The sequence below is a fragment of the Carassius auratus genome, linkage group LG44F, assembly GCF_003368295.1.
Source record: "Carassius auratus strain Wakin linkage group LG44F, ASM336829v1, whole genome shotgun sequence".
NCBI classification, from domain to species: Eukaryota; Metazoa; Chordata; class Actinopteri; order Cypriniformes; family Cyprinidae; genus Carassius; species Carassius auratus.
Window position 1 is genome coordinate 2,649,982 of NC_039298.1, and position 113,573 is coordinate 2,763,554.

Here is a 113,573-nt window from a genome sequence, read left to right on the forward strand (position 1 = left end):
TCGCTGGAGAGAGGTAAGTAAAGTAAAGGTAAGACCTTGTTGCGAACGAGACCGGACGCTGACTGAGTGTGTGTATGTGGTATTTGTGGTGCAGAGGTGATTGTTTGTTGATGAGGGTCAGGTGCAAGTGATCAGTACTCAGGTGAGGGCGTGCGCTGTGATTGGAAGGAGGTGGAACCTGGCGTGTCTCTAACACTATAGACAGGCTCTAAAAACTGCCAGGGCCGAGCATGTACACAAACTCATTGAAAATAACCAAAATAATCCAAGGTTTTTATTTAGCACAGTGGCTAAATTAACAAATAACCAGATGCCACCCGATTCAAATATCCCATCAGTGTTTAATAGTTTTTCACTAGCCACGCATAATTTTTTTTCCCTCAAAAACACAATCATGCACATACATGCTGCTCACATATTATTATAGCCCAGTTTGTGCTGATTCAGTTAGACTTTAGCCATTTAGATGTTTATAAGCAACTGAAAAAAGCACAAATGTCAGGGCATGACAAAACTTCTCCAGGCCCCAAAAATACCCTTAGAGGGTTAAAATGTATGACTTTATGAATTTCTTCAAAGATAAAATAGATAGCATCAGAAATACAATAACAAATGTTGATTCTACAGCGTCTAATACTTCAGTTTCATCCATTGCACCCAAATAAAAACTGCAGTGTTTACAAATATGAGGCAAGAAGAGCTAAATAATTTTATCGCTGCATCTAAACCAACAACATGTTTATTAGAACCTATACCCATTAAATTACTGAAAGAGTTATTACCTGTAGCCGAAGAACCGCTTCTCAATATTAATCCCAAAACCATTCAAGCTGGAGGTTGTAAATCCTCTTATTAAGAAACCACAACTAGATCCTAGTGAAGTGGCAAATTATAGCCCATTACAAATCTTCAATTTATGTCAAAAATTTTTGAAAATGTTGTCTGCTCAATTGTGCTCTTCCTGCAAAAAAAAAAAAAAAAAAAAAGATCTGTATGAAGATTTTTAGTCAGGTTTCAGGCCCCACCATAGGACAAAAACTGCACTTGTTAAAAGTAAAAATGACTTGCTTCTTGCGTCAGATCAAGGCTGCTAGTTTCACTTGATCTAAGTGCTGCATTCGACACCATAGATCATGACATACTCATAGATCGATTTCAAAACTATACAAGTATTCAAGGGGCAGGCTCTAAGATGTTTTAGATCCTACCACTCCAATCACTACCACTTTGTTTATTTAAATGGGGAGTCATCTCATTTATCACCAATAAAATATGGAGTGCCACAAGGATCTGTCCTAGGACCTCTGCTATTTTCAATATAGATGTTGCCCCTTTGTAATATTATTAGAAAATATGGGATTAGTTTCCACTGTTATGCTGATGATACTCGGCTATATAGCTCAACGAGATCAGATAAAACTTCTTAATTATCTAAGCTAACAGAGTGTGTTAAAAATGTAAACGACTGGATGACCAATAATTTTATCCTATTAAATTCAGATATTACTTATTGGACCAAAAAACACTACACAGAATCTCGTAGACTAAAGTTTGCAACTAGATGGATGTACTGTTACTTCCTCTACAGTCAGAAATCTGGGTGTTATATTAGACAGCAAATTGTCTTTTGAAAACCATATTTCCCATGTTACAAAAACAGCATTCTTCCATCTTAGAAACATTGCCAAGCTACGAAACATGTTATCTGTTTCTGATGCAGAAAAGCTAGTTCATGCATTCATGACCTCTAGACTGGACTACTAATGCACTTCTAGGTGGTTGCCCTGCATCTTCAATAAACAAGCTACAGATAATCCACAATGCAGCGGCTAGAGTCCTTACCAAGTTATTGGCTCCCAAACTCTGGAATAGCCTTCCTGATAATGTTCGGGTTTCAGACACACTCTCTCTGTTTAAATCTAGATTAAAAACACATATCTTTCGCCAAGCATTCAAATAATGCATCTCATAATCTGTGACTGCAGATGTATCTGATCAAATGCTCAATATTATTATTTACTGTAGCTTGAGTTAAACAAATTTTACTTGGTTGGATCAGTAGCTATGCTAATTATGTATCTATTTGTGTGTGGCGCCGAGACAGGATGGCTGCCTCCGTGACGTGCTCCGCATATGTTTTTGTGTTTTTGTTAGTTTGTCCTGTCTTTAGTTATATTCCTGCCATCAGTTTCACCAGGGATGAACTGCTGAACATTCGGCAGAACGCACCACAAGATGTTTTTCTGGGTTTCAATTATTCAGACGTTTTAGTGAACATTGTTATCGGAGGAGCAGCGGCGCTGATCAAACGCTTCAGGACGCGCAGGCGGGGGAAGCGAGCGGGAGCGCTCGTCAGACTCAGGAAGCGCGGATTTCGAACGCTGTTGCCTAGCATCCATCTGGCAAATCTCCACTCTCTACCTAACAAAACGGACGAACTCCTTCTGCTTTCTCGGACAAATAAGGATTTCACACACTCTGCTGCTCTGTGTTTCACGGAAACTTGGCTGAATGACACCATACCGGACAGCGCGCTCCATCTGCCGGACTTTCAGCTGTTTAGAGCGGATCGCGACGCAGAATCAACGGGGAAATCGCATGGCGGCGGGACATGCTTTTACATCAATGAACGGTGGTGTACAGATGTAACTGTGTTAAAGAAGACGTGCTGTTCAAATCTCGAAACACTCTTCATTAACTGCAAGCCGTTCTATTCGCCGCGGGAGTTTCACTCGTTCATTCTGGTCAGTGTTTACATCCATCCCCAAGCGCATGTGAGCTCAGCTTTACAGAAACTCGCTGATCAGATCACATACACAGAACAACAACACCCGGACTCTGTTTTAATCATTCTCGGGGACTTTAATAAAGCCAATCTCTCCCGTGAACTGCCAAAATACAGACAGCATGTTACATGTCCCACAAGAGACAGTAATATATTGGATCACTGTTACACCACAATAAAGGATGCATTTCACTCTGTTCCACGAGCAGCTTTGGGACGTTCTGATCACCTTCTGGTTCATCTTATACCCTCCTACAGGCAGAAACTAAAATCAGCTAAACCTGTATCAAGGACTGTAAAAAAGATGGACTAATGAAGCAGAGCAGGATTTACAATCTTGTTTTGACCTCACTGATTGGAGTGTTTTTGAAGCTGCTGCCACCGATCTGGATGAACTCACAGAGACCGTAACATCATATATCAGTTTCTGTGAGGATATGTGTATTCCTACAAAGACTCAACTAATTTACAATAATGACAAACCGTGGTTCACTGCAAAACTCAGACAGCTCCGCCAGGCCAAAGAAGATGCTTACGTGAAGGGGGACAATGTCTTGTATAAACAGGCTAAATACACACTGGAAAAGTGGATTAAAGAGGAACTATTCTGAAAAAATAAGGACTCAGTTCACTTCCAACGACTCAGCATCAGTGTGGAAAAGTCTTAAGAAGATCACCAATTACAAGACACCACCCCCCAGCACTGTGGAGAATCAACGACTGTCAGACGATCTGAACGAGTTTTACTGCAGGTTTGAAAGAACACCCATCACCTGCCCTGAACGCCTCCCCACACAACCATTCACACCCTTCACAACTCCTGCATCCAGCCCTGAATGCCTCTCCAAATAAACATTCAAACCATTAACAGCTCCTGCAACCCATCCTGAACACCTCTCCAATCAAGCACTCTCACCATTCTCACCTCCTGCTTCCCCCCTCTCCCCCACACTTGCAATTCAGATCAGTGAGGATGCGGTGCGCCAGGTCTTCTGGAAGCAGAAAAGGAAAAAAGCACCAGGCCCAGATTGTGTTACACCAGCCTGTCTGAAATCCTGTGCTGACCAGCTGGCCCCCATCTTCACACAGATCTTCAACAGATCGCTGGAGCTGTGCGAAGTCCCTTCATGCTTCAAACGCTCCACCATCATCCCCATCCCTAAGAAAACCAAAATTACAGGACTAAATGACTACAGGCCTGTGGCTCTAACGTCTGTAGTCATGAAGTCATTTGAAAAACTGGTGCTGGGCCACCTGAAGGACATCACTGGGCCCTTGCTGGATCCTCTTCAGTTTGCCTACAGAGCAAACAGGTCTGTGGACGATGCAGTAAACATTGGACTGCATTATGTTCTGCAACACCTAGACAGACCGGGGACTTATGTGAGGATCCTGTTTGTGGACTTCAGCTCGGCCTTCAACACGATCATCCCAAACCTCCTCCTGCCCAAACTAAATCAGCTCTCCGTGCCCACCTCCGTCTGTCAGTGGATCAACAGCTTCCTGACAGACAGGCAGAAGCTGGTGAGGCTGGGAAAATACACATCCAGCACCCGTACAATCAGCACCGGAGCTCCCCAGGGCTGTGTTCTCTCCCCACTGCTCTTCTCCCTGTACACTAATAATTGCACATCTAAAGACCCCTCTGTCAAGCTCCTGAAGTTTGCAGATGACACCACACTCATCGGCCTCATTCAGGACGGTGACGAGTCTGCTTACAGACAGGAGGTAAAAGAGCTGGCTGTCTGGTGCAGTCTCAACAACCTGGAGCTTAACACGCTCAAAACAGTGGAGATGATCGTGGACTTCAGGAGAAACCCCCTTGCACTCCCCCCACTCACCATCATGAACAGCACTGTGACTGCAGTGGAGTCATTCAGGTTCCTGGGAACCACTATCTCTCAGGACCTGAAGTGGGACATTCACATTGACTCCATTGTGAAAAAGGCCCAGCAGAGGTTGTACTTTCTTCGCCAGCTGAAGAAGTTTAACCTGCCACAGGAGCTGCTGAAACAGTTCTACTCCACCATCATCGAATCCATCCTCTGCACTTCAGTAACTGTCTGGTTCAGCTCAGCTTCTAAATCTGACCTCAGAAGACTACAGAGGGTAGTCCGGACTGCTGAGCAAATCATCGGTTCAACTCTCCCATCTATTCAAGAACTGTACTTATCCAGAGTGAGAAAAAGGGCTGTCAAAATCACTCTGGACCCCTCACATGCAGCACACTCCCTCTTTGAACTGTTGCCATCTGGTCGACGCTACAGAGCACTGAGCACTAGAACGACCAGACACAGGACCAGTTTCTTCCCTCAGGCAATCCATCTTATGAATAGCTGATAATAACTGTGGAACACACTACACTTTATATTTATATACACATACACTTATTTATCTAACACACATACTTAGTATACACTTAAATTTTGCACATAATACACATGTACATACATAACTGCATTTTGTAATATACCTGCCTACAATTGTCATTTATATATTGTCATTCACTATCTACTTATTTGTATTTTTCATTCTTTTATTATGTGTTTTATGTTCTGTCTCTGTCATTCTGTTGTACTGTGGAGCTTCTGTCACGAAAACAAATTCCTCGTATGTGTAAACATACCTGGCAATAAAGCTCATTCATATATATATATATATACAGGGGCGATTCTAGGATTTTTTCAACTGGGGGGCACAAGAGGGCCCACGATTAATACAGAGGGGCCAATCTTGTGTTGTTTGAACTGTATATCCAAATCATTTCAAGAGTTCAGTAACCTTTAAACTCAGTAATAAACAGTGATACCCTATTATATTTTAATAGCAGTTATTCACTGCTCTAAATAAATAAAAAAATCAAATGCAATTTGTATTAACTTTTCACTTTACAAAAGTGAAAGAAAAACTGTAATAAATAAAATAATCCAATGTATGAATAGTGTACAACTCACAAATAATAATAATATAATTTATTTATAATAGCCTTATATAATATATATATATAATAGCCTTATTTATATAAATGCAGAATAACATTAATAATTCATAGAAATATATACACAATTAATTAATTAATATAACTAATATAAATTTAATATAATTTCATTATATGTTTTTGTTTATTATCCACATCCCATTCAATTTGCATAGCAGCATTTGCAGTAAATTTGCATTGATGAATAAACAAAATCTACTTATGTCAAGGCTAATTAATCTTGAGCATATTGATTTAAAAATATCATATATCCATACTTTGTTAGAAAGCTACTTGTTCAAAAAGGTAGTTTTAATTTAACATGTAAAATATGTGGATCCTATAAAACAGTTTAGAATAGCTTAATTAGTCCAGTGTTATTTTAGTATAAGTTATTTATTTTGCTATTTAATCATGCATTAAATAATTATGTATGATTTTTTTGAGAATGTTTCTGGGTGTCATCAAATGACGTTTTGTCAATAACTTCTGTGAAGGGAGGGAGAGAGAGCTAGAGAGAGAGCTTTCCATGGTGCAGGCAGCAATCACGGAGCACCATGGTGATTTAGAACGGCAACTGAATTTATTAGGAATCTACAGACGCAAATAGACTAAAGGTGTAGAAAAAAAAGACCTATATGTGTATTTTGGACTTTTTTTTCACCACAAGTCTGAAAGAAGACGTTACTGAAGACAAACAGCCCCAAATCTCAAAATTGACCAGTAAAAAAGATAGATAGAAAAACACCCATAGACTTTTAAAAAAAAGTCTCAAGTGTGGAGCGTTAGATAAACATTACACGATTTGTTTCGTCACCTCACTTGAGTGAAAAAAGTCGCTAATCGACTGCATGATTCAATAATGACTTTATTAGAATTGCTATTATAGTTTTTTTTAAACCATTGCTTTAAATTGCGTTGTTGCCTATATCGGCGCGTTCGGCCGAAAAAAAAAAGTAAATCGTCACGCAGTAAACCCCTTTTACATTCAGCATCAGAGGAGCATAGTAAATATAATGATTATAGCATCTGTCTGCTCTAGGAGATAACATTGTAATCGAACCTGGTCTGTCTAACACTGAAAGACATTAACGTTAGTACCAATCACTTCTTGCACTGCAACAACTCGCTAATCGAAAAACATAAGCTATTTAAAATAGGTGCTTTTTTCATTGGAAAACAGCAGCTCGCTATTCTTGGTCCTCGTTGAGAAGCATCGCGACGCAATCATGAGTTATTTACTAGGCTGAAAGATTATAATTTGAATTTGTGAGTGACAGACAAGTAGAAGGGTGGGGGCACACTGGGGGGCCAATCAGTTTTCAGGAGGGGCCAGTGCCCCCATGGCCCCTCCCCTGGCTACGCCACTGTATATATATATATATATATATATATATATATATATATTGCATTCTCATTTGCTCAAATATCAAAGGAAAATCTCACAAAATAGAGACAGTTAATTAGAGAACGATGTCAAATTTACCATAACTCCCACAGAAGCTGTATTAGAAACACCATGTTAGCGCTAGCTAGGTTTTGTTTAGATTTATTTGATGCAAAGGTAATATATGCAAAGTATAGTGTTATAAATAAACACACACACACACCTTCATCATATATATTTAGTGATGACGCATTGAAGCGGATCATCACAGTCTTGTGAAAAGTGTTCATAGGAAATGGTTCTTTATAATGATGGTGCGGTAAATAACTTCTGCTACAGATGTATTGTACAAACAAATGGCAGAATACAATTCAAAGCAATCGGCTCATTAATATAATCCTCTATGGCTTTACATTACCTGAGAGAGGAACAAATGATATTAGCTGATAAAAAATCCAAACTAATTAATCAGTTTGTGTTCAACTTTGCTGGCAAAACAATCTCACTATAACACATTTTATAAGGTGTTGATTTTGTACAGATATATCCAAAAACAGATATATACAATAAAGGGCAAAGCTTGAAGATCCGAAAAGCAGATATACCAAAATATACAAATGAGAGTACAAATTAATATGAATTAACCTCCAATTTGCCAAAACATAAAACAGTTATAAATAGCCATGAGATGTGTTTGTCCTACTTGGCAGTGAATTACATTTCAAAGTAATCAGGCATGACCCCATTATATCCCGCACCACATTTAATATTTCCAAGGGATCTCTCCAATTCATTAATTCACAACCTAAACTTGCCTATTGTCATGTCATGTTGCTGTTATTATGTTTTTAAACTACTATATATAATACTAATTATAATGCATATTAGTACTCATAATGTCTGATTTAACCAGCACAGATTAAGTTTAAAAACCATTTTCTTTTACATATACGTATGTTTTCAATATTTCTAGGAAATGCTTCATAGGCATAATGGTTTTAATACTGTACAAACCATTTTCAATGGGAAACAAAAGTTAACCCTCTGGAGTCTAAGGGTATTTTTGGGGCCTTGAGAAGTTTTGTCATGCCCTGACATTGGTGCTTTTTTCAGTTTCTTATAAATATCTAAATGGGTAAAGTCTAATCTCACTGTAATCAGCACAAACTGGGCTATAATAATATGTGAAATGCATGCATGTACATGATTGTATTTTTGTGAAAAAAAATGTTATGCATGGTTAGTGAAAAACTAAAAATGTTAAATCACTTGAATAAGGCAATAAAACACATACATAAAATTGGTTGCCGGAAAAGTTGAGAACTGGAGCTTGTAGCCTAGAATTTTTCTTTCTGAATGATGTGAAAATCATCTTGTTTACTCACTCACAGAAAACAATATATTGATTTAAATTTTCTAAAACACTTTTTGTTGGTAAAAGTCATATGCGAGTAGGCGTCAACTATCATGAATATCATTGTGATTTACACCTGAGAAGACAAAGGCCTGCATAATGATCTGCATAATGAGCCTCTCATTCAACTGTGCCACTCTGAGGGAGGACTTACGAGAAAGAATGTGAGAACAAAATAAAAGTATATAATTTTATGTTTGTAGTTTATTAAGAATATATTTAAGTTTCCCACAACATAATTTAATATCCACTTGGGGGAGCAGTTAAACAGTTTATTAGGAACAATCAAAGCTGACTTTCAAACTCATTTTTAGGCATCCTTACTCCAGTCACACAATCCTTCAGAAATCCTTTTAACAATCTTATTTTCTACCAAATAAACCCCATTTATTATCATCATCATTATTATTATTATTATTATTAATGTTGAAAAGAGCTGATAATATTTTTCAGGTTTTTTTTAGGGGGAATAAATCGAAAGAACTGCATTGTTTTTACATTTGTTAGAGTTATCTCTATTTGTCACATTTATATTATTTACATCAAGCTTTTGAATGGTATAGTATTGTTGTTATTGAAACTTCATAATGTTTCACTTGATTATACATTTAGTCAGGAATTATAGTTTGGAAAAAGTATTTGGAAAAAGTCTAACTAGTAAAATGTTTACACGTTATGTGAAAACTAGTACAAATAAATAAAAAGAGACTTACTCATGTTTATGATCTCTGCTGAATAAAGTGCTTCATTCTTTTTTCTGAGGAAATCCATTTCTCAAATCCTCAACCACATCACATCTTTTTGGGGTGAATTATGTCTTAGTCCTCTCATCGCGAAGCAAACAGTAAAATAAAATAAAAACTTGAAGAATAGTCTCGCTGCTTTTTCTTCTGTGTGGGCGTATTCAAGCCGCGCGCTTCAGTTTGAATCTGAATAGCGCGTTAAGCGCGGGGGCGTGGTCACATTAGATATAATGAGCGGAGATATGAAAAACAGACATTGCGTTGTTTTCATATGGATTACTTTATTTCAGAATATTTGTTTTCGGCAGCACTTGTTTAGTTTAAAAGTAGACATTCCAGGCTTTCTATAGATATCTCTCTCATGTCTCTTCGTTGAGTATTCACGGAGTTACAGTTCATTTTAATGAAATGTTTGTACATGACGATCAGCGGAGACAAAGACTGTAGACAGCGCACCTTGTTTGTTATATTTATTTTATAAGTGCACAAAGGTTTTTTGTTATTATGTCTGTATCCAAAAAAAACTAGACCCTTTACAGATTCGATTGATGTATTGCTCTTATCTGTCCGATTAAAACTGAGAGTGTAATTTAAGTTCTTTTCGGGGTTATCAGGTGAAAATGACTCAAAACGCATATATGCGTTAATCGACTCGAAAGGGTTAAGATTAAGTATCTAAAGTACTAAAATCTAAAGTAATAACAAGATATTTAATACCTCTTGAGTTATGGCCATACAAACCTTAGGTAAAAACCACAAGAGGTTAATTCCCCATTTTTGAACAGTCAACATTGGCATATGATGCAACAAAGATTTCTAAAGTCAACAGACCTTTCTTTCAGATCTTTCTAAACTAAATTTTACCCTACTTTTATTCAAGTACCAGCTTTATATTTATCCACCACTGCATGTGCTGTGCTAGTAAAGGACGTGGCAAAAATATGTGATGCACAGCAATTAGCAAACTCAAACGAAATGTGGCTATACCAATTTTATGTGTGCTACAAATAATTGCGATTCATACATAAAGTTCTTTCCTCAACTCACATTTTGTCTTCTCATTCGCCCTCATTACAACACAACTCTCTGAGCCACATATGCAAAAGACTATAGACTTCTGTCCAGCCTGTGTCAATGCAGAACCGCTAATGAACTAGTGTTGATAGATGTCTGCCAATCCCATCGTTGCAAAAAGGGAAATTGTATATATTATTATTATTATTATTATTATTATTATTATTATTATTATTATTATATATATATATATATATATATATATATATATATATATATATATATATATATATATATATAAAGTATCTAAATTATGTTTTGTTACCCCATTGACCAATTATAATAATTATTATTATTATTATTATTATTATTTAAATTATATATAGTTATAAAATAGTGAGTGTTATACTTCACTTGTTTCACTTGTTAAATTAAACTAGATGTTAAAAGATGTTTAAAATATATTTAGATAAAAAACAACACTTAGTATATTATTATTATTATTATTATTATTATTATTATTATTATTATTTGATAATACTTTAATATTATTTATTATTTTATTTAACAATATTAAAAAGAGAGATTGGAAATTTTTGTTTTATTTTTTTATTTTTATTTTATTTTATCTGAACTATCTCTTCAAATGTGGCCATTCATTGTGGTGCTTTTCCATTATAAATGATTAGACCCCATGGCGAACAAGCTGAACAAGTCAGTAATTAACCTCAAAGGGGACTTCAAAGTCTTCATGTCCTTCTGGGAGCAACTAATTATCTTTCATGTTGTACGGTGTAATGATTCCATGCTAAATCCAGCATAGCTACAGACGATGAGAAATAGGATAGGATTAAATTTAATTCGTTTAATTCAAGGTTTATATGCTCTGATAATAAATACTGCTAATGAGAAACATATGTGGTCATTAAGTTCAAGCAGGCAGTACCTTAGATAACAGACAGACTATGTTCACATGCTCCAATAGGAATCACATTAGCCGCACTGGCCTTGATAGCGGCTCACCGTCTCTGCAAAACAATTAAAGATGTTACCATTGGCAACGGCTGCATCTGAGAGAGCTGTGGGGGGCTGAGGATGTTGGTGGGGTGTGTGACCGACCCCTGAGATGCTGTTCAAATCAGGGCAGGCGAGCAGGTCTGCACTCTTGATGGAGGCCGGGGGGATTCTAATTAATCGACTTGTTTCAGTGCCACTGCACAGCAAGTATTCACTGTTTAAACAGATGAAAGCCAAAACCCAGTGGCATTGTAATGGTTAACAGTTTACTGGAGCAATAAGGTACTGCTTCAGAATATATTAAAAACTAGACCCACAGGAAAGAAAAATATCTCAGTTGTTTCTCCTAGACAGCAGTAGATGATCAAGGACTTCTGTTTATGTCTTCTTCTTATTGAAGATTTCAGCTGAGTGAACAACTCCATAATGTCGGCGATTTCTTACAAATTTCAGAAGCGATTTCAGGAAAGGCTAAGCTGTGATCAGATTTGGCAAGATAACAATGTCTGGAAAAGAGTGAAAAGCTGGAGGTTTCATTGTGAACTCAAATATTTGTCATCAAAATCTGCGAGGGCCAAATGAGAAATGTACATGTAGACTCTCACTGTATCAGGTGTCTGCTTTGTTTACTTTCAGTATTTCATATTAGCAATCATATGCATTGTTTGCAATCATTCAGTCATCATACACCATGTCATGTATCGCTGCATAGAAGTAATCTTTAACAATTTCAGTTAAAATCAATGTTTCATCATGTTTCATTTATTTGACAAATAATTTTGCATTGTAGTGTCAGGGGCATCGTTTATGAGGGGGCACAAGTAAGGGGGGGGGGGGGGCGGTCTCTCATGCTTGTCATGTGACACACAGCAGCCACAAACTGATATAGGCTTATGTCCCTACTGAAAAAAACAAAACAAAACAGTAACAATAAAACCATCACAGTATTACATTACAAACCACCTTTTAACCATTAAAACCCATTAAAAATGGTTTTCTGTAGTTTCTTATGGGACATATTCCATTAGGATTTATTGGTTTTGATAAGCAACCAATAGAAGGCAACCAATTACCAGTAGAGACCAACAGGGCAAAAAGAGGAAACAACTAGAAATCAGTGGTTAAATTCTATTTACAACACTGTTACAGAACAGTTCAACCCAAATATTCACATGTGTACAGCGTATTTTATGATCCTGGTTTCCTGAGGGAAGACTACAATGCCTGCTGTTCTGACTCACAGTCTGTAAGTTAGTTTTCAAATGTAAAGAGTTTGAAACTGATGACTCAAATGTGAGTTTTTATCAGTTTAAAGTAGCGCTTGTTGTTTGTAGTTTCTTCGATCACAAATGCAGAAATGTTTTTATGTTTATGCGGAGCAATACGCAATGCAATGTGTAAAAGGACAGTATAAGTCATTATAATCAGTCATTATAATAATGATTACGATCATTATAATAGTAATTATCCCCACTGGATGCAACAAATACCTTATTTGTAATGGATTTTATTGGTTTTGTCTCATCGTGATGAGACAAATGTGCTCCACTGTCGTGATGTGAGACAGTGGTCAGTTTGATTATTATAAGGGAACATGGTTCAATCTGTTTATTTTATATATATTTATATACAGTTTATCATTAAACAGGATATTCCTTGAATCATAAATAATCAGGAGAAAACAAATCATAATATTTATATATATACAGTACAGACCAAAAGTTTGGACACATCTTCTCATATGTTTTCTTTATTTTGATGACTATGATAATTGTAGAGTCACACTGAAGGCATCAAGGGCTATTTGACCAAGAAGGAGAGTGATGGGGTGCTGCTCCAGATGACCTGGCCTCCACAGTCACCGGACCTGAACCCAATCCAGATGGTTTAGGGGTGAGCTGGACCACAGACACAAGGCAAAAAGGGCCAACAAGTGCTAAGCATCTCTCGGGGAACTCCTTCAAGACTGTTGAAGACCATTTCAGGTGACTACCTCTTGAAGCTCATCAAGAGAACGCCAAGAGTGTGCAAAGCAGTAATCAAAGCTAAAGGTGGCTACTTTGAAGAACCTACAATATGACATATTTTCAGTTGTTTCACACTTTTTTTGTTATGAATATAATTACATATATAATTCCACATGTTTGGATGCCTTCAGTGTGAATCTACATGTAAAATCAACCTGTCCTCCAACCAATACGCTCGTATGGGTCGTTTGTCCAAATCCCTGAAATACGACCCATCAGAGCGTATCCTACAATTGCGCACCTATCGGCAAAAGGTCGTTTTCATATTAATGTTTTGTACTCTTTTATTTGCACTCTGATTTGCGTTTCATGTAGCTCAGTTGGTAGATTATTGCGTTATACCTTGATATGTAATCATGCTATCATGGATTTGATCCCATGGAATTGACGTGCACGCAAAATAATTTAGCATGATTTCTGTGAGGGTTAGGTTTAGGGGTTTGGAGTAAGTGTGGTCATTCGAACGAATAAGTCACCTACAGTAGTAAAATATGTAGGAAATACTATGAGATTGGTGTAAAACGCCCACACACTGCATTTAAATAAACGTGCGTTTTGATTGGTAATGACGTTATACGTCAATTCATGACGACAGACGCAACGCGATACTGTCATTATTTTTACGCCCGCTAGATGGTGCTTAACTTTAAAACGTAAATATAGGTCGTAATAAATGCTTGCACAAATGACCTATATGGTCGTTTTTTGTTGGAGGACAGGCTCTTTTTGCCATTGAGATGACTGCTATTTAAGGTATTAATGATTTGTAAACGTTTATAAACATTAGCAAATGATGAATAATTTCTACTTTAGATTGGGTACTGCCAAAACATGAACAAACAATGAATAGATTGTTTGTTAAGATGTGTAAATAGAGGTCTACACAACAAACAAAGGCCAACAAATGAAGATCATATGAACTGAAAGTTTACTGACATTTGTAAGCATTTCAGTTTACATTAATCATGTTAATCATTAACTAAGTAACTTTAAGTAAGTAAACATCAACAAGAACATTATCTAATATTTCTAGCTCGAATATATAAAAACTAATAATATGTTAAGCTTTATATAATATTTGTTAATTATAAATGAAAGTTATGGGTTACCAAACATGTGAAACCACAGCAGTCATGATGCACATTTATGCACAGAATATGTGCTTTATAAGTACTAATAAACAGACAATATGCTAGTAATATGCATACTAATAAGCAACTACAGTAGTTAATGGTGAGAACTGGTACCTCTACTAAAGCGTTACCATAAGTATCGTAAACTAACAGATGCAACCTAAATATGATCACTATTAACTTCCCACATGAAGCCTCTCATATGAAGGATATTTTTAGTCCAGTCAATCACAGAGTATCTATTTGTAATCAGCAGCAATCCTATCTGTATTCCAGAAGCAGCCATTCCCCAGCTCCTGTTTCCCTTTCCATGCACTTGTTTTCACTTCTTTGTTTTTCATTATGAATCCAGTTTATGCAGCAAGGCGAAAGCTTAATAGATAGTGGGATTACTTCAAAGCACTCCACCTGAAAGGCCATCATTCACCGCACTGAATTAGCATTAGCGTTAGCGCCTGTGTGATTATGTGACGTGCTCCTCCCCATGCAAACAGAGGACGTAATGAAGCTCTTCAGCGCTGCACAAATCATTCGCCAGAACGGAGTTGGACGCAAGAAAACATACTTAGCTTGTGATGGATTCATCGATGGAAAACTTAATGCAGAAATAACTAATAGTGTTGTCAACTTGATTAGCCTGATACATTTGCAGATGTTTTTGCCTTTTGGCAAGAAGAGATGCATTTAATGCTTGAATCCACGTGTTTTATTACCGCTGATATTATGAACATTTGCTAAATAAGCTGGTTTGATATTTTTTGAGCTATATCAGCCTATTTCTATCCAGAAAAAAATTGCATAAATCATATAAATTTTCTCCAAACAAGAACAAAATAAGGTTATTCATACATTCATTACCAGCAGGGTAGATTACTGCTGGATTCTTCACTGGCCTAAATACTAAACACTGCTTCTAGTGTCATTTCCAATCGATTTTAAAGTATTTTTGATTGTATAAAAATCCCATATTGGCTTAGGACCGAAAAAAAATATCTTGCAGAAATGCTGGTAGATTGTAAACCAAACAGAGCTTTATTCAGATCACCAGGAGCATCCCAGTTAAAATAAGGGTTCACTTGATGCACGCTGAGAGGACATTTAGCTATTATGCCTCCCACAGCTGAGGTGCAGCTTGGACTAGTCTTAAAAGTGAGCGATCTATTTTATTTTATATTTCTGCAGTACTGGCCGTGACTGATTCTGTTTAGTAGAGAGGGAATACATACACCCATTTTTCTGCATTGCGTTTTACTCTTCTATTTTGCCTTTATTTATGTTATCTCCCTCTTAATGTATGCCTTTATTTAATTTTATTTCATTTGGATTAATTTATCTCAAATTTTCTACATTTGTATTTCTTAATTTTTATTTATATTGTTATTGCATCATTTCATTGCTAGTATTTTTAAAAAGGACTTTGGGTCATTCTGTGTCAACTCAACCAGACGTCCCTGTCTGGTCTCTCTACCAAAAAAATTGCATAGAGCATTCCTGTCTGTGTCGGTGCCAAACATATTATTTTTCCAACGTTTGCATGCCTGTAACTCAAGAAATCTTAAAAATATTTGTTCTTAATAAACTTTTCATTTGTAATCTTCATCTTCAAGGCCCTAAATTGTTAAGTCCCAGAGATATGTAGAGCCCACTGTGACCCCATGCCCAACTTGTTGAATTTTACCCATTTTCAGTGGTTGAAAACCAAATTTTTGCCAATTTGCATACAGCTGATATTTTTTGTATGTAAAATACAATTTATGAAGAACAAATAATATTGACATTTTAATTATTTATAAAGAAATTTGAGCTTAAAGTTAAAATATGTGTTGTTTTATTATTAAAATTGTTAATAATTGATATACTACTTCACATATAAAATATTTTTGCTTCTTTTTTTGATCATGAAAGATTAAATAATTATATTCTGAAATTGTTTTACCAAAACAACACATTCAGTATATTTGAGGACAAATGTCTGCATGTTTCAATCCGATGGACTAAAAAACTAAAAAATAAATAAATGAACGTGCAATCAAGCAGTAAACACTGTTTTCCATGGATAGACGGGTATCTTGATTATATATTGAACTCAAAATGCAAAAGTATCTTGTCAGCACGCTTGTTTATACTCAAAGTGCAACTTTGACATGAAATTGAAAAGCTGTTCTTCATATCAGAACGCGGAGTCGGACGAGCATCCAGTAATAACAGAATAGAAAACAGGAATATGTGCTACATGATAAGATATAAACAATTTTGCTCCAGCCTATCTGTGATGTACAGACTCTGTGGCAGATTGGGAGGACGTGCAGGGAACAGACAGGGAGGGGGGCAGCGATGCATTTGAGACGCACCCCAGCATGTGTTGCGAAACACACAAACACAGTTACACAGCAGGTCGACTCATTCCGGTCTGCCGTGTCTGTTGTGATTAACATGCACTCTTATCAGTCTGTCCTTCCTCTCCCACTGATCTGGGTGCACGTTTAGTGCCTCTGTCCCCCTTCTGTCCTTTATTTCAATGGCCCAGAAATCAGAAGATAGACTGCAGAGTTATTCATCTGTCTAAAAATTCAAACTGCATGGATAAAAAGAGTTTTAAGAGTTTTTCAGCATGGCTGACAGGAGGTCGCGCACCTTTCTGAAATTCAAGGCTTCCTGTGGACTCATGCTAATTGTCTGCAATAGAACAGATCAAGTGTCTGCTGGCTGGTACTGTCTGTGCATTTCTGGCTTCTTCAGGTTTGTAATAATCAGAGGCTATACGATTAATTAATTAAATCCTGATTAAATGTGATTAGGAATGACATTTTGATTTAGGACTTGGAAATTAATTTTGAAGTCTGCATGAAGACTAATTGTTATTGCGTGTTCACATCATGACCATATACTGTACAGAAAACAAAGTCCAGCTAATATATGGTGAGGCGTGTAGCGAAACAAAGAATAAGACATTTTTTTTTTTTATAATAAAAATGATGTATTACTATGTTTGCCATTGTGATGATCCATAATTAACATACATAAAACTGCTCTAAAGCATGTGGGAGAAATTAATGTAACAAAATATGTCCTCCAGAAGGTAAATGATAACAACACACCTCCTAAAACTCTATAACTGAACGTAAACTCTCAGTACTCAGAGATTCAGAAATGAGAGCAATGATAGACAACATTGTAAACAAAAGCATTGGAGCTCAAACAGCCTGCTGCACTTTAATAAAATCATTCCCATAGAATGAAACAGCAAAGCGTTACATTCATCTGCCCTTTACATATGCAATCTGTTTGTATTTGGTATTGTTTTATGTTTGTCTTTCCATCTGCTTGCTTGAAACCAGTGGCTATGAAATAAATAAAACTGTTGTTTTTTCTGTCAAAGTGGATTCCATCCAATTCCTTATTCCACAGTCCTTTAATGGATTGTCGGTGAACAAAAACTACTGTGATGAGACACAGAATAACTGCTTATTTAACAAAGACCAAAACTTTAAAGCATCTTCTTGCTTTGATTATCAGCTTTCCTCTACTGCTCTATCAACCACCTGCGTTTACTAGCATCCCTGCCAGCATTCACAAAAACAATACTGATTACATGAATGCATTACTTCTGAATAGAAGTACATGATTATTCCATGAGCATTTGGCACCATAGGATAAGCAATTTGCCGAAAAAAAAAAAAAAAAAAATATATATTTATTTATTGAAATTCAATTGTTTCATTGTATCAAAGCAGTTATACAGAGATTGATGATGTTACTGTTTAGAATATATTAATATTTTTATGTCTCATTATGCAAATTAAAGCTGGGTGATAATTAGCTTTTTTGTAATAATACCAGTTAGTTGAAGTCATGTTTTCATTTAAGCAGAAACAATGGACACAATAAAGTGATGATGTCCTTGCAGGGTTCATCTTGAATCTCTGTAAGATCCAGATACAAGATCCGGACCGGAGTTGGCATAATCCCCAGTTTCCTTTTTTTTCCAGTTTTCCCCCATTCCATTTGAGTTTCAGTTTTGACATCACGTCAGATGATCAACGAATTGGGATCTCGCTTAGAAAGACCAATCCACTTCAAGTGTAAATTAAATGAGCCAATGCACATTTGGCATGTGATTATTAAATCCAACTGCTGCTGATCACAGCGTGAGTATAAGTAGGCAGCAGGTGCAGCGCATATTCAGCTTTTCGCTTTGGAGCAGAGCGATCACTTTGTCATGGTGGCAGTCTAGCGGGGGCTTCTTCAGGCAGTAACGAGGGCGGTCTGAGGGTAACAGTGATGGTAAACCCTCCAGGCAATCAACCCTCTGGGGACCATCGCTCCTGTTGCACTCTGCAACCAGTTGAGCTGCCAATGGAATGTGTTCGGCCCTCTAAAAGAAGAGTACCAGCAATATCCTTTGGTGCTCCTCCCAATGACTGTATGTTGATTGCTGCATCGGAGGGTGAACCGGCGCGCTATGGCGAGGAAGATTCGGCTTCGCTGCTGTCCTCTGGGACTGTAGCAATGCCTGAATCAGATCCGTAAATAACGACTATGCCAGGGGTCGCAACCTTTTCGGCATGATGTGCCTTTTTTTTTTCTGGTTAACCACTGTGCCAACAGTAAAACTTATTAATCGAGACTGAATCGTTACATTATATTTCTTAACAACAAGGGTGCAAAATTACTTCATTGTTTGTAGAGAGAGACAGAAGCAGACAAATCTCTCTTTCTCTCTCTCTCTCTCAAAATGACCATATCATCACTGGATGTAGCTGTCAGTCAGTTAACATTTCTATCGTAAAATGTATTATTAAAAGTTGACTAATATTAAATGAATTGCAGCTTCATCTTACCTCACTCTCTTTAACATTAAACTGATGCTTCGCGCTCTGCTTTTGTGAACAGTAAACCCCGCCTACTTTGATTTGATTGGCCATCTCAGTCATTTTGACATTGACGAGCACTGTTAGACCACTGAGGCTTTGATCTGAAGTGCCTAAAATGTGCAGTGTTCACTCGTGCATCCGTAGACTAGCTCAAGTTAATTCTCAAATTTTAATAGTATTTATAGCTTCTAACAGGCTGTGTGACTATGATAAATTATTACCTCAAAATGGACGTCATTGTGATGCAAGGTCTCCACCTCTGACTGGGCTAGAACAAGCCAGTCATCAAGGTTACAGAGAATGAGGATTCCCTTCTATCTTAGAGTGGAGAGAGCTGCATCCATGTACTTCGTAAACATGCGAGGGGACAAGGATAGCCCAAAAGGGAGGACCTTGTATTGGTAAGCCACACCCTTGAAGGCAAATCTCAAGACTGGCCTGTGACAAGAGGGCTATTTGGATGTGAAAGTAAGCTTCTTTCAGATCCAGAGAAAAGAACAAGTCCCCTGAGAATATTTGTGAGAGGATCTGTTTCAGTGTGATCATTCTGAAGTGCTGTCTCATGAGAGCACGATTCAGACATCTTAGATCGAGGATGGGGTGAAGGCCACCATCCTTTTTGGGGATGAGGAAGTAACGGCTGTAAAAACCTGAGTTGTGTTGAGCTGGGGGAACGATCTCTATGGCTCCTTCCAACAACAAATTTGTTACTTCGGCCCGCAGAACGTGAGCATCCTTGCTGTGTACCGGAGTGGTGACCACTCGACTGAAGTGCGGGGGCCTTCGTGTGAACTGAAGGAAATAGCCGTGTGTTATTAACCCCAAAATCCATTCTGACACTACAGGAATGGCTTGACATTTTCTGGCCTGGATGGACAGAGGTTGGATTGGTTTGAGTGCTTAGTCGCTGCGTGGGGACACAATACTTGTGAGTGATGTGAGAGGAAAACTGCTCTTTTGGCAAAAAGGTGTGTTTTATTTCTTGCGTTATCATAGTGCTTTTCTGTTTGGGCACTAGAATGGGCCCAGTGTTTACCGCAAACACAGCTCTGTCGACACCTGTCAATTGGTTCATTTATATCCAGTGCACAAACCGATAGCCATGCAGTTTCACTACGTGATTGAATAAGGCTTCAATCCAGGACAAACAGGGGGTGTGTACGCTGCTCTCACCCGAAGAGAGTGTGCGCACTTAAAACGTGTCTCTCCTCTCGCTCAAACGGTGTCCCGTGCACTCTCAAATCTCTCTGTGCTCATGCGCCATATATTGATTATTTTCGCACCTGAATTAAACGTTGTCAAAGGTTATCATTATGCACTTTTAAAAAGTAGTTTCAAAACAGATTTGTGCAGGGCCTTTCCTTGATTTTTTTATTTTTTTTGCATTTTGTTTTAACATAAACTGGTTGTTGTTGCTACTTGCTACTTTGTTTTACTATATCTCTTTTTTTATTTGTATTTAGGTTTGTATGCAGTTTTTGCCATTTCCATGCCTCGCGCATCTGGTTTTGTGCGAGAGCAAAGTAAATCCACGCATGAGCGGAGACATTTGCGCTCACGCATAGTATTAATGTGCTTTCGCGCTACAATAAAGCGCTCTCGACATTTGTCAGTGAAATAACGCCATAAAAAATGCTTTATCACAGCACGTGAGTACCACATTGAGATGTCTTGGGCTCAAATTACTTAAAAAAAACTTTAGTGTTTAAACTGACAAGACTTAAAATGCGTGAGAATGAACAACTTTCTTGAGGAAGTAGCACTGGCCTGATCGCTAATGCAGTTTTTAGGGTCTACGTTGACAGATGGGGGGCTGAAACCCACATAAAAAGTGTTTAGAACTGCTCCTGGTATAGCGTGCATAATTATGCTGAAACATAAATATATAAACAGTTTACGTGATTCAATGTGATGGCTAAGGGTTTTCTGAGGTACGACAAAACGTGGTTGGATTTCTGACACGGCTAAATGTTAATCATCTTACACTGTAATTAAGCGTGACTGATACGCAAGCCAACTCTGCTCTACCTGTCGACTCAGATTGCCCCCTAGTGGATGGCTAAAGATTTGCTAACTCATATTCATAAATCAGAGCGCTGTAAATTTCTGCCTAATTGTTTTGTGCAAATTTTTTATTTTTTATTTTTTTTTGCCATGCAATTAAGCTAAGTTTAAAGACCAATTTAAAATATCGGTAGAGTAAATAAAGTGCAATAAAATCTGTATTTTGTTTAGGCAGTAGTTGTGGCAATTGATATATCAGGTTGTGAGATTTGTCCAAAGGTGTACGTTTTTGTGCACAATGCATTGTTAAAGGATCAGTGTGTCATGTAATTTTCCCATATCAACTTTAACAGCCAATTAAACAAATAACGGTATAGTAAAAAAGCTAATTCACTTTATTAAACCGCTTTGTCGAGTTTAATGCATCCTTACGCAGGTTTGAAATGCTGAATTAATTCAATCACTTCTAACAGCACTTAATGGGAACAGTGTCATTCACAGAGGGTAGATTGTCACTATTTAAAGGGAAAGTTCATATGTTAATGAGTGGCAAATGACTAAGTAGCTGCATTGATTACTTTTATGCCACTGATCAGGCTTTTATATGTAGTTTGGGGTAACAAATGCAACAAATTTAAAACAACAAATAACAAATTTATAATGCATCTGACCCTTTAAATCAATGTTTCAAGCAAAGGGGGTCAAATTGTCTAGAAATGGTCCTGTGTCTGCCAGAGAGGTTCTTTCCGATATTTCTAGCCACTCTTTGCATCCTGTGATGAGACAGCACCTGGAGCTGAACTGTTCTTCTTTTTTTTGATCCAAAGTTTTATTGGACTCACTTGGGGCCTTGTTGTTTGGCCATGTCGGACTGTTCACGAAGTGGTCAAATTTCATCAGTGTCTTTGTGGTTTTTAGAACCGTTTTACTGTGAGCATGTTGGTTAACTTGTGGTTTTAAAGTTGATAAATGTTTCACGTAGTTTAAAAGGCTCATTGGATGGACATTTTCCACATGTTGGCATGATTTATTAGGGTCTTCATGAAAGATCTATAACATATTTTGCTTAAAAACACTCAATGGCTTTGTAAACAATTCCCTTTTTGCCTTGTCAAAAACAGCTCTGCCCCCTCCACCACCGCCTTGCCCCTTTAACCTCTCGGCTCCGTCCCCTATGTACGGCTGCCCTCCGCCCCCTCCCATGTTCAGCAGCCGCATGCCTCCGCCCCCTCCTTGCTTCTCCATCCAAGCTCCGCCTCCTCCACAGCAGGAGGCGGAGCAACCTCCACTCTTCCAGAAGAGGAAGAATGTCTCTTTAAATTATAAGTTATTTCCCACCTCAACATCCTTCCAGGATTTCCTCTAAAAATAAAATAAATCCACTCCTCTCTTGTCTCATCCGAGGTTAGGACTAAAACTAATAATTTTCATTCATCTGTGCAGCCAGCGACAGAACATTTAGCATGTTTTCTGCTAAGTTTTGCCACAGCATCTGAACAAGTACACGGCTGTCGCTTGCGAAAACAGCAGTGTTTCTGAGCACCATAGGTGGAAACGAGCAGATTAATGAGTGGTAATATTATAATGAGAACCCCTTCTTATGTCAGAAAGTGAGAGAAATCTGATCAGCTCATTTTCTCACATGCTTGCAGAGAAAGTCATACAAAACTTACTGGGTTCTTCTTTTTCACATTTGGTAGATGCACCGGACACTTATTATAGCACTTAAACATCTGTTGAGCACTTTTAAAATATTTGATTTCATTTCCAATTTATTTTGGAATTCAAAACTAGCAAGACTTTGATTAGCTGCTTCAGGTGTGTTTAATTAGATTTAGAGCGAAACTCTGCAGCACACCGGCCCTCCACAACAGAGTTTGGAGACCCCTGCTTTATGCAGTGAAATATTGTTTAAAGTTTATTCTGCTATTAGGAAAATATATACTGCATATTACACCTGTCCTATAAATACAGCATGGTTTGCAAACATTAAAGCAGCTTACTGTAGTAAAATAATAATAATAATAATAATAAAATAAAAAAGGAATTCAGACTTTTTTTAAAGACTGTTATAAATATTCATACAGACCAATGGCTATTATTTCTTAAATGAAAAAATAAATAAAATAATAATAAAAACATAAATAAAATAATCTTTTCGATTATGTATACAAGTCAAATCAAGTATAGATTTGGATGGAGCCAGACAGTTGGAAATGAAAACCAACAGTAGCCGCCCACTTCCATCGCTGAAATCAGTCTACAGACAAACTGATTCTACTTCATTTGTCTTGTTATGTGAGGATATGGGAAAATCAAATCCAATTTTCATCTTCACCTTCTTCCATTTTCTCCTTCATCTTTTCCCTGCTCTCTCCTTTTCCTTTCTCCTTTTTCACTCTTCTCGTGCAGTCTGACCTCCAGTAGAGAATGTGGTTTACACCCGGTCGTGCATGGAAATAAATACCGTCATATACTGTAAAACCGGTATAATTGTGACGTCTGTCATTATTATAGCTCTGGTGTGGACATCCACATTCTCATAACATTAGAAGGATTATTCAAAATGTAGTTATAGTTATCATTCTTGGTGTGAACGGGCCTTAACTGGGACGTAAGAGAGTAAGAGAGACAGTATGTGGTTGAGAGAGGAGGGACTGAAGAGGGTGAGCCATTAAAAACTCACGATACAGGCAAACTTCAACATGTGATGATGGGTGGGCGTATCAATAAAGAGGCCACAATGGCATGCCCCCCTTACACGCTTATTAATTAACATTTCAAAAGCTTTTGAGTGTTCATAAAGAAGCTAGATTTCACTCTGAAACCACGGCAGACTGACACAAGTGCTGATACGTCCCGGTTTAAACCCACAACGCTATAAGAACAAGGATCACCATCACACGGCCATTGAAATATAGTGCAAGAAATTCTTGATCAGGTAAAAGAAACAGAAGACAGCCAGTAATTCTGAGCGGATCAATAGTGCCCTCTACAGGCCACAAGTAATATTGCAAATGGTAAACATCCCAAAACCCATGACATTACAACATTGATGTCCAAAAACAGCGTTTGTTGATGAACACATTTACTAAAGTTGTAAAAGAGAATCAAATTGAACTTTGTGTCCAAGTAACACTGATATGTTCTGTGTATGAGTACACAACCAGATTCTTTATGTAAAATAACCCCCAAAATCAACCAAACGATGCTCACAGTTGTGAAGTGAAATGAATGCACATGTATTAATCGACAGACCTTTTAATATAGCTTTACATAAAAAAGTATCTATACAGCTGTTCTGTACCATGTCATTGTATCACTTAACCTGTAGTCATTCTGTTTGTACCTTATAAAAACAGGATAGTGTAACACTATAATTACAATTCAAACACATTTCTGATATCAGGAAGACGAGATATACAATACAATTGAATCTACAGCATGTCTCTATACAGTGCACAGGTCCTCTGGCCTACAAAACGTGTAGCATTACACAAGCAGTGACATGGAAATGAGTTTCATCTTCTGTACCACTCAAAAACGCATGATTTTTACAATAACTGCATGATGTAACATCAACCATTTTGTTTTCAATTGTTCAATGCATGGTGAATTATATCATCATCAAGAGCTGAATCTCATGAAAACGGTCAACAATATGTTGACACCAAAAAAGAAAAAAAGAAAATAACGCTTTGCTTAAAGAAGGAGCTTTAGGATCATTCAAATGTTTGGCATTGTGAAGAAAAAAAAAAATCATTCCAGTGATATGACAAAAAAGAAAATGAAATAAAAATAAATAAAACATTTTATTATGGTAACTTGATGTTTTTTAATTGCTTTTAATCCATGTTTATATGAAAAAAAGTGTATTTTAGTATTTTACTGTAATAAAAAAAAATCTATTACAGTAACAATATTTACCATTGAGTTTAATGCACATGAGAAACATACTATTAGAATAATTAAGGGGGAAATGATGCTTAAATGATGCAAATAATATCACAATGCTTTCTGATGTATAGACTTAATTTTCTCCATGCTAAAAAAACATTCTTATGATTTCAGGGATAAAATATGGACTGTTTTTGTGGGATTCACTTTAAAATATCTAAAGTGGAGTGCTATACGGTTAAAAAGAGAGAGTAACAAAGATTAAAGCAGGTGTTTTATCAGTGTGAAAAGGTAAAACTATGGTGATTTACAGTAAAATGCACATAAAGAGAAAGTGAGACTGTGTGCTGATGTCCTGAGAATATCAAAGATGTGCTTTCAGACCCACACACACCAGTAAGTGTGTGTTCAGCGTGAGAAACAGTGCTAAATGCAGCTGTCAACAGACCGTCTTCTGTATTCCTCAGAAGTCATGCTAAAGAAAGTCATGCACCAGTGTTAAGGCAGAAGTGGACAGCATTTATCATTACACACACACACACACACACTTTCACACACACCCAACCAACCACATCTCTCACAATCGCTCACCACTCAAACAGTTTAATCACCAGTGTCATAATTTCCATAAAAGTATTATTGTTATGTACACAAGCCTATTCTTGATCTCAGAAACGTGTGCACCATGAAGACAATTAAACCAGTCCTGTGTCCTCTTCTCCTGGAAATACTCTGCAGAGCGCTGGTCCTCTAAACCTGCTCCCCAAGTGTCTGAATGAAAGAGTAGCAGCTTCCTGCACACACCCGCATCACTTCCTGTCCAGAGCACTGAGCGGCTGGCCTGGATCATGGCAAACAGGATGCTGCGGTGAGATCAGGCTTTTAGCTGCTTCCTCCTCTCAGATGACGATTATGGCCGATGAAACCTGCCAAGTGGAAAAAGACATGACATTTTCATCATAAAGTCCAGCTGATGGTTGAAGACAATGATCATTATTTTCCAATTATCCCCTTTAATCAGAAAAAAAAGGTGTCCGCCCCATACTGTTCTACGAACAACTCTCTATTTCTCTATTCATCACTTTCAGAAAGATTGTTGTAGAAGTAACTAAGCTTTTTTTCAAGGACCCACTGAATTGATCAAAACATGACAATATAATGTCCCGAAATAGCTGTGTTTGAAATATATGCTGTTCTTTGAAGCATTCGTTTCATTTGAAAGGTTTCTTTAGCAGTAAATCAGCAGATTAGAATGATTACTGAAGGATCAGTTTTGATTACAGGAATAAACTACATGTTTACATATAATCACATAGAAAACAGTTCATGGTTACAATATTTCTAGTGTTCGTTTTGATTTGATCTGAATACAGTGTCCTAACTAAACGTGATAAAACATTCTGCTACGAAAATAACACTGAATATTTCACAATATCACTGTTTTTATGGTATTTTTATAAAAAAAGATGCGTTCCTGTAGCTCAAGTGGTAGAGCAATGCAATATCAAGCGCAATGTTGTGGGTTCGAATCCCTGGGAACACATGATAGGTAAAAACTGATAGCCTGAATGCACTGTAAGTCGCTTTGGATAAAAGCGTCTGCTAAATGCACAAATTTAATTTAATTCATTTTAAATAATTGTTTTCAGGTATATTTACATAATGTTTGTTAATCAGGTATTGGCTGCTGGGTTATGGTGTTCACGTGAAGTAATTGACCCAAGTGCCCATTAACAGCTCATTATTCTTGTGTGTTTAAATACTTCTTCATTTATTCCAAGTGAAAAAGTGCTGAAAGTCTCGGACCTGGTGTATATCCTGCTCTCCACGTGAACTTCCATTTCTGAGCTCTTAAACTCGTTCAGCTCTTTTCTTATGGCCGCCTGGAAGAGGACAAGAGAAGAACATCACCAGCGTTCAGGGTATCACTGCTTGTACCGAGTAACAAAACACATTTCTGAGGATGTCATGGTCAAATCAACAACTATTGCAATACTTTAACATCAGTATGGTCGATAAATGCCTTATCAAAAATGAGAGCAGTGATTGGGCCGGACCTTGTCAGCAGGGGTGAGTTTGGTCCAGGGTTTGTCTGCGCGCCGGTCGTAGTCTTGAGCGTGAGTGGACTCCACATACTCATGAAAGCGCAGGATCTTTCTGGCCTGCAGCTCGGCCACCGTGGGCCTCTGGGACAACTGCACACACACACAACAACCATTGTTTTCAAGCTCAGTAAGATTAGTGCCTACTTTCACCACGAGCAAAATAGTTTTGCCCCTAATGGAAAGAGTGTGAAAACCATAACTTGGTTAGTTTCCATTTTCCTTTGTCCACTTTTCACTGACAGTTATGAAGGAGTGAGTCGTGAAGCATTTATATATGAATATGTATTACATTACATTTAGAATTTTAACTCTCTAACACAAGTGATTTAATTAGTTTTTATTATGAAAAAAAAAGAGAGATAACCTACATGAGCAAAATTTAATATAATAATTTAAATTTCCCGATTAACAAAACTTTTAACACAGGGACACCATTCAAACTTTTTTTTCCCAAAAAGACAAGACAAAAACTTGGACTCTTTAAGTCTTAATACTCTTAAGTCTATTGCACATGAATGCTGTATTTTTTTTTTTTATTTCTATTCATTAAAGAATCCTAAAAAAACATATAAAAACAAACCTATGAAGCAGCACAATTGTTTTCTGATATTACCGATGTTTAAATGGTTCTGAAGCACAAAAAGTTAAGGCTGCTGAAAAATCAGCTTTGCCATCAGGGGAACACATTACATCTTAAAATATATTAAATATAAAAGTTATTTTAAATCGTAATAATAGTTCCCTATATTACTGTTTTTTTACTGTATTTTGATCAATTAAATGCAGACCTGGTGAGCAGAAGAGACTGAATTTAAACAAAAGAAAATCTTAACGTCTCCAAGCATTTGAACAGAAGTGTATTTGTAAACAAAACTGATGTCAAACAAGACCTTTAGAAGTAAAAAAAAAAAAAACCTAATAAGTTATGGATGTGTGCCTCCAAACCTTTCTGGTCAGTCTGCGCTTGATTTCACTCCTTTCTGCTCGTCGGTCAGCTTCATTCTTGGCTGAAACAGAAGAGCATGCCAAATTTTATTATTATGTTTTACTGGAAGTATCCAGAGCATTAGGAGACCAGGGCTGTGAGACTGACCTAGCAGGATGTTTCTCTGCTCAAGCTCTTGTGCGGTGGGTCTCTGACTCAACCTCCTGTGAGAACACACAAAATACACACAGTGTCTTCATCATAAGACTACAACAAACAAAAACTAGCCAAGACACATCTAACAGAACATACATAGTTTTTGTTTTGTTTTTCCCAACATAAAAATCCTTATTCTTTAAGTAAAAAAATTACTTTATAATAGAGGATACAAATATAACACAATGTTCAAAATACAGTGCAATCTTTATATTTATATCCATATATATATATATTGGAAATATACAGTTAGTATATGGTTATAACATTTTCTTAGCGATATATGTTATTTACACTATAGCAAGAGATAGTTGCACCTCAGTATTAGTGATCGACCGATGTATCTGTTTACCAATATTTTTCCCGATATTTAAGCATTTTTCCATAATCGGGTATCGGTTTTGTAATATCGGATTCGCCGATTTACGGCGCCATCTTGTGGCCGTTTTGAGATTTCCGCCATTGCAGCCCGGGCGTCTGAGGAGATCAGTCAACAACAACCCTGCTAACACACGACGTAACAGTTACGTAACGTACTGGTAATTTTTGGTAATTCCATGACTTACCAATTGACAACGTAACTACGACGTCGCATTCCCGTAATTTTATTACCATCACATTACCAACTCACAACGTCGTCAGTACGTCCTTCCAACGTGACCAGATAACCAAGAACGTCCCAGATAGGTCCTCTATTGGTAATATATTGGTAACTTCATGACTTACTGGCAACGTAACTACAACGTCGTATGCACGTAATATCATTACCATATTTTTTGTACGTTCTTTATATGCTCTCTGAGTATAGAGCTATTTAAAAAGTGTGATTTAAACGTCAGACACAAGATTAAACGTTCCTTAAAGATAAAATATGTTTATTTTCAACAAGTCAGAATATGGACATGCTTTTAAGCTTTTAATGACGTGACATACAGGCGCGCGCTTCCACAACTGACGCACCGCGCGCACAGTATTGACAAGAAAAGAGTTGTGAAACTTTTTATCTCGTATGGAGTTATAACGTGAAATAATGACACAGACTGGCTCATCATCTCATCTGCGGCAGAGACTGTTGTATCAGAAGGACAGCGCGTTTGTTTGAGGCACTTTTCACTTCAACTGTGTCTGACAGGAGAATTTAGCTTTCTGAGGTGAGTCTTACAATTTATAATAAATAAGTGGGTTGATAAAATGTATAAAACAAAGTAAAAACAAAAGTCTAACGTCGCTAAAACCTTTTTTTATTATTTTATTGTTTTTATTGGCCTTCTAGCCGTTGAGTTACCATGGCAACCGCGTACACATCAGCTGCTGGAGAGGAGAGGAGAGGTCTCGTCTGACATTTTCTCTGTTTCTCGTCAGTTATACCAAAGAAAAGGTCAACAACTGCGACAGATTTGTTAAGTAACACGTTAATATTATCCACAGTCTACTTTAAGTACTTTTTATTAATATTTATACCTCTGTGATTATGGTATTTTTCTTGAAATGTCTGCTATCAAGTATTACGCTAGCATAGAAACATAATTAACGTTATAGCATATTAGATTTGAGCTCTTTTTAATGAAAGTCTGGGCTTTTAATTACATCTTATGCGTAAAGGATCGGTTTTGATTGCTTTGTAAATGTTTTTGATGGTAATTTGTCAATAGACAAATGAAGTAAAGTTAAGCTAATTAATTTAACCTAAAAGTCTGCACTGTAGAGTCTATCAGTGACGTCACTTACGGTCTAAAATGGGCTGAAACTATTTCAAACCACTGTTTCAAGCTTGTTCTGATTTATCATTGTAAACAAATATTGATAAAACATTTTTTACATTGATTTCAGGAGTGTCTTAAAAACCCTCTAAAATAGAGGGGAAGTTCCAAGAAAGTGTCTAATGGGAGCTGCTGACAGAGATAGAAAACACAGGTGATGCTACAAAGCTTATTAAATAACTTCATATTTATTTTTTACAATATATCATCATGCATCTCTAAAATCTAAACATGTGAATTCCGGTATCTTAAGATATTTTTGTATGTTTTCCATATTACTGTTTTTCTTTTCTGCATTTCCCCTATTCTCTAGTTTGTTTATTTCTAATAAGGAGCTGGAGGCCGTGAAGAAACAGATCCATGATATCGTGGAGAAGCAGGCCCAGATGAGCGAGTGGAGAGCTGTGCTGGAAATATTCAGGGGTTGATGCTCATAAGTCCAGGGTAAGTATACAGCTAACCCTCCTACCACCTCTACTCTGTGTGGTTCCCGGTGTATCCAGGATGAGATCTTCCCAGATGTCCTTCACCCTATTTCACAGTGTAAGACATGAACCAGGCCCTGGGCGACGACCTCTCTCCATCCGCCGCCTCCGGTCTTCAGGATCTCCACCAGAACCCGATTCGCTCCACTTCGTGAGACAGAACACAACGCTGTGATCATCGGAGACTCCATCGTCCGGCACGTTCGTGCTATGTTAGCTGAAGGTAAAGTCCACACTCACTGTTTCCCTGGTGCTCATGTTCTTGATATTTCTACACAGATTTCCATGATCCTGAAGGGTGAGGGGAGCATCGGAGTGGACATGTTTCACGCCGGCGTTAACGACACAATGCTGCGGCAGACAGAGACGCTGAAGAGGGACTTCAGGAGCCTGATCAAGACAGTGCGCAGCATATCGCCTGCATGATGATCATCGTGTCAGGACCACTTCCCACGTATAGATGAGGACATGAAAGGTTCAGCAGACTTTTTGCTTTAAACGAATGGTTATTGTCATGGTGTAAAGAACAGAAACTGCTTTTTGTTAATAATTGGAATCTTTTCTGGGAGCGTCCTAGGCTTTTTAGATCTCCTGTTGGACAACATCTCCAGGACACTTCGCTCCATGTGACTAGTAAGCCAATTATCAAATAACTGCTATGATGACTTTTGTTCTACACGCTCAAATAGAAGTACTTGTTCTGTCCAATCAATAGAGATTGTGTTTGTTCCAGTGTTAATTTTGATAGGCATTTTTGATTTAGCATTAGTCTAAACTCCACCAAACTACTGTTATAAGCATGAGCCCTGTCAGACTGGTCGTGGTGGAGGTGTTGCAACAATATATAGTGATATTCTCAATGTTACCCAGAAAACAGGATACAGGTTTAACTCATTAGAAATACTTCAGCTTAATGTTACACTGTCAGACATGCAAAAGAAATCTAATGTATCTCTTGCTCTGGCTACTAGGGTTGTGACGAGACACTTATCCCACAAGACGAGACGAGACACGAGACTGAGTTCATGAGAGCGAGACGAGATTTTTTTTTTTTTTTAAGAAATCCTCAATGATAAAATAAATATTTCATTTTTCTCTACTCCTTTTTCGTAGAACATGCATTTTCACATCAATTTATTAAAAGTAAAAAAAAAAAAAACATGTTTAGGGCCCTATGAAATGTTTCTTTTTTCCCCAGCATATTATTTTTTATTATTATTGTTAACAAATTCTGTATTTTAGCATGTCTAACTATTTGAATGCATAACACAACTTAATTTATTCATTTTATTTTTTCTTAAAGGTAGCCTTACTGATATAGATATCATACCTCAAAGTGTTGTTACTGACCACTTCCTTGTATCGTGCATGCTGCATATTACTGATATTAACTATATTTCCAAAATGAGCATTATGAATGTAAGAGCCTTACATTACATTTATAACAATCATTGTTAATGTTTGAACTGTATTTCAGGGCAGTTTGTGAAGACAGATAATCAAGAGAAGTCAGTTCCAGATCCACCCTCCACACCAGACTTCTCTCTCACGAGGATTGCTGTCTACTAACATACTGTGTTCTCTTCAGACTTCGGGGAATGCAGATATTACTCGGGGACACGAACACATGAATATTGCAAGAATAGAGAAAGTAAGATATATTATATATATATTTAGATATATTTTTGTGGCAGTGTGAACTGGCCATAATGCTGTATGATAGGTGTGAGATTCATTAAACTTGATTTGGTATAATACATCTGTTCATAAGCTATTGCATATTATTTTCAATGAATTATTTGTAGTGGTTTGGTTAAGGGTGTGATTAGCTGATGTATTATTGTGGGAGCTTGTGATTAGTTGATAAATGTGTTTATTGTTAATGACAATATTTAAATGCAATGTGCTGAGTGCTTACTAAGACTTGCATGTTTGTGCATAATGTTTTGACCCCGGATGCTTACAGAAGGGTATAGATATTTAAATATATGGAAATGTATTTATTATTAATATATCTCAATCTATGTGCTTCTGTTTGGGCTGAATGCTTTCATTCATATGTCGCTGTATATCCTGTTTTTATTAATAATCTGGGTGTATTACTGTTCATATTTGCTTGTTAATAAATTAACTGAATTCATTTTGAGTATTCATCATTCACAGCTACTGAAACAGCCTTTAAATTAGTTTGGGCATATGAGGACATAAATTAGGTTCAAGTGCTGCATGTCCGCCCATAGAATAATTATAAAAAAATGACCAACTGATTACCAGCACACGACCACCGATCCGCGACGTTGCCACGACGTCGCAGTTACTTACTGGCAACGTCACAAAGTTACGTTGTGGCGACGTATACGCACCTTTCACTTTTCCGGTTGCCACGACGTAACTAGTTACGTCGCCACGACGAAACTTTGGTCACCAGATTACGTCGCAGTTACGTAACAGTTACGTAATGTTGTTAGCAGGGAACTCAGTGCACAGGTAAAGTATATGTTCTACTTGGTTTGCTTTAATTAATCAACTTTATTTAACATAACAGACATGCACAAATGAGATCTGAGACATAAATTCCTGATATAGTTAATTTATGCAGCTTGTTTCTAAACAATTGAGACGAACTCATTGAGTTACGTAGTGTTCGTCATGTCCTGCCCCAATAAAGACATATCTTTACATGAATTAAATAAAACAGACATGAATGAGTGCATGTTGAAAATAAAAAAATGTTTTTTTTTTATTCTTTTATTATGTGTTTTATGTTCTGTCGCTGTTATTCTGTTGTACTGCGGAGCTTCTGTCACGAAAACAAATTCCTCGTAGGCTATGTGTAAACATACCTGGCAATAAAGCTCATTCTGATTCTGATTCTGAAAAGCGTTGAATTTAATTCTCTATCTGTTGTATTTGCTCACCATTAGTCTAGAAGAGAAAGTTCGTTCATATTGCTTAGCAACTGACGGATGATCTGGAGGCTTAAGCACGGCCACTGAATGAAACTTTTGACAAGATTATCTTGTTTAAACACCCTAGATTATATTTTCATTTACTACATAACAATTATTTCGCTTATACACATATAAATATAGCCTACCGCTTTGTGGAAATTAATTATTTATTATCTCCATGCGCGATCGCGGTTGATTAAGTTATAATCAAACAGCACTTTGTCAGTTGGCATTTCATGATTAAACATTAGATTAAATTTAGATCATAAAATGCCAACTGACAAGTGCTGTTTAACTTTATATAGTCTCGGGAAAAAAAGTTCGTTCATATTGCTCAGCAGGGTTGATGATCAGGAAGCCTCAAGCAATGCCACTGAATGAAAATTTTGACAAGATTATCTTGTTTAAACACACTAGATTATATTATCATTTACTACATAACAATTATTTCTCTAATACACATATACATATATTCAGCTTTGTGGAAATTAATTATTTATTATCTCCATGCGCGATCGCGGTTGATTAAATTATAGTCAAACAGCACTTTGTCAGTTGGCATTTCATGATCTAACGTTAGATTGAATCTAGATCATAAAATGCCAACTGACAAGTGCTGTTTAACTTTATATAGTCTCGGGATAAAAGTTTGTTCATATTGCTCAGCACCTGACTGGGTTGATGATCAGGAAGCCTCAAGCACGGCCACTGCATGACATTTTTGAAGGAAGCAGGCTTACAGGGCAGAATGCTGAAAGACTCTGTTTTCTACACTAAAACCTAGTTCTGCTTAACTGGGAGTATTAAGATACACTACTAAATAGCTATGCACTCCTAAATAGCCCTCCCGCCCCCACCAATATGTTAGAATCATTTTTGTGCTTTATTTTTTTTTACCCGTTTTTATTTTTTTACCTCATCAAAGCTTTTATTTTAAAACAAAGACACTTAGTAACAGTGCACTTAAATTTTTTGGACTCAGACCCCTCTATTTATTTGTGTATACATATAAAGTTTTTTTTTTTGTATGCAAGGAGGGAGTGATTGTTATAAATAAAATGCTCATTTGTGTTGTAATAATTGTCAGAAACAGAAGTATAACAGTAAATAAATATCGGTTCTGCATATCGGTTATCGGGTACATAAACATGCAAATAATCGGTATCGGTTATAAAAAACCAATATCGGTCGATCACTACTCAGTATTGTATATTAAATCATTCAATAGTATGCAATAATAACATATTGAGTGCAGATAATGAATAAACGTCGCCACTGTTTCTGTTGTGCGTGTTTTGTGATGTGGTCTGCCCCAAACAGACACTGTGGGCAGAGTTACTGTTAATAGGCTCTGCCAACGAGATGGGATTTTTGCACTTAATGTAAATAGTCTCTCCGTTAATATTAACATTTCTGATTATTTAAACAATCTATTCTTTGGGCAATTGCCTGCCCTATTGCTATGCCTCTGAGTGTCAGTGTGGACAGTAGAGAGACCCATAAACCCGCGGTGAACGCAGACCTTGTGAGTGCGGTGCCGATCTTGCTGCGGACAGCTTCCCACTGCTCTTTGTTGTTCCAGGTGATGTTCTCCTGGTCCGGAGACTGCTCCTTCTCCAGCTGACGCTCCAGCTTCAGTGCCAAAGTGTCCTTACGCTTCACACGGAGCGCGAGACCACCTGACGAGATACACACACACATTACTTTTTCTTGTACACATTAGATTGACTTGTGGGCCAATCATACACAAGAGTCAAAAATATCGGTTCCTGCATCGAAGTCAAGGTATCGGTATTGATATCGGTACTGATAACCAGCCCTATACCATTCAAAAGGTTTTTAATGTAGGGCTGCACTATTAATCGAATGTGATTGTCATGTGTATCTTGTCAGTAAAGCCGGTTCTGTGATTAGCAGTAAATCTCAATCACGTGTTTTCAGATGGAGCAGCATTTACTACACAGAGCCGTAGTTCACTGACAAGCTACACAAAATCACGTTCATATTCACATATTATTTAATTTTACTTAAAATCGAATAAATCATTCTAGGATAATGACAGCTGTTTGCGCTGCTTGTCAGTGAACTACGGCTCTGTGTAGTAAATGCTACTCAATCTGAAAGCACGTGAAAATACCACATCTAATAACGTTTTTACTCCAAACTCACTTCATAACGTCAGCTGAGTGTTTGAAATAAATCCTTCTACTTACACAGAATACTATATTTCAGAGTATTATAAGCAATGATAAAGGCTATGGTGATTAGCATTGCATTATTATATACTTTATTATAAGAAACGTTTTAATAAGACGAACTCCGATAAACCATACAGTATATTGTCGTAGTCGTGCGATTATTAGTCAAGTTGAATCAATGAAAACAGTTAAATCTATTTATTCGTATTTATTTGTAATCATTTGTAACATTGAAAACATCTTGACCAACTTAATATTTCTTTGTTGAATAAAAGTGTAATGTAAATATATATATATATATATATATATATATATATATATATATATATATATATATATATATATATATATACACACAAAACAAGTCTCAAGTGTCAATTTTCCGAAACCGAGATTTATACATCATCTGAAAGCTGAATAAATAATCTTTCCATTGTTATGATAACCCTAACCTGGAATCTGAGGGTGTGAAAAAAAAAATAGAAATGAGAAAATCGCCTTTAAAGTTGTCCAAATGAATTATTTGCAATGCATATTACTAATCAAAAATTAAGTTTTTAAATATTTACGGTAGGAAATTTACAAAATACCTTCATGGAACATAATATTGATTCAATTTCCTAATGATTTTTGCCATAAAAGAAAAGTTGCTGTGGCAACAGAAAAGTGCTGTTTTTAATGAATATATTAGTGCAGGACATTAAGTAAATAACACTCATACAGTGGCTCAGACCGTATAAAAGGATCATACTCATGGGAACATCCTCATCTTCTTCATCGTCGTCTCTGTAAAGGATGGGTCCATCCGAATCACTCCCACCGTCCTCATCATCACTGTTTGCATGTCCCGCATCTTCAGGAATGATAGTGACCCGCGGGTCTCCCACCAGACAGCGACGACTGCGCGCCTCCAGCTCCGGCTGCTGTGTGGGCCGAGGGGCGGGTCGCAGCTTCTCCAGCTCTTCTTCAATGTCAAAATCATCATCTTCAGGCCTAAACAATACATGATGATCATAAAAACACAGAACATATGAATGGTGTGTGGTTGTGTATATATTTAACGCAACACACAGCAAGCATGTGACGTATTATAAATGTAGTGTAGAGTATGTAGCATGACTAGGACGATTTAAAGGCAACGACAAACCAAGATCTCAAAAGAGATCACTCTAATGAGATTGGTGTAGAAGAGGCAAGCATGTGTATTGCTTTGTAATTGTTTTGAATAGCTGACGGCATAGCACTTCTGATTTCTCTTTTCAACTAATAGATTACTGCCACCTGCTGGACTGGAGAGTAACTTCCCCTCACATAGGCACAGACTGTACGTACTAGTCGGCTATAGTCACTGAAAATTAAAGTGGGGGAAAAAAAATGCATTAGCCCTCAGGCCCCCAAGAGATGAGTTTATTTATTCATGGCAACAGATCTGGAGAAATGTAGCATGTAGCTCACCAGTGGATCCTCTCCAGTGAATGGGTACCATCAGTATGAGAGTCCAAACAGCTGATAAAAGCATTACAATAATCCACAAGTAATCCACACCACTCCAGTCCATCAATAGTGAGCAAGTGGATGTTATGCTACATTTATCCAAATCTGTTATGATGAAGAAACAAACTCAGCTACATATCAGATGGCCTGAGGGTGATGATATTTCCAGGAAAAAATAATTTTGGGGTGAACTATTCCTTTAGGTCTAATATGTACACATAAGCAACATTTCTCCGTGGGATGCAAAAAGTAGCAATCTGCTACAAGCATTCAAGAGCAGAGAACACTGTGTTGAGATAAACTGATGTGCACACTCACAGTCGCAGAGGTTCGATAGTGACGGGAAGAGAGTACCGCCCCCCTCCTGGGGCCTCCGTGAGAAAGTCCGGCGGTAATTCAAACAGAAGCGAATGAGCTCGCTGGGATCCCTCCGGGTTGGCCTGGACTGGGCCTGGGCTGCTCAAGGCTTTCTGGATACGCAAGTACAGAGGTAAGGGCAGATGAGAGGGCGGCTCTGTGGTAGGGCTGGGCGGGTCCACGTGGGGGACCTCAGGGGGTGGGTGGGCACGAGGAGGGGTTGGCGGGATATGGTTCGGAGGAGGAGAGAGTGCTTCAGAGTTTGAGTTTCTACTGTCATCTGATTGGGCAGGGGGCGGGACAGAAGCAGGGGCTGGGACTGGGATGGAGGTGGGGCCTGGAGACGGAGGCTCATGCTGATTGGCCGAAGAGTCATCTGAGTGGTGTTTGGTCACAGGAGTCATCCTCTTTGGAGGAACGGGAGGAGATCGCTTGACTTGGACCGGGACTTGAGAGGGATCCACTATAGAAAAAATAAATAAAAAAATATATAAATATAATCAAAATAAACTACAAGAAATGAGGGTTAAAACACACCTGCAGATTAGTCTGTATGAAAGAGCCATGCTAGGATTCTAAACCAATGATTTGCATGCCATGGAATTAATCATATGATATTAGTACAAGATGAGGAGGGATTTAATATACTAAGATAATAGATTTTACAGATAATACTCTAAAGATAAGAGATTTACCATTAACTGTCAAACACGTATGCTCTGTTCCCTTCAATGCCCTAGAAGCAAAAGCAATGGCCCATTCCTCACATTCCAGATTTTGAACCAAGATTTCTAACCAACATTAATGGCATCAGTATAAATTTGAAATATGAGGGCAAGGTTTGGAAAAGCTAATATTGGGGCTTGCTGCAATGCTTGCTTCATTTGTTATAAGGCTAAGTGTGTCACACCCCCGTGGACTGTGGATTGTGGTTTCTCCTTTCTTTGTCCATATATGGTTGTTCCTGTTCTCATTAATAGTTAAGGTTTAAAACGCACTACTCTATGCATGTTTATGAACGCAAATCCTAGCTAGAAATGAGTTACAGTCTGAATGCTGCCACAACAGATGACATAGGAAAGACTTGTTCACACCAAGGATGGTAAATCTAACAATAACTATAAAGTTTTAATAATTGTCAATAACTGGTGAAGTCCACATCACAACTATAACAATGGCACAGAGCAACAATATCACCTGAATCACTTTCAGAATTTGTAAAGTTAGTTAAAATGAACATTAAATCTAAACCAACCCCACTTTGTTTCTTAATGCCATGTTAATACACAGACGTGAAGAAAATAACTCCTGTCTGACTGAGTGTTAGTATGCACTTGCAACATTCGGGCCAAGCATTCATGTCTGAATTTGTAGACTTTGTAGAATGTTTCTGGGCTAAATGTCAAAAATCTTCACCTTATGTGCATGCCAGATCTCTATCGAAACCTCTAAAAAAACCTCTAGACAGTGAACGCTGCCACTCTGTACTTGCTGTTCAGTGACACTCACTCAATTTTTTTATTCTGCAAGAGGGTGAAATGTTAGTATACAGGTACATTTTCAGATGTCAACCAGATTGATTCTGAATGGTCTTTACTGGTTATTCTGTTAATCTTCAATCATGGTTACATGTAATCATCATATCCTTTAAACAGGATGAACTGAACTCCATTCATTAGTTTTCAGTAATTGCAGTGATTTGGAGCAGGATCATGGAGATCTTGAGTATGGGTGTGTAAACAAGCATGACTCTGTGAGATTATTAGAGCATTAGGACATGCATGCCAGCTGGTGTGGGACGGGACGGCACCAGGGCTACCTGGGCGGAGCTGAGCACCCCTTTGGCTGAGGTAGGTGGGCAGGGAGAGATAGCCTCCAGAGTCTGCCTGCCATCTCCATCTCGTCCAGTACTGAGGAGGCGAAGCTTTGTAAGATCTTTGTAACGTTGAAGCTTTAGGGTGGACGAAGGGAAATGTGTTTTTAGCATCTCAAACAACACTTGGACACTGGTCCAGTTCAACAGGTGACACCTATGAAAACCTCCAATCCCTAAATTAAAATCTGTCCTCTGAAGAGATCACTTTGGTGTAATATGGTGAACAGATGTAATAAAAGCTTTTATTCACTTATTAACACTGATCAACCCGCATTCATAGAGCTAATCAAATATGGCAAATGAAAGCACAAAGGTTTGATGTGTGAAAACGAATGAGGTTTGCTCTTGCAGCAATGTATATACACAAATAAATGCTGAAATTAAATTGGTTTATCATATAACATAATTACTTCTATTTAGAAGACTTGGATTGAACTGCTTGATGTATTTGGATTTTTATTATGTACTATATTTATTTACAGTGACCTTATGAAATGCTTGAAATGTCAAAGTTTTGATGGAATCACTTTAAATAGAGGAATGAAAAATTTATTTGTGTTGTGTTTTGAAGAATAATAAAAGTCTTAAGGGTTTGTATGATACCCTTGATTGATGACAGAATTTCTCAGAAATTAAGTGAGAAAATGTCATCTTAAGCCGTGTTTCCACCACAGGAACTTTACCCAGGAACTAGGGACTTTGGGCTGGTACTCGGAGTGTTTCCACCGCAGGAACCAGGAACTAAAAGTTCCGGGTAAAAAAAAAGCCCCTCAGAAAGTCCCTGCTGGCGAGGTGATACTTTTTCAAAGTTCCGGAACTTTCCGGGGCGGGACTTGGGCGCTAAACATCCTGATTGGTTAAGTTCACGCAGCATTGGTTGAGTTCAACCACCATTTATTCGGATCATTTTCAAAATATTACTGTTATTGTGTCATGAAATGTAATTTTAAAAGTATTTCAGGCGAGAATGTAGTTGTTTGAAACTCAAATCTGTGTTTTTTTTATAAAGACAGCGCCTATTTAAAAATGTGTTTCGCCAATCTCGTAGACGGTCAGCTCCACTCGATCAGCGGGAGCTCAGTCCTCATGTATCCACAGAGAGCAGCCTCTCCTGGGATAGACTTTCTGATGTGTGCCGCTGGCTCTGATGTCTCTAGTGGTTAAACATACAATATCATTTGTTTTGGGTAAATCTAACAGGTTATCTTTGGTCTATATTCAATTTATCTAGATGTTAAAATGAAAATAAAAAGCAATCGATATAGTATTTCGTTTCATTGTAATGTAGGCTGTATATACACATATCCCTCAACTAACAAAGTACATTTCTGCGGTTATTATTATTTTAAAATTGAAAACGAAATACAGTGGTATTTGATATCCTATTTAGTTTTATTGTAAATATACAGAGAGGAAAATTGCAGTAGTCAAGGTGAGCTGACTGAAGTTATCAAGTACGCTGTTGTTTGCAGAATTACCGGATTCGTGAATGCGCACAGTCTGAACTATTGAGGACGCACGTCCAAAATCAGCGTAATTTATATTGAGAAACACGCAGACCTACGTCACTAGTTTATTTGCCTAATCTTCATGGTACTTTACACCGTGGTGGAAACACAGAAAGCAACAGGTCTGGGGGTAAAAAAGCTCCTGGTAAAAATGTTCCGGGTAATTTCAGTGGAAACGCGGCATTAAAAAAGTGAAAAATTTAAAACTTCCAACAACAAAACCAGTATAAACCAGTTTGTGGGAAACACTTCAATTGGTATTCGACTGTATTTAAAACCAAACCAGCCTCACCAAAAAAAAAAAAAAAAAAAGGCAAATCTAAGAATACAGATCATTAAAGTCAATAGCCTCATTCAGTTTTAATATTTTCTCAGTCTCTCAACTGTTCAAGAAATTCAACTGTAATGGGATTGTCCTGGTATCTGGACTAGGGGCGTCTATAAATAGATGTGGTTAAACAGGGATGTGTGTGCTGTGTTTCTGACACTTGGGCAGCTGCTGCCTGCCTCTCATGCCACTGGGCCACAGCATGTCTAAAGTTAACTTTCCACAATGACACTTTAAACCATCACAGTGAGCTCTCTTCTAGTTTAATTCGGTTAACACAATCTACTGGAACAACCGATACAAAATTAGCTGCATATTAATGAACTGAACTCACGGATTCAACTAATCAAACATTTAAACATAATATATGGTTACTTTCATCCATAATGTGGTTCACGGATTAGAACTTTGACTGAAGGATTTTCTAAAATGTAGAAAATGAAAGGGGAAAATACATCCAGAACCCTCCATTATGCTAACAACATAAACGCTGTGAACAAAAGTACAGCTTATTATATGCATTTATTTTTACCTTACTTGTTAAACAACTCCCAAACGATTCACTAAACTATTCATTTTTCCAAACCCCTCATTTGCGTGATGCTAATCTGTGGTGATTGGTCTGACTGATCTCAGTTTCATGTCATCATTCCTGTAACCCTGATAAAGCAGCGTTTTTGAGCGCAGTGCTGCTTTGTGTTCAGTGTTCCCAGGAAAACCGCTACTTTTACCGCTCCAAAAGCGGCATCTAGTGGCAAAGAATGAATTAGCATTTTCATTCAGACCAACAAGTGGGCGGGCAATAAGCTAATGTTTCACGTCAACATGAAATAGGGCTGCACAATTAATCGAATTTCTAATCACAATTACAATTATGGATCTCATAATGATGTAATCGTTCAAAACAACAATTAATCGTTCAAAGTCCAGTTATGTTGTTCTCTGTGCTTAAGATGCTTTTTTTTTTTCTGTCTACATGTTATCTTAAGGGTTTTTCAATTGTTTTAATTTTACTTTTAGTACAACACCATTCATAGTTTTACTTTTTTATAATTAAAAGGAGAAACCAATCCAATGTATATTTGACATTTGAGGCTTAATACTATAGAAAAGCAGAGTAAGTGTTTTCAGCTTGTTTTGTTTATATAAAAATACGGCACGCAGCTTCATCAAACAATGGTATAAACATCGTTCAATGTATATTGTGGTAATCGTAATTAATAAATCGCAATTACAATTTCAAGGGATCAGTCGACAATTATGATTTTTGTCATAATCGTGCAGCCCTATTATGAAACGGTGTAGAATACCTATAAAAAAAATAAATAAAAGAAAATAAAAGAAAAAGAAAAACGATTTGTTTCAATGATTAAGAATCAACTCTTTCTTTTGAGAGACAATAACTTTATAAACACTGCACTTTCAGATTTAAACTTTGAAGGATGTTTTCATTCACTTGTAGCGGTGTTACACACTGCATGAAAAATCCATAATAGGGACACTTTAATTCTACAGGAAACAGAAACACACACTCACTTTTTTTTTCATCTCTTTCCGAGTTTTTCTTTGGCCATGTTTGTGTGATTTGTTGTTTATAGTACATTCAAAACCTGTCAGACAACAAGCATGGTGTCTGAGTGTAGCTGTGTGTATTTCCTCAGAAGTGGCTGACCCCGGGGCCACTGCAGCTCTCAGAGACAGGTGTGTGTGAGACATGAAGCAGCTCAGTGAACAGTGTACATGCCTGAGCCTGTCATCTCACAGGAATGCTCATCTGTTTCTGGGCTTCAGAGGGAGGCAGCAGCAGACACTAGCACACCTGATTCACTGAACACACAGACCTTCATCTACTATTAACTAACCTGATTCTGTGTCAGTATAATCTTTGCTCAATGCCACAGAGGTTTCTTCAAACTAAAAGCCTTAATACTGTAATATGACCCAAGACATCTACAGTGTGCACCAGACTTTGTGCTGAGAATCAAAAGTCCTGATGTGATTTTTTTTTTTTTTAGATAGAAAATGTGTACATAAACAACTCCAAGTCTGAATTGGGTCTGGTATTGTCCGAGCTAAATCATGTCTGTCTCTGTCATGAATGAATGGAAGCTGCATTAGCAGTAAAATGAAGCTCTGTTAATTAAATATGAATTAAATATGAATCTGTACTAAGTCAAAACAAAACACTGCAGGACAGGACACAATACAGCCGATGACTGAAACAATGAAAGCGCGGTATGACCACACAGGCAGGCGGTGCATGGACAACGATCGACAGAATGACAGTCCATGATGAAGACAATGTACGACAGTCAGGGATATGTACAGTATGTATGGAGATGGTCCAGACCCAGCTGTTTACAGTGCAGTGCTGCATACATGTATTCCCAAAAACACTGTTCTTACCTTTTTTAAAGACCAAAAAAAATCTTAAAAAGAACTATATCATGATAAATACAAACACATCTTAAATCTCCTGAGGGGAATGTGTTTAAGCATTAAGCATTGTACCATAACAACAGCTCCTATAATACCTATTACTTTCCTAGAAGTGTGCATGAGTCATTATGAGTATGTGTGACACGACTTTTTCTTGAGACAACTCGACTAAAAATGACTCAAATGGGGACCTTGTTTTTAAGTTTAGAATCGCTCATACGCTCACTCTAGTAGCACACACACACACACACACACACACACACTTGCACACAGACAAATGACACATTCACTCATTCACACAATTTTTGAAAGCCACTGCAAAGATATTATGCAGTAGACATATGCAGCATATCCAATCTATTTCCATAATTTAAATTGTGCATGCAACATAAAATAAGTTTGTGTTGATGACATCGGAATATTCTGGGATTTACAAAAAATATGTTTTACACAAGGTAAATAGTGTGCAGGTTTAATATGATAATTGCAGTAATCTGAAGGCAGCACAAAAGACGGCCTTTGAGGCGTATGGACCTGATCAGCAAGTCTTCAGCCACAATCACAGAACAATCAGTTTCTTCTGAAGAAAACTATACCATGTTCTCAAGAAAATATTTGATTAATTCTTAAGAATTTTTCAAGAACTGCACTCAGGAATATACCCATGAAATTATTAGAAATGATCTTGAAACATCTCAGCTTTTTTCTTAAGCTTTTTTTTCTGGCACTAGTTCACTTGCACAAGGATTGAAACAAGGATTTTCCACAATATTCATAGTTTTCCAGTCATTCAAAATTAAATTATATATATAAAAAAAACACAACCAAAAAAAAAAAAATGTAATCCCTTCTTTTCCAGACCTTGAAATCACCATTTTAACCCCCCCCCCTGATATATCCAGGTCATACTCTTATCATTCTGCACTACTCTGGCTCAGGTCTATTAGGAAAGCAGCATGAAGCCACATACACTTTACAGTTGCAGTTCAGGAGCGAGAGCTGACAGGACAATAATGACTCACCTTGCAGCGCTGTGTTGCTGTTGTGCTGGGTGGGTTTGGGAGGGGGCACTGGTGGCTGTTTGGGGGCAGGAGGGGTGGATTGGGAGGGAGCAGTGGGAGGGTTGGAGTGGGAGGGTGCCGTGGGAGGGGTGGATTGGGAGGGAGCAGTGGGAGGGACTTCACAGTCTCCTGCTGTTACGGGAGGACTGGGATTATTGCGGGAGGAGTCGTCTACGTTTAAAGACACAGTCCGAGGAGGAGGCTTAGCAATGGGAGGAGCAGAGGATGATGATGAAGACGATGATGATGAGGAGGAGGAGGAGGATGGGACCGGAGCAGTCTCAGTGGAGGAGGAACCCATCAGCCACTTTGGAGGGAGAATGGCCTGTTTAGGGGGCAGCTGGGACTCTTTAGTGGAGGTGATTGGTGCAGGTTTGGGCTCGGGAACAAACCGCACACCCACTGATCCTAATGGTGAGCACAAGACACATGCACAAACACACATAAACACACAAGAGCACAGCACGGTCACAGCGGCAAGCATGAGTGAATCAGGCATGGGGCGGCATGTGGACAGAATGACAGCGAGGTGCAGGAGCGTTTAAAGACCCCGGTGAGTCAAAATTACAGTTTTGTGGCTTGAGGGCATAAATATGCCAAATATACGGCACAATAATGCGCTAATGGATGTACACTTCCTGTTTCAATAGCTGATATACCAATACAGGAATCAAGCTGTTTCATGGGGTCTTTACTATCGCTGTGCCGTGAGCAAAACTTCTAGCGCAGTTCTAGAAACCTTTTCCCTCTGAAATACAACTGCATGAATTTTATAATCAGCATCAAACTAAATACTGTTTCTCAAGAACCGGATATAAGCTGCTTTAAAGAGCTTAAGCAAACATGACACTAGTGAAAATATGTCTCCTGATAGCAAAAAATAAATAAAAATGGACACCAACACTGAAATTAGAGATGTTCCGATACCCTTTTTCTTTTCCGATACCGATTCCGATACCGAGTACTGATCCGATACCTGGGTGTGTATCTGTATATACAGCAGTGTTAATTGCTAGAATTATTTTATGGTGTGCTTCAGACAAATCCCTTAATAAAACATGAACAAATACATGGTGAACTACTGTATTTATTATGGTATTTTTATTATCTGACATGAATTTGACAGAATTTGACTCGCTAATGCCAGAATTAGTTGTGGTATCAGTGATATTTCCGATACTAGTATCGGAATCGGAACAAGTCTAACTGAAATATATTATGATCCCATTCTTTTGACAGACAGGATAAAGAGCTAACAAGAGGTAGCAGGGCAGTTAATAATAACAATAATAATAATAATAATAATAATAATAAAGCTATGAAAAGTAACAAAAGTAATTCATGGGGTTATTTTCAACAATATCAAAAAACTGTCGGTTTGGATTTTTGATTGTCAACACTAGGGACGCTTAACTATTGCTTTTTCAACAAGCAGAAAAGGGTCCACTCTCAATAACTGATGAATGAAGCGCAGCTAACATAGAAGTCATGTTCAATCAAGCAGATTTCTGTAGGTCAGTGTGTTACCAATACACAGCCACATTACAAATGTATTTTTCATCAAGTTACAATTATCATTTTTCAAATGTATTCAAATTTTCTAATTTATTTAGAATTCAATAAATATTACATCAAATAAATAAATGTAATTTAATTAATCATGTCTTTAAAATGAACAGCATGATATTGTATACATATTTTATAACGCCCATCAAGAAACTTTAACCTGATGTAAAATGCATGTGGAGAAATCTTCATCTAGTGCTGAATTTGGATTTAGTGCTCAAACGCAATTTCATTTAATTGTGTATATATATATATATATATATATATATATATATATATATATATATATATATATATATATATATATATATATTTTTTTTTTTTTTGTACTTTATTTTTTAAAATGTGTTCAATATTAGATTTGACAAAACTTCACTAAACATTATTTGTAATGTGCCACCCAGCCAATAATCACAATAAACTTTGTGCCTTGCTTTTGTTTTTTATATGAAACAGTTTGAGCTTTCAAATTCTAAGTCAGTTTTATTATGAGATTCCAGCAATAAATATAGTTTTGGTGCTCTTTAATGTGGCGTGACAGATTGGCTTGTTCTAGCGTCAGTCATATTTTTCCAGGGTAGAGGTATATTATTTTATAATTAGTCTAGCTCTATATGCATGTGAATATTAAAACCCCTAGTAAAGCCTGTGTTGCTCACACATCTATCGTGATGAATGGAGAGTTGTACCTGTGCGTGCCCTGGACTCCTCCTCTGCAGGTGTGTATCGTGGCAGTGTGCTGCTCTGGACGGCCTCTGAAAAGGGCCGGACCTTCAGTCCGATGTCAGACGAGCTCTTCTGAGAAAGAGGACGCATCTCCTGTTCTGACTGAGGCCGGAAGAGTTTCCCATCGGACACATGTTTCACAGGCTCTGGCCTCCTGACGTCTCTCCGTTCTCTCTCATCTTTCCGGTCTCTTTCCTCGCGTCTATCCCGATCCCGGTCTTCTCTCCTCTCGTTCTGCTCCTTTCGCTCGTCTACTCTCTCGGGCTCATCCCGTCTTTCGTGATCCTCTTTCCTGTCCCGTGGCTGTTTTCTGTCCTTGTTTTCTCTCAAGTCTTTCTCTTCCCGCTTTTCCCTGTCATTCCTCCTCTCTTTCTCGCGTTCCTCTCGCTCACCTTTTCCATACCCGTCCTCTTTATCCGGCCTCCTGTCTCGTCTATCTCGTTCATCTCTGCGTTCGCCTCTTCCTTCCCGGTCATCTTTTCTATCCCGTCGTTCTCGGTCCTTGCCTGCTTTCTCGTCTCTTTCCTCCCGCCGATATCGTCCCTCCTCCTGTCCTGGTCTCTCTCTCTGTAAAGATCCCGCTGGTCTCTCCAGGTCTGACTCGGGTCGGCTGCGTCGGTCTGTGTCGGGTGGTATCCGCGTCCGAGCGTCCACGTCCAGCGGCTGGCGGTTGCGACTGACGTCGGAGGGCGCTCGGTTGCGGCGCTCCGGTTCGGGTGCGAGGCTGTTCCTCTGTTCTTCTCCTTGTGGCCGTGAAGACGGCGCCTTGACCTCTGACCCTGTGTCTGACCTGCGCTCTCCAGGCACTGGAGCAGTGTGGCCGTTCTTCACCGGAGGAGCTTTGTGATTCACGTCATTACTCTCTGAAACAGACAAAGACGAAGCATTTCAACTTTAGTTTCTTTCAAGATTATGTAATTATTGGACAGTAAAATGTGTATCCACTACATATGTTTATTCTTATGTATTATGCATTTATAATGGACTTTTCCAGGCCTGAAAAAACACAATTTTAGTCACCATGAAATCAAAATGAAGATTTCTCAGTTTTAACAGAATGTTTCAAGTGTTTGTGCGTAATGCCTCCTCGCAATTATAATTTTTTCTCTGATGTGGGATCATTCTGCGGACTTTAATAATCCTGGTCTTCATCGACTGTGAACCCTTCTGAAACACCACAGAGCAGCTTATTATGTGTTTTCAAAACGATAAAGAAAGAATAACCAGCATAAAGAAAAATAAACATTTCAAGCCATTAAATTCAAAACAATGCGATACCATGAGCAAGCTGGGTTGCCGTACTATTTTCTGGGATGTCCTTCAGTAACCCTCGCTCGATCAGCTCCTCTCTGGGTTTCCTCATCGAAATCTTCCTCTCCAGCACTGATCGTTCACAAAGAGAGCAGACACACATTAATCATTTGAGCCACTGGTTTCGAAAGACAGCGAGTTTATGAGGAATCCTAATTTAACCTCCCCTCCAAATTGACAATTGTGATTAATAACAAATCAAAACTAATCACTAGTGTAGTTTAAGAGTCAGAAATCAACAGACAAGTACCTTCAGATGTCTCCTTGAACTTTTCGCTGCTTCTCTTCTTCCTCCACTTCCAGGGTTTGAAAAAATTGCCCAGGCTGGGGAACTTGCCCTTGCCCTTCGCCACAGGGTTTCCTGCTCCATCGCTCTCCGGGACGCTATGATCCACTTCATCACCTGGGGAGGAACAGGACGAAAGAGAGAGAGAAGTTTGCATATTTATCATGCATTTCTAATCAGACAGTGACGATGGGAAAAAAAAGGCAACAAAATGAAACTAAAATGGCTAACTGTAATTTTAAGGTTGTGCACAACTGTAAAATCCTGTTAAACAAACCTGTGACACATTCTATATTAGCGTAAAGCAGAATGCATTCAATATTTTTTGTCATTTGAATAGCATACGAATGCTATTTAATACCAAACGGTCATATGAAAGCAGTGTTAAAACTTAATAATACATACTAGTCAGAAAATCCAATTAACTGAATTAATAGCCCTGTGTTGTGCATTTACAATGACTGTAACACAGAGCCTCTCATCGATTTTTTTTTTCTTACGAGAAAATATTTTCATAAACCATACTCATCATATATGCATCATTTATGCGTCTGCTAAATGCATAAATATATTAATCATATATTACATCATATACTTAATCCAAGAGTGTAAGAACCATCTAGATACAAACAATGCAAATCCAACTACAGGACGTCCTGGCATGATGACGGTCAAAGCATGTGCTCAATTACAGTGAGACATAACTGATATTACACATGAGAACAGCAGGAGCACAAGCACTGACTCACTACAGAAACCTGGCTAACGTTACACACCCACCACACGTTCACGGCAAGAGAAAAACATTTATTGTAATTGTAAGTGTAATGTGTTGCTTAAATGGATTGACAAAACAACTGCAACCCTTTCAACAGCCTAATGAGTCACATGTAACAACAGTGGGTGTTGATTCAGGAAAAGATACATGGATGCTGAAACTTTACTCAAACAAGCCATGAGCGATGAGTGATTTATAGTTTTACTAAACCCTCGACCTGTAGCTGCAGATTGAGGGGTATAAAAGTGTGCTTCAGTATATAACAACATAACTAGACCGTATCAAGCCACCAGGCCATTTTCATGGTGTTTCACAGCATCCCACATGCAGGAATCTGAGAGGTGCCACCCGTTAATGTGCATTTCAGACATTCGGCTGGTCACCGTACGGATTTAACCGCCAAATAAAGATAAACACTAACCACAGATCGTGTTCACCTCGCTGGTTTAATTAATGTTGGGTTAATGTGATCAGCTATCATGGGAAAACAGACAGATAAATACAACCTGGATAACAAGTTAAAGGGGTAGTTCACCCAACAATGAAAATGCTGTCATCATTTACTTACCCTCATGTTGTTCCAAACCTGGATGAGTTGCTTTCTCTTTTTGCTTTATAGGAACAAAATAATACTATGGAAGTCAACGGCAACCACCGACCGTTTGATTTCCGGCAATCTTCAAAATATCTTCTTTTATGTTCAACATAAAGCAGCGCATACAGGTTTGGAACGACACGAGGGCGAGTAAATGATGAAAGAATTATCTTTTTTGGGTGAACTATCCCTTTAAGGTTTATCGACAGTGTTACGAGGAAAATAAAATAATGTTCCCTTGACCTTCAGTTTATGAACAGCAACACTATCACAGCACAGCACCAGGACAAATCATAACATCTACACCCTTTCCAAATAACAGTAGGACAAAAGTAGTGATGGGCGGTTTGACCAAAAATGTATATCACAGTTTTTTACAAAATTATACCGGTTTTCCGGTTTATTTCCGGTTTATGCATAATCAGGTGTACAATGCATTTTTTGCTGGTTGATATTCTTGTTACTCTTTTTCTTGTTTTAAACCTAGCCAAAAACCTATGTGACTGTGTTTCCATGTCAATCCAGCTTCATTTTTCCCGCGAACAATGCACTTTCACTTTAATTCAGTGCCTGCAGCACAGCAAAAATAGACTCAGTACGTTAACAATCGCTGCACTGCTGCAGACGCACCACTCCTGAAACGTACTGACGGACCGCAACCGCGTGCAGCTGGACTGTGTGTGAAACAGGCGTTATAACGTAACAACACAGCACTGCTGCGTTTATCCCATAGACTGTAAAAAAATATGGACGTTGTGTCCGTGACGTCACCCATAGACTCCTCAATTGCGGTTTTGAAGCCTAGTTCCGAAAGCCTAGTAATTAAATACACTGGTATGGCGGTATATTCAAAATTAACATCGTAACGGTAAAATATATACCAGTTTTTGCTATGAACCGGTTTACCGCCCAGCACTAGAAAAAAGTAGTTTTCATACTTGGTTTATACTGGGTCAGATTCATACAAAGCTCTGAAGAAGAGAGAAAAATAAGATAAGATACAGTGGCCACAAATTACGAATTTGTTCCCATGACTAATTAATTAATTGCACATTTATAACAGCTTTCATAATTTTAGGCCAATTTGTTGCCGCAATATCACAACTTCTTTCTCCTGCTGTCATACCTGGGCCTCAAAAATAGCATATATATATATATATATATATACACTTCACTAAAATAAGATGAATCTTTCTTTCTTTTTTTTTCTAGTAGAAAAAATTGTCGACTTAACTAGACAGTAAAGTTTTAATACCTAGCATGTTTTGCATGGGACTGAATTTTACAAATTGTTAAATTAAGTGTAATTAGATGTGTTGTAAACACAAATATGTTCTTGTTTCCTCTATACTTGCTCCACAGAATCTATAATATTTGCAATATGTCCCTTGTTTGAACAAACGCTAAGATGTTGTAATATAGGAAAAAGAAGGCTGTGCTTCTCATTGTGCAAACGATGTCTATTAGTGTGAATAACGAGAGCGAGACCGTTGAACTGGTCTGAAGACACAAGACAAGGCAGGTTGTGTATGACACACGGGGAGCTTAGGAATGTGTATGGGTTTGGCAACCTCGTTGGCCTAGATGCTCTTAACTGATTTGGCAAGTGTTTGACAGCACACAGACCTCGATTACTTCACTCAAATGGGATTTTTCCAACGAAAACACTTCACACATGTGGAAATAACCTTTTAATGAAGGTACGCAAAAACACATTAAAATAGGAAAAAACTACAAGCTCTGACTTGGTCTACTTACTGCTTGCTGTAAAACGCACTGTTCTCGTGATATTTGGGAAAAGAAAGGCACGGTGACAAGAGAAAACAGGCTGGCTCATTGTTATGGCACCACAACCTTGATAAAACTGAAATATAAAGTAATAAATCAGAGAACAGGCCACAATATAGCCAACACAGGCAAGCACTGATCTTCACCTGACACACACATCTCAATCAGTGTTTCTACGAAGTGAGCCTCAATGAGCTCTTTGTTTCAGGAACACAGTGCATTCCTCTCATATCAGTGGCATACAGTACGTGAGAAACGGATCAGTCGACTGCCCTGAACTCAACGTACAGCTATGATAATGCTAGAGAACATCACACACAGACGTCGAGGACACACTGTGTGTAAATAAACACAGAGGTCGAGAGTCTATGGAGAACTGAACGAGCTCATGAATGATCAAACGATAAGCGAGAAGAGAATACGCCACGTGATGACGTTTGACGGAGAACAAACTGAAGATTTACAGCAACACCTCTATCAGAAGCTGCTTGCCAGAAACCGAGGGATGAACAGAAATGTGAGCCTAATGATAGAAATATTTTTGCTGCAGATGGTTGGGGTCAGTAATATCTGTTGTATGTTTCTGAATGAGGCTCTTATGCTCACCAAGGCTGCTTTATTTGATCGAGAATACATAAAAACTGTAATATTGTTCAAATATTACAAGGCGATTTCTGTTTCAGTTGATGTTGAGCACACTTTTGGGCACAGTTCAGCACACCATGCGTGCTGGTTGTTAAAAGGCACATTGCTTTTGTGTATACAGCAGCAACAGTACAATGCTACCCAAGACCTCGGTCAAAAACTATTTGTGCATGTCCTTCATAAAACTATTCTTAAGTAAACTGATGTGTTCACTGATGCGTTTACATACGAATAGGTTTATGAATGCGCTCCACAGCCTCAGTCTGTGTTCTGTCGCAGTAAATGAACGACGAGGCTGCATGTTTGGGTTTAGACTCATCATGCCGTGATTTACAGAGCTGGAAAACACTGTCAACAAGAAACCACTTGAGTCAGCCTGAATCAAGCCAGCGCAAACAGGTTTTCTCCTTGAACACGGCTGCACCAAACACATGGTCATACATGACTAAAAAAAAGCAATGCGGAGACCGCTATAGAGAGCTAAGGCACAGCTCGTTCTCATATCAACTGATAAAGTCTAATCTGAGAGGAAGTGAACATGAGAATGACGGCACAATCAGCACATTCCATCAGCATGTGCACCCCACCTGCCCATGTCTGTCTCTTACTCCTTCCTTCATGACTATACGCGTACACCTGCGATCATTCACACACGTACAGTTGGCATCGGCATAACCGATATCGGCAGATCACCTCCAGCGAAAAAGCTAAACTCATCTGGTACGGCTCAACTGTGAGGAATAAAACTAATGTATTATCATCTTCATATTCTGGAATCCACATCCTGTCTGAAATAACTCACCTGTTATGTAGGCAGGGTTCGGGTTTAAAGTCCGAGTACTCGCTCCCTGTCCCATAATCGTGCCCTGTACCCTGTGTCCCGTGTGCCCTGTCCTCTGCCTGTCCCGGGCCCGCGGCAGGGAGGGCACAAAACAGTTTCACTATTCTCAGTGAGCAGGTACTCTCGCTCTGTAATCCTAGATACTGGAGCTCACGCTCAGCAGTTCGTCCCTCCTTCTTACTCCACAACTTCTGTTTAAGTGGCTCGCTCGCTCCGAGTCAACAAACTCCTGAAGGTCCCTCCCCTCAGCAGCCTTGACTTCATAAATAACATACGCCTCTTGTCTGAAGCACATCAGCTGGTCAGGATGCCGGTCATTCCTGGTGCAGTATTTTTCCGGAGCAGGACTGCAGGAGACGGGAGCCGGGCTCTAGTGTCTTGCCCCTAGGTTGCTATACACCTTCATCTCCCAAAATGCATCAGATGGTGCAGTGAAACCTGAGAGTGGCTGCAATATGAGCAGGGGCGAGGTTGAGCGCTTGACTGGCAGGAAGTGACATCACAGAGGGCTCAAGTTACGGGGTGTGAGACAGATAGTGAGGTGGAGGCACAGGCTGATTATGTACGGAACGGAAGCCACTGAATTTAATGATTTAGGTAATTTATTAACCCCACATCTAGGTTTGTTCTTGAGTACAGAACGATCTGCTTTCCAGTACTTTTCACGACAGTAACTACATGACTTATGTAGATCAAACTTCCCTGTAGGAAAACAACTCAGAAATGTACTTGACCGAGCATCTCCCTGTAAGCACCAATCAATAAAACCGCTTCGGTGAGGAAGTACGTAATCATCAGCCAACACTGATGCCTGTTCAGGTGACTTGACTTTGTTCACTTATATATGTAGCAATGTTTTTAGAGATTTTAAATCGTTCTAATATCAATTTAACCAAATCATCAAAAGATGCAATGCCAAGCGCAGTTTACCAACGAGTAAAGTGTTTTCTCAAATCATGCACTACTCTAAATGACACCTGACAATCTACACTATTTTGCTATGTTGAGTACATAAAAAAATAAAATAAAAATGCATGGCCTCTAGGGCTCCTATAATGGTTTTATCACAAACGTATTTTTTGGGAACTTTAACGCTTGAAATGTGTCAATGCTTTCTTAGAAATAAATGCCACTTGTGTTATTTTTCATTAATGCAGTGACATTTAGACGTGAGTGTGGTTTAAGTGTCCAGTGTGGGGTCACTAAGATCAGCAATAATGCATTAAATAGATCAACAGTAACAGATATTTACAATATTTTTGTTTTTATTGTACACTAAATCAAAAACAAACTTCTAAAATGTTTAAAAAATATACTTTTAACCTAAATATTTTGAACGGTACAGTATGTGGCACATAAAAGAGGTAAATCAAAGAGATCACTATGTAGAGCAGTTCCATTAAATCCCTCTGAAGAAGGGAGTTGTCCACACAGGACATGATGTGGCTCGAGTTATGTGTGGGAGTCTGGGATCTGAGAGGTGAAGCACTGAGATGGAGGAGGACAGAAGAGCAAAGCTGGCTGTCTTTAGTGCCAGTCAGAGCCAGGTTTGCAATGAATCTCTCTCTCTCTCGCTCTCTCGCCTTTCTCTCTCTCTCTCTCTCTCACACACACACAGAGACACACACACACACACACACCACCAGCGCTCGGATAAACTCATTTAAGCTGTCAGCAGACAAAATCCAGACCAGGACTGAACGAAGCAAGATAGATAAAACTGGTTCATTAAACAAGATACAAAACTTAACGTTACATGATAAATGCTCTTAGTATATAAACAACTAGTTTAAGTGTCAATTAAAAGATTTCCCAAGTATCCCAAATAATAATGACAGAAATGAGAAAAACTCTAGAGGTCTGAACTTCAGATAAAGAGAGCAGACAGTGTTATTCTGCCAGCGGAGCGTGTTAACAGCACTGCCCTTTAAAGCACTCGAGACAGCTTCCAACTGCTCAACTTTCCCACAGTCAGGTTAAACTGAGGAAGGGGACACATCTCCTTAGAGAAAACAAGATGAAGCAAGTCTGTATTTTAAAAAAAAAAACCTTAAGTAATATCACACACACACACACACTTATAAATGCTAGTGCAATTAAGGTTGGAAATATATAAACCAACTACACCATGATTGTATGACTTCAATGTAACCAAAAGCTTCAAACAAACGACATTTTGGTCGCATATGCTCCGGAACTTTTATCTGTGCGACCTCAAAATATATATGGGAGCATTTGTGCGAGTGTAGTTTTAATTTCTCTAGTATGTGCCTTCAGAGTGTTAATACGGTGACCTGTCTGCCGTTCTATGAAACGTTAACCAATTAAACTTCATTTTTACATTCTTAACTTGAATACAGATTTTAGATTGGGTGATTGACAGCTAATATTAACCGGTCACTGCTTTCTGCGGTCAGGTGAAAGGGAACTAACTATAGCGAGGAATGTGAAGGGCTAAAGAACAGAGAGAGAAAAGAGAGAAAAAAGGAACACTGACAGATTCTTTTGTGTACCACCTAAAGTTACAAATAATGGTGCTGGTGATAGCGATCGTGGTGAATGGCAGTTAGCGGAGTGATTGACAGCTTATATTAACCAATCTAAAATCTGCATTAAAGTTAATGTAAGGATAAAATCCTAAATTTGCTGGTGCTCCTAACTTTTTGAAGTTGGGAGCACCAGTGCTACAAAGTAAAAAAAAAAAAAAAATGTAGTGATCGTAGTTGTGTCAATTTCCTTTCTAGCATCATTGGTGCACAACATCAATACAATTTTTGGTTTTCCTTTTTCTTTAGTGTGTTATGTAGTCGTTTGTGCATGTATCTGCAAAGTTACAGTACCAAGCTCAAAGTGTCCCACAAAAAGATTATTTTTTCTTTTTTCTATCTAAAAGAAAAGGTTGGGTGAGACTTGGCCAAAAAAACCCCACACAAAATCTCCCTGACATGTCTTCACTACAAAAAAAAAAAAAAATCCCAAATTACTATAATCCCACCCAAACGTAGAAGCACAGAAATAATTCCAGACACAAGCTTAGAAAACAATATGATCAGATAATTCTGTTTTTGGGACTCCTTTTTTATCTTAGATTTACTTCATTCAATAACAAATCTTGAAACCAAACAACAAATCTTACAACAAATCTTGACTGTGAAAACAAAATAAACAGAAGGTGACGACGAGTATAATATCAGTAAGCGCAAATTATTCCTCCACAGACCAAACTGTCAGACAGTTTCTTTCTTTCTTATATATACTGATCGTAGTGCGCCTGGGCCCAGAACAGTTTGTAATTGTGCCGCACCGTAGGCTCACGCGGAAATGCAACTGTAACCGTACCTGACAGTCCTTGGAACCATTCGGCCCAATAGTAAAAAAAAAACAAAACAAACAGCTATATTCAAGCACGAATAAAGACCGTTTTAAAAATAAAAATAAAAAACAACCACAACAAAAATAATTAAAACATTTTTTAGAATCTCAAAATGGAAAATCTAATGCCAACCAACCGGACGAAGAATCGAATATTCTGGTCCAGCCCTATAAAAATCACTAAATATTACAAAATATACTATTTAATATACTATTTTTATATTTAAATTGTATAAAATAATAATATACAGTGAGCTAACCACAGACCTTATTTCAGGCATTAAAACCAAAAACCATTAAAAGCGCATGCGCACATGCACGCAGTTTTATTAAAACAGCAGAAACCATGACTTTCTTGAGGTGCAGCTGACTGTTTTTCTTCTCTCAGAAGGATCACAGAATAATTCAATAGAATTTGAACAACTGCAATGATCTTTTCTATAGAGAATGCATGGTGAAACCAGCACCAAGCCCATGGGTTCGATGGGAAACATGTCTACCAAATGTAATAACGTGACAACCCCTGTAATGCAGAGGCCCCATTAATAGCCTAATAAGCTCTTTTGTTGTATAGTAACAGATACAGTAACTGTAACACAGATATAGGCTGAAAGAACACAGATTTTCACTGGCTCTTTTGCAGCTAGAGTCAAATAACTTACACCAGCACCATCTGAAGGACACAGTGTGTTACTGGAATTTGATTCAGTTCATGCAAATACATGAATTACAAACAATAAAATCATTAAACCAAAAGCACAGCTCCATCCTGAAACTCAGTTCTGAGTCTGTGATAAAGAGAAGGTGCAATGTTATGAATAACTGAATAGATCCAGACAAAATATGTTTTTTTATCTCCAACTAAAATAACAATATTGCAATACATAACATGATTTAGTTTGCACTGACTCACTGTGTGACAGTTACATATAATCTATAATGGTCTCTTGCAAGAAGTAAACTAACCACACTTTTTGACCAGTGAATGTCCTTCCAACTCAACTCGTGATTACTGAATGAAGGACAAACATTTTTAAAGGCAACTGAACCGACAGTAATACATTTTGAAGCATAAACATCCTTTTTTTTTTTTTTACAAGTTTTTATGCTAAGAACACAAGTCTGTCAACTGTCTGCAGTTTTAAGAGAAGCTCTGTGGCATGAAACTATGTTCCTACTGACACTAAAAACCCTCTTAGATGGGGAGCTAGTTGATGAAGCACATAGCTATTTCTTATAAATAAATATATATATAAATGAATACCAAAGACTTTTGCATTCTCTCTGTCTATATTATGGAAACTTGTAAACATATCAGTGAAATTCCTATGGCCATAGCCTATGTTTTTCTATTCAAACATCAGCAGTCGATAAGTGCATTTATTTTGTGATCACAAATGCAAACAATACAGTTGAGATCTCACGACAGAACACAGACCGGCTGAACGACGCTTTCATTAGATCGCTCAATTCAGATTATCGTCGGCGGCTCTTGCGCAATGAGGAGTGAGCACGTGTGCATGGTTGCCAGATTGCTTAAAATAAGCAAACACCGGGCAGAAAATGTATCCTTGTAACAGTAGAGCTCTGATTCGGAGATTTAAACTCTTGTTATCTGGCAACCGCTATCATTAAGCTCTCGTAGTAGAGGGGCGTAGAGCAGTTACAGGTTCCTTTTTTGGACATTCGGCGCGTTCTTTTGGGAAAGTATGCCTGAATTTGAAATATTCGATATTCCCGATATATTCAAATTGTACATCGCCGTCAAAATTATTCAGATATTATCGCTAATATTCGATATATCGCCCAGCCCTACTGACACACACACACACACACACTTTTTTCTTATGATATGAATTATTTAAATACAGCAATACTGGTTTCGTTTACATTGTTTCTAAGCGTGAAAGTAAAAAAAAAAAAAAAAAAGCCAAACTACTGTATATGGTTTTTATGGTGTTTGTTTTGACAAATACATTCAATTACAAATCCACATCAACTGATAGAATAATTAACAAAATAATGTAATTATAGTCCATCACTCCTTTAACATACATCAATAGGAATATCCTACGTTCCAGTGTTTTTGTGTTTGTTAAACCGCGCACTGCAAACACCTCTTAAGCACACAGAATAATGCAAGTGGGCATTATTAATTCTTTGTTTATTTTGAACGATTATGTAATCGTGGCATCCATAATCGTAACCGTGATTAGAAATTCGACATTTTAAAATCAAAGATTCCTGGAGTATGGTGGTTTACCAAAAAGTTGGGTTAGTCCATATTTGACCCAAAGTTGGTCTGAAACAACCCTGCATTTTTTTAGTGCATGTGATCTGTCCCAGCATTAGACACAACATTGTTCTTTCCCGATCTGCTGTCCTGATATCCCTCTCTCTGTCCCAACACTGAGGACAAGAGTCTATGGAAGAAATCAGCCTAAAACAGGTGACTAAATCCTATTAAGGAAATCTCTTGGGACTATTTCCAGCAGAAACTCATGTAACTAAAGAGTCATTCCACTTCCTGGTATAATCCCTGAATATAACTTTCATTACGAACAAAAAATATCAAAAAATACAATGGTATTTTATTGCTTTTTGAATAAAATGGGATATAATATTGAATTATGCTGTGGGAAATTAATTTAAGTACAATTATATATTTATATAAATAACAAAAAGAGCATAAAATAGTAATTATAAAATAATAATAAAAAAAATGCTGTCTATAAAGGTTTTAGATTAGGCTTGTCACTGGAGGAAATACAGTACGGACGACTCAAATGCATCCTTGCTCAAGAAAAGTATTGATTTTATTAATGAGAAACTTTTTACCAGTAGTGGAAATATTGAATTATGAGCTCTGCATTTATAATCTCTAAAAGACAACATCGCAATCTCACAAATCTCTGTTATAACACAAATATATGCAGAATTAATATTTCCTAATGTCTACAATTTGTGTGTTTTAATGAGAGGAAATGTGAGCATGCAAATTTCAGCACTGCATTGCACAACGCTGCAAACACGTGTTATAGCCTAAATAGAAACTCTGCATGCACTTGTGCCTGCTATTCGTTTATATTTTAGATTAGACATTTTAAAATAGATATTTCTACTTTACTGGAGTCCCGTGGATCATTTTCCTCTCCCGAATCCCGCTCACACACGAGTCTCTGCTCTATCAGGTCTTGCGTCAGGTCTCGTTGGAGAAGGTCTCTAATCCACTGCTATTTGACTCAACAGTGTGTGTGCTACATCCTTTCCACAAGCTCTAGATTAAAAAACACTGCATTCTGTCAGCAATGTAACACAGCAGTAACGTACAGAGACCTCGGCTTGTAACTATACTCTAATTATTATTTAGAAAATCATAACACGTTTGATTACTCCGTTACTAAAAAAGTAATCAAATTACAGTAACGCGTTGATAAGTCATTAGTTACCGCCCAGCACTGCTCATATGTGCTGTTGCCTATACACACAACCCAAAATCTGAAGGTAAAAACAGTCTGTACAAACAAAACCAGAAGGAGGCTTTGATTTTTAAATGTCCTTCATTGTTATCAGAGAAAAGCACTTGACCTTTGATGGAAGACACCAGATATAAAGCAAACTTAACAGAGGATCACTGACTCCACTCTACGATCATGAATAAAACCAAACACTGGACTGAAACAAACTAACTAACTGCGAATTACCCACAGTGAAAATGAGTGAAAACTAATTTTGTTATTGATTAGTCAAGTCGTTGAATCTTGGTCAAAAGACTTCGAGAATCTAATTAATCTAAACCAGTTCCATCCACATGAAACTGTGACCAATCACTGGTATTTCTTTAGCCTTTTTGACATAATCCACCCACTTACCTCGGTTTTCCATTCGTGCGTCAACAGCAGCAGGTAGAGGTTTTCCTGAGGAAATAAGAGACAGATTGCTTGATTAGTAACAAACACTACATATCATTTCACAAACACAATGGCTGCAATGTATTTTAAAGTCTGACAATGAATGACACCATGAGAAACCACGAATGAAGCAAGTAAAGGGTTAATGTACAGACAGCACACCATCGAGATATAAACTAGAGTGACACGAGTTGTGAAGCAATGAAGGAAACCTTGCTTCCTGTGAATGCAGCGATTGACCAATCATGCTCAAGTATCCCATGTAATAACTACAGTAAAACCAACAAAACATACCGTGCCTTGTCCATTCCAGCACATAATAAAATAGAAAATAAATATAAATTCAGAAAACTTGCAAGCATGCATTCAAAAGTTAATATACAATTCATTAATAAAAATAAAAGAAATACAACTACAATTCTAAATGCAGATAAACTACACTTTATGTAAATTACTGTAATGTAAAATTGATATAAAAAATGATGCCACTTCGATTGTAGTGGTTTTTCTGCATGTTTTTGTGTTACAGTATCAGTTCTGTGCCCTTCCACCTAACAAAAGAGCGTTTCAGAGCGGAACGATCAACTCCGTTCTAGCAATAAAAACTAGAGTTGTTCCGATTCCGATACTAGTATCGGAAATATCTCCGATACCACAACAAATTCTGGCATCGGCATCGGCGAGTACATGAACCCATATACCGATCCGATACCATTTTCTTAAAAAAGACCTAGTTATGACCGCAAGCTTTGCCTAACCGCTGCACGGTTCTTCTTCGCTGCTCAAAATGCATTGAAAACACAGGAAGTTGTGCTGTGTTGCCACAAGCAACCCCTGTTTAGAGCAGCGAAGAAGAAATGAAAACGCGTTAGCAGCCCTTATCTAAATATGACTGGATCACTCATCACATTCTAAACTGCCAAAAGACAGTGAAGCCGCTACTATATTATAGATCAGTGGTTAGCAGTATGTCTCTGTAGTACCGGTAGTTACAGACTCTCGAGTATATTCAGTACCGGCAACTGCGTTCAGTTGCTTCCGTGTAAGTCAAAACGCAGGGCTCCAGACAGTAGCCGAATATATACTAGTGTCTGTGAATATTAAACTGCAAAATACTATTTAAATATTACTCCCGCAAAATCTACATCTCTGTGGGTGACTGGCACAGATGCGCGAGAGCTCGCTGTTTTGTAGTCTCTGCTGTGTGTCATGAGGACACGAACGCATAAACCGTCACTTCATGAGAATTTACCGTTTCATTTGAGAATACTGTCATATCATAAACACAGACACTCAAAGATCTTCATGGCAGCCCATGAAAATAAATGTTTGGTTTACATGAGTAAATTGACAATATATAAAGCTACTGTTGTAGCCTACAGTAATAATAATACATCTCTATAATAATAATAATTATGCCTAGATGGTTGCTTGTTTTTTACTTGTTTTTTACTTGTTAGAGATTATCTGATTAATAGATCTTTTTTTATATTCCTAGACTTATTTGTTGCAGTTTTTTTATACAGTTATATTGTAAAACTTAAATACCTTTTTTAGTTTGCGGTGTTAGATTTTTGGCTGCATTTGAAGTTCTTTTTTGCATAAGAAAATAAATAATACTGTCAAATTCATGTTAGATAATAAAAATACTGTAATAAATACAGTAGTTCACCATGTATTTGTTCATGTTTTATTGAGGGATCTGTCTGAAGCACACCATAAAAAAATTCTAGCAATTTACACAGGGCTAGTAATATATACAGCTGTATATACAGATATACACCCAGGTATCGGATCAGTACTCGGTATCGGCCGATACCCTGAGCCCAGGTATCGGAATCGGTATCGGGAAGAGAAAAAGGGTATCGGAACATCTCTAATAAAAACTGCTGGTCTGGAGAGCACAGGGGAGCAGAGGGTGCACAAATGATGTTGCTGTCTATGACAGTCTCATTGAACAATGAAATTACTTGCACTGCATTACTCTCTGTGTCTAAATATATACAACTGCAAGAGAGATGCGATGTGCAAGAGCAGATCATCGGGTAAGGTCAATAGCAGCAAAGACAGAGTGGACTGGTACACATCAATCAAACCAGTACTTTAAACAGAATTACAGAAGCAGGTGTTTGTTTCAGACTGGTTATAGTCAGGTAAACATGTGCTCTAGGAGGGTTACACTATCATTCATTTCCCAAATCTGGCAGAGCACTAGAGCTGGGCTGACAAAATCGATTTCTCGATCGTAATCGATTCTCATTTTAATGAACCAACAATTCCAATGGTTACATTCACATTTATGCATTTTGCAATGGGATTCCTAGATCCCAAGACTGGATGATTTGATTCAAGACATTTTCCAATTGATGCCTGAACAAAACCTGCATTAATGTTATATGTAGTATGCCTTCCATTCAATAAATCACAGTAATAAATCACTCCTTAAGCACTTTAACTCAAGTAGCAGCGAGGAGCACACATGAACCGATCATATCTTCCTCTTTACTACTAGATATTAGGGATGCACCGATATGTCTTTTTTGGGGCCCATACGGATTTTAACTAACACTTATTGTCCGCTTCCGATATTTGTCACTTCCTCTCTCATTTGAAATTTGGCATCAAAAAAGACAGTTTTTTTGATCATGTTTTAAATCAGCAAAGTTCAAAAACATCTGCATTAAATTATACTAGCAGTTTTATTGCTGCATCATCAAATAATTTCTAACAAACATGGATTGGATCCATTTAACATTCACCAGTCCTTCGTGAATACAACACAACAAAGATACGTATTAAACAAACACTGCTTTATAGGGAGGTTTAACCGTTTTCAGGTACAGAAATAAAGAAACAAATGTAAAAACACTTCACTATATAGATTAAATACATATTAATCCTTTATTGTAACAGACTCTATTAAGATTAATCTTCTGATTTGTTTCTGTATACATTTTAATATATATATATATTTTTTTAATATGTAAGAGATCTCCTTTACTAAGGCGGGACTCTTATTGTGATGGGTTTTCTAGTCTATGGAGATATATGGCTAATAAAAACAGTTCTTCAGATTTAACGTTTGTTCGTTTATTACATGCCCTTGAAAAGGTATGAGATTTGCATATATCGGTTTACTGTTAGTTGTTATAAGTGCTTTGTGTAACTCGATGTGTGTTGATGATAATGAAACAGAAGGAGTTAAAGGTGCAGTTCTCCTGTTGTGTTTTGTTTAGAGTGCAAAAGGACACAGTAAACTTAAAACCTCAGTAAAGATTTGGTAATTATTCAGATGAGGTCCGCTACACTTATGAAAGTTAAATAAGTTATTTAGTCGAGAATAGTGTGTGATCTTTGTCTGTTTGCCCTTTCCTTATATAGTCATTATAGTTGTAAATGTATAGTAAATGATTAAAATAATAAAATAATAATAATAAATATAGCTGCAAGCAGCGATGGCGGGCTCAAGCCATCAGTGCAACGCCACCTCTGTGGCATCAGGTAAACTGTGCCCAGCGGGCACATGCATTCACAATAGCCCTCTGGCAGTCAGGTTTTAAAGGATACAGCAGTTAAAGGGTTAATCCGAATCATCTAGACTTTGAAATCACATTCACAGAACAATCTATATAACTTTAGTTACGCATTAAGAATTAATGTGAATATTAATTTTTAGTCAATTCTGCAAGACAGACTTTTCAGGATAGGAGATGGAATAAAAATAAGCTCCTAAATCTAATGCTAGATTCTGGAAGATATATTCCTCAAAGCGTCGTACAAGAGTCACTCAGAACCCATCTGTTCATAAAGCCTATATATAAAGTCTCAATATATAGTATTTCACAATATTTCATGCTATTCTAATTAAGTCATTTTTGGGATCTTTTAAGTCTCTCAGAACCTGACACTTTGTAATTCTGGAGACTCCAGGAAAGTTGCAGCTCTGAAAAATGGTGGGACTGTAGACTAAATGCTCCCTGATAGTTTCACACCTAATTATTCACTTTAATTCTTAATTATTTTCCAGTTAATGTGTTTCTGTTCTTCTCCACTTGTTTTTTTCTGACCCCTGTTACCCAGTAAGCATTTTACTGTCCAGTGGTCATGTCTTAACTCTGTAATTACAGTACTGCACTTATTTTGAATATTTCTCATGGGGATCTAATAATTTTGGATTTTCAGTCTGAGTTAAACCTTTGTTTTTGACTCATTTTATCAGTAAAGGAAAAATGGCTAATAATTCTTCACACCTGAATATACAGAGTTTTTTTCTTTTCCAGTCTTCATGGTCAACTACGTATATATCACACTCATTGCCTTTTCTAGTGCAGCTCAACCAATTTACATCCCATTCGTCCGTATTTGTGATATCACAAGTCCTGGAAAATATTTGTTGTAGTCCAAACAAGTTGTTCTTTGTTTTTTTTCTAAAATGTGACTTTTGTTAAATAAAATTATCCTATTGAATTGGACTTTGAGCTTTGAATCTTTGCAGAACTTTTTTATGCTGAAACAGCAACATTACAGACTAACTAAAGTTGAAAGTGTGAAACAACATAATAGCACTCCTTTAATATGCATTATTAAGCAGTTAATAAATACAGCTATAAATGTTTGTTCTTGAGCACATCTATAAAGTTCAATCATTGTATTTTCATACTTTTTTAAGGATCTTTTTATCATTTATAAATTAAGTTATTTACAAAAATGAAATATAAACAAATGCAATATATATATATATATATATATATATATATATATATATATATATATATATATATATATATATATATATATATATATATATATATATGTATATAATGTACTGGCTTTCCAATGCCGTTGCCATTGATAATAGGAGTAAGCAAGTTTAGAACACCTACAAACAAGAGTCCATGCAGACGGATGTAGATTCATAACTCTTAAGTTCAGATAAATGTCATGTCATGTCACAGGATGTCATAGGTCAGTATCAAATGAGTTTGAAATTATTATTTGCAGCACAAATAAGGATTCTTAGGATGTTTTTAAATCCCTAAAACTGTCAGAAAAGGATAGGCCTAAGATATTTCTTAAGCTGTAATGAAAGGGGAAAAAAACACCACCATTAGCAACAACAAAAACAATAAACATTTAAAATACTGATTTTTTTCCCCCTGATGATTAAAGAGATGATTAGGTCTCTCTCTCTCTCTCTCTCTCTCTCTGTCTCTCTCTCTGCCAGATAGCCCCTCCCCTCCCTACAATTCACACACACTGTCAGTCACCAAAAATGCAGTCAGTCACCAACCCCCTCACACTCCCCCTCCCTCTCCCCCTCCCTTCCCTCACACAGACAGAGTGGCCAGAGTGAGATCATGTTAGTTAAGAAGTCTGACAGTTTTTAAATTTTCTGTTGTCCATACAGTGTTGTAAAGTCGTGAAACTATGCATATTTCCTCAGAATGATTTGATCTCTGTATGAAAAAATGCTTTGAAATGTTTGGAAGCTGCACTTTAAAAATACAAGCCAATTAATGATTCCCTTTTTAGTTCTGTGTTTGTTTATTTTTATTTTTTTATTTATTTTTTATTTTGGAAGATAACAGCCTTTAATCTCCTCAAAATAAATGTGCATATAAACTATGAACAATTTAATTATAGCTGTATTTATAAAATGCTTAATAAAATATTAATTTTGGGAGAAGGATATATAAAGCATGAACTGGCTATTTACTAATGCTTAGCTAGGAGTGCAGCTATTATGAAGTGTTACCAATGCATTTACTAATGTTAACAATTGAGAAATTATTTAAAGTGTTACCAAATCCTTAAATAATTTAAAAGTGTTTTGTTATGATTTCATTAACCTTTAAGCATTTGTGAAATAGTTCTGCTTGCATCACAGCTTAATCTTGATCTGTGAGCTGAACAGTTTTACTGTTACATCCATGAGATTATGTAAATTCAAATAAATGTCATGTCACAGGGTGTCAGAGGTCAGTATCAAATGAGTTTGAAATTATTATTTGCAGCTAAAATAGGTATTTTTAGAATTTTTTTAATCCCTGAAACTGTCAGAAAAGGATAAGGCCTAAGATATTTCTTAAGCTTTAATGAAAACAGCACAATTAGCAACAACAAGAAAAAAAAAATATATGTTTAAGTCCCTCTCTCTCTCCCTGTCTTGTCTGCCACTCACCTCACACCTCACACCTCTCCCCCACTCACACTCAAGGCGGTCGCACACCGGACGAGACGCGCCACATGTAGGACAACTCGAGGTATCGCACACTGGACGCGCACATTCTATATGCGTGAGCTCAATTTCGCAGCAAGATGGGAGAGTTTTAACTTCATCTATTATTTTAATTTTAAATATATGATTTTAATTGATAAAAGCTGAGTTCTTAACGTTAATTAATGAAAATAATCTGTTGTTGTATCTGTTGTCTAGGCAACTGTGCTGCTGAAAACGTAACCAAACACTTTGTAATGTTTTATTTGAATGAAACAAGTGTGCTGTACTTTAATTTCAGTTTCAGTTTATAATATCTGGGTTTTTTAATATAAAACTATGCGGATGGCGCTCTGTGGCGCGGCAGAAATTTGAACAGCGTTCCGAGTCGTAGCTGGGCGCCGCGGACAGACGCCGAATGGCCCCGCCGGTGTGTGTACTCACATAGAGAATAATGTGTTCGAATTTTAAAGACGCGACGCGACGCGGCGCTGCGCTTCTTGACCGGTGTGCGACCCCCTTCACACACACACAGTCAGCACGCACACATTCCTCACACAGAGTGACAGAGTGAGATCAGATGTCTGACAGTTTTTTAATTTTCTTTTAATCATACAGTGCTGTAAAGTCATGAAACTATGCATATTTCCTCAGAATCACTGGTTTTCTAAATGAAAAATGTTTTTTAAAGGTTTGGAAGCTGCAATTTAAAAATACAAGACGATTAATGTTTCACTTTTTACTGTTATTTCAAAAAATCACCACGACAAAACAGTTCAAGCTATCCAAAATTCATTCGCAATTTAAGTTCCTCAATGTTTTTTCTTAATGTACACAAAGTTTGGTGTGTATAGTATACTTCCCCTGGGAGGAGTATGCATTAATTCACAAAAGAAAATTCCCAAAAATCCATATTCAAGTCAAAATAGCCAACTTCCTGTTGGTCATAGCTTATGACTGCGAATTAGAAAGTTGTCCGTCTTGATAAGAACAATTTATGTACCAAGTTTGGTGTCTGTAGCTAAAACTAACCCCCCCACTTTTGACAAAAGGTGGCGCTATAGAGTACCTCTTCCACGCCCTTTTAAAAGCTTTTGCCATGGTCTAGCTATCTTTAATACTGACATCTGTTACATGAGTTTCATGTAAATCTGAGCTAGTTATCTGCCTAAAAATCACCAGAACAGAACATTCAAGTTTGACACGTTGCCATGGCAACACTATATTAGATATAAATATCCCCACGACAGATTTTCTTGGGCCGTGTTTTGTCATTATTCTGATGAAGTTTGAAGCAAATCAAGTAAAAATAAGATGCTGAATTCAAAGCGTTCTGAAAATGATTCACTTCCTGCTGCCAGTTGGTGGCGCTATAACTTTGACTCCTAATAGTCACATATATACGATCGGTATCATACAACGAACAAACCAATTAAGTTTGATCAAATTCAGCAAATGTATGTGGATGTTATTATACATTTCCTGTTTCTCATTTCTCGCCATAATTTCAACGCTTCGCCACGGGCAAACCGTTCGAGATATCAAAAATCTCTTCACAATTTAGCATCCCCAATGTCTTGAGATCGTGTTCACCGAGTTTTGTGTTGAACGGGTGGAGTTCCTCAGAGGAGTATGCTCGGCCCTAATGGCCGCAGGTTCCAAGGTGTGTGCCAATTTTCAAGAGTTTTTGAGCATGTTAAGGGCCCCAAAAGCCCCCGAAACCTTGAAGAAAAATAATAATAATAATAATAATAACAAATAATCCTAAGGAAAACAATAGGGCTCTCGCCCTCCAGGCTTGAGCCCGAATAATCATTATATTGGGATATGCTGTTAAACTGGTACACATTTACTCACAGTGATACAAGTAAGCAATTACATAAGCCATGATGTGGCTATGAATATAACTGAAGCAGTCAACAACTTTAGGCATTTGTTTAAGTGCAATTTCTGCTCAGCTCAGCTACTGACTTGTAATCAAAATGGGTAGACATGTCTAGAGGCAAACCAATCCCAAAGAGTTTCATGAGAAGAAATCCACTGGTCATGAAAACACGGTTCACTTGGCCAGCCCTCTACGCACACCTTGGCAATATAATCGCCATTGGAGAGTAAAGTTTGTTGTGTACTTCCCAAACTGATAATATTTTACACATACACATTCTTCCACCAAAGCTCATTAAATATCAGAATGCTAACATCAGTCAATCAAGCATTATATTATTATTATAATTAAACACTATTTAATGATAGAATGTTAGTGATTAGAACGTGTGCATGCTAGCAATATAACTAACTCCTATTTTTTCACGCGACACAAGCGTGTTGGAAGCGTTTCCAGGCAAAATAGGATAGGAAAATATTTTTATATGTCATTTTGTACACAAATACATATTAATCCATGACACTTTGATGTTTGAAACTCTATTGACATAAATTCAGATATAAATGTAATTAAAAAAATAAATAAGTAATTATCGATTTTCAAATATTGCACCTGTCAAACAGTCTATTTTGCCGTCAATACTGTTGATGGTGTCGTTTATCAGTAGGCTTTATATTTATGCTCAACATGAAGTATAGATATTGTTGTCATGAAGACAAGAGCCTGGTCTGTCAACGGTCTCCCTCTACAGCAGCAGTGCGCCAGCGCCGCATCAGGCGCGCTTCAGGTGTGTAAAGACACAGAAAACGCGAGGCTGCCGCCACGCAGCCAGTTTGTCACCGGCCTAACACCGGAGAGCACCAGGATGTTTTCCTCTGTGGTGCACATGCATCGCATTTGTGCTGCCGTGGTACACCATAACGGTTTTGCAAAGGGAACAAACGGCCATTTTATTTGGCATCTGTTTAAAGTATTTAAGGTTTCAAAATGTAGGCTAAAAATAAATTCACATTAATGTGGAAGTTTTTCCTATCTCTCTCAGTTTTAATATAGTATTGTATATTGATCTCCACTGAAGGACTGAGTGCTTTTGTGTTTGTGGACATGAATACACAGACCAGGGAACATTCAGATCAGGAGCCAGTCTTCAGAGAAGTTAAGTTATTCCCAGAGGTGTACAAAAACATTGTGCTGGTTTTTAAAAGGCTATTTTGAGAATTAATTTTACTCCTATTCTGTGGAAAAGATGGAGGAGTACAGACATTGATAATAAGAAATGTTTTTTAAGCATTAAAGAGACTTCTTTCAAAATACTTACGGCCACCAGTGTAATGATTATGGAGGTGAGGTTATGTGTCATGTTATCTAATGATATTAATAGAAATGTTTTGGCATGTGTTGGACATTTCCCTTTTGACTGCTTAAAATTGTATATATATATATATATATATATATATACACATACACACACACACACAGGGAACTACACTAACCTTTTCCACTGTGGCACTTGCACTACTATTTCAGATACTGACGCAAAACATGATTTGGTCGCACAAATTATTTATAGTAAGCCACTCTGGACAATAATGAGCAATAATGAAACTGTATTGCTCTGTCTTGGTATCTTAACCCAGGGCCGTAGCTGGGGTTAGAGGGCCCTGGTGCAGGTTGTACAGTGGGCCCTGTTTGAAATGGTTTAATATGTACTGTATGTTCGTTCTATTTATTTATTTGTGTGATTTACACAAGGTTTACCTTTTTTTTTTTTTTTTTCTTAAGAAACTGATTTAAAATAGAACTGCATAGTCTTCACTGTAAAATAAAATACACAGTCAGACCAAAATGTATTCAGACACCTTCAACATTTCTCACACTATCAGAGTTTATTTCTTATAGTTTAGAAATTGGTAATAAAATATGACAATAACTCAGAGTTAAACTGTGTAACGGACTAACGTAAAGAGAGCACTGGAAACAGTGTTGTAGTCGAGACCAGCTCATTCGAGTCCGAGTCCAGATCGAGTCCAGAGAGGGTCGAGTCCGAGTCAAGACCGAGTTCAGAAAGGGTCGAGTCCGAGTCAAGACCGAGTTCAGAAAGGGTCGAGTCCGAGTCAAGACCGAGTTCAGAAAGGGTCAAGACCGAGACCAGAGAGATTGGTTAAGGTTATGGTCATTATGGTCCTGCTCCTGCCTATTGTTTACTTTTAAGATTTAAAGTGCAGCCAATCTGCGTTTAAGCGTTACCATTTCATCACTTTGTGTAACAGCAACGGATAATCTAATGCTAATTCCACTGGATGGTGCGTTTTAATGCAGGGTAAAATACACAATAGTCGAAGTTTTTTTTTATTTTTACGGAGGGCATACACACAAGAGCCAACTGACTGTCCAGGAAATGTTCATGCAAAAGTGTGTATGTGCAAGGGGAAGAGAGCTGGATGAAATGCCATATAAGTTCAATGCCTTCTGTCAGACATTTTTTTGGGGGGAGATATTTAGTGTTGAGACAGTCAGTCTGTGTCTGTTTTCATTATAGAATTTAATTAAACGATATTTGGTTTTTTCTGTGACCATTTTAACCTAAAATCCTGCCATCCGCCTGTAGTGATCCCGCTTTCCAGATAGCCACATTGCTACATTATTTCTCTCAACTGTGTTATTTTTACAAAGTAGGATATCTGATAGAAGCGAGCGGGGCGGGCGGGTCAAGGTGTGGGAGAGAAACTGGCGGGAGCCGGACTAAAAAGTGGACTTCTGGGCTGCGGCCGAACTAAGCATTAGCTGATGCGTAAAATGTATGCATATACTACAAGAAATTATGAGTTCTTAATCTTACCTTTCTTTGTGCTTTCGCTCCACATGTCGATGAAAATTGGAAGTTGTTCCCTTTGCCTCGGTGATTGATGTACCACAGAATTTGCATATCCCAGAATGTTTCTTTTTTAGAGTCTTGCTGCATACAAACTCTTTGTGGTTCTTATATGCAAACTGAATTATGCTTGATGTAACAGACATTTTTTTTTAATCCAGCTGCCTCTGCACTAACATTATGCTAACGTCTCACGCAGGCCCGGATTTATGGGTGGGCACTGGTGGCCCGCCCAATCAGATTAATAAAAACAAATCTTTTTTTTTTTTTTTTTTTTGTAATTTTAATAATAACGAATTAATAAATAATATAATATTAATAGTTTCCTGAGGACATTTAAGGCTGGCCACACGCTCTCAGTGCGCGCACTGACTTAGTGGCTTAATGCCACTGTTACACTGTGAAACACACATACTCCGTGTTTGCAGTGTGTGACTGATCCACGAATGTAGGCTACCACAAACACATACTCACTATTTGTATTTCAAATCCAGAAGTTATCAGACACTTTTATAAAAAAAAAAAAAAGGTTTGTCAGCATTGCGATTCTGTTCGTACATATACACTCTTTAATAGACGTTTTAACAATTTAAACAACGTATTATTCAGCGCTACTTATATAGATTTATATATGAAGTTGCTCAAACAAGTGGTAAAATATTTAACCATGTAGTACTTTTATTAAAATCGCAAACATTTTATGGCATGTCACAAATAAATAGTTTTTTCACATATACCATGAATGAGACGAGAGTTGTTCATTATGTCGCCTTGTTGAAGTAAAACAAATTTCATTGCTTTACCCTGGTCCTAAAGTAAAAAAAGATGACTGTGTAAACGCATTTATGGTGAGATTATTACATTTTCATTTCAATCTGTGTTCATTTTGACCACGAACCATGCACTATCAGCCTGTCACTTTAATTCAGCGCGTGCATCACATCAGAAATACATCGGTGCGAAAACGATCTCTGCACTGCACCGCACATGGAACGGATCGCCGGACCGCATCCGCGCGCTGTGTGAAAGCTCTGTAATACGGAGCCCGGGAATCAGGTGTATTTGATTAAAAAAACCAGAGGCCCCTCCGTATATTCACCAGGCCCACCTATTAATGACGTTCTGTATCCGCCACTGGTCTCACGTCACAAGAAAATCAAAAGTCATTCGATGTGTCAATCATACATCAGTTTAAAGAAACATTAACATACAGTTATAATAATCATGAAATATTTTTAATGGGACTCGAGTGGACTCGGGCATGAGTCCGATTCCTAATATGTTCGAGTCCGAGTCAATACCGAGTCCAAATGCACACGAGTCCATGACAAGACCGAGACCATTAAAATACGGTCTCGAGACCGAGTCCAAGACCGAGTCCGAGTCTCGAGTACTCAACACTGACTGGAAACGCACAAGTCAGCAATATTTCTTATTTATTGGCATGAAGTTTCGTGCAGAATAAACAGCAACAGGAGTGCAACAATCTCAAATAAATATATATGCAGAGGGGACGGCTGCCACAACAAAAAAAGAAAAACATCACTGCAAGCTTCAACCCAGCTGCATTTAAGATTTAGGCAATTCAAAAATCTCCAAAATTATTTTAAATAATGATTCAATCCATTTCAAACAACTGTTCAAAACATGAAAATTTAAATGGACTTGAGAACAGGCCATGTGTGTTTTTTTTTTATTGAACGTAACCGACACTAGGCAGGCATAATGTAATGCGCAAAATAAGGCCAGGAAAACAAGTCGATAAACATTTTTGGGGTCCAGAGCAGAGCGTTTTTTATTCACTATATGTCCAGCTGTTGAGAAGACCGCACTGATGTCCCAGGGACACTCAGGTACAGCTGCACAAGGTGGGGGTATTACTGCCAATTTCCAGCACAAAAGCCAGTTGCTCTCAGCTTGCAATGGCCCTTTTCATATCTAATAACTCGTCTACTGCGCCGCGAGACCTCCAGATGCGCGTGAATGCATCTACACTGAAATCATTCGCGCCAGACGCTATATTCGCATTTGGTGTGAACGCAGCATAAGAGGTTGCTTTTGACATCACTGGGTCTTACAGGATCGTAAAATTGCTGGTATTGTTTGTCTAGCTCTCGGAAGGCATACTGCACTTTCGGATTTCTTGATTTTCTTTTTCTGCTTTTTTGTGAGTTTTGTTACATCTATTTTTTTATTGTTTAATTATTTTAAAATTAATAGTGTACATATTTGGTTAAAATCACTTCCCTATTTTCCTTTTCGAAACCTTTTTTAGTTGGTCCGATCGACTGTGCAATCGATTTTCGAACTAAAAGTGACAGCCCTAAATGCAATCAATCATAACTTCAGACAACTGTCAGTATGACAATATTTACACAACTATCAATACGTTGTTGAACAGTTACCAATGCTTAATTTTGTTCAGTCTGTGGTGTGAAAAGGTTGCATAGCAATTAAAGAACACTTAAGCAAAACCTGGTCAGGTCCCTAATTTATTATTATTATTATTATTATTATTATTATTATTATCATTATTAATACATTTCACTGGTAGTCTACAGTATGAAGAACTTTTTGGAATAATATTTCACAGATCACTGTATTTTGCTATACTCACTTACATTAATGAACTAGTGTCTGCACCCACTAGTAAAACAATATAATCAATTCTATCAGATTTTTGGATTCACTGTGGATAAATTCTTGTTAAAACTACAAAATAATTCATTCAAGAGCAGTGAGTGATTTACTATATTTTTTACACTGTTAAAGAGTTGGATTCCCATGCTAAACATGGACAAAGTTTCAAAAATTAAGTTGTACGTTTGAAGGAGTATTTTTGTTCCAAAAATACTCCTTCCGGTTTGTCGAGTATGGCTCTGTGTGACGTTAGATGGAGCGGAATTTCCTTATATGGGTCCTGAGGCACTTCTGCCGGAAGAGCGCGCGCTCCCGTATAACAGAGCACTGAGAGCACAACAGACTTCACTGATCACGGTTGCCAGGGCAAGACAACCCTGCACAGATTACCAAAAGAGAAACAGCATTAAGGGACCAGTGAATGGAGTTTATTTTTACAGAGCATCAACGGAGTTGTGCAAGTGTTTGTGTTTGTTCCCTGCATTTCGAACATGCTTGTTTTACAAACAAGGCCCAGTTTGACGCCGGATTTGCACATCGTTTATTTCTTAAGGATGATGCAGTCCCAACGAAAAAGGGTCACGATCGTGTGTTGGAACCGCATGCGGTGAGTAAAACTGCTTCAAATATCTCTGTGTTGTTAACTTAGCTATCGGCGCGTAAGCACATCAAGTAAACAACATGCGATGTTGTCATCAAACTGCACTTTCCACATGTACAGCTTAAAAAAAAAAAAAAAAAAAAAAAAAAAGACGACAAAGTGGAACTTAGTCATTTTCCAAAACCGCTAAGCAAATATATACAGTTTTAGTACATACCACATAGAGACGCCTTTGCTGATGCTGCTCTTGTTAAATTTCAGCCTCTGGATCTGATTGTGGATCATAAATAAACGGCTGAATCTGACTGTAAGCCATGGTTTGTTTTGGATGATGGTTTTTCCCTCACGATAATGTCACAGTTTCCAAACACTCTCAACGCAAAAGCCTACTGGCGCTCGTGATTCTTTAGCTCCGCCCACACGTCACGCCTCTAGGCCCCCTTTTTTTTCCGGGAAAAATTGGTACAGACTATCTTTCTCTTATAAATATAATAAAACTAAAGACTTTCTGGAGTTATGAAGGATGCAGTACTACTCTATAGGTACTCAAGATTAACAGGATATTGAGTGAAAACGAGCATTTCACCCCCCCCCCCCCCCCCCCCCTTTAAAGACACTGACAGCAGAGCTAGTAAATTAGGCGCGGTCACTTTAAGAGACAATGCATCCATTATAATGAAACACATCTGATTTCTTTCCAACTCTTTACTTACACTTAAGACATGACCACAGCCTTTTTCAAAACACTTTTCAAGACGGGTATTTTGACATATTTTGTATGTATTTATTGTCGGTACAAAAGCAAGAAGACTTTGAGACCCATCTCCGCTCCCTGAACACCAGAACACCGCGGTGATGAATTGAGCTCTTTCGCTTTTTTCCTATTTAAACTGCGATTTGTATTTGTTCGTTCATGTGCAGGAGGACGCGAACGTCCTGAAGGAGAGCTCGGTTCAGTGTTGTTCGTGAGGCGCGACTTTCTCATGCGCACCAAACACAGTGCGCGAGTAACCAGCTGCTCGGTTCAGCTTTACCGCATCTTGTGTTTGAATGCTTTTAACTTTTTTGAATGTTTATAATTGGCAAGCCAACCTGATGTGTTGAATGCAAGGAGCACGTTATAAAACGTATTGTTAAAATACACATTTCTGTTTTAATAAATGCTCATATTAAATTATAGCATAACACATAAGTAGGTACAAAAATAATCAGTGATACATTTGCGACCCCATAAAATTTAGGGTCGCAATGGCATTTCAAAAGGTCGCATATGTGACCATTTTGGTCGCAGTGTAGTTCCCTGATATAGATATTACTGATTAAATACTACTCCTACTCCTACTCCTACTCCTACTCCTACTCCTACTCCTACTCCTACTCCTACTCCTACTCCTACTCCTACTCCTACTCCTACTCCTACTCCTACTCCTGCCACTAATTACAATATACAATTAATTGATAAGCTGCTGGGTTCATGAATATCAATCACGTTGTTTGCTCAAACTGATTTGCTGAAATCAAAACAGGGACACTAATAGTTGAGCGCCAGCCAATGAGATTGCAGTCTGTGCATTAGCTCCGCCTACTACAGGTGAACCCGGCATATCTTCTACCTGTTCTTATTTTGACAGGGAAATATAACAAGAAGAATCATTTACATGTAGTGCGTTATGTCAGATTGTTCAGCGAGTGAAAATATAACCTTGTACTCGCGAGTAAATCTAGAAATGTATTAGTCAGTGGCAAACAATATAGGCCTAGACATTAATCAGTCACCCAGAGTGAAGATTTAGTTGCATATGCAAGTGATTTACTCCCAATGTAAACCTCATATTGAGAAGTCACCTCATGGATGGTTTGAGGATCAGTCATCAGTCAGCACAGAATAAGGATGTGCAAACCATGCATGACGACATTAGTGAAACCCTATCCTACTAATAGCAGAACAAACAGATTACATCCGCCATTATCTTTACTCTTTAGCAATCCAGCAGTCATTTACAAGGAGCAAAGAGAATAATAATAAATGATCAATTAACCACTGACTACACTCAAAACTACACTTTTCTGAAGATAATGCTTATCAATGCAAACACATGACATAATAATAATACTCAAGTCTCTCCTTCCACAAGTAATTTGGATGTTTTTGGTCACTTTATGGTGGGACAGGAGAAAGTCTACAGGCTGAGACATCATCTGTGTGTGTAGCACAGATGAAATAAAGATAAAAGTTTCCTCTTCAATCCCACTCTGCGCTTTGACCACACACAGCTCACACGTTTACCAGATGCAGACAATGACACGAAGGGTTTCTGCAAGTTTTATTGAGGTAAACTGAAAACGTGAAGACCTTTTAAAGAGCAAGTAAAGAATCTAAGGAATAAATTAAAAGTTGTAAAAAAAAATGTCTAGAGATTTGTTTACTTGAGACAGTAGGAGTTATTTATTTAATTGCCATGTCAGCATCTAAACCTATCTTCATGGCAAAAACATAGTTGGGATGATACAAGAGTTATATAAACTAAAAAGAAAACCAAGCAAACACAGAAATAATGCAGTTTAAATTATACAATATCTGTATAATAAACAAGTCCCTGAACGAGCTTACTTTATAATGAAGTTTTCTACTTGCATTAAAACAGGGACATTCCAATCCACATCATTGTTCAATGCGGAAGTAAGTGGTTTTCTGTGACTGTGTGCTACTTCCGTTTCATTAGCCGCTGTAAGGAAATAACAAGAAGAATATCAAAGTGCAGTAAACGCTAAAACTGTACGCTCAGCTAATCAGTGCGTTCATAAGCAGTTTGCTGTTCGCTTTACAAAACACTGACTGACTAAAACTCAGACAAACTCGTTCAATAATTAATCAAAGTCCATTATAATGCAGATTTCTATCTTTTCAGTATGGAAAGCAATAAAGCAATCCAACAGGGCCTGAATTTCATTTTGGAAAATGGGGGGAGGGGTTGTGAATTCCCCCTTTAGGTGGCTCTAATGGGTTTATTTTATTTTTTTATAATGTTGTTGATCCATATTTACATTGTGAGGAAGATATTTACAAATACTTACAATTTATAAAAAAAAAATCTAAGATTTAAAAAATAAAAGTCAGTAATAAAATAAAAACACACTACTGACAAGCAATGTCACAAACAAATACAACAACAAGATATAATTAAAATTAACTGTGCTTTACATTTTTCAGGTAGGTTTAACAGTAATATTCAGGAACAGAAATTGAGCGGCATTTAATAAACAGAGCCGTAGATCACTGAAAAACTACGTAATATTGCGTTCATTATCGCCTTTGATGAATACGCAATATGAAGCGTAGCTTGTCAGTGATCTATGTCTATTTATTTAATGCCGCTCCATTTGAAAGCAAGTGATGGCTATTTAACGGTAATCACGGAACCAGATTTACTGACTAGTTACGCATGATCATATCGTTAGATAGATCGCCCAGCCCTAGTATTATTTTTTTCATGCATGACCAGGTATAAACCACATTTTCTACTGATCGAAGGAGGAATAAGCTACTGCAGTAGATTAACTCAGAATGCCCTATTTTACTGTCACGAGTGAATATTGTAGAAAAATTTAACTCCAAATAGTGACAAAACACGACCCATTAATACATGTTAATCAACGCTCATTTATAATCAGGACGTCGTCTGATAAAATCAACATGCATGTACAGTAGATGCATGTGAGCGGCAATGCGGTGGTTTTGGCTAGATTACTTTTTTGTCTCATGCAGTGCACTGCCTGTGTCTGAGTAACAAACAAACAAAAAATATTAACAGACAAACTATGTTCATATTTATAACTTCAAACAGTCAGTCAGTGTTTTGTACTCATTTATTGACTGTACTCATTTATTACTCATATATATATTTGGCCGTTTTCGTGCAAAGGTGCATGCTCTCAGATGCGTCTCTATGTGCGTGCACTTTGGGTGTGAGGCGGCTCACAGATAGGGTCTCACAGTCACAGAGAGTGCAAGTGCTGAATTGAGCACTTGAATTTAAAAAAATGTAAGACTCAAAGCCATGTGTAAATGTTCGCCTTACAAGCACGGAAACTGCGGAAATCAGTAGAATTCTGCATAATCCCCGCAATCCCGTGCTGAAATTCAAGCCCTGTCCACAACAGCATAACGTCCACTCGTGTACACTTGTACACTCTCCCTAGAGTAGGAAACATGAGCAAACACATGACAGCCGGTGCTATGAGAGTCTGTGTGCAATGTGGACTGCAGTGATATGTTAATCAAATAAAAACCATAACCAAGCACATAATTGAGTGAAACGTCCCCACAGTAGAGAAACTGTGGTCTGCTGAAGGCCCGTCAAAAATGAGACCGAACCGGACCGACTGGTTGTGTAAAGTGACCCAGTGTCACTGCAGTGTTTACATAGCTGTGAGAGTTTAAAGTACAAACTAGATTTTTAGCTCAAGCCAGCAGCACACATGCAAACACACGGCACAGATCTACTGAAGCGAACATGTTTTCTATGTATCAGTGTTTGTGGAGTTAATTTTTTGAGTGCAGTTCGACCAAGAGTGTATTTTACAGGGGTATTGGGGGTGGGCGAGATGGATAAAATATCATATCACGATTTTTTCAAGAAAAATCAGTTTCAGGATTTTATCAGGTTTCTTCTTCATGTTCGGTTTGTAAAGACTATTTTGCCATTACTGAGCCTTAATACAGCCATAATAATGCCCCCATTTAAAAATGCAGTCCTACAAAATAACAAAATATAAAGGGGGAGGGGGGTACCATTTAGGACCAAAGTATATTTTCAAGCATATTTTAATCAAGTGTAGATTTAATGCAAGTGCAGTGTAAGAACATTCAACAAGACTTGCATTCAATTACAACCAAAGCCTTCTCATCACAAAACAAACATTGGTTTAAAAATAAATCTAACATTGGCAACAGCTGACAGCTTATGATACACAGATCCTCTTTTTGAGGTAGTAGCATCTAACATAATGTATACAATAAACAAAGAGATGAATATCAGGTTAAAACTAGCTTAGATGAAAATCTAATTTTAAAAAAGGTTAAAAAAAAAGTTTCAAGAAAAATATTAACTTGGTCTAGTTAAATAAATGTAAGTGCAGTCAGAGACTTTAGCATAACTCCCAAAATAAACATCGGTTCAAAGTAAACACAACACTCAAACACCATTAAAAAAACAAATGTAAATTAATTGTTTTAGTGTAATGTGAGAACCAAAACAAATCAACCAAAGGTGCAAAAATAATTCTGAATGCTGACTCTTGTAAACTTAGCACTTGCAGCTTTAGAACATTACTGTTACCTTCTTAAAACTTACATCTCCTTGTAGAAGAACACAGAATATGACTGATCACACTCTTTATGTGGCTTGAGAGTTGGCAGGTGACTTTATAGAACCAGTGCTGAAGGAAGCAGTTGTTGCTGGAATGCACAAGTACTTTCTAGCAAGTTGGCTAACTATTTGAAAGTTTGCCTCTTGAACTCTCTACCATTTCAGAGGATCCACCACACTTTCTGCATTTGGTGTGGACATGTAGCCTTTCAATTCCCCTTCTATTGTCTCTTCTAGAGAGAAGGAAGCTGATCCTGCGGCTGCAGATGCACTTACAGCACCACCTGAGGTTTTTAAAAAGCTCTGGCTTGTGTTCCCTCCATCTTGTCTCTGTCTATGTACTGGGTTTTGAACCTGGGATTGACAAGCGAAGCCATATCCAGCAGGTCATCACTGGTGGGATCCTGGCTTTACATTGGACACTCTCACATAGTCCTCACCTGAGAGTGCATCAGTCAAGTCTCTCAGTGGACTCAGTGGCCATGATAGTAATATTTTTAGCACAATGCCTTTATGTAAAAATTAACTTATTTTGACTGGCTACTTTTATTTTGACACTGGTTTTACTCTAATGAAAGGGTAAAATGCTTGTGAAGTGACTCAGAACAGTTCTGGCGACGTTGTTTATTTATTTATGTCCTCATTAAAGCAAGCGTCACACCTTCAGTCTATGTAGTAAACAAACCTGCACTTCTGTGCCATTCATTCATTCACACAGAGACGTGCAGAACACGCAGGATTCAGATTTCAACCAACTTTTGTGGCATATAATTTACAGATACTCGTCCATATGGAGATTTGATTTGATTAATTAATGCTAACTTTGACAAATGTCGTGACTGTCCATATTAAAATTTAAGTTTCATTTTTATGTCTGGATTTTGAGACTCCGTCTGCGTTTTCTGCTTCGTGTAAATCATATCGCTGTATGCTTCTGGATCTGGGTCGACCGGGTCCTCGGTACCACCGGTACTAAAAGAAACCTGGTGCAATGACATTTTAATTTTTTAGTACCAACTTGGTACCGAAGTACCGGGTCTTTTGACAACACTGTTGTGTTGCCATCTGAGGTGTGAATCGTATTGCAGCATTTGCAAATAACTGTTGTTTGCGCCCTGTCTTTTGGGGAAAATCCAAACCATTTTTTTTTAGGGATCCACTGTCACTGCGGTGCTAAATCTTACTGAACTCGGGAGCAAAGTATACGAGACAGGAAACTCTCATCATGTAGCATGCACCTAATTTTTTATCCTTTTTTTTATACTTTTCTTTTATATATTTTTTTCTTAATATTTTATCTCAAATATTAATATTATTTGCTTCCCTGTACTAAAGAGTAGAGATGCACCACTTGCAATTTTCTCGTCCGATTCTGACTTCTGATTTTCTGTGAATAAATACTATTTAGTTGTTTCACTTTGTTATTTGTCCAAAAATTACAATAACATTTTTAGAATACAATTTTTTTGACAGATTCCTAAACTATTTGTGTTTTCTTTTATGATAGGTGGTCTAATAAATTGTTAAGTACTGTATGTTTTAATATCATTCAGTTGGCGCATTTGTTTTAAGGACATTGGACATTTTTTTTTATAAAAAATAAACAAAACAGGGGTTTTAATCTGATTAATCAATTAATAGAAAAAAATAATAATAATCAGCCAACTAATCAATTGTCTAAATAATAGTTATTTGCAGTCCTATTTTGAATGTTTTAGCATAGCCACTCATTTTTTGGCATTTGGTACTGGTTTGAGACTGAGCGTGGCTTGTGCGATCCACTAAAGGTAAGCGTGATTTCACCAAGTACAACATGAACCAGGATCTACATCCTTGTTAATCCTGAAACAACATTCCAATTAACCAATCAGAATTGAGATATAGTTTCAGGTTTACAACCAAACTTAGGTGCTTCTATGCTCTTGTTAATCAGCTATCATTTCCCACTGATTTTAGGAATAAATTATGTGTAGGGTTAGGTTTAGGGGCAGGGATTGGGTTAATTCTATATTTTTGGACAATAATGTTGATCGAGGGTCATCAGAAGATGTTGATCCGGGAACATGTCTTACTCGGCAAACCTCCACTTATAAAGATCAGTGGTGGTGCACGCGCTTTTGGTGAAAACTAAAATACTGCACAGTACAAGCACTATTTAACTGATGCGAATGAGACAGAAGAGAGTGAGAATGAGCTCTACTAAAGAGTTTAGACTTTCTCTGAGTGCTTCAGTCTGCCTGAGTTTTTGATGAGCTGAGAGATATCAGGAAATCTATTTGTGTACATGTGCAAGACAAGTGTGAGACAAAAAAAAATATTTTAGTTCTGGCTCATTAGAGAATGATTTGCATTAAAATCTTAGAAACTCATCTGGAGGACATAGTTGAACACCTTAAATGTATATATATATATGCTGAATATGCATTATAATTGGATGAGATCAGAGCTCAGATTTTTACACTTTTTTTGTATGAAATAAGAAAAGCCAAAACCTTTCATCAATTTGCTAGTAAATCACACATAATCACAGAAGTAGGTCAGTTCCATATGCTAGAACAATAATGGTACATTTAATGTACTGTATTTAAAAAGTAGATATTTACTGTTGTTATTAAAAATAAATTGTTTGTGCAGCTTAGCTCAAGCTCAGGGCTTTACTGTCAAATCTGTGTAAACAATAAACAAAAGAAAAATAAACATATGAACATGAAATATTATTAATAACTGCCCTTATTAACGCAAAACAAGAGTAATTCTGATTAAATGGTCGTTGTTTTTAATGTCCCCACATTGCATCGTAACTAAAAGAGATATTACACACCAGACGCAGTCAGCTCTTATTTAAATCTAGATATCTTTTTAAAAATTATAAGTGTATTAATGGTCACATTTGATCAATTTAATGCATCCCTGCCAAATAAAAGCAAACATTTCTTAAAGAAATAAAAATAAAAAATACAAATAAAAATAAAATAATAATAATAATAATAATAATGATAAACTTACTGACCCACAAACTTGTAAATAGTTTTGTATGTTTGCTTCGGTGATTTATAGCAAACACTGCCCATTTATTGTATTTTCATTTATTTATTTATTTTTCTGTACCAAGTCGTTTTATCTCACTGCATTCAATTTATTCTATAACATGGTGTAAAAACACTAGGTTTTATTTTAGGGGAAAAGACCAGTGTAAACATTCTTTAGGTTTAAATTCTGCAAAAAAAATAAAAATAAAATAAAACACATACCATAACACCTTGTGCGAATCCTCTCATTAGCCATTAAAAGTTTTACGAGTTAACCATCAACTGAGAGCATGAGCCCAGGCGATTAAAATGACATCACGACAGCGGTTTCAGGACGCTCACGGTGCACTTCAGCATCCTAAAGAGCATCAAGAGCTCGGACCTGAACTAAACAATCCTTCATTCATTGTCACGTGCACTGACAGGATGAATGGAGGCTAAATGGGACACAGTCAAGCTTGAACTAGGCCATCTATTGAACAAAATCACTGCAACCGGACACATTATGATTTATGATTAACCCAATGCGAGTCCACCGAGCATTCAGATGGACACCACCAGCAACAGAGCCACACTGCATTCAGTTCCACAGGACTTGCCTCTCAAACCTTCCCTGAACTGTGAGTCTGGAGAGTCTGCGGTCTGTGGATGAAAGGGTCTCCAGCAGAAAACAAACCCTGAGGCTGCTCTTTCTCTGGGTGCACCTGTGCCTGCTGAAACTTGTCCAGCACAACAGAAACCATGTGGGGAATGCCATGAACTCAACTCTTAGTCGAGAAACTTCATCCCAAACTGACTGAATCACAATCACGAGGCTAAAGCTCAGTCCATATGTAGCTTATAAATCAGTGCAAATGCTGACATGTTGGAAAAGTGAATCATTTAGCAAATGCTAACCTGATTCAAAACGAGTCACTTTATCATTAACTACATTTATTGACAACTTCATTTATACATATATACTTATGGCCGTTTTAAACGATTTGTCATGTGTACCCGGGTCTTTATATTATCTTCTAAACTGTTTATTGTTAGGATTTCCTTGTTTGCTGGTGATGTTTTGAAACAGTGCAACAGGTTGTTGAGCTATTAGCATTTAGCGGCTAATTATTAACACCAACTCAAAACATCAAAACACCTATTTTTATTGTAAGGTCACGACATAAATAAAAACTTAAAACACATTTAATGTGACATTACCTGTGTGGATGTATTAATAGAATCCCTCCATAAAACTTTTCTGAATCCGTGAAGGGTTGTAAACGCGGGTTGACGTTAACCTCGCGGCTGTCAGTCAAACTCCGTCAGGTCCACAAACTCTCGAAACGAGCCGAGATGAAATCAAGATAAACATCTGAAATGTTCTTGGATTAATATGTCCTGTACCAGAGCCCTCTCATGGCGCTGTTGTGGGCTGAGTTAACCCGATGTCAGCTGTTGTTTATCGACTGCAGCAGTTGTTCACTGTCAGGTTTCCACCGTCTCTGAGTCTGATCGGGCGAGGGATCACGGGTTGCCAGGTGTCTCACCTGAAACTCCTCCTCCGCGAACCTGCGGCGGTTATTATTCCCACAGCTGACAAGTCTCGCAGTTCACGTGACAAGAGAAGCGGAACTCGCCTGCAAGATCACGAGGTTGCCAGGTTGCAACAACAAATTGATATTTATATTTTAAATTTAACTTAAATCATAATATAACTATTTTACTTCATTTATTTATATATATTTAATTTTATATAATGTATTTTTATTTGTAATTAAAAAAGTATATTTAGTTATTTATTTCTGCTGTACTCATTCTTCTCATCATTACATAAATGTATTGAATTCCTTCTTTTAAATTTGCTCTTTACCAGTATATACAAAAATGTAAATGAATTATTGGCAAATAAATGATTTGATCCCTGTATTTTAAATTTCAACTTGATTTAAATAAAAATGCAGCTGTTGTGTTTTTTTTTTTTTTCTCTCCACAGATTTCTCTCTCTCTCTCTCTCTCTGCCTAATTTATTTCTAAATAACAGATATGAGCTATTCTCCAGTCTCTGTCCAACATTCACGGGACATCAGTGCAGGAGGGCAGGGGTCACCAAATTCGGCCCTTGAGGGCCAGTGTCCTGCAGAGATCAGCTCCAACCCTGATTAAACACACCTGAAGCAGCTGATCAAGGTCTTACAAGGTAAACTAGAACCTTTCATGCAGGTGTGTGTTGAGGCACATAAGAGCTAGACTCTGCAGGACACCGGCCCTCCAGGACCAAGTTTGGTGACCCCTGCAGGAGGGCATCAGATCTGCCAGCTGATGTGTGGGACGGGTTCCACTAGTCACGTGTCCCATCTAGTGGCCATATTTAATACTGCAAGCCAAAAAATAATTATAATTTGAGAAGCGTATTGCTAATTTATTAGTATCCACTAAGTGTATCTATACATTCTATAATGTTAAGATTAATGAATACAGTAGAGGAGTCTCCTCTCTCGCCAGCTCAGGGTTGATGGTAGGGATCTGGGTGTTGCCTTAGTAGGTACAACTAAACAGATTATGTTTCTGTTATTTATTTGGTATGGTCTTAATTCTTATCTTCAGACATTTAGTATATTATGTTGTATTTAATTCGGTATTCAGCTTGCAGTTGATTGTTTGAGAATGACCATAGCCTGAATTGCCTGATGTGTACAGAATATGTTTATCTAGTAATTCACATGTTTTGTTATATTTATTATTAATATCGTTATCATATTCCACTAATTCATTGTGAATTAAGATGAAGAATTTACTCATCACTATTATGACCTAAGGTTATTTACAGTGTTTCATGGACTGTGTCTCACCTTGCATTTAGAGCTGTTATCACACATATCTATACATAAATTAATACAAGACTCGCACAAGCATTTGATTTTCCAATGTAATCATTTTGTTTATTTATTTATTGTGCTCATCTTACTCTATCTCTCTCTCTCTCTCTCTGAAATAATAAAAGATGAATTCCAGTAAAGCACAGTTTCCTCTCTAGAGTTTCCAGAGGGGTTTTCCCAGCTCAGGGGGAAAAAGAAGAAGAAGAAGAAAAAAAGAGTAATCTCATAATGTTTAAGAATAACAGATATGATATAAAAACATAACCAAGACACAGAGATTTCAATTCTTATCTTCAATGTACTGTAGTATCAACACAACTACTATTTCATGGATCAAATTAAATAAAGAAATAAATAATAATCTGATCAAATCTTTAGAGGCCCAATAGTTACAGCCAAATCTCAGATGTCCGATGGTACTTAGGTGATTTGTTTAAAAATCTGAAAAAGTGCATGTACAAACGTCCCATTTGAATATAAATCAGAATTTGGTCAGATTCAGATCATGTGAGATTCATGCGAATGCATTAACCCGATAGACATAACCAGATCAGCCATATTCCGGTTTCTACACGTTTGCACAAGATAAAAGGCATATGCCCATATTAATCAGAAGTTTCTGGCATGTAAATACATTATTCAGAATATCCACCGGAGCTGAACATTCATTATTATTTACACATCTTGGTGACATTAGATACAGATAGTTATGAAAAGGCAAGCTGCTAAAGGACATTTGACGTTTTGGATGATTTCGCTGCATTAAAAAAAAATACTCTAACTCTTTCTTTTCTGATTACAGCTTGTATAACCAAATAGCATAGAGCAAGATGATGTCTTGAGAATATGTGGAGCGAGGCCTGGGTTATTTGTGGCTCACAGATGAAGCACAGGTGTAGGTTAGATAATCATCCTCCAGTGAAAATCTCTTCAAATGAGGAATCTGTGTCATATGCCCATGTACAACTCTGTGTGTAATGTGTGAGTCAAAAAGTATGCATGTTTCTCTCCAGACATGAAGGTAGTGTTTTAAATAACAACTGGGTCAAAGGCAAACAGCTCCTAAAATAAAACAAAAACGTATCCAGAATGATTATGTTCATATAATGTTAATCATTGTAAAGTCTGCAGTTGACTCTAGATGGGGCACACTTTCACTTAAGCTAAAAAAATAGCCTCATGCTTGGGTGTCATGCTTATCTGTGAAATCTATAACCGTAAGTCTCAGTGTTTACAATCACTCTGAGATAAAAAAAAAACAAAAACAAAGCAAGCATGCTTTATTTATAAAAAAGAAAAAAAAAAGATATTTTAAGAGTTAGTAGACAAATGAAGGAAAATGAGCCAATGAAGTGCGTGAAACATCTCTAAATACAGCACATTCTGACAACACCCGAAATATACACAATGCATGCTGTTTTAAACAGCCTGTCCCACCAGGATTTGACTGAAAATCAGTGTTATGAGCAGTCGTAAAAACAGAGATTGTTTTTTTAACAGTCTGTCAAATAAGCCTCCTGTTGACCTTCTGTCTATAAAACCTTACCAAGCTATTAACCTACATTCTTTTCAATCGTGCTGTAATAGTAAAAACACTCTTATTCATATGTGTGTTAAAACTCTGTTTAGTCTTTTAATTCATGTGTAATCTTGTTAGATAAGCTGGCTCCCACTCATGTCATAACTTATCATAATTTTAATGACACACAGTATATAACCTTAATAAGCACACACACACACACACACACACACACACACACACACACACATATATATATATATATATATATATATATATATATATATATATATATATATATATATATATATATATATATACATAAAGCATTATGTAGGTGCAGATTGTGAGCTCTATTGAAAATGATTGCTGGTAAGACTTGATTCCCTTTAATGATTCATTGGGGCTTTGCTTATTTGTAGTATTACCCAAAGCCAAGTTTCCAAGGACCTCTACAATTGAACAGGTACTTCCCTATTTCTAAAGAACAGAGAGAATAAAGCTGTTATTGCGAACAAACCTTTGATGAGGGAGGAATCTTTCTGGAAACTTTTTCCATGGACGTAAAAAGGGAAAGTGTTTATTTAATGAACTTCTCAACACGTGTACTGTGGTCACAGCTGGCTGTTCAACCCTTGGACAGATGCCGACAACCTTCTGGATAGGAAGAGACATTTTTAAAGCGGTCATTTGATTTGATTTGATTTCAAGTTTTCCTTTCACTTTGGAGTGTAACAAGCTGTTCATGAAAAGCTAAGATCCCTAAAGTTTCAAAGACTAAAGTCTTAACTGCGAAGAGATATTCTTTATTAAAGTTAAGAATCGTCCACGCCCTCCTTGTTTAAACACGCCCCCACATGTCTACATCACTGTGTGGGAAGATTTGCATAACACCGCCCAAATGTTTACACAAAGAAGGATTGACTTTGATCCTGGTGCCATGTTGTTTTGTTGTGAAAGTGAAAATACTTTGTTTGGTCTTCCAAAAGAGAACACAACTAGAAATCAGTGGTAAAGTTGTATTTTTTATTTAATTCGAATATTCAGATGTGTGCAGCATATTTTACAGAAGGCTGTTTCCTGAACCTGGGAAAGTATAATGCTGTCTCCCCTGAAAAGGCTGTTCTATAAAGTGAGGTAGTTCCAAGTTTGCAAGGACAGTCTGGCGCTTCTGACTCTCAGCCTGTAAGTACAGTTTCATATTAAAAGAATTTGCCATTGATAATTCATACGCAAATTTTGAGCAGGGTAGAGTAGCGCTTCATTTTTGCCGTTTCTCCGATCACAACATGGTTTTATGTTTACATAAATAATAATAAATGTTTACATTTAAGGGATGTAACATTTCCGTCACATGATTGAGGCATTCGTCCAATCACAAAGCTCTGGATAGCTGGCCAATCAGAGCACACCTCGCTTTTCAGAGCAATGAGCTTTGTAAAAATCAACATGTTTCAGAAAGGGAAGAGAAATAATAATGTACAGTATGTGGAACATAATGTGTTTTTAACCTTAAACTGCATAAACACATTTCATTACACCAAATACACAAAATAATGTTCTTTTAAGCAACGTCATATGATGTCTTTAATATTTGTGGTTGAAATATTTGATTGGTCATCAGTTATTTTGAGCGCTATTAGACCGCAGAGGCAGACCAGGCTGAAAATCTTCAGGCTGTCCCAGATAATGTGATGTAATCAGCAATCGAAGTATTTATTCAAGCTTTTTTTTATGCCAGGTTGGAGTTATACGCTGATTTTCTGTCATGGTCTTAGGACCCCCTGAATTATCCTTGTCCACCTCATGTATAAAACTCTAGCTCCGCTATTTTACATTTTACATTTATGCATTCATAATTCATAAAAACATTTGAATTACAGTGCATTCAGGCTATACATGTTTTTACCAGTATGTGTGTTCCCTGGGTATATATAATTGTGGAAAAGGTTTCAAGATCCAACGATACTTTATCAAATTTAAAAAAAAAAAATTTAGACCACTGAAATCATTGTAAAGAGCCACTCATGATTGGATATATGACATTCCAGACGTATTGGGTAACACAGTTTTAAGTAAACAAAACATTCCTCAAAGACTTGACAAGAAGTGATTTATCATGAACTTGTAAAAAAAAAAAAAAAAAAAAAAAAAAAAAAACCCACACTGACAGAAATATATCAACAACCACAGTTCATTGCAAATCACAGTTTAGTCACATTTGATATGCTCATTCGTTTTTATTACAGTGTATTGTTCATGTAGTTGCGGTTTTGTTTAGCTCAAATATTAACTTCTTTGGTGATAAATGGTGCGTTCACACACTTTCAGTTTACAGTGTGAGATGTGAAAGCAGATTTATCAATATGTATCAGTCTAGACTCCTAGACAGGCATGAAGCATTGTCCAGGACTGAAGTACAGTAACTATTCACTGTTAACAGTGCTGTTCAATCCAGGACTAGTCATAATCTTTGTCTAAAACTACTTTGAGGCTTTCGTGACTCATACATCTAACGTCAGTGTCTGTGTGTAGCTGGAAGGAAAATAGGGAAAGTCTCCATTTGTGATCGCCTTTTCTCTTGACACAGTTCCCAGTCTGAAAATAATAAATAAGAGGAAGTGAATACAGCAGACCGGATTTAGCTTTTTCTACATTTAACACGCTACTGTAAACTAGTCCTCGAGAAGGCCTATCTATTTCACAGCAGAAAAATAATTATTGATAGAGCAATATAAATAAAAGGTACTCTTGTGATTTCACTGTTATATCACAGAATGAATGTCACTGACGGAGAGCAGGGTATTTTTCCTGAAGGTTCCTAATAAACCGGATTCAAGAAAGAGGTGATAACCTGCAACATGATTATTCAGAACAGAACAATGACTGTTTGACAACTGTTACATCCTCTCAGTGATAAACTGTGATACTTTAGCCAAAAAATACACAGAATGCAGACTATATTTGAAACCAGCCCTCTGACAGACCCCTGAAGAGTGGGCCGCAGATACCAACAGACAGCATCCCAGGGAAAATAACAGTCTGACAGATACTGTACAGTAGAAAAGCATGGTCAGGGTTGAGCCACACATTGATTCCCACTGAAGTACCTGCCTTTGTGTTACATGCAGACAGATGAAAGCGATATGGAGCACAATGGGAACTAGATCCATTGTGTTTCATAACAAACTGTATCTTGCATTGTAAATCACATTTTTGGTTTCACAAACAATGTAAGCTCTTGTATTTGTAAGAATGATTTGTCATATTTTTAGTATGACCACATAAACAACAGGATATGCTTGATTTATCTGATGATCATTTTCCTTATTTGATTCCAGTCTCCATTCAGAGTATTGTGCAAAATTCGGCTAAAAACACTCACAAAAAATAAATAAAATAAAATAATAATTAACATATATATATATATATATATATATATATATATATATATATATATATATATATATATATATATATATATATATATATTTATTTTTTTGTCCCAAGAAAATGTCTGAATAGGTCAGTGTGGACAGAAACTTCAGTATTTCATTCATTTCAGAATTCTGTTGTTTCCTGGCAGGACTTTGTCTAGAAGTAAAGGCCATCATACTGATAGCACAGTCTGTGCTGGTGGCACTGTGGTTACTATGTTTTCTGTAACCCATGATATTTTAAGCCAGCTAGAACTCAGCATTTACTTTTTATATATGAAATGTAATAATAATCACTGAATGCATGTACTCATAGAAACACCTGTATCACAGACGCTGTTTGAACTTGTTTTTCACTGAATTACACATGAAAGATTGTTATGTATTATACAATAATACATTGTAATGCACACACACACACACACACACACACACACACACACATTGCAAAACAAAATAGCTTGCCAAAAACTCCTCAGACTTATTCTTTCTTTCTTTTTTTTCCTTATTAAATTATTTACTTGGTGCTCCCCACTGCTCCAGGTGTGTGTTCACGGACACGGTGTGTTCACTTCTCACTGCTGTGTGTGTGCACTTGGATGGGTTAAATGCAGAGCACCAATTCTGAGTATGGGTTACCACTTGGCAAATATTACGACTTTCAAATAAAATGAACATAACATATAATAATAAAACAAAAAATAATCATAAAATTAAGTAAAAATAATAAAAAGTATACTAGCTGCTGGGCCTACTGATGATCAATAAAATAAAAAAGTTTTTTTACTGATTACAAAATGCAAAGTTTTTAAGGAGGAGACAGTGTGCAGAAGAAACTATTAAAGACTGTGTGTTCCAAAAACTCTCAAATATGAGCAGAGGGCTTTGGGTAGTAGATGTCATATACAAAGAAAAGTTTGAAACACAGATCGACTGCTTGTAGAATCGTCTTCTGTTCCATCGCCTCCCCGTTTAAAATAACAATCTTAGGAGTTTTCCTTGTCACCAAGCACCAGGACATGGATTCTGTCTTGTCTCGTGATTCAAGTTCAGCACTAATTAGTGCCAACCTTAAAAGAATAATAAAAAATAAAAAAAGGATCAGTTAACATGCATTGTGATGATATTTCATTGATACACTCACTTTACAAATAAGTGAATTTAAATGAGTTAAAGCTATAGCGAATTTAAATTGGTTAAAGTGATAATTCACCCAAAAATGAAAATTCTGTCATCATTTTTTGTGATGTCTTCTTGGAAAATATATAAAATATGAAATATCTTCTTGGAACGATTTGTATTGTACAACGTGTATCTTGTACAAAATAAATAAAGGTGACTTGATTTCACAGGGCACTGTAATTTTAAGTGTTGCTTTTAACTACAGGTTGAATGTCAATGAAGGACCGTTTCATTTCCGTGTATGATGTGCACAGCATTTTTCCATTAGTGTGGTATGGTGCAGACAGCAGGAAGGGTTTAAAGACAATTTCTGCACAAATACCTTTAAATGACAAAAGTACAGAGAAAGCACAAGTAAAAAAAAAAAAAAAAAAAACTAAGCTCACAGTTGACATTTTTACAGTCTTTGTGGGGATCTACTATCATTTGAACTAAGACACAGACTAAACCAGTTTTCACTCCCTCCAGAAAATTGGTGGCAACATTTGCAGCTAATGTGAGTAAATTTTAACACCCTTTACCCTTGGACTTGTAGGGATGAACAAAGGTACACCGTAAATGAAAGGAAGCTTTGTTTGACGGAATGTGGCAATACACTTATTTCACCTCATTTGTCTTTTTTCATAATTTTTGAAAGTCATAGGTTTAAGTAAAATTGAAATCTTATGTATCATTAATTTAAATAGGTTACTTACCTTGAAATGCTTCAGTTAACAGGCAGAAATTATATTATATATATATATATACAGCAATTTTTCCTTCACGAAAAAGTCCATTGTCTAAAACATAATTATAAACACATTTACAACACATTTAAAAAAAAACGTGTCAATCAATCTAGCTTCATAAGAGAAAATGCTGTAATTATAGGGTATTCTAATAGATGCATAACAATATTCAATATGAATAAACCATTAAAACACTTTTACTGTACAATTAATTAGTGCTGGTGCACTAAGACGAATATGGCTTCTGTTTTACGCTCCCCTCCTAAAGGTTGGTTGTAGGAGTAATGTTTAAATTTGGGGCACTAGTATACATTTTCGCTGACAACGCGGATTGTCTCACTACTGCGCGCTTTTCTATCATCTGGGTTTTGGACTTTATTATAACAGAAAATTGTAGGTTCATTCAAACGATTCTCGCGGAGTCTGTTGTCTGTCACATGACTGATGTGTGTGAGGCTGTGAGCTCAGCTAGCATAGACAGTAAAAGAAATGGACACAGCAACCCCATTGGAACTCAATTGAGACAAGTGAAGCCCGTTTTTAGCGTTTTTTAGCACTTCCGTTTCTGACGCGCAGACTCAAAAGAAGCTTGATGGCGTCAGCAACCTGTCTGACAGATGTAAATCTTCTAGTCGCTGTGCGTGAAAACTGCCATCGTTAATCTTGCAGAGACGGCGAGCTTGAGCGGGGAGTTCTTTGGCGTGACTGAGCAGGAGTAAGTATTCTGATTAATTATTTTGTATAGTATTTTAAAATGTAATGCCAGTACGCCGTATTAAGTTAATTGCCTGCGAGCTTCTCCTCCTGTCTGCACGGTAATAGGACAGAGGGTCAAGTGGTTATGACGCAATCGTTAGCCTATTTTTACAAAAACTGTTTCTACGGGGCCATAATGTAACATAGAAGGTAATGGAACCCTTTATACATTGTTGTGTATCTTTAGAAATAAATAATGGACAAACAGAGTCTTTAAACACCTCAGATGTAAAGTTATTTGCTGTCAAAGTGACGCCAAAATCAATGGGAGTCAATGGGAATGCTAACGCAAGTAAAGTTCTGCTACAAGATGGCGGCACCCGGCCGACTTCCTTGCCGCCTGTCAGCTAGTCTAGCTGTTTCATTCACTGGTCCAATCCGATAAATGGTCCGTTCGGCTTTTCTAGCTTAATTCTAATGATTTCGTCAAACTTTCACATTTCACCAGACATTTTTATTAACTTTAAGTAATACTTGTCTAAAAAGTTTTGCAGCTAATCTTTTAATGTATTAATGCTGGCAAACAAACAGGAATAGCACTAATTTACAATCGATCTGATTCTCTGGGGGAAAAAACGGACTAAAGGGAATTAAAACTTTTTTTTAACATATAAAAAAATTATTAAAGTATCAGATACATTACTTAATGTTATAACAGTTATATACATCAAACGATTATATTAACAGTGACTTACCTTTCATAATCAGGCAGGGTGCCACTGAGCCTCTGACTGGACCATTAAAATTTGAACGGAGTGAAGCGGGAAACATATTTAACTATATATGAAGACCATAACTAAAAATAATCCAACGACGAAAAAAAAAAAAATGAACCAACAAATTTTAAGATAACCCAACACATTAACCCAATACGTGTAACCCAACGGTTAGATTATAAAACAACCCAACATTTTTTACTGTGCACGCATCACAATATAGTAAGGGGCGTAATATTTCCGTCACATGCTTGAGGCATTCGTCCAATCACAACGCACTGGATAGCTGGCCAATCAGAGCACACCTCGCTTTTCAGAACGATGAGCTTTGTAAAAATCTACGCGATTTAGAGGCTAGGCATAGAGGAGAAACAATAATATACAGTATGTGTTTTTTGAACCTTAAACCTCATATACACATTTAATTACACCAAATAATGTTCTTTTTTGAAACGTCATATGACCCCTTTAACATAACGATACAAATTAGCATTAAAAATTACTGCATGCCCTATAACTGATAACCTTTTGAAATTATAATTTATTATTGTGGGGTAATTTATACTGTTGGGAGTTTAATTTGTTCAAAGAGCAAAATGTAAATCTCAGTACTATTTTAACTAACAAAATCAGCAAATCATTATATCAGAATGATTTCTGGAGGATCATGTGACACCGAAGACTGCTGAAAATATAACTTTGATCACAGGAATAAAGGAATAAATGGGTTGAGTGGTAGAGCGCAGTCTTGTGGGTGCCCCCCGGCCTGCAGGGGGCGATGGGGGTATGTGGTGAGTGGGGTGGGGCCGAGAGCCGTGGGAACGGGGTGAGGCCGGTGGAGTGATTGGAAATGAGTGACACCTGCTCGACCCACCGGTCTCGAGTCCCACGGGGGAGATGGAAGGATATAAAACAGGAGCGAATACATTGACGGACGAGAGAGGACCAGGCCTGGATTTTAGTTGTGTTTGATTTTGTTTCGTGTTTATTTTGTTTATTAAATTCATTTGATTGTCCACCGGCTCCCGCCTCCTTCTTCCTGATGATTATGACGTATGTACAGCGTTACAGCAACCTTTTCCTGTCAAATGCCTCATCGATGGCTTCCTCCCATGGGACTGTCAGTGTCAGTTCCACTATGTAGACATGTCGACAGGATTTGGACCAAAGGACCAGGTCTGGGCGCAGGTTGGTCGCTGCAATTTCGGATGGGAAGGCGAGTCTCTGACTTAAGTGTACCCATACTTCCCAGTCCCGGGCTGCGTTCAGTGGGCATGAGTCTGGCAGCGAACGATTGGTTGACCGTTTCTCCCCTTCCATGACAAAGGCTGTTGGTTGCTGAAAGGTAGTCTGGGCTTCCAGGGGCAAGGCATTAACGGTTACCCTCTTATTCTCCAGTGTAGCAGCCAGGCACTCCAGCATTTGGTTGTGGCGCCAGGTGTATCTGCCTTGTGTAAGGCTGAAAATACAGCTTTGATCACAGGAATAAATTACATGTTAAAATATATTACAATAGAAAACAGTTATTTTAAATTCTAAAATATTGAATCTTACCATCCCCAAATTTGCCAATCAACTTGATTTAAATCAGCTTTTTAAAATACCATTCTAAGTCAAACATAGTATAAGCACAAATTAAGTTATCTTTCCCCTTGCTCAAATACCAGATGTTATCAACGCACAGAGCTAACATTACTAGATAAATTCCTCTCTACTCTACTGTATGTCCTTGATAAGCAACATTTGATCTAACACAAAAACAATGTGTTTAACCGTCCCACACCCTTCACCAGACATGCACTCTCCCTGTCCTCTGTGTCAGAGGCTAATAATAGACCATTAGCAAAGACAACTCTTACTAAGTTCTTCATGGCATCGATGTGTGATTGACAGTGACGTGGGCGAATCAGATGAGATCACAGGAGAACGTGTGTCCAGGGATTTCATCAGGATTATAACAGAGGCCAGTGGATTGTGGTTCTGATTGAGTCCTCCGATAAACACATTCATGTGAGGTCTGTGCGAGGCCTCATGGGGAACATGAAGTCTGTGAGAAGATGCTAGGTGGCATGTAGCAAACTTGAGAAGAGCACGTAGTTCATGTTATCACTCTGGATCATGTAGATTGTGTATATTCCAAGCACATATGGGCTGTGCCACTGAAATGACAACCATACTGTCCCATAAGGACAAAACATGTTTTGAGAAAAGGAACAAAGCCCCCTTTAAACAGTGCATTTAGTCATATATTTCCTTGCATCATATTGATAATCCATCGCACAAACAAATAAAACAATAAAACCAGCCCTTTTTTGGTTCATGGGAACTGAACAGTCATTTAGCTCCACTCACTGCTTATTTTCATATTATATATATATATATATATATATATATATATATATATATATATATATATATATATATATATATATATATATATATATATATATATATATATATAGCCTATCCATATGATATATTTTATGAGCTCCATTAAGTTAAATGTCTCCAACTCTAATAACTTTAACTTTAGTGATATTATGCTGGGGAGGGCTTCTCTTTAGGAAGTGACAATAAATAATGATGTTCTCTTGTCAAAACATCTTTGCATCCTTCATGAAAACTGCATTTATAGTGTGAAGCACAAAACAACATCTTCCAGATTACAATGTCTGGTAGAATATCACTAGTTCCTCACAGAAATATATGGCTGTACAGTATGTGTCAGATAATTTTATTGTAAATTACTTGTGAAATCCACGACTCATTACTCGAGTGTTACCTTGTCAGTCGGCAGGAACTAACGTTACTAGTGATCTGGCCCATTATTTTAAAGTGAAAGATTTCACTTTAAAGTGAAAGATTTTTTATTTTAAAGACAACATTTCTTAAAACTACATAACGTTACTGTTATAAATAAACAAATAACAAACAAACAAACGTAACGTTAATCATTTAGTTTTTGCGAAAATATGAAAAGTGGTACCAAAAGTAGTTCAAATGATAATGAGTTCCAGTCGCAGTCCTCTATATGGAGGTAATAGTTTTTATAGGGTACAGATCAGAATTTAATTTATTAATCCATGAAATTATGTATCTGTCTTCTCTCCGTGAAGGCGCACTGGCGCAGTATTCAAATGTCATAAACTGAAACACAACATGTCGCAATCTGTGACGAATTGGATGAGGACCAATGAGCGTTTGATATCAGTGCCGTAAATCATGTCGTAACGTGGCGCTCAAATTCGAATCATAACGAGCGCGAGCTTTGACTGTGGCGGACGCTGTTGCTGAGAATGAATATGAAGATCCATTGATAAAGGGCTGAATTTGGATATGTTCCTTGCAAACATCTGGATTCTAAAGATATGCAGTATAGCAAACAAATAAAATGGATGTGATTTGTAATTGTATGCTGTGCTTTTGTGTGTATCTATGGTTTGCAGCATGCACAGAAATGTTATTTCCTATTAAATAGACGAGTAAACTGCTTTCAATAAATTGAATAAAAACATGTATTGATATGACAATTAAATACAACAGATCTAAATCATTAAAGCCACGATTTTAATATTAATACATGGGAATTCATATACATTCACACTTTACGTTAGAATATTTACGTTTTTTTAGCTGCTAACACGTAAGTATTTGTACGTTTTACTGCTATAAATACGTCTAAATTGTACGTTCCTATGTGCATAAAAACGTAAGTAAATATACGTGTGATAGAACCACATTTAATGTAAAAATACACACGTATTCTCATGTGATCACGTTGAACACTCGAGTAATGAGTCATGGATTTCACAAGTAATTTACAATAAAATTATCTGACACATACTGTACAGCCATATATTTCTGTGAGGAACTAGTGATATTCTACCAGACATTGTAATCTGGAAGATGTTGTTTTGTGCTTCACACTATAAATGCAGTCAATGTTTTCATGAAGGATGCAAATATGTTTTGACAAGAGAACATCATTATTTATTGTCACTTCCTAAAGAGAAGCCCTCCCCAGCTTAATATCACTAACGTTAAAGTTATTAGAGTTGGAGACATTGAACTTAATGGAGCTCATAAAATATATCATATGGATAGGCTATATATATATATATATATATATATATATATATATATATATATATATATATATATATATATATATACAGTTTCCATAAAGAAGCTAATTGTTCACTTTATAGACGTAGCTGTTGTGATTAGTAATTAATTGGTTATTCTTCATTAATTGGCCATAGTTCCAAAGTAGTTCTCAATGACGATATTTTTCTTTAGTAATTATCAAATACTTAATAAGGAACTACCTATGTCAAAAATGAGCTATTACTTACTGCTTAGTTAATCTTGCTTCTATATTAGTTAATAGTATTAAGTTAAGTGTTAATGTATTACTACCTATTACTTCCTGCGTAGTTACTTATTAACAACGGACCATTATTTTAAAGTGTTACCGTTTTTACCTTTGGTGACATATCTATAAAATGAATGACTTGTGGTGACATTTCTGTAAATAAACATGACTTGTGTTTTGCAGGATTTAAAAGTGTGCAAGAGCACTGCTGTACCGGGTGAGCTACAGAGCAAGTTTACTACTTCTGAAAAGTCATATACAGTTGATTATGTACAGTCAGTTCTTGTGTTTTTAGACTTTGACGATTGCACACAGGAGATGAAAGATCCAATTGCAGTGTTTAATGGGGTAATCCAATATCAAAATCCAAAAAAGGCTAGAGGTCAATAACAGGAAAGCAGTCCATAAACAAGAAACAAGAAACAAGAAAACACAAGGGCACACGAGAAAACCGGGTGACGGAAAACAAGGACTCCATGAAACAGGATGAGACAGGCTGGTTTATATGGACAGGTGAAAACGAAAAGTGGAGACAGCTGAGTGCAATACCAGGTGTGCAATTAACAGTGTTGAATTGGACAAAGGCTTGTGGGACATGTAGTGCCTGCAGTGGGGTGACTATGGGGAAGTGAGACCACTAGTGTACACCCAGGGACTTAGCCTACTTTAACTTCCTGAATCATCCCTCCATTCTCCAACTGCTAATCTGTTTAAGGATCATGGGGGGCCGGAGTCTGCGTCAGCATCTCAGTTCAGAGGCAGGGGACACCCTGGACAGATGGCCAGTCCATCTCAGGGCTCAAAAACATGATGTCCCTGTAAAATGATTAAATAACTGCTTAGCCTGTTGTCACAAATGACCATGACTGTGCTAAAAAAAAAAAAAAAAAAAAGGAAAACTAAAACCTAATCTGTGATTGCTGATGCCATATCATAATGATAAATCAGAGCTGTAGCTAAATGATACATACAATTTTAGTGACTGACTAAGCATTACAATTTGATAAGGGCAAGGTGATAAAAAATCCTCCTGGCTTTAGTAGAAACATTCAAGTTTATGCTCCAGAAGCCCAATCTTAGTGCCGCCCACTCACTGAGCTAAACAAAATGAGAGCAACTATCCTCCACTATACTCCTTAACCATTATAAAAAGGTTAATTATTACTAGATACACATTCAGCTTGTTCTCATGACCTGAATAAACATGCACACAGCTAAATAATCTGTTTATTATGACTCTGGTTGATGATTGAGCTGGAAAACACTCGCTGTTGACTAGACGCCTATTTATCATCCCACTAGGAGCCGAACAACGCAGATCAGTATGAATGTATGCATTTGTCAGACTTTATTGTCTGGATCATGTTCTTCTGCCCACAAGTCCTGGTGAGTTTTTTTAAGTGTGTGAGGCATCGTCTTATCTGATTCCTTTGACTTGGAGTCAAGTATTCAGAATTACTTGAACATATTACACACACCTGGAGAAGAGAATCAATACAATGCATCATTAGAAACAACACCACTATCTGTCTCTGTCCTGACTGACGACATCATATATCCACCTTATTTTTATCATTAGAGTGGCCATTTATAACTTAAACAAACCAACAAGGCTTTCCCTTCCTGTTATTTTAGCTGTACAAAATTAGCCAATTGTACTGCTTTACTGTATATTGCAAACTGGTATGTGTTATCACAATTTAATTTGTTTTTAAAATCAAAAACACACTGGTTTGTAGTGTAAAATAATTTTTCTGTTTACTGCCTGTTATTCTTATTTACTGTCGTATGTCTGTTTGTGTTCAATGTTAATTTGCTACAGGCTAAGTGATCATTTAATCATTTTACAGGGACTTCATGTAGCTGCAGTACAGTAAGTCTAGAAACAGACTAGTTTTACGTTTTTTTGTTTTTGTTTTTGATAAAACTAAAAATACCTAAACCTAGGAATACATGTTTCTGTAGAGGTTCATACATATTAATAAAATATCAATTTCATGATTATATACAGTATATAAAAATGCAAAGAACAAAAGTGTACCCTAAACTTGTGTCCTACTTGGAGCATGGATACTAATAAACCCCATTGGATCATTAAATATTACACAGTCTGGGTTCTCTTATTTGTTTGGACAATGGCATTGCAAGAGTTTAACTCTTCCCCCAGTATCATTTTTAAGTTACCAGCTACAGCCAGTATTTGTGATCATATTTACATGTTCATTGATGACCTAGTGAATATATCAAAAGAAATAACAGAGCAAAAAAAAAAGACATTGCAGTCTGTATGTTGCTTGTCATTTGGTTGATGCTTTTGCTTATTATTTGAACTATTTCTGTGGATGGGAAAAAAAACAAAAACAAAAAAACCTCAGAACTAATTGTTCACATTTTCTTTGAAAATTTCACATAGTAGATTTGATGTACTCTTACAAAACATGCCCTATGATACAACAAATCCACACCAAATCCCATGAAGCATTGGGTCTGCTCTAAAACGTTAGATTCCAACAGAAATCAGTGCAAAGTATGTGGAAAAACTCTTCTCTTGCTTTTAGGATAAAGCAAGCCATGCTTTTTGCATCACCGAGTCATTTGACCTCTTGTTTCTGGTTCATGCCAGGCTAACCCTGATATGTAACTGTGACCCCTCTGCACTTTAGGCTAATTCTGTCAACTTTCCTAGGCTTCGAGGTAGATGTTTGTGCCCCTTTATGTCTGTCACATCATGGAAAACGATAAGTTTTTGGAGGAAAAAGACTGTTTTTTGAGCATTGGAAAACAGGCCCAAATTTAGCCGATCTGACAGTCTGGAGAATGTCAGATAGTCACACAGGATATGGAACAATGGCTTCAAGCTACTGAGGAATCTGGGTGTACCCAGCGGGAGCACAGACTGCCAAAGCACCACACTTGATCTAGGGGGCATTTCAGGACGAGAGTTTCATGGAATAGAAACTCCAGGTCATCAGCATCAGAGAAAGCGGGTCTCAGATGTATTGTGGTACCTGTTACCTAACCGTGGGTCAGGAGCAGACAACAGTGACAAATAATTTGATCACGACTCTATCAGGAATGAGGACAGAAGATGTAAACCATGTGGGACGCTTAATAGTTCATTATACATTTAAAAGTACTATTTTACATAACTAGTTATTTGAACAATTAATATGATTAATGCAATGCATTAATGCTTTTAGGCAAAACTTTTAACTTGACATCATTTCAAAGTGCACTCTTTTAAATGTAGGCATGGTAAGAGTGTTAAGAAAACGTAGTAAGTACATTTAGTGTCCTTTTATTTCATTAAGTAATATAAAATTAAATTACATAAACACACACACACACACACACACTTTTAAGATTTGAAGTACACTACAAGTGCACATACAATAAAAATAAGCACACTTCTTTTTTCACATGAGGAGGTATGACGAGTTAAAATAAAAACGAGTTGTTTCAAGTCAGTTTGTCAGACGGCGTCTTATGGTATGTAAAGAATTCATAAAGGATTAAGTGAGAATTTACTAAAGGTGTGAAATCTGTCATTAAATTCATTAAGGTCATCTGTTCTCAGAGTTACTGCACTCCATCATTCCAGATCAGTCACAGTTCATATACAGGCTACTATGGCAAACACGGAAAACCCCAAACTTCTTCCTGCAAGAATGTCTGTCTTTAATCACATGTGGAGATCTGTGACTGTTATAGAAACTTGTGCTACTTGAAACAGCAGAGATTACGAGAAATCATTTGGCAGTCTTTCTGGTAAAGCACAACCTGTTAGGAAACAATTAATGTTAACTTGTTGAGACTAACATGAAACTGATGCCATCACAAGCTTTAGGGTTTTGATTATTGATGTTGTCATATGATGGTTTTATGATTTGTGTTGCTGGTTAGTTTGTTAGGGGCGACCGTGACTTAGTTGGTGGCACTGTCACCTCACACCAAGATGGTCCCTGGTTCGAGTACAGGGAGTACAAGAGAGGGCTGAGTACACATCCTTGTGGGACACCAGTGTTGAGTGTGAGTGAGGAGGATGTGTGTCTGGCAATTCTGACAACCTGAGATCTGCCAGTCAGAAAGTCCATGATCCAGTTACTTAAGTCCCAGATCCTTTATTTTTGTTTACTGGACAAAATAGCAGATTCGGCATTATGATTGGCCAGACGCCCATCAAACAAACCCCTGGCAAGTGTGAACTGCTAAAAAAAAAATCTGAACTGCAAGTTTATCTCATACAGCTCTGTGAAAAAAAGTCAGAATTCTGAACCTTTATGTTTAAGAGTGTAGGGTGTGTGTTGGATGATATATTGGTCATACACCCAGGGTGTTTCCCTGCATACAGCCTGAAATGCTGGGAGAAGCTCCGCCATCACTGTGACTGCAATGTGGGACAAGCAATCGACCCATCTATAAGCCCCGCCCCCTTTAGTTACTGTTGCTCCCTCAGATAAACAAACGGAATTGCTTACTGTCTCACAATGACAGCAGTCAAAAAAAAAGAAAAACTTTGAAAACCTTGTCCCACAATGTTTTTGCAAAATTTTGGACACAGAAGGGCAACCATTCAAGTGGGAATTAAATATTCCATGGAGGGATATATAAAAGATTTTAAAATAAATATGGTGGGTAACTCGACACGAGGGTTTACAAATCACCTTGCAAGCGGGAGAAGTCTCATATTATGGTCGTCGCGATCGTAGATGACAATATATAGCATTTAGAAAAATGCTCGTTTTCACTCAATATCCTGTTAATCTTGAGTACCTATAGAGTAGCACTGCATCCTTCATAACTCCAAAAAGTCTTTATTTTTATTATATTTATAAGAGAAAGATAGTCTGTACCGATTTTTCCCAGAAAAACACGAGCGCCTAGAGGCGTGACGTGTGGGCAGAGCTAAAGAATCATGAGCGCCAGTAGGCTTTTGAGTTGAGAGCATTTGGAAGCTGTGACACAGATCCAGAGGCTGAAATTTAACAAGAGCAGCATCAGCAAAGGCATCTCTATGTGGTATGTACTGAAACTGTATATATTTGCTTAGCGGTTTTGGAAAATGACTAAGTTCCACTTTATGTCGTCTTTTTTTTTTTTAAGCTGTAAATGTGGAAACTTTAATGTTAGCTAGTTTTAAGAGTACATTAACCTTTCTTTTTGAGCAGATGAAAATTGCAACTTAATGAGAGTAATACAACAAGAAAACAAAAGTTTTTGTCTTCATTGTGATTTCATATGCACGCCAACACATTTCCTATCATATGCAAGCAAAAACTGCATATTATATGCAAGCCAAACACATGCATATCATATGCATGCTAAAACTTTTCATGTCAATACCACGAGTTTTCATTTTTATTTGGTGTACTATTTATACATGTTTTCATGAGTCTGGGCTCTTGAAACGAGTGAAATGAAATGAGTCTGGACATTTTGCTCTGTTTTGTTTGGGTTTAGGAAATGTAATAAAATCAATTATATTGCCCATTCTCATCGTTTTTCCATTTCCATAGCATAAACACCCTCAATCTGATGAAAACTTCAGATTTTCCAATGTTTCTCTATAGCGCTGAAACCTACAGATGTCAGAGTTCTGATCCCCGTGCAAATAATACTCTACTGCCATTGGCTCATCTGCCTTCGAGTGGAGGGGCTTACAGATAGGTTAATTGAAAAATGGATGGATGATATTAGCAGTGTTGGGGGTAACGCATTACAAGTAACACGAGTTATGTAACCAGATTTCTTTTTTCAAGTATAGTAAAGTAACACATTATTTTTTAATTTACAAGAAAAAATCTGAGTTACTTTTTAATGTGTTCTAGTGTAGATACGTGAATTTACTTATCCATCAGCTTGAGGTTTATTCATTACACTTTTTGGTGTGAAAGGGCTTTTAAATTAGAACTTCTTATATTAAAAACAATTTAGCCCTGCTCAAACTTGAAAAGTAATGAGAAAGTAACGCAAAAGTAACCTAACGCATTATTTCCATAAAACTTAACTAAGTAACTTAATTAGGTAGTAACACAATATTTTAATGCATTACTTTCCCCAACACTGGACATCAGTTTATTATATATAATCATTTACAAATGACATTCTTATATCCTTTCTTCACAATTGAACTGGTTGTTTAATTGATTTTGTTTCTTGCTCAATAGTCATATGAGCTTGAAAGAGAGAAAAAGGTGTGACGTTAGCAAGGCCGTTTATGATAATTTATGGCTTTGATCTTTGATATACATGGAAACTTTTTATCTCTAATGCTATCTCTGCTTAGCATTCTGGAGTCACTTGTGAAAACCACATCTGTAGAATCCTACTAAAAAGAAAAAAAAAATCTATATTTAAAAGCTCTTCATTCTATCATACATTTTTTTTTTATTAGCATTACTCTGATTGCATGTCATGGAAAGCATGTTCGTACTGCAGAGCTACGCCCTTATAAGGTTCTGCTGCTTACGTTGCTTCCTGTTGAATAACTGTAGAACTATACAGACACAACATTAGTCCAACCCCGTTCACCCAGAGAGTGACTGTTTAGGTGTGTGTCTATTTGAGTTCTCCTTGGTAACCAAACATTTCCTAAATATCTCAACAGGAATGTCAACACACTGAAAGTTCATGTCACAAACAGATGACATGAAATGAGATAACAAAAGAGCCAAAAGACACAGCACAATAATTAATTACATTAGATCATAGTGACCAATGAGAAAAATAAGTGTGGTTAATTATATTGAATGTACACTTATAAAGATGTTACAAATATTTTCTTGAAGATATGTTACTGAAATAAAATTATACTTGTTTACTTAGAGTTAACTTTCATGACTGTTTCTTAGAACACTTAAATATAATTTTAAAAAGTACACTTTGTAATGTCAAAGTTTGTTGTTTTCATTTAAAGCACATTTGAAAGCTTTTTAATAATGAGAGATTTTAATAACCTTTAGAAGTACACTAATTTTGATGTGTTGATTTTTTAATTTAAAATTTTTTGGTCTAATGGTTAGAGAGCCGGACAAGTTAACAGAAGGTCGCTGGTTCGAGTCTCGGTGCTGTCTCAAGTTGCAGGTGGGAGGGAGTGAATGAACAGCGCTCTCTTCCATCCTCAATACCCATGGAGTGAATGAACAGCGCTCTCTTCCATCCTCAATACCCATGGCTGAAGTGACCTTGAGCAAGGCACTGAACCCCCAATTGCTCCTTGGGATGCTAGATCTATAGCTGCCCACTGCTCCGGGTGTGTGCTCATGGTGTGTTCACTTCTCACTGCTGTGTGTGTGCACTTGGATGGGTTAAATGCAGAGCACCAATTCCGAGTATGGGTTACCATACTTGGCAAATGTCATGACTTTCACAATTTCATATTTCAACAATAAAGATAGAAGATAACAGAAGTAGCTATTAAACTACATACAAAGATGTTCTAAAGACCTGTATAAGTAGGGCTTAAGTTGAACTAATTGAATTAAACTAGAATTAATTTTCATTAAATTCAATTGCTATAACCATTCAATAATGTACCCGAAACCAGTGCATTCATGTTGCACTTAAGTATTTTTTTAAAGTGTGTAATATCTGTCACGCTGTCTGGTCTCTGTTTCCCTGAGTCTCCACTAGTGGTCTCACTTCCCCATAGGCACCTCACCGTAGGCACTACAATTCCCACAAGCCTTGTCCCTTCATCACAGTAATTGCACTCCTGTTAATTGCACTCAGGTGTCTTCACTTGATAGTCATCACCCTGCCTATATTAACCGGTCTTTTTTTGTTTGTCTTCATGGAGTCCTTTCATTCCATCACCCAGTTTCCTCGCCTTCCGAGTTTCCTCGTCTTCTGAGTTTCCTGTTCCTGTTCCTATCCCTGTTGTTTGTTTTGGATGGATTTATGGTTTTGACCCTTGCTCGTTGGATTCTGATTTGGATTACCCATTAAATACCACACTGCATTTGGATCTCTCGTATCCTGTGTTTCTCTGGGTTCTGATTATAACAGAAGGACTCCATCAATGTCGAGATCCAGCGGTGTGGGACTTCATACCCATTCCCGAGCCAGTATGGTGGAGCAAAGGGCAAGATACATAAAATTAAACACCCTCCGCCAAGAGGGCAATGAGGTGGGTGCTATGGTACATGTGTTCTGGACCCTGGCGGATGTTATGGGATACAATGATGTGGCCCTAAAGGACATTTTCAACACCGGTCTGGATGCCCCGGTACATTGAAGGGAAATGGACCAGTTGGATGCTTTTAATTTCTGGGAGTTTGTGTTCTACCTACAACATCAGTCTCTCTGGAATACCCCAGCCACACCTGTCTCTCCCAGTGGGATGGCAGATTCTAGACCGGGGTCTACAAACAGGAGAACAGCCCAGCAGCACACCACAAGGTGGTCGCCAGCCCAGCGCCAAGGTGCAAGATGGCCGCCAGCCTAGCGCCACAGCACAAGGTGGCCGCCAGTCCAGCATCACAACGCAAGGTGGCCGCCAGTCCAGCATCACAGCGCAAGGTGGCCGCCAGCCCAGCATCACGGTGCAAGGTGGCTGCCAGCCCAGCACCACTGCCCAAGATGGCCGCCGGTCCAGAGTCATGGCACAAGTTGGCCGCTTGTTCAGTGCCTCTGCACAAGATGACAGCCACAGTTGACCCTCCAGAGTCAAGTTAGGTTCCCGTTGACCCTCCAGAGTCGGGTCAGATCACCGTTGACACTCCAGAGTTGGGTCAGGTCACTGTTGACACTCCAGAGTCGGGTCAAGTCACTGTTGACACTCCAGAGTCGGGTCAAGTCACTGTTGACACTCCAGAGTCATCTTCATGGGCAAAGGCAAGTCACCATTGATATTCATGGACAAAGGCAAGTCACCAATGATCTTCATGAGCAGAGTCAAGTCACCAATGATCTTCATGAGCAGAGTCAAGTCACCATTGATCTTCCTGAATCCAGTCTAAATACCACGGAATTACCAGAGTCTTTCCACGTCTCTGCTGAACTACCAGTGCCTCTCCACGCCTCTGCGGAACTACCAGAGTATCCTCACGTCTCTGCTGAACTACCAGAGCCTCTCCACATCTTGGCTGAACTACCAGAGCCTCTCCTCATCTCGGCTGCACTACCAGAGCCTCTCCTCATCTCTGCAGAACTTCCAGATCCTCGTCACGTCTCAGCCGAACTCTCTGAGAGCTCGACTGATCCTGTCATTGCCACGGAAGCCACTCTTAACGTGTTCATGTTCTCTGTTTCAGACTTGCCTAACCAGACTTGCTCTCATGTGTCATCGATCCCACTGTGGTGGTCTTCTGCACCGCCCGGGTGGTTGGCTTCTGTCTCGACCTCACAGAAGTTGTAGTCTTCTGCGCCGCCCTGGTGGGTTTCTGTCTCGACCGCACGGATGTGGTGGTCTTCTGCGCCGCCCTGGTGGGCTTCTGTCTCAACTGCATGGATGTGGTGGTCTTCTGCGCCGCCCTGGTGGACTTCTGTCTCGACCGCACGGATGTGGTGGTCTTCTTAATGTTAAATGCAGAAATGTCAATCCATGCATTTATGACCTCAAGGTTAGATTATTGTAATGCTTTATTGGGTGGTTGTTCTGCACGCTTAGTTAACAAACTACAGCTAGTCCAAAATGCAGCAGCAAGAGTTCTTATTAGAACCAGGAAGTATGACCCTATAATTGCCCGGTCCTGTCAACACTGCACTGGCTCCCTATCATACATAATATAGATTTTAAAATATTGCTTATTACTTATAAAGCCCTGAATGGTTTACCACCTCAGTATTTGAATGAGCTCTTGTTACATTATAATCCTTGTCGTCCACTGCATTCTCAAAACTCAGGCAATTTGATAATACCTAGAATATCAAAATCAATTGCGGGCAGCAGATTCTTTCCCTATTTGGTGCCTAAACATTGTTTGTGAGGCAGACACACTCTTTCTTTAATCTCTTTAACCTGGCTTACACATAGCACACTAATATGCTTCTAATATCCAAATCTGTTAAAGGATTTTTAGGCTGCATTATTTAGGTAAACCAGAACCGGGAACAATTCCTATACCACCTGATGTACTTGCTACATCATTAGAAGAATGGCATCTACGCTAATATTAGTCTGTTTCTCTCTTATTCCGAGGTCACCATATAGCCACCGGATCCAGTCTGTGTCCAGATCAGAGGGACACTGCAGTCACCCGGATCTAGTACATATTCAGACCAGATGGTGGATCAGCACCTAGAAAGGACCTCTACATCCCTGAAAGACAGTGGATACCAGGACTACTAGAGCCCCAGATACAGATCCCCTGTAAAGACCTTGTCTCAGAGGACCACCAGGACAAGACCACAGGAAACAGATAATTCTTCTGCACAATCTGACTTTGCTGCAGCCTGGAATTGAACTACTGGTTTCGTCTGGTCAGAGGAGAATTGGCCCCCTAACTGAGCCTGGTTTCTCCCAAGGTTTTTTTCTCCATTCTGGCACTGATGGAGTTTCGGTTCCTTGCCGCTGTCGCCTCTGGCTTGCTTAGTTGGGGTCCCTTCATTTACAGCAATATCGTTGACTTGATTGCAAATAAATGCACAGATACTATTTAAACTGAACAGAGATGACATCACTGAATTCAATGATGAACTGCATTTAACTGTAATTTGCATTATTGACACACTGTTTTCCTAATGGATGTTGTTCATTTGCTTCGACGCAATGTATTTTATTGAAAGCGCTATATAAATAAAGATGACTTGACTTTACTTGACTAGTGGGTTTTGAGGAGTGAATTTTCTTAAGAAACACCAAAAAGGCAGGATGTCTTTCATTAGAAACAGTTGCTTCTCTCTCTACTAAACATAATATTTCCCTGAGGAAATGCATGACTCCCATGAGAATTCCTCATTCTTGATTCAATTAGACAATTGCCAGAGTATTCCTTCTTTTCACAGCCTGCAGTAATGACTTCCCTAAAAAACAAATATGTTTGCTTCTGCCTAGTGTTTAGACCTGCTATAGGAAACAACTGCATCTGCAGTCAACAGCTGTATCTTCATGCACCTGCTCACAGTAGACGTGACTGGCTGCATTCACTCACAACATGAATCCCAGCAGATTCCAGCGTCCTGCACCAGGAGGCACTGGGTTTCCCTTCCTTCTCTGGTATGTGGATCAGGGTCAACCACAGATGGTTATCACTGCCAGCTTTGAATGGGAAATTAAGACAGACTTGACTGTTTACAGAGTTGGCTGAAGGTTGTTTATCACTTTAGGCCATCTGCTGTACGTGTGCCACAACACAGGAGTGACCGTGATCTGCATCTTGAGCTGTTATTCTCATGTATGTCTCAAGTCTGGACATGATAAAGAAATGCAAACTTGTTTCAGAGCTCTGGTTCAAAACTGGTTCCTTCTAAGATACACAGAAAATGCAATCCCACAATGCAGTGTAGCAAACTCATGAAAACAATCATGCAAATTTGTGATTTATGCATTTGGACACTTTTATGAGTCCAGTTTTGCTGTTGGGTATTAATGGAATCACTGTTTTTAAAAAGTGATTTTTCAATATTATTTGCAAAAGGATATGCATTTTCATGGGTTTAAATAAAAGGTTTTTTTTGTTTTTTTTTGTTTGTTTTGTTTTTATAATGGACAATAAAAACAATTTTGTGAATCAAAACCATTATTCTCCTGGCAGAAAAAAAAAATCTACTTGATTTTCAAAAGTTATGAATTGCAACAGCTCAAAATATAATGTGCACAATACATGGTACCATTTACAAGTTGCAGAGGTCCAGGGAGTACATGCATTTTCTGGAAATCCCACACTACTGGATGTTTTGACTACATCATCTCTTTCTGAGAAGAAGAAAAAGGCAGCATGAGCGACATCAAGATGCTGTCTGTAAAAGACCATAATGTACCTAATACATACAGTAACGCATGGGAGTATAAATTTATTCACTATTGAAATTCACTGGTGGTTCTTATTAAATGCAGAGCATGATCTTCTGTTGTTTTAACGATTAAGGCAATAATCAAAGTTTGATAAAAGATGATACATTTTTACATGATTTCTTACATTTAATAACCCTTCAACACAATGCACTTACCTGTATGCCAACATAAACTCTTTATTGGTGTTAAAAAACGACTGTCAGGATTTACTAAAGACACATAACACGTGACCTTTCTGCACATGCATTTGTAGGAGTTTTCCTTTAAGGGAGGAGGGTATTTAAATGCAGAAATTTTATTTACTAAGGTTTTTTTACTGCCATTATTTTGCATTTCAAAAACATATCAACCCATATTGTGTTTTCAGTAGATTACACTCATTATCATTTAATCAGTTTTGCCTAATATTTGTGTGTGCATTGTTAGTTTAGCAACATGCTATGAACAAACTTTTATTCAAATATGAGCTAATTCCATTTAGATTGTATTTGAGCCGTATTCAAAAGTCATAGTACCTTACTTTTTAAACCTTTCTGCTACATGTTGCTGAAGAATGTTGCATTTATTGGTTGAAGAATTATCAAGCTTTTAAATTTTTGTTGCTGTGTGTTTATTTAATAAAACCTTGTCAGATAAACTGTAACAATTTTTTTTAAAGCAAAAAGAAACAACATATTGATTTGCTATCACAGAGACAATCTTAGAGAACACTAAGGAAAAGATTAAAACAAAGCACACAGTGTTATGACAACCATAACAATTTAGTCATAATCAGTTTCCCTCCAAGCCACATTAGTTCCTCTCACCGACTGTTTTACTTCTGTTTTTCCATTTTTCCCAAGAAGTTTGTTAACTGTGTGGCGGGAATGTGCAGACGGTATCCTGTTTTTTCTTACACCTAGTCAGCTGTTTACTCTCAAAGAGCTAGTGTGAGCACAAGGTGTTTTCATCTCTGCTGAAGATAGAAAAACAGATGAAGGGAGGAAAGTTTGTTTCAGTCTAGTAATTGTGGCCTCGTTGCACATAAAGGTGTAAAATTATTCTGTTAGTGTGCACTGAAATCATCAAGATATATCACACCTATTGCTGAAGATATGTTTGTAATTACAGTAAAACACTTAAAAATTGCAAGTGATTTTAACAAATTAATTACAAAGAAATAGCAAGTAACACATTTAAAGGGATACTCCACCCCAAAATGAAATGTATGTCATTAATCTTATACCCATGTTGTCCCAAAGCTTTGTTTGTCTTCGGAACACAATTTAAAATATTTTGGATGAAAACCGGGAGGCTTGTGTCACGATCATTAGATGGAGTGCCCATGAACTTCAGTAGAGGGCACTCCACTCAGGACCACTCCACCCATCAACCACCAGATGTCACTTGGACACTAGCACGTCTCATACTGTTGCACCACACCTGAACTACATTTCCCATGAATCATTCATCAGCCAATTTCCTTGCCACACCTGCACCTCATTTACACCCACATAAAAGCAGCACAATCACTCTCACTCACTGCGAAGTCTTGTTTAGCCTGTCTAACCTTTCCGAGTGGTTTCCCTTGTGTTTGTTTTTCCTGTGTCTGATCTTAGATTGTGTATTTCGACTCTGATTCTCTGCTGCCTGCCCCGATCTCTGCTTGGTTCTGTTTTCGATTCTGGTTACCCCTAACATACCTGACACCATTCCTGATTTCTGACTGTCTGACCATTCTTTAAATAAAGTTCTGCACATGGATCCGAATGCCTCTGACTCCTCGTTACAGCTTGTGACTGTCCCATTGACTGCCAAGTAAATTACAGTATACTGCGAAAGTCCAGAAAAGCATGAAAGACATCGTCAGAATAGTTCATCTAACATCAGTGGTTCAACCATAACGTTATTCAACAATTTGTCTCCTCTGAGTCTCTCCTCATCACTGTAGCACCATTTTGGAGAATATGAGCTGAACGTAGATAGCTTATGCTCTTCTGTGTCAGCCGCGCTGCAAGGATATGTTTTCTATGTGTATCCACACTTTGATTTGAATGAAAACAGCACATCCTTGTGTCACAGCTGACAGAGAAGAGCGTACACAGTTTACATTCAGCTCATATTCCCCAAAATGGTGCTCCAGTGATGAGGAGAGACACAGAGAAGATGGACTGTTGAATTAAGTCATTATTTTAGTTTTGAACCACTGATGGTAGATTATTCTGACTATTCTGACAATGCTTTTCATGCTTTTCTGGACCCTGACACTGTTATTTATTTGTCAGTCTATGGGATAGTCTCAAGCCTCCCGGTTTTCATCCAAAATATCTTAAATTGTGTTCTGGAGATGAACAAAGCTTTTATTTGTTTGGAACGACATGGGGTTAAGTGATTAATGAAAACATTTTAATTTTGGGGTGGAGTAACCCTTTAAATAAATAATCAGCACATCGTGTAACTGATCTCATGTGAAACACTTCTCATGAACCAAATTCTATAGATTAACCCACATAATGGGGCTCCTGCATGTAGGAGTTGAGTAAATATTTGGGCTGGTAGACAAAGAGACTGCACATCTTAACAAGATAAAATACCGTCCCAGACGACTGTCAAACGCTGCTTAAAAAAAGAAATAACACAAATGTTTCAGCCTCACCTGC

General features: G+C 37.6%; 1 protein-coding gene and 2 long non-coding RNA genes across 11 annotated transcripts; 2 read left to right on the plus strand and 1 right to left on the minus strand.

Annotated features, from left to right (window-relative positions):
* Positions 1 to 24,601: 24,601 nt before the first annotated feature.
* LOC113068319 (phosphatase and actin regulator 4A) lies at positions 24,602 to 84,999 on the minus strand. Of its 7 annotated transcripts, none has more exons than XM_026241029.1 (15): positions 84,608 to 84,999; positions 60,756 to 60,800; positions 48,829 to 48,981; positions 48,546 to 48,650; positions 47,231 to 48,130; positions 44,937 to 45,383; positions 39,583 to 39,714; positions 37,725 to 38,226; positions 36,664 to 36,905; positions 35,237 to 35,393; positions 28,471 to 28,526; positions 28,323 to 28,384; positions 27,330 to 27,467; positions 27,079 to 27,155; positions 24,602 to 26,198 (listed from the first exon to the last, which is right to left on the minus strand). In XM_026241029.1, exons 2-15 carry the CDS (start codon positions 60,766 to 60,768, stop codon positions 26,183 to 26,185), a joined length of 3,000 nt encoding a protein of 999 aa, XP_026096814.1. In that variant the 5' UTR covers positions 60,769 to 60,800; positions 84,608 to 84,999; the 3' UTR covers positions 24,602 to 26,182. The 7 variants fall into 7 exon arrangements, with proteins under 7 accessions (XP_026096814.1, XP_026096813.1, XP_026096811.1 ...); XM_026241028.1 differs by lacking the exons at positions 60,756 to 60,800; positions 84,608 to 84,999 and adding an exon at positions 53,473 to 53,938 and having other exon boundaries at positions 47,231 to 47,493; positions 47,527 to 48,130; XM_026241026.1 differs by lacking the exons at positions 60,756 to 60,800; positions 84,608 to 84,999 and adding an exon at positions 53,473 to 53,938.
* LOC113068320 (uncharacterized) lies at positions 29,020 to 30,960 on the plus strand. Of its 3 annotated transcripts, none has more exons than XR_003279509.1 (5): positions 29,020 to 29,669; positions 29,792 to 29,917; positions 30,349 to 30,432; positions 30,592 to 30,722; positions 30,821 to 30,960. It is a non-coding gene; the product is annotated as an uncharacterized LOC113068320 (long non-coding RNA). The 3 variants fall into 3 exon arrangements; XR_003279510.1 differs by having other exon boundaries at positions 30,611 to 30,722; XR_003279511.1 differs by having other exon boundaries at positions 29,792 to 29,896.
* Positions 31,044 to 32,902, plus strand: LOC113068321 (uncharacterized). Its single transcript, XR_003279512.1, has 3 exons — positions 31,044 to 31,238; positions 31,341 to 31,396; positions 32,241 to 32,902. It is a non-coding gene; the product is annotated as an uncharacterized LOC113068321 (long non-coding RNA).
* Positions 85,000 to 113,573: the final 28,574 nt, after the last annotated feature.

What these genes read in the sequence shown, in the direction of transcription:
- LOC113068319 (XM_026241026.1), bottom strand. Translation starts at nt 53,527, where the DNA reads ATGGGACAGGGAGCGAGTACTCGGACTTTAAACCCGAACCCTGCCTAC. An exon ending in GAACCCTGCCTACATAACAG is followed by an intron (nt 48,982 to 53,472) that starts GTGAGTTATTTC and finishes GTTCCTCCCCAG; the next exon opens with GTGATGAAGTGGATCATAGC. An exon ending in AGCGCAGACTGACCAGAAAG is followed by an intron (nt 27,468 to 28,322) that starts GTTTGGAGGCAC and finishes GTGTGTGTGCAG; the next exon opens with TTGTCCCAGAGGCCCACGGT.